General features: G+C 44.7%; 4 protein-coding genes and 2 long non-coding RNA genes across 15 annotated transcripts in view; 5 read left to right on the forward strand and 1 right to left on the reverse strand.

The window, feature by feature from the left end:
• Nucleotides 1-4,462: 4,462 nt before the first annotated feature.
• SGMS2 (sphingomyelin synthase 2) lies at nucleotides 4,463-43,550 on the forward strand. 6 transcript variants are annotated; one of them, XM_084516982.1, is made up of 6 exons: nucleotides 4,463-4,557; nucleotides 29,630-30,286; nucleotides 31,061-31,178; nucleotides 32,058-32,211; nucleotides 34,705-34,871; nucleotides 35,700-43,550. In XM_084516982.1, the coding sequence occupies exons 2-6, from the start codon at nucleotides 29,832-29,834 to the stop codon at nucleotides 35,901-35,903; spliced, it is 1,098 nt and encodes a 365-aa protein (XP_084373108.1). In that variant the 5' UTR covers nucleotides 4,463-4,557; nucleotides 29,630-29,831; the 3' UTR covers nucleotides 35,904-43,550. The 6 variants fall into 6 exon arrangements, with proteins under 6 accessions (XP_084373108.1, XP_084373111.1, XP_084373107.1 ...); XM_084516985.1 differs by lacking the exon at nucleotides 4,463-4,557 and adding an exon at nucleotides 6,760-6,879; XM_084516981.1 differs by lacking the exon at nucleotides 4,463-4,557 and adding an exon at nucleotides 7,005-7,220.
• Nucleotides 43,551-47,518: 3,968 nt separating this feature from the next.
• Nucleotides 47,519-57,172, forward strand: CYP2U1 (cytochrome P450 family 2 subfamily U member 1). The gene is made up of 5 exons (XM_084518963.1): nucleotides 47,519-48,008; nucleotides 49,982-50,614; nucleotides 52,697-52,858; nucleotides 53,545-53,712; nucleotides 54,139-57,172. Exons 1-5 carry the CDS (start codon nucleotides 47,576-47,578, stop codon nucleotides 54,315-54,317), a joined length of 1,575 nt encoding a protein of 524 aa, XP_084375089.1. The 5' UTR covers nucleotides 47,519-47,575; the 3' UTR covers nucleotides 54,318-57,172.
• Nucleotides 57,173-58,604: 1,432 nt separating this feature from the next.
• On the forward strand, nucleotides 58,605-77,297 carry HADH (hydroxyacyl-CoA dehydrogenase). Its single transcript, XM_084518970.1, has 8 exons — nucleotides 58,605-58,834; nucleotides 62,376-62,504; nucleotides 62,900-63,057; nucleotides 67,862-67,988; nucleotides 70,960-71,049; nucleotides 72,458-72,530; nucleotides 75,967-76,083; nucleotides 76,815-77,297. The coding sequence occupies exons 1-8, from the start codon at nucleotides 58,673-58,675 to the stop codon at nucleotides 76,931-76,933; spliced, it is 975 nt and encodes a 324-aa protein (XP_084375096.1). The 5' UTR covers nucleotides 58,605-58,672; the 3' UTR covers nucleotides 76,934-77,297.
• Nucleotides 77,298-83,365: 6,068 nt separating this feature from the next.
• Nucleotides 83,366-89,741, forward strand: LOC311436618. Its single transcript, XR_014692970.1, has 7 exons — nucleotides 83,366-83,508; nucleotides 84,480-84,715; nucleotides 85,466-85,607; nucleotides 85,892-86,378; nucleotides 88,041-88,167; nucleotides 88,812-88,979; nucleotides 89,496-89,741. It is a non-coding gene; the product is annotated as an uncharacterized lncRNA (long non-coding RNA).
• Nucleotides 89,025-141,488, reverse strand: part of LEF1 (lymphoid enhancer binding factor 1) — a 57,459-nt gene continuing 4,995 nt past the window's right edge. The window contains exons 1-10 of one of the 5 annotated variants that reach the window (XM_084518968.1): nucleotides 124,999-125,216; nucleotides 124,335-124,443; nucleotides 115,751-115,883; nucleotides 112,056-112,146; nucleotides 109,978-110,061; nucleotides 108,009-108,131; nucleotides 107,140-107,302; nucleotides 103,632-103,739; nucleotides 100,381-100,429; nucleotides 89,025-90,179 (exon numbers count right to left, since the gene is read on the reverse strand). In XM_084518968.1, coding sequence (XP_084375094.1) covers nucleotides 90,100-90,179; nucleotides 100,381-100,429; nucleotides 103,632-103,739; nucleotides 107,140-107,302; nucleotides 108,009-108,131; nucleotides 109,978-110,061; nucleotides 112,056-112,146; nucleotides 115,751-115,883; nucleotides 124,335-124,443; nucleotides 124,999-125,123 — 1,065 coding nt within the window. In that variant the 5' untranslated portion in view covers nucleotides 125,124-125,216 and the 3' untranslated portion in view covers nucleotides 89,025-90,099. Of the gene's footprint in view, nucleotides 90,180-99,678; nucleotides 99,720-100,380; nucleotides 100,430-103,631; nucleotides 103,740-107,139; nucleotides 107,303-108,008; nucleotides 108,132-109,977; nucleotides 110,062-112,055; nucleotides 112,147-115,750; nucleotides 115,884-124,334; nucleotides 124,444-124,998; nucleotides 125,217-141,488 lie in introns of those variants that run through there. The other 4 variants (XM_084518965.1, XM_084518967.1, XM_084518964.1 and 1 more) reach the window with 4 other exon arrangements.
• LOC311436619 lies at nucleotides 100,441-103,159 on the forward strand. The gene is made up of 2 exons (XR_014692971.1): nucleotides 100,441-100,981; nucleotides 101,356-103,159. It is a non-coding gene; the product is annotated as an uncharacterized lncRNA (long non-coding RNA).

A 141,488-nucleotide genomic window follows, 5' to 3' on the forward strand; every position in this document is an offset into this window, starting at 1 on the left:
GGAAACACGTGCAACACCTGTACAACATGAGTTTTCAAATGGAAACCTATGAAATATTTAAATAGCTAAAGAAACTATGGGTTAGTCCACATTTTTCCTCTTATTACTGCTATTGTTACTTAGTATGAGGGATGTCAAGATTATTTATTTTTTTAGAAACTGTAGGGGATCTATTGTTGAAATGTGAAGAGGTCTCTGCGGTTTTTCATACACAGTTAATTTCTGTAGATTAAGAAAAATATTTATAACAGATAAAAGAGAACATTTTTTTTAATTTGTTTGACCTTTTTCGAGGGTTTCAAAATACGATCCCAAATCCCCCAAATATTTGACAGAGGAGGCTGATCTCAGGTCCCTTGTAACTGCATTGTCAAAAACCAGTGAAAACCCATAAAATACAGTTAGAAGCAACTTGCCCAATGTCACAATGAAGACCTAGAAATAGAGTTCATCTTCTATTTAAAAATCCCAAGATAAACACTAAACATACAGCATTCCTAATGGTCTATACTCTTGTTTGGTTGGCTGTTTTTTGTTGTTTGGTTTGCGTGTTTTTGGCAGGCTAATGAAATTTAGCATAACACTGTGGGTTTCTGTCATCTTCTTTCCTTTTGTAGCATTCTTGGAACAATGTTATAGTATGGTCATGTTAAAAAGATTTTTCCAGCACTTTCTGATTCTGAGGTTCCTTCTCTTGTTTTGTGTACCAGAGGTCTGATCTTGCATCTTTGCAAGTGCTCACACAGTCACTCCCTGTTCTACTACTATGTTTGCATTCAGGGCTTATTTTGAATTTTCAAGATTTATTTATTCTAAACACTCCAGACTTCCCACTGATAGCCAGTGGTGTGACCTTGGCTTGCGGTATACAGATCAGTGATCTGAAGTCAGGAATCCTCATCCCGTTACTGACGTGCAGCCGAATCTTGGAGAAGTCACCAACTCCACATTCTTGTTTTAATCTTATAACTCAGCTGATTGTACATACCTTCCTTTCTAAAAACAAGCCCGGATGTATACAGATAAAAAATACTGAACATTATATTATTAATAACCGAATGCTTAGAACAATCAACTGAACATCCATTACACATTAATCTTTCAAGTTGGATTGAAAACACTAAAAATATATAAAATTGTCATTAACACTTTAAAAAAAACCAAAAACTTATGATATGTGAAACATAAGTATTTCTTTTATTCTTACTGAAAAGAGGCTTATTTTGGTTCAAGGAAATATGTTAAAAAGCTTCTTTTCATTGATTACAGTTGATCAATAACTCACTGGGCATATTGTTGTCAGGCCCGTGGATGCCAGCACTTTCTCACGGTGGTTACCTATCAGCAGTGTTGCCATAAATTATTGCTGAGTCAGAAAGGAGCAGTATCTCCAATCGAAGCATAATGTGCTTTAACTTTCTTCACGCTATGAAAGGCAGCTAAGAATCCTCATATTCCTGGTTCCAGTGAGGTCCCTTCTGCAAAGCCTATCACCCTGTAGATCTTTCATACTTTCCTACTTTTTATGCCAATCTCTGAACTGGCACAATGCGAATTCAGCTCCGCGCATAATTTATCAGTATTGATTATATTAATACTAGATGCAATAGGCCCATCAGCATCAGCTTGCACAACGGTCTTCCACTGCCATTGTACTTTCTACTATCTTTCCTGGTGTGTGCAGCCCTGGAGACATCTCCATTTATGCCTCCTTGTGATTTATTTATAGGAGAAGAACAAGAATCTCCCCTCTTCACAATGAAGACATCCCAAAAGTCTGCCTACATATCGACTCACAGTTCCTGAAGTCAAGATTTTGCTGTGGTGTTTTCCATTGAGAGTCTTCATGGAGCACTGTCAGCCCCCTCATCTCTTCTAAGATCTGTTTCTCTTCTCAAGCTAATTTTCTCTCGGTCTTTTTTCTCATCAGATTATAGGAAGAACCCTTCTCCTTGTATTATGACCCACCCTTTCTGCATCCTCCTTCAAAATGATTTAAAAATATGAATCAAAGGAAAAGACACTTTAGAACACATTTTTATGACAGTAAAGTACATTTGTCAGGACATAACACTACCCAGATCCCTTCACTTTGGCTTCATGCCCATCATAAGCCATCTAGTTACATCACATCTGTGTGATGATACATACCAATTGGCATAGAGACTCTTCTGCAAGTGTTTTTTTTTCAGTCTAGCAGCCCATCTATCAATCAACTTTTTCTTGGCTGGGACCTTTACGCCAAATCTCTTGGCCATGACTTTTTGTAAGTAGAATGAGGGCATTTTGCTCCTACGTAAGAATAGGCTCAAAATTACTTCTGGTATGTTTCAGATATGGTGGAACAAAGGCTTTCGTGCATCTTTTCACTAACCTCACATATCTTTTGAATCCTCAGCAGAAGAAGACATGCTAAAGGCCTGCTAATCCATAGAATAACATCAAAAGAAGCATGTCATATTTGAAATTCAGAACTGATAAATGAGTCAGCTCTGTCTTTTGCTTCTTCGTATTTCTGTGGTTCGTGACTCACTCACTTGAAGGATATCTGTCACAATGTCTTTAGCCATTACTTCACTTTCAGATTTGATTCTACAGGTCTGCCCAAACTAATAGTAAGATTTCATTGCAGAGTGTTTGTATATCTTCCAGTATTTCCCCCCATATCATTTTAAATTATTGGAGAAATGGGCATAGGACTGGGTTAACGTCTTACATTTTGAGGAGCATCACACTCTACACACACACACACAACAATGATAAAGAGCAGCAATCTTCTGCTGTTCAGTGCATAACTTCATTAAGGTGGTTGTTGGTCCTTTTATTTAAAAGGAAAAAAAATCGGGTTTGCAACCAGAAAGAAAACAAAACTTGAGTACCTGACAAAGTAAGCAGATAAGCTGCTGGAATAGATAAGCAGCTAGAATATTACTGTACAGCTTTTGAAGCTCCTTGTATTGCCTGCTGTCAGAGCCAGGGCAGCACATTAGATAGGGTGCCCTAGTATGATAGTTCTCACTGTGTGTTTCATACTGGATTTACATTCAGGTGATAAGAGCAGTCACGTCTTTTTAAGTAGGCCAATTGTCCCTCATGCAATTGTGTCAGCTGCTGGGGTTTAAAAATAATTTTGACTAAAAAAAAAAATAATCTTCATACTAATAGAATCCTTAGACGTAAGATAATGAGATAAAAATTACACAGCTTATATACTTCAATGGGGTGTGGTAAAGCCTAGCACATTTGGATTGCTCATTCAACTTTCAGTCTTATTTCCATTTCCCTCTTCTTTTTCTCCTTTCCTGGTTGAATAAGAACAATTTGTCCTTCATAGAAAAACCACACACACGCAGACAAAAAGAGACCATACAGCAACTTCTGTGTTCAGCTACCGCTAGTTTGTATTAAAATGTAGAGGTTTTTTGTTTTGCATTACTGTGGGGAAAAAACAAACAAACAAACCCAGTATTTCGTATTTTTTGTCAAAGAGGATGATTGCTAGCAGTGAAAGCTTTAGCAACACTGTTCTGCTTCAGATGGGCCTGCTGAAAAAAAGTAAAACCTTAAGGCTGAGAAATGAAAAGAAACTTATATGGAAAAGATGAGATCAGAGAAGTTAGAGAGGAGAACCACTCTGGAGCATGATGAGAAGATAAAGTAGATAGGACTGAGTATCAAAGAAAATGGGCTGATGGAGCTGCCTGTTGACTAAGCAGTAGTTGTTACAGCCACACAGTCTTCTTCTAGTTTTCATGCATTTACTGTCATATCCAGAAATTCTTATGATGCTAGAGAAGAGCGTTAATAAGCCTTTTCAGCTGCCTGGCATTATTCCTCTGATATACTGTTTGTTTCCAAAAATGTTATCTCCTTTCCTAAAGAGGCTGAGAATATTTCCTACGCTTCTGCTTGACACAGTTTCCTAGAAACATCTTGATCTTCTGACTTGCAAATACAGAAGATAAACTAGAATTATTTTTCCTCAGTCTCCCTTTTCTCCTCTACACCCTTTATCAAGTCAGTACCTGCACTCGTACTATTTCTTCCAAGGTCCTCTTTCATGCACGAAAAGCGTGTCTTCAAGTGGTATTTTGTACAGAAAGTGCTCTGAAGCCAGAGCCGGTGATTTTGGATGCGCGTATTTTTAGATAGACAATCAATTTTTGGCTTCAGCCATAGGGGAAACTTGTTTATAGAAAGTGAGACAATCGCTTTATTTTCTCACAAGATCCCTGCCCTCTAAACCAGTGCATTCCTCACTGTCCCATGAGCTTCGGCAGGGCAGCAAAGCTGCAGCACTTGAGCTTTCCCAGGGGGGATGCCCAGGGGCCGCTCCCCGCCGTCTGAGGGCAGCGGGCGGACCCCACCGGCCTCGAACCGGATTCGCTCCGGATTCGCTCCGGATTCGCCCCGGATTCGCCCCGGGGCCGTCCCACACCTGCGGGCGGGGCGGTCCCGGTGCTGGCCGCTGTCCCGCCCCCGGCGGACACTGGCCGCCTCCTTTGAAAGCCGGGGACGGCCGGGAGGGCAGTGCCAGGAGGGAGCTGGGGCTTGTCTGTAAGTTTTGGGGTTTCTCTGCTCCCTGTTGGGATGTTGGGAGTCCCTGGAGCTTGTGTGGTTAGTGAGGAGTAGTTGGTTGTCCTCGTAACCTGCTCCTTGTGGGGCTTGGGGTCAGCATCTTCTGGGTTGTTGGGGTGGGCTTGTTGTCTGAGCTTCTGGTTGTATCAGCTATGGTAATGGGTAAATCACTATGGTAGTGGATAAATAACTACTTCTTACCATGCTTGTAGGGCAGTATGGTGTGCTTCTGAGCTCTGGTGTGAGTAGTAATGGAAAAAACTCTTCTTACGATCTTGCTGGTGGGTTATCTCTTGGTCTACTTGCTTGGTTGACAGAAATAGTGATATTATTAATGGTGAACCTACAAGCGAAAGGATTTTTTTGTTGTTGTTTGTTTTTGCTTGCTCTAAACCCCTTGATGATAAATGGGAACTAGTGAACTGATTTTTTAGAAGTGGTGGAGATGGGATTTGTGTCATCCCTGAAAGGTGTTCAGTTCCAGAGCCATGCAACTTAGCGCTATTAAGTACTCTGTAAGTGTGTGCTGTTGAAGAATCTCTTTGAGCACTGATATTTTACATGTTCTTGGCTTTTCTGTATTTATTCCTAATTGGTTAGGAACAACAAATCATTCAGGAATTGCTTCACCTGTTTCAAGGTAGGAGTCTTAGCTTGTACCTTCTGAGGCATGGGGTTGCTGTGAGAACAAGGGCGTACAGTGCAACAGCAGAGGCAGTGTGCGGGGTTATCCTGACATAGAGTACGTATGTGTTCATGCATTTCACTAGTTCCAAAACTCCTTCGATAGGGAAGAGCTGGGTGTCTGCTTGGTATATCTAACTCCTGTGTAGATGTCTGCCATGGCTTGGGTGCACAAGTAGGCTTTATCTTCTTGTGCTGGTGCTTACTCTTTCTATAAACTCCATAAAGTTAGCTTGAACTAGAAATTCCAAAGTGGTTCTTACTCCTGCCTGGCTCTGTGAACTCCCTTCTGCAGATTTAGCTCTGCACCATGGCTCTGAGCAGGGTTCTGGTGGCAGCTGCCTTTGAGAACTGCCTGGGTGTCTCTTTAGAAAGAGAATTTTAATGCACGGGCTGGCTGTGTTCGTTTATAGAATTACTGCTTCCAATAATATCCCTGCTGATCTCATGAAAGAGGAGGGAAAAAAAATAAACAGTAATGAAAAAGATGCTGGGTTTGTTCCAGCTGAGGCAAACAGTAACTTTTTCCTCAAAACTCCTCTCTTCCCTCCCTCCCGTCACCCTGCTGGGGGACAGGAGGGACGTGATCTGAACACTGTTCTCCTCGTGGACTTCTAGCATGAAAGAGGTTTCTTTTCCCTCATGAAACTGTTCCATATGAAGTTCTCTTCCTCCTTATTCCTGTCCAAAGAGAGCTCTGTGAAGGTTGCCCTGTTATGGCCAAGCAATGTAGCCGAGAGGTGTGCTGCTGAGTTTTGTGATTTCCTGAACGTGCCACTCACATTGTGACAATCTTTTTGGGAGCAAGACTCCTGCACACACGGGTGATGTTGGGCAGACCCTCTCCTGCAAGCCACTCTGCGTGAGCGAGCCTCTGGAGGCCACCAGGCGCCCTGTGCCTGAGCCATGGATGTGGAGCAGGTGGGCCCTCAGACGTGATGCCACAGTGTTTAGAGAAATAAGAGAGGAAGGAGGGTGTTTCATGTGGCTGTTGTGTCTGGAGTAATTAGCAGAATGGCCATAATTCCCTTTTTACCTTTTTTTTTTGAACTTAAAGGGGTGTGGGGGGCACTCTGTCTACAGCTTGCAGTGTGCCTGTAGAAGCAACTTTCCCTCACGGCTGCATCTCCTCCTCATTAACCCTTCCTCCATCGGCCCCTCATTATTACCCTTTGCATAACACCCGCAACCCAAACCCGCTTCCACAGAGCCCTCTGTGTGGCGTGAAGCGTGTGTGCGCGCATCCCCGTGACCGGTTACGGGCTCTCTATTTATTTCTTGACGGAAATAAATCTTTATGTTAGTAACTTTTAATATTTATTTTGGAGAAAAGACGCGTTCCTGCGCGTGTGTGGGGGGGGGACCGAGCGGGCACCGCCAGCCGCCTCACGGCGCTGAGGGGAGCTGAGGACACCATGGCGGGGGGGGGTGACGGGGACGGGGACGGACCCCGCTGGCCGTTGCCGCCGCGCGCGCGCAGAGGCGGCCCCGGGGGGCTGCCGTTACCGGCTGCGGGCGGCCGTTAAACGGCTGCGGGCGGCCGTTAAGCGGCTGCGGGCGGCCCCGCCGGTTCTCCCGGCCCGGCCCGGCCCCGCCTCGCCTCGGCTCGCCACAGGGGTGAGTGAGTCACGGCGCGGCGATGGCGGGGGCGGCCGGGGAGCGTGAGGCCGGCGGCGGCGGCGGCCCGCAGCCAGCGCCGCCCCCGCCGCGGAGCCGCCCTGCGGCCGGGGAGGGCCGGCGCTGAGGCGGCGCCGCTGCCGAGTGCGGGGCCGCTCCGGGAGGCTGCGGGGAAAGCTCCGGAGGAGAAGGAGGAGGAGGAGGAGGAAGGGAGCGGGGAGGGTGCAGGTGGCGACGCCGCCCGCCCGCTGGGGGGCTGTGGGCGGGCAGCCCGCGACGTTTTCCTGCTGAGGAGGCCGCGTCGTGAAGGAGAGCAGCGGCTGCCTGGGGCTGGCTGGCAGGTAGGGGGGTGTGTGGGGGTGTGGGCGGGGGGCACCTGCCTAAATGCTGCTCCCCGGATGGGGCAGGAGGCTGCCAGAGCGCTCCTGAGGCTCCCGGGGGTTAGGAGATGTGCTGAGGGTCGTCGTGGGGTGAAGGTGTGCTGCCGTGGGTCCGCTCCTCGAAGCCAGCCTTCAACTCTGAAGTGCAGCTCAACTTCTTGCTGAGGGACCAGGTAGTTTTCCACTACCCCGCACAGCTTCTGCCTTCAACCTAGCTCAAGATCCCTGTGAAAATGGGTCTTCTGGCAAGGCTTAAATCCTAAAATGCAATATAGGTGAGCAGTTGTTCTGCTTAATCTTTCCAATCCTTTTATTTCTTTGTATTTACAAGACCTCAGCAAGTTAAATAAATATCTGTCCTGAAGCTACCTAACCACTTAGAAGCAGGTAGCTGCTCGTTACCCAGGAGAATGGCTCCAGGGTGGCACTGTCAAACGTACACCTGTTTGGGTTACGCTCCTTCCTGAGTCCAGGGGCTCCCAGCAGTTCTGGCAAGCTTTACTCTGCTGCAAGTTATTCATCGGTTTGTCTAAAACCCAAGTTGTTTGGTGTTTGTTTTTAATGAAGTTGCTTTTGTTTATTATTTGTTGGTGCGTGTTTTTTGATGCCATATAGCCTTAGTTACTCTTGAATGAAGCCAGTAACTTTTTTTATTTTGATTTAAATGATCCAGGATTCGATTTACTAGAGGTCAGTGCAATCGCTTCCTTTTTTTTTTTTTTTTTCCCTTCAGGATAGGATTTACTTTGATTTTTCAATTAAAAAGATGTTATCAAAATGTGATCATAGAGAGAAACACAACTGTTTCTGTCCTTCTGGAAAGCATTGTTCAAGGGTACAATGTATAATGTGTGCAAAAATCAAAGGGGTGGAGCTTTGAGTAAAATTGTAAGGTGATGACAATGGGATGTGGACAATGGTCCCTAATGAGATTGATTTCTGTACTGTCCTTGTGGTGAACATACCCACAACGGAGAAATGAGAACTTGAAGTGGGAAAAGAGAGTTTCTTCAACTCTGAGGCTGGCAATCTGAATCCAGAGTAACTTTGTGTACCCCTATATTTTAAATCATGAGCCATGGCTTGCACTTTGAGCATCTGTTTTCTGGATCGTGAAAGCATTTTGTGACTGTAGAACTGTGAAATACAAAAGTCATTGTCAGGGTCTAACAATCCTGTTTTCATGAACTAACTAGCTTCCCTCTGAATTAAATCTGTCTGTTCTAGGTAGACACCAGAAATACTGTGTCATGTATGCAGTATTATGAAAGACTTCATATTTCTGTATAAATAATAATTAAAAAAAACAAATTCACCTCCATATCTCTAGAAGAGCAGAATAAGATTTCCTGTAAAGTATTTTAAATTCTAAAAAGCAGCTAATTCTTTGAATCCTGTGTGCTCGTATACCTAATTGAAGTACAAAGACTGAAAAATATTGTATTGATTTTTGTTTTTAAGGATTAGTAAAGAAAAAAGTTATTAAAACAAGTAATGGGCTTTAAAAAAGGAGTAGTTCCTCCCTTGCTAAGGACCAGGGAATGCAAGAAGGCTTTAAAAAAAAAAAAAAAGGTCTTCATGACTTTTTCTTTGTGACTTTTTCCTACTATAGAAACTCAGTTTGAAGATGCAGATATTTGTAATAATGTTGCGTACTTCTTTAATTTGGATTTGCTTTCTCATTTTGATAGGCTGTCAGCCTACGGTATTATTTGATACTGTTTGCAGGGAGTGGACAATACGGATGCTGTGACACTTTTATTTAGTATGGGTATGGTACTGCAGTGGTCTGGGCAGATGCTGGGAAGACCAGTGCAACACTAGGTCCACTGTCCTCAGAGCTCTCTGTCTGCTGGGAGAATTGTTTGTACCATGGGCACCACTGTCCCAGAGGATGCTGCGGGACGCTCAGCGTGTCGGGCACGCAGGCACCGCGGTCCCAGCAGATGCTGAGGACCTTATGAGCTGCTGAAGGGAAGGGTTTGTGTAACACAGATCCCTCTGTCCATCTCAGCTGCACCTGTTCCGATGCCATCTCCTAACTGCAGGCTGGACCCTGCTGTTTTAGTGAGGCTCTGCAAGCCTCTCCTGCACCAGGACACTTGCTGATGTTATCACTACTTCCCCGAGATAGCTGCTGTGTGGGGATGCGTAATACAGGGAGACAAGTACTTCCAGCTGATACAGTTGAGCTTGGAAGTCTGTCATATATTTATTGAATTCCAGCAGGACTAAACCTTTTTATAAAACCAAATCAGCCTCAGGAAAACCTGCTGCCCTCTAGGAAATGTATTTACATGCCTGAAACAAGGAGATTGCTGTGCCTTGAGGCTGTGCTTGTAGCTGGGTTAATCTTCCTGCCTTACCTTGTGCTAAGCCCCTTTCAAAATATGCGGTGTCAGTTGTGGGTCCTCTTGTTTGCAGCCTGATGGTGTGAAAAAATTGAAGTTTAGTCTGCTGTATGGATGAGGGAGTTAAGTAGTTCGTTGGAGGTTTTGAAGCTGTTGAGTTAATCGTTGCAAATAGAAAGGTTCTTAATAAAACACTGTTTGGATGTAAATCCTCCAAGGAGACAATTCTTCAGGATGACTACTTGGAGGAGAACCTGCTTGCAATAATGAAGCTTAGGCACGACAGCATTATAGTTTAAAAAACCAAAAAATTAATAATACTGAGCAGCATAACTGTCCCTTCCCCAGATGTGTGACTCCCAGGAACATCCTGTTCATTTGAAGGCATCTGAACAAAATTGCAGATCTCTTGCTTTCCCTCAGTTTATGTAGGTTAACTTGCCACAGCAGTGTCTGCTTCAAGGACATCCCACTAATTCTTTATAGACTTTGTAAACAGAAACTCACTTGCTGCTATCAGTGGAACTGTGAAACTTCCAGAGGCTGAGTTTCACTGGCACACAAAACAATGCCTTAATATTGCTGACTTCTAATTTCTGGCTGCTCTCTCCTGTAGTATTGTTTTCTTTCTATATTGAGACTTTCCTAGGCTCAATCTTACCGTAATTCTGGGCGATGCAGTAAGCTTCAAGCAAGGCTTTGCAGTGTTTTTGTGTCTATGGTTACTGATACAAAGTGGCCTGGTGTGGCCTTGAGAAAAGGTGCCAAGCCTCTTGGGTACAGCACTGAATGTTTTGGAAAGTTGCATCAGCTTAAATGATTTAAACTGAACTGGCGCAGAGCATTTATGGATGCTTGCTTAAGAATGGGTCAACTTAAAATAAATTCATTCAGAATTATTTCTAATTTAGCAATAGTAAATCTGCAATACTGAAATAAAATGTGTAGGGTTGAATTCAGTTTCCTAGATACAACCCAAGCATGTTATGGCTGAATGGAGAGTTGGGAGTACAAGTAGTGGTTCAACGTACGCCTTCAATTACGGTAACGTTAATGGCAAAAGAGGCGGAGATCGTGAAAGAAATCAAAAGTGAGCAAAACAAAAGCAGGAAACTAACAAATCTCTTAAATCATTCATTCTAATCCGCCATCTGAGAATTTACAAGCTGCCTACAGCAGTTTGTAATCACTACTTTCCAGAAACTCCCCTGGCGATTAGTAATGTTCTTGGTGAAAATGAAATTGCAGAAGCTGGCTTACCTGTTCCTTCTGTGTAAAGCATTTTGTCCCAGATAAAGCAATGCAACTTTCAGTGTTTTGGGAGAGGAGATCTTTTTGCTTAGTGTCTCTGCTGATACCTTAGGCCCAGGTCAGTCTTGCTACAGTCACGAACAAATGTTCCAAAATTGAAGCTTTAAATACTAGAATGCATTAGGTGTGCTTTGGGCACACTTACTCGGTCTTCTCTCTGCAACACTGCCATCAGGACTTGCAAACCTCGCAAAACTTGGCGCGGTTTGCATTTGTGACTCAAACTCCTGAGTTCAGTCACAAATCTGTGGCACTCTTACCTCTAAGTGGAATTTGAATTTGGTTGCTTTTTTTTCAAGTCTTGACTACCTATGAAATTAAACGGCTTTTGTGACTATCAGTATGGGATTCCCTCCAGCCTCCAAGAACAAGCCTCTGGCAGAGATTGCCTGCAACACAGGTCCTGTAAGCTCTACCTTAAAGCCACAGCAAAAGGTAATATCTTCTTACTGAAGTGCTGTTGGAAGTCTCTTGCCACATTACCTCCCCAGTATATCTTTGGTAAAACACCTGTCTGTAGAAGTCATCTGCTTTTTTACTGTTTCTAAGTTCAAACATTAGTTTGAGTTACTTTTACAACTACCTGCAGCACAGTGTGACTACACTAAGGCTCTTAAGACCTTAAGCTGCTGTGTGGTGAGTGACTCACTTCTCACAGAAAGCGACGTGAACCGTACCTAACGGTGACAAAATGTTTGCTTATGCACACACCCCAGTTCCTGCTTATGCTTACTCGAGTGCTGAGCAGTTGCCTAGTGCAGCAGTTGTACTGATTCTCCTTGTTTAAGGTAACAAACTTTGGTGAAGAGAAACAGCAGTAGTGAAGGTCATACCTCATAGCTGTTAATTGTTTAATTACAGAGGGCATGATACGTTGTATATCTGGTCGATAGTTCTAATACATTTCTACAGCAATTACGGCTCATCTGATTCTCGTCCTTCCCCCACATCAACCTTGTAAATGGGAAACAGCACTTGCTGTTTGTAGATGCTTTATAAAAGTGCCAAATACCACTGCCCATGTTTCAGTTTGAGACTGAACACAGACTGTATTGAGGCAAACTGTTCCCATCACTGCTGCTGCCTCTAAAGGACGCTTTAAAAGCTGGAATGCTGTGTTACTGTCTTAGCAGTGTTGAAAACATACTTGATGTAGTATTGTAGGATTCTGTCATCTGATCCTCTGCCAGTTATTCTGGTTTGAATTTATATTGAAATTATAATGCACAAAAATAAGCCCTTAAACTGAAAATATGAAGACAGCTTTTGTTGCTCAACGTTGAGAGAAATTCACTGCTATAGTTCTATTTTGGATTAGTTTGTACTTAGTATTTTTGGTAACTTATCTGCTTCAGGTGTATATAAAAGCTCTCAGTATCTTACGCTGGTACTTGCACTTAGCTTAAAAAGTTAATGTGTTCTTTTAGTTGCTGTGTATTAGGAGCCTGACAAAATCCCTATGCAAGTTTATTTCCTATTTTCATAATACTGCACTAATCTGAGGATACTGTGTAAGAGTGTTGTAACTTACCCTTCTTTTGCAGTGCCTTTCTTGGACACACAACCTTGTCTTCATTTGATTTCAGTCTGATTCTGTACATTGTTTTGAGTGCATCACTTGACAAGAATTAATTTATGTCTTCTGGAGTACCACCTTGGCCTTGTAGAGGCTCACAAAATTTGGCCTTACTTGATAAGTAACAAGGCTGGCTTAAGATGCTTCTTCAGTGGCAGTTACTGCAGAAGTGCAGATGCTCAGTCTGCTCTGTCTTCACAGAATGGTGGTGTTACAGTCCTGATGTGTACTGTGCACACAGCTATAAGTGATTTGGAAAGTGTTTGAAAAAACAACTCTGCGTGATGTAGGAAACATGCCAGCATGCTAAAGCTGGTCCTCTGAAGTAGAGCTGTGTGTCTTCCTGTCCTGTGAGAAAGAACAGTGACTGAAGCAGTCAGAATCCTATATTTACTAGTAAAAGCAATCAGGTACTAAAATGGAGGGGGAACTTCTCAGTGTCTTGTTTTTCCCAGAAATATGTGAACATCCATGAAGAACTTCTTCCTTGAGAGGAAGGGCCGTGCCATCCCCTTTGGGTATGAAGCAAGGGGTATTAAAGACGCTGCTCCTCCTAAGGTGCCATAGCAGACTTAGATGTCAGTATGAAGACAATTTGCTGAAGAGCTGAGTGTTACAGATGTATGCTGCTGTACCCTGCAGTGACCAGATCCTGAATTTGCAGACCCTTCTAAAATTCATTGTTTTCAGTGGTGTTTACCAAACAACTGAAACTGAATACTACACAACCTGCATAGCTGCGCAGAAAGCCCTTCTAACTGCGGGTAGCTTTTTTGTGGTAACCATGCTGGTTAGTTTCACCTATGCAGTTCCTAAAAATTGAATAAGCTGTTCTTATATGCACGAGAAGACATAACTATGACCAAGTTGCTTCCTTAGTGTAGTACTGGTCAGTGTAAAGTAAGATGGAGTAATGTATTCATGTATGGTAAAAGTTAAAGTAACTTATAGTGACTTCTGAAAGTTGAAGATGAATAAAATTACACCTCAGCTGATAGTCACAGGGCAAGGCATGATGCTTGTCAAATGCCAAAGCTAAAGTAGCTAGACTAAAGAAGCTCTATTGATAAAGATAAATAATTACAGTTCTTGCTCTAAAAATATTATTCACTTATATATAGGGCTTCTTTTTAAAAAAAAAGAGTAATTATTCTACTGACCACAGGCAGCTTATGCTTTCCAGTGTACATCACACTAGTCATTGGATGGTCTCAACAAGATAAGTAGCTGTCTGGCTTAGTTTTACTCTGCAGTATGAATGCTTCCACAAGTGGTTTCTGATTTTTTATTTCTTTAACTTGGACTTAGAGAAAGCTTAAAGTAAAGTCTTTGACATCTTTGGTTTCAGACTGACCACTTTAACTCTCTTCCATCTGAGTGGCGTTAGTTAAACTGAGACATCAGCAGGAGATTCTGGAGGGGGAGTGGAGGAATGTAGTGGGGAGAAGTGCTGTAGGAAAGCATGAGCGCCCTGTTCCATCTTGGTGCATTAAGGACAAACTCCTGAGCCTTGTGTTTTTTCCTTATTTATGACTTGAAGTATGTGTATTTATTCCTGTTCTCCCCCTACACCAGTGAAATCAAGCACAAATCCTTTAGCACTGCAAGCCTTTTTAGAACATGTGTTCAAGGCAACAGTTTGTTCAAAACATGATTGATGTGTGTAATGCACAGGAAAGAGCTGTTAATTATGGAAGTAATTGTACATTGAGTCGTAGATAACTATTGCAACTACTAGGGCAGATGCAGGAGGAATGTTGTAATTGGGGCTGAAGTAAGTGCTACCTCAATCTTCCATAACACTTATAAAAAATAGTTAATCCAGTTTTAATAGGTTGCATTACTCAGCAGGTGTTGCGCTGATATTATGTAGCTTATGCTTTCGTTACTTGTTGCTAAAAGTGAAACATGAAAAAAATCTGCTTACATGTGCATTTATAGTGATAATCTACAGTGTTTTCAGTTAAAATCACGTTATAATCATTTCTCCTTTCATCAAAAGGCCTGTAAACTAGAAGACAGCATTTTTATTGGATATTTGCAGTAGTGTGATGCAGCAGATGAAAGCCAGTCGTAGTGCGTAAAAAATGTGTTGTTAAACGGCTTGTGTTTGTCCTGTTGCTGTTATGACTAGGGCTTTAACACGCACTGTTTTCACATTAGTATATGTGAAACAACTAGCCTCTTACCAAGCAGTTCAGGATGGATTCATGCCTTAGGGAAAGTATGTAAGTGTGTGAATGCCTTGTCTTGTGCTGTGCTGCCTCCTGAATGTGTGCTGATGCCCTGTAGTTAAACAGACTAGTAACCTGGTTCCTAGACCAAGTTGTCACTGGAGTCCACGTTTCAGCTCAAATGTTGAGGCTTAGTAGAAACTGGAGTTCTTGCTGGGGAATATCTGTGTGTGTGTGTGTAGGGCATTCAATGCTCTCATGTCTGAATGTGCGCAAGAAACCTTACTGTGAGTTGTGACCCAGGCCCTTGGGATGACTGCCTTGACTTCTTGCAGAGTAAGAGAGCAGCCTGTGTGATCTTGGTGTTTATGCTTTTACCCCATAGAAGCAAAGGGGAACAGGCCTCTATTCTGCCCAGCTCGGTTTCATAAGTCTTACTGACAGACATGAGAGCTTTCAGCTTCCTAAAGCTTTCTCTGAACAGTCCCTTTTTAGACAGCTAATTACTCTGTCGGAATGGGACTGTTTCAGTGTTGAAGATGCTACTACTCTTTTGAGTTATGTTTTAGCATAACTGTACTAGGAATGTAGGAAGGACTCCTGGCTTTGGAAGATGTCTTTAATCAAAAAATGGGATGCTTCTTTTCTGTGTATGACCAGCACAGCTGAGTCTACTCTAATAATTAAGGCAGCTCACAATGTGCATTATTCCAAATAAAAGGAAATCAGTCTCGCTCAGGGGACGGAGATGATTTTCAGGCCTGACTTGCTTGCCAGTATTTGCTGGAATACTGACATTGCTGTTTCTTGTGTATTTTTCCCTCTTGAATGGGACACTGAAAGATGGGAAGTCATCTGGGAAGCTGTAAGAATGGATTATCTAGCTGCTGTAGAGCATAGAGCCTGCTTTCTAGAGGACCTAAGCTACTGAACTCTAACTCAATTTGTATCTTGTGCCTGTGCAGCGTTTTGCATTCCTTGTGGTATGAAGACTTTTTTTTTTTTTAGATGGCTTCTTTAAACTTTTTTTCATATGTGCATGCTATTAAAAGATCTTCTGGTTATTTTTATGTATATAAAAACAGATTCTTTGACTTATTAAAAGTCAAAGTATTAGGAAGGGGAAAAATAGATTGGGTCTGTGCCTTTTAGATGATCTAATTCTATTTAAAAAAAAAATCACCCAATCACCCTACACATGAGTAGTTTGTGTTCAACTATTTTTGTACAGACTTAGGGCAGAGATAACTGTACATCATGCAGTTGAATGAAATTAACACTGACCTGCAATGAGTTCAATTTACATAACCTAGACTTCTTGCAGGAGCTAACTCTATTACTACTGCTTTGGAAGGAGTGGAGCAGCATAACGCAGGGTGGAACTTGCTATTATCCCAGCCTGACTTCTGCTTCCAGCTAAATAAAAGATTCTCTTGTGGGTGGCAGCTTGTATGACAAGTCCTGAACCAGTCCATGTTTGTATCTTGTCTTGATGAAACAGTTTTAAGAGAGCATGAGCAGGGATTAGTGCAGAATGCTTTAGGCTGTCATTTTAGGTTGCCCAGCAGTTGTTAACATCTTGGTACAACTCTGAAATGCTAGCATTGCAGTCCAATGTGCATGGGTCTTGTTTTCTTCCCGATTTGTTTCTGCTAGTCTAGAGAGCTTCTGCCTCTAGACATTGTGGTACTGTAACTGCTACTGTGGAGATGCTTCTTATTTTTAATGCCTGTCCTGGAAAGGCAGTTGGTGTTAACACATTTGTTGTTATCCTTGCCAGGTTGTGTTATAGCTACGCAACTGGAACACAAAATTTGACAACCTATCAACTTCTTGAAATGGTGACTGTCAGGTGAAGTCATCCCAATTCACCTTTTAGATCAAGCCTGTGTGACACTTCCTTCATACCATTTGCTACCTCTCCAGAACAGGTGTGTGTGCCTAACGTAGCTTCGGCTTCACTGCTATTTGGATGCACTGGCCTACCTGTAGCAAGATATCCTGCCTGAGGAGATTAAGTAAGAGCAGAGGTATGTGCAGTGGCTGTCTGTAGCTACAAAACAGCTGTGGAACAGCTGATCTTTTAGCAGGCCAGCACAAGGGTGTGTAGCATCAAGCCTCCGTGTTAGGTGTAGGTAGGTACCTTAGCAAGTGGGCTGGGTTGCTGTAGTGCTATGTTGACAACAGATCCTGAAATGGAAACCATTACAAGGTCTAGCTTTCGGGTTCTTCTCCAGACAGTAACTTATAACTTTAGAGCAAGTCAAAATAATAAGGCCAGTTGCAAGGCAGCATGTGGACTGCCCTTGCTGATGCATGGAAATATTTTGCCATAATTGAGATTTTTGAGGAAGATGTGCAGGAGCACAACAGAAATGCTAGTATGTGGTCAGATGTCCTTCCTCATGAGAAGACACCAGCTGGGAGACCAGAATAATTGTTTGTTTTTTTTTACTGTGTCCTAATCTTGCTGAAGTACTTTCTCTTCTTTTAGAAGAAGTGATTCAATAATTTCCAGTTGAACACTGAGCAGATTGTTGCACAGCTGAGATTCACCACTTATTTACTATCCGCTGTGGTTACTTGGCTCACATGCACAACATCACTTGTCTTGGTGAGTCTGGAGATGACATACAGTTTTTGTCAGCTGGAGCTCTGGCTGCTGCAGTGCCTCTTCTGAGGGATAACTTTTTCCAGAACCATGTTTGTCACCTTGTTTATAGTTACTGTCTTTCCATGTTTTAGCTAGTCTACATAAATCCTTCAAGTCATCTCTTCTTCCCAACTCAATGCACGTTTAGATGGCTGGTGGGTCATGGGATAGGATGCTTTTTGAATCACTTTTATAAAATGCTTTCTATTCAGAATGAAGTTTGAGAGCTCCAGGACCACACATGAGAATGTGGCTGAACTGTGAGATGTAGCTGTAAATATACTTCTCCAAGTCTGTTTTCTCAAATTTTTGTTTGCTCAGTCACAGACTTCTTTATCTTGACCTTGCTATTTTTCTTTGGCCAGAGCTGGGAGTATTCTTCATAGTTAGTAAGATGAATGTCAGAACTAGATTTGGGTTCCAGCTTGGTTTTGTTTCCTACTGTGGAAATACTATCTTGATTCAAGTTAGTGACAGTCATGTTACTGGCCAGGTCTTTAAACAAAGAAACAGAAAATGAACAATATACATGTTTAGTAAATAGGGATTCAGAGTGAGCATCACGAATGTGGTTCTTTCAATCCTTTCTAAGAGCTTTAGGCAGTAAACTTCTCAACCTATTAGGTGAGAAGGGGAAGGAAAATAAATGAAAGGATGAAATGAAAGTCTCACGAGGGGCTTGACATAGAAAGATTTCATTACTGCAGTGATATTCAATGTGAGGTTGTTAAATGCTAGAAGACAGAAAATACTTCTTATAAAAGGCTGCAGTATAGCAAGGAATAATGGAGAGAGGTTTGTATTATTTTGGAGATGTTTAATTCCTTAGGCAAACAGCTCTGAGAGGCAGTAAAAACACATTAATAGTACTCTCAGCCTTCTCACTCAACACCTGCCCACCTCTAGGGTGGTGCCTCAAAAGGAGATGGCGAAATGTCTGGGAAAGGTATTGCAGAAAGATTTCAGTGGTACTTGTGATTGCTGCCCCACTCCTACCATCCATTAGAAACCCTATTTCTCACTGCCACCCCGTGCTGTGGGGAGATGTGTGACAGCCAGAAGAACAGATAGCCCAAAGGAAGCATGTTGTGCTCATCAATCTGTAGAGGAAACAAAAATGAAGAAGGAAGTGTTGAAGTACATAGCGCTTCTAAGTGTATAAAGCTAAACAGTGTCATTTTCCATGACTAAATATTAAAAGGAATTATTTTTTTCTTGTCAGCATAATGTGGAAAGTATGTTCTTCTATTAATAGAAAACCTTGAGCTAGTGGAACAGTTGAACAAGTTTAAGGAAGACCATGGGATTGGGTTAAAAATTTAAATCATGATGACTTTAAGCTTTAACTCTATAGTACTTAAACATGATGGGTAGCATTGTGGTAGGGGGAAAAAAAGAATTATGGCAGTTACAGCTTCAGTTATGACAAGCTGGCAGCTAGAAAAACAAATCAGCACAAGAGCACAGATTCCTGTGAATTTCCCACATAACCATTTGTGTATATTAATCATTGTATTTGTTGTTCAGTAGTCTTAATGTCTGTGTTAGAAATAAAACCAGATAACTGCTGAAATACCAGGGCAAGGGAAGCTGCGAACATGAGGAGAAAATGGTGGTGGGGAAGCCAAGAGAAGCGCGGCCATGTCGCGTAATGGCGGCCGCGTGAGGGAGGAGGCGTCGTGTAATGGCGGCTGCGCCCCTGAGGCGGGCTGGGAAGCAAGACCTGTGTGCAAGGGAGGCGAGGGCTGCTGTGAGGGCAAAGCCCTCTCGTCCAAAGTTAATTGGGTGATGTTGGTGGTAGGGCGATGGTTGGACCAGATGATCTTGAAGGTCTCTGATCTTAATGGGTCTGATTCTCTCTGGTGTTTGTGACCCGGCTTGACAAAGAGGGCTGAGAATTCCCGGCTCTCACTGGAGCTTTGGTTGTGCTGCCGAGCCTCAAGCTGCTGATGGCAGATGGGGTTGGGAGCCCCTGGTGGTAAGGGCAAGGTGAGGAGACAGGGGGACTGCAGCAGGGAGCAGGTCGTGGCTCATCATCTGTGCCATCTGATCTCCATGTTTACTGTTAGTGCCAGAGGATGTGCTGCGGGTGTCATCCCTCCCAGATACTACTCATGAGGCTTTCTAGGCAGCTGGACCAGAGATGATCACATTGAAAGCTATTTAGGATATGGGTGTGGGAGAGGGGAAAGAGAAGGTGTTCAGGGTATTCCATGACACACACACACCCTTCCAGATTTGTTTCACACTGGTGTGATATATCACATAGGGTACAATGTGTCAGGATGCATGTGTGGGATACCCTCAAATAGGGAAGGAAAAAGAGGTGGGATGTTACTGTTTCTGAAAAAGGATGTTTTCATTGCTTGGGACTTTACAAGTGTTGCTCCTGTGGAGGCGTCTCTAATTTGTAATGTGGGGTGTGACAAGAACTGAGGAATATGTGAAACTAACTTAAGGTATGAAGCTAACCACTTTTAAATGTGTCCTGTGCTCAGATGTGGAATCTTTCTGCTGTCTCTGGATGAGGACTGTAGTTACTGGATATCTTTTAAGTCATATGCCTTGCAAGGACTAATGTCTGTACTGCATCTTTGTTAAACATGACCTGTGAGGGATGAGGCTCTGTGTATACTGAGGTGCTAAAATAGCTTTTGTCTGGGCTGTACAAGTTGTGCATGTACTTCTGGCTTATTACCTGCTAACATTGTAAAGTGCTCTGTGGATTTAAGCAACTGCTATCCTCTTTATACTCTTAGGAAGAGGGTTTTTTATTGCCTCAGGGAATATTTGGGAATGTTCTCATAAATGTGACCTCTTACTTTGCAGCTGGTGCTATACTTCTATTTGGGAGTAGCACAAGGGAAAAACTTGCCAGGCTTTATCTCTTTAGTAGTTGCCGAAATATTTTTAGGATGTATCACTGATAAGTTTCCCCTAAGTGTGTGGCTTTCTAACTGCCTCTCGCCTGATAAGCCGTAGCAGAGCCTCTTTAAAGCACACATTAGTCAGTGCGATTGCTCACCACCCTGTGATGAAAGTGGTGACTAACCTCTCTCTCTGACTTTCCATGGTGAAGCACAACCTTTACCCTCGGTAACTGGGTGGAGGATTTTATAAAACATTATGAAACATTGCTGCCTCCTGTGCCGCTCCCGGTGGCTGGTAACTGCAAATTTCCTGTGATCTAGAGAAGATGTGGGACGGCAGACGCTCTGCTAGGCTGCCAACAAGTCTTTATTGTGTCCTTTGGGGAAGGATCTTTCTTTGGGTAGTGGTTCCTTGACAGCATCAGGAGGCTAGAGCAAAATAAAAGTGATCAGCGCAGAGAAGGCTGAAACACTCAGACAGTGAACTACATGGACATAACAGCATGATGATCCTGAGCCTTATTTTGTTATTTTTTCCTATGTTATCTTTTGCCTGGTAAGACAGAGGTAGTACAGTGACTTCTACTCTTTATGGAGTGTTTATAATTTTTCCTTTAACGAGTGGAAAAAAAGATGCAAGCCCAGTGCCGCTTTGCAATGTTACAAAATAGGCAGTCATTCAGTACCTTTTTGTATTTATTCAAAAGCAGCTGATTAGGATCTTAAATATCAACTCAGCTTAGCATGCTGTTCTGTCCAGAAGCATCCATTAAAGGGCAACAAGCTCTTGGTCAGCAAATAGGATCCTTTGGAGTCTGGGGACCAAACAGCTGAAGATCTTGAAGATGCCTTCAAATGATTAAGGCAAACTTACTCAGTGATGTTCAGAACGATAGAGCTCAGATGTTTTTCCTTTGTTCGCGTTGCCACTGGGGTCCTGGTAAGTGCTTCTAAGGAAAAACCGATATAGACTTGCAAGTGACAATATGATAATCTGTTCTGAGAGTGTTTGAATGAGCAGTACTTCTGTAGTACAGCTTTATCTCCTGCTTCTTCAGAATCACGAGTGACAAGTGTGTTGGCAGCCTATCAGAGAATGTAGATAAGCTTCCGACTTCCAGACAGTCAAACTGCAATCCACTTCTTGCATGTGTTTACGTAGTGCAAGCATAAACATTGCACATCTGAAAGACGAGCTTGGGTCTGGAAATATTTTTACTGTAGCAAAACAGGTATAATAAGCTAATCTATTAAGCTCAGTCCTATTTTTCATACCTAAGTGTACTTTGCTCAGATCTGTTTTAGCAGTGTTTTCTGTGACCTATGTGCAGTTTGAGGCATACATAAAGGATGGAGAAAGTGCTACTGTAAAACTGGAGACCTGGAATGCTTAAAACTAACTAAATCTTAAGTTCCTGCTATCAAGGTAGCAGAGAATACCCAGCTTCTCATCTTGTTCTGATCCCCAAAGGTAATACTAAAACTTTAGTTGACCAAAGACAATATCAACTGCTGACACTTGTTTCCTGCGAACTGTGATATAGGTAATAATATGACATAATAACTTCCCCGTGTGTTATCTCCAGATGCTTAATTTGCTTCCGGAGTAATTTACTTCTCGATCCTCTTATAGTGACTACCAAAGACAAGAACATATTACAGCTGGATCAAATGTTTGAGCCAAACCTAAAAGAAGTGAATGAAGCTTAAAACTACTGCTACCTAGAAACTGGCATCTTGTACGTGAGTGTATGTATCTTTAATGATAGAGTATATCAATCTTATTATTTTGAACACTCTTGTTCAGTATGAGCATTCAGTTTTGGAACAGCATGTTAAGAACTACTTATTTGGAGAGCCTGCTGAAATTGTGACAAATCAGTCCTTGATAAATCCCAGAAGCTAAAATATTTTGATGGATGTTATAAAAATTTCAAATATTGGGTGAGAGACAGTAATTGTGAGCTAACTTTATGTGAAAATGATATTTATGTGAAAACCATGTGACTAACAACCTAAATAAAACTACCTGGTAGAGCTCTGCCAGGAAGAGCCAAATGTAGACAAGCCTTCTTACACTTGTCTTAAAGCTGTACACTCAGTCAAATAATTTCTTTAAATAATAATCGAACATTGGGGGAGGGGAGGAGTGGTGCAGAAAATTAAAGGAGATGTTGGTATGGGAGCAATTAGAAGCCCAGGAAGAAAACTCATTAAGATTCCCTGATCTGTGTTTTTCCCATTTACATTTTTCCTCAGCGTATTATAGAATCATCCAGGTCGGAAGAGACCTCCGAGATCAGAGTCCAACCTTTGACCTAACACTAACCAGTCCTTCACCAAAGCATATCCCTAAGCTCTACATCTAAATGTTTTTTAAAACCCTCCAGGGATGGTGACTCCACCACTTCCCTGGGCAGCCTGTTCCAGTGCCTCACAACCCTTTCAGTGAAGAAGTTCTTCCTAACACCCAACCTAAAACTCCCCTGGCACAACTTAAGCCCATTCCCCCTCGTCCTGTCACCAGGCACGTGGGAGAACAGACCAACCCCCACCTCGCTACAGCCTCCCTTGAGGTACCCATAGAGAGCAATAAGGTCGCCCCTGAGCCTCCTCTTCTCCAGGCTGAACAAGCCCAGCTCCCTCAGCCGCTCCTCGTAGGACTTGTTCTCCAGGCCCCTCACCAGCTTCGTCGCCCTTCTCTGCACCCGCTCAAGCACCTCGATGTCCTTCTTGTAGCGAGGGGCCCAAAACTGAACACAGTACTCGAGGTGCGGCCTCACCAGAGCTGAGTACAGGGGGACGATCACCTCCCTAGCCCTGCTGGTCACGCTGTTCCTGATACAAGCCAGGATGCCGTTGGCCTTCTTGGCCACCTGAGCACACTGCTGGCTCATATTCAGCCGACTATCCACCATCACTCCAGGTCCTTCTCTGCCTGGCAGCTCTCCAACCATTCCTCTCCCAGCCTGTAGCTTTGCTTGGGGTTATTGCGCCCCAGGTGCAGGACCCGGCACTTGGCCTTGTTGAACTTCATGCAGTTGACCTCAGCCCATCGGTGCAGCCTATCCAGATCCTCCTGCAGAGCTTTCCTACCCTCAAGCAGATCGACACACACCTAGCTTGGTGTCATCTGCGCACTTACTGAGGGTGCACTCAATATTTTATTCACTCTAGCAATTGCTACTTCTGTTCTAACATGCTGGTTGAAAAGCTGTGCTTCTTGATGATGGTACGTGTCTATCTTTAGAAGATATTAAACTGGTTCCAAAAAGAAACCTTGTTCTTAGGACCTGGGTGTGTGCCTCACAGGAATTCCAGTTATCCGTTCGGGTTACTCGGCTGTCTTCGAGTCTGAGTCATGTCCCCTCCGCTCCCAGTGAATGTTCAGTAGCTTTGAGTAACTGTTTAAGTTTTTTAATTGATTTCTCCAAACCCTGAATATTTTCAGGATGACCCTGTAGCTAAGCAGGTGTTTGCTGCTTAGCTACTGAAGTTGTCCTAAGTCTACCCCTAGGTGGTTTATGGGCACCTCCTATTTCTTGATATGGCAGAGTCCCAGGTTCCACAATAGAAGGAATAGGGTATTAAATTAGTATAAGGACAATGCAGAAGCCAAAAGGAATATACCCCCTTTTGGGGGAGTTGTGGATATGAGTTGTGAGATGTGGGAACGGGGCTAATGGTGTTTTTTTTTTTCTTTGGGCTGGAAAAAGTATGTAGCTCTGGGGAGTTCCTTTCACTGACAGTATCAGAGGATGATTACGCTTAGTCCTCGCTGTCAGCTTGGCAGTAAGGGAGCAAAAGCATCCAGCAAGGGTGGGTTTTGGTTTTGTTTCTTGTTTCCCTCATCGATAAGGCTTATACATTCTTTCAGAATATGAGAAAAATAGCTTGAGAAGGCACTAGGAGGGAAAGAAAGCCTTTGAATTCCTACAGACCAGATGACATAGCACCCTGAGCTTTCAGTGCAAAGTTTTGACCACAGCATGCACTCAGCTGGAAATAATCCTGATGAGACATCAGAAATGGTGGATCAATAAGCCTTGCAGTCCTGTCAGAGTACCAGGAAGGAACACCGCTCTTTCCTGCAAGCTGTAGGTATAATTGCTTTTGCTTAATAAGTTAATACAAAAACCTGGAGGCTGCTCTGCTGCTAGGTTGTTACGTTATTGTTCTCTTGTTGTTCAGATGCTGTTTGATATTTAAGGCTTATGTGGATGTCATTAAATGTTTTAAAACAGTCTTCCTTTATTTAAATTACTAGTGGTAGTAACTAGTTTCCTCCTCTTGCCCACAAGTAAGTCAACTGCATCTTGTGAAGCACTTGATATTTTTCATTAAATGCATCGTTCTTCAGATGTTTCAACAGTTAAGGGTACAAAATGCATCTGGATTTGATTGCTGATCTCCCCATCAGTGACTGCTGTGACGTGTTGAGAAGGGCTGCACTAACTTAAGTGATTATGAACCAGATCTGTGAAAGTCTATAGCTACAAAAATTAAGCTGGGGCTCTTGTCCATCCAGTGGAAATCAATCCCTCTATCTGGGAGAAAATTGATCTTTTCATTTCAATGCATTCTCATTGAAGTCATTTTTTTTAGGAATTGAAAAAATAATTTGGAAGTATAAAAATTGAAAGAAAAAGCTGAGGGTAGGTATGTGGTAAGAGAATGGAATTAGGTACTCTCCAAGACTGGGTATTTTACATACGATTTTTAAAAGAAACCCTTGAGCACTGCGTCTCTCTAAATCTCTTCACCCCTGGTTGGAGGGGTGAAGCTAAAATCTGAGTCGGAGGAGAAATGGAAAACAAACCCTCCTTTGTAAACTGTTCTGCAACATCAGGCACAAAGCGAAGCAAGCTTGAAACTGGCAGAAGAGATGAAAATAAACCACAAGCGTGACAGAAATAGGAACGCTTTTCTCAGTGTTTTCTGTTCTAGCATAATATTTACATCGTGTCAGCTGACAACAAGGATAAGCATTTTCAAAACCTGGAGGCCTACAAAGAATGGGGTGGTTTGTGTGGACTTGAATCTGGGAGTCATAATGTTGCCTATGTACAGATACTTCTGATGTTGAAAGATGCTTCAAGAAGTTGTGTTTGAAAGAAGATACAAATCAGAACCTTTGCTGGCATGGCAGCGGAATATTTTGCCTTTATCTCTTCTTTCAGTGACGTGGAACTGATGGCTCCTTCTTTAAAAAGAATTCTCTTCCTTGTAGAGTCCCCGGCTGCGTGTAATTCACTGGCGAAAATGACTTGTGCAACAGTTTCGTTTGGTCTCTGCAGGAAGTGAGGGTCATGGAGTGAAACTGCAGGTGTCTGTTGGTCCGGCTGGAGCTGGACTTTGCCTGACTCAGGGACTATTTCAGCAATACTAGGTTTTTAATCCATAAAGTAAACAAACAAGGAGGACTTGGGATAGCAACTGTGCAGTCACTGCTTTGAACTTTGAGAAAGTGTGCTGCAGCTCAGGCTGTAGTTACAGGAAGCCAAGGTTTTGCAGAACTTTTTTCCCCCCTGCTTTTAAGTGAGGAGCTTCTTGAGGATCCCTGTACCCTTCCCACTGGGGGATCGATCGTATTGCGCCACGGTGCTAGTTAAGAGAAATCCCAAGACAGGTTTAACAGGAATGTCCAAACATCTGAGCGCTTCCTGCTTGTCCTAACCCCTTCTGGGGAAACAGCAAGCGTTTGGAGGTGGGCTTCAAGGCTGGCTGACCTCTGTGTGCCGGGGAGGAACGAGGAGTCCAGCCACATCATGCTGCTTGTCGCCCTTGCTGCAAGCACTGAAGAGGTACCATGAAACAGGTTGCTTGTGTTTCCTTCGTTGAGTCAGAGAGTGCTTTTTTCAGTTCTAAGAATTTTGTGGTATGACAGATCTACCTGTTAAACTGACTGCTTCCATCGTAGGATAGCTTCTGAAGTGAACCTGCCAAGTCAAAAGTCAAATGTTCAGTTCTGTGACCTATGACTCTTCATTTTTCTCTTCAATGTGTTGAGTTCGAGACGTTCTGTTCTTTCTAATCTTCAGTGATCAAAAGGAGCGTGACTTCTCGCAGCTCGCAGAGTAGGTTGTGTGCAGTGATTTAGTGATCCTTGAAACAGGTATATGAGATGAAGATTAAATGTTAGGAAACAAAAGGGTGACTTCACTTATGAATACTGCATTAGTGTAATGCTCCGCTAATGCCTGGTGTTACCTTAAAGCTCTGAAGGGAAAAGCTGGTGCTGAATGACTGACTACACTTCTTAAAAAGCTTTATCTAATCTTGTATTTTGAGGATTAAAATTGGTGTTTTGTGGGTAACGCAGTCTTCCCACGCATGTTGTATGGTCTTAAATGAATACTGATGTGTGCTTTGTATCTTCAGGTTGGGGATGTGCGTACTTTTCAGAGATGTACAGGCATCTGTTGGGAATCAGGAAGGAACCGCTTGTAAGATTTCATAAATGAGGCTTAGGCTCTAACTCTTCCGTCAATAGAATAATAAGTCTATCATGCCTTATACTTCTGCTATTGGTAAAAATTGTGTGAGCCTGGGAGATCTATGATCTCTGCTCATTAAAAGAGAAGATGTTTTTTATTGCTCTTGGTATGGAGGGCAACAGTTGGCATATGATTTCTCGTTTTCCCCCATCCATTTCCTGGGAACATGACAGAAATCAGTGCTTGGGCTGTGATGCTTGCAATTAAATCAAGAATCACACAGGAGCAAAACATCACCATGTCTATCCCCAAGTAATTTTCCTTAATGAAACTCAAACTGCTTTTTCTATGAAATAATGCCTTTTGGAGCAGAGCATATAAAAGCTTGTTTTTCTTGCTGGTCTTCTGATGTTAGCCATTGGAAATGGACTGCTCTCTGTAACCTGTTTAGTTAGAGGGCAGATATGTAGGAGGAACCTGCTGGATGATGACCAGCCTAATTGGAGCTAGGCTTCTTTGCTCCTGGAATCAGATCTCATTAAAACCAGGAAAGAACAATGATAAACTTGAAACAGGCATCAAGTAGGCTGGTTTTTGTCCTCTCAAGCTTGATTCTAATTTTTTATTTTTTTTTACTGTAGCTGGTTCCTGTAAACTTAATGATTCATAACAGGCGATATGTGTTTTGATCAGAATACACATACAGTGTGAACTTAAACAGGGGGAAGTTGTAACATGCTCTCACAGATTCCTCCCTAGTGAGCTTGCTCTTACAATTTGAGATTTGGACTGTGTGTGAAGACCAGGTTTTGTTCCTTCCTTCCTTTCAAATGCTTACCCATGGTTCCAAAAACCTGGAAAACCTTTTTCTGCTTGGAATTTGGATTTGAATACAGAAGAGTACAAGCCTTACACAGAAATTAAATGTTAACAGTGAAATGTCTCTTTGCCTTGTTCTTGGAAACAGCTGAACTGAGGAAAGAGTTTCTTTGTGTGCTTGTGTGGCTGCGATAAGACATCAGCACGTTTCTGTACCGTTACATGCATATGCATGCAGATTTGACCAGTCTATAGAAATAGTTATGCAAGGGTACTACTTTCTAGGTATCGTTTAATTACCAATGGCATAAGACTTCTGAACACTGAAGTAGCAAAGGTTTAAGTCTATCTGTATCTCCATTTATCTGTGTGTAGATGTGACACTACAGCAGAAGTGTTTTTTCTGTATCATCATTGAAGTCTTGGGTCTTATGCTTGTCTTTAGCAGACAGGGAAAGGAATGTGTCAAGATGAGTACACATGGAAGTTGAAATGCTCTCCTACTCTAGTACGACTGATTTAACATCTGCTCTGATAGAATAGTCTTAGTTTTGACAAGCACCACAATGAAGTTGTTGCCCAGCTGTTGGCTTAAGCATCCCCTACTCTTAGGAAAGTGGAACTTCTCAGAATAAGAGGGAGGAAAAAAGTATCAGAAACCATCACTTGTCTTCTCCAGGTTGTCACTTTTGCAGGTGGGGGAGTTTGCTTTGTGTGTAGCTTCTCGTGCACTTGATAGGGATTTAGAAAAATCCAACCACTGAGAAGTTAATTTAGAAATACCTCTTGAATACTCTTTTGAATATTTTGGGATTAATTGTATGAATCTTATTTGGCATCAATTAATTAGCCATTTTGTCATTTGGCTGTAAGAAGTGTAGATAGAATATCAGTAGGATTTATGTGCTGACCATGTTAAATACCCTTCTTTAAAAAAGACACAATCATCAAACCAAAAGTTTCCAGACTGTCTTGAGTTTAGGTTCTTTGCTATAAAGAGATGAATTATTAAACAAGCTTTTCCTAAACAGCCTGTTTTCTCCTAAACAAGGTCTATGACGGAACAGGGAGATGGGCAGCTCCAGTTACCATCCTAATCACAGCACAGCGTTACAGCAGCAGCCTGTTTTGGCATGCAGGTGTGAGGTGGCGGTGGTAGTGTTGGGCTCTCCTCTTAGAGAAGCAATAAAAAAAATTAGCAGGTAGACAGCGAACACTTTGTATATTATTTCTTTTGTAATGGGAATTGAACAGAATAAAAACTGTACGCTACAACTAAAGGCAATATCACAGAACTTTAAAGACAAAACTTGGCTATTGATTCAACTAGAACTACTTTGGCTCTGTAGAGGTGAACTGTGCTTTCTCTGTAAAGTGTAGTATAGAAAATGGCTTTCACTTACCTAGTGAAAACTTCAATGGGTGCCTTTAACTGACGGATTTTCCTGAATTGATAAATACAGCCTGAAATAAATCCTGCACAATGAGTCTTGCTACTCATTTCTGTTTGAAACATCTATTTAGACCCCTTTCTATGTAAACCAATGGAAAAATACAGATCACTCATACTTGATTCTACATATAGGTTACCGTAACTAAGAATCTAATCCAGAAGTATTTCTCAGTTCTCTGAAAATCCAGATGTTTAGTGGGTACTACAACAGCTGTGGTTGACATACTTCTAGTTCCAAGGATATTTAATTGAGCTATCCGTGAGTGAATTCCCTAGATAATCTGATTTTATGCCTTACAAGACGAAATCCTGTAGTGGTTTCTCTTTTGTCTCATCACCTCAACTAACAAGATTGGCTGACTGATCTATATGGATAAACAATGTTAATATACAGTAACTGTATTGTCAAGCAGGAGTGATTATTTTGTACAAAATGCCCTGGAGTGATAAGCCTCAGAATTGCTGCACACGTGGATTAGTCTTAGTTCTGACAACTAAAGTGAGAGCTGTGATGATTAAAGGCTGTACATCTTCTCCTTTTAAAAAAAGAAAAAGCCTAACCTGTAGCTTGATAAGTCTAATCTTGAATGATTTTACAGTATCACCTTTAGTTTCTTTTTGACTGTATATGTAAAATGGATATAAACATATATAATAAGCATTTCTAAGATTTTTTCATTGTCACGTTAATAGTTCTGAAGGTCCTGATTATTTTTTTTTTTGCAGATGATGCAGCTCTAGAGAAAAAGTTGTCTCCACAACTCGCTTTACAGTATTTTTCAGCACAATGGACTCATCTTAAGAATTTTACCCGTAATCAAAAATCATCTAGGAACGAGAACACTGGACTTTGAGGAGCAAGAGACTTTAAAGAGAGCCTGGAAAACAGTCACCCGAACTCCCAAGTTGTACAGCCCAAACCAGGTGAATGAATACCATTGAGACAGCGAAGCTTGAAGAACATATGGAGGGTCAAAACAATGATGCTTCTAATGGCTACACACGACCTACTCTCTCAGTCAGTGAGGAGAACAAAAATGGCAATAGCAAACCCAAGGGCTTGTCCAATGGCTTGCGAAAAACAGCAAAGAAATATCCCGATTACATCCAGATTGCTATGCCTGCTGAGACAAGGAACAAATTTCCTCTGGAGTGGTGGAAAACAGGCATTGCCTTTGTCTATGCTCTCTTCAACTTGATTCTAACAACTGTCATGATCACTGTGGTCCATGAGAGAGTACCTCCGAAGGAGCTTAGCCCTCCCTTGCCTGATAAATTTTTTGATTATGTTGATCGTGTGAAATGGGCTTTTTCCGTATCCGAAATAAACGGAATGATACTAGTTGGATTATGGATATTCCAGTGGTTATTTCTTAGATATAAGTAAGTAACTGTTTCTTTCTCTGTTTCCAGAGTGTTGGTTTCTGTCACTTAACTTGGGTAGTAGAAGAAAGCTTACAGTACAATCTGTAGCTTTATGGTCGAATAGGTCTGGCAGAAAACGATGAAGGGACAGCTATTAGAAAATGCTCCGGTGTCCATGCTGGATACAGAGATATGGCTTTCTCCTGTTTATCATGTAGTGTTTTTGAATTGGAATTTGATATGTACTTTCACTCCTCAAATTTACTACAGGGTTGGGCATTCCAGAGTTGTGATTACTGAAATGGCTACATTTAAGCAGGAAATCAGCAATACTTTAAAAAAAAAAAAAAAAAAACAAAAAACTTTTATGCATCTGAGGAAGAAGCCACTGTCTTCTACAGCTGGACTAGAAGCTTGTTCTCTTGTCTTGATTTGTTTAAGATAAACATGTACTTCACTTCCAAATATGAGAAAAGTCACTGAGTCAAGGGAAACTGTACCTGACAGCATGCCCGAATTTCATGCCTAGATCAGACTGAGGCCATGTTAAGATAGCTTTGCTGGGACCTTTGTGGTAGTTGCTATATCCTACTATGATCAAGGAGGACTTTTTAGTATTTGACTTAAAGTAGTGCTGTAGAGAAGTGTTGAGGCAAGGAGCAGTGGGGTGGAGCTGCTCTTTAATTCTGTGTATTTAGTTATCTAACGAAGCTGGAGCTCTAACTCTTACACGTGTATCCTGCATGTGACCTTTGTAGTTAATCCTTTTTTCCCTTCTTCCCTTCCTTTCAGATCAATAGTGGGACGCAGGTTTTTTTTTATAATAGGAACTTTGTACCTGTACCGCTGTATTACTATGTATGTTACCACTTTACCTGTGCCTGGAATGCATTTTCAGTGTGCGCCAAAGGTAAGAGCTCTTACTTCCTAATTCTTGTCTTAATCTCTGCCTGAGTCATTATGGCTCATTAAAGCAAATACTAAAATGAATTTGTCACCTTTTTGGGTAGGATCTCATCAACCTTAAACGTGTCTGTTCAGTTTTATGCTTTCCAGTTGGGAGAACTTGACTTAAATAGTTCATCCACTATGTTCTTTTGTTACGGAAGAAAGCTTCATTTACATCACTGTTGTAGAGTCCCTCAACTACTTTGCTTTAATAGCTTGCAGGATTACTTTGCCTGCAGGCTTTATCAAAGGGTGGGAAGAGGCAAACAAAGGGAATTTTAAACGTCCTTTCAGCAAAGACACTTTGCTGCCATTGAAACAAGAGGGTTTACTCAAACTCTGAGAAACTTGATGGCTCTTCAGGATCTTTTTGTCCATGTGAATATTCCTCTGATTCTGAAAAACGAAAAAATCCCTTTATCTTTATGATACTATTGGTTGGAACTAGATAATCTTTCAGGTATTTTTCAGCCTGAGACACTTTATCATTTTTTTTCCCCTAGAATTAACCTTCACTTTAGGTGAAACTGAGTAAAAGCGTGTATTTGCCAAACATTTGTCTGAAATAAAGACCTGATCTGAATGCATTTTAAAAAAAAAAAAAGCCTCTAAATCTGAGTAAGTTGTGACTGAGATTGTAACTCAAACAACTTTATATTTACTAAGTTTAGAGATTTTTTTTGGGGGGGGGTAGAACACAAAGAAAATAAAGATAAGTGTCCTTTTTGTTCCTGTCTCCCCCAACTCAACTAAGTTTGCATAAGAATTTTATCAAAAAGTGTTTTCAGGTAATTTACGCTCTAACCTTAACTTTTGTTTTACTTTTTTTTTGGTGGTCTAGTTGAACGGAGATTCTCAGGCAAAGTTGCAGAGGATCCTGCGACTGATATCTGGTGGTGGTCTGTCCATAACTGGATCTCACGTCCTCTGTGGAGACTTCCTGTTTAGTGGTCACACTGTAGTGCTAACACTGATCTACCTGTTCATCAAAGAGTGTAAGTTATGGTGTATTTAATACGTTCCCGTTTGTATCTGTTGCACTGGGAAAGCATGTGATAGGAGTACATGTAACACTGCCCTCCAGAAGTTACTGAACAACTCCACACAGATGGTGTGCTTAGATGCTTGAAAATACGAGTCATGACTTTGCAGAATGAAAATGGAACATAGGTATAGTAAAAGTGGTGTGGATTTTTAGGGTTTGATGTGACTAGACGGTTCACTTCTAGCTTTATATGAAGTGATTGGTTGAAGCAAGCCAGCATTTAATTATTCATTGATAGGTTATTCAAATTTTGGCTAAAACACACTGCAGACTAGCTCTGTGCAGGCTGACTGCTTTAGGTTTGAAGCGATTTTTGTGGCTTGAATGTACAGTCATTGCACACTGCTTCTACGTACAGAAGCTATGTTCTTCTAAGCATGTAGTATGTTAGTTACATCAAACAGTGGAAAGTGATGTGGGTTTCGTTTTTTTTTTTTTACTCCTCGGATGTCTTCTTCTAGAGTCTCTTCCTTGGGACTTCAAATTTAATAAGAGTTTGGTAAGCACACAGGAGATAATGGGGTTACAGCTTCCCCTTCTGCTTTATAGTGTTATTGGGTGTGGGGAGGGTGAGGAATCTCTGTGCTGCTCACACAGCATCAGCTGAAGTTCTGCAGAACTGAGTACCAACTTTGGAGTCTGATATATGGTAAGCAGTGCTTCTGTCCTTGTAACTCCTCTGCTTATAAATGAGGAGTGAGGAGTTTCCTTTTCAGTTGGCATGTTTGGAACTGGAACCTTCTTAGTGTTACATCCCAAACTACGCAAATGCTAGCGTAGCTCATGGAAATGTATGACTCTTCACTGAAACAAATAGGACTAGCTAGCATCAGTTGAATGCCTCCCTCTGTTAAAATGCTGAGGGGAGAGGTGTGTCGCAATGCTGCGTTCTGCCTTCAAAAACATCTGAAAATGCCTCTTTAATATTGTAAACCTAAAACCATCTTGCACCTGCAGATTTTGCAAGCTTTTATAATAGAGGTTTAGGATAACTAATTTGTCTCCTGACTCTTAGGCCTTGGTCATCTGTGTAAAGTGAATAGTACTGAGGGAATGGCATATGTAACTCATCAAAATTACCAGTACAGTATTAGGAAAATGGCCTAAAACCAAAATTATGTCTTAGTTTGTGGCTGTAACTGCAGCTTAATGCTGTTCTCATACTCTTCAGTGTATTTAGTACAAGGACAGGTGCAGGTAACACATTATTTAGTGATAGTGTAATTCTTGCCCTTTTATCACAAAGGGTTGGAAGACTTGTATCATACAGATTCTTGTAATGAGTCTTTTGCTGCCTAATTATTAAGCACACGTTTCTGTGGTGGTGTGCTCTATAACTGATTCTCTCTCGATGAGATGCTCTCTCATTCTTCTGATATGACAAACTTCAGTATCAGATGAAAATGAGGTTTTTATTATTTCCAGTTTAGTGGATTTGTTTGCATTTTTAATCCTTTGCTGTTGCCTCCTTTATTTCCCTCATACTCCAACTTCTTTGCCTAGAATAGTAATTTGCATTTCTAGCCGTGTGCATATTGCTTGGGGTTGGTTTCAACTTAATGAAATGACTTGGCTTCTGATTCTTTTCTTAACCAGTAAGTATGAATTTGTAATGTTTAGGGGAACATGAAAGCTTGCTTTTCTGGCATATGCACCGAAATTGAAGTCTTACAGCTGCTGTTTTGCACAGGCCTATATCAAACTAGCTGGGTAGGTTTGAGATCAGTAACTTGTCTGCTGGTGTGTAAAATTAAAAGCTGACCATAGTTCCACAAGTGAAAGGGTGCCAAAACCTCCCACTGCAAGTGAAATGAAGCCTGTTAGCCCGTCAGAAGTTATGAATGGTCTTTGTGACACCCAAGACATTTTTCAATGGGGAGAGAAAGGGAAGGGAACTGTGCTGCTGAAGTGGCTTAAATACATTTTGAAGAATAGCTTTGCTCCCACTTAGACTTTTTTGTTAAGATGAGTAAATTTGCACTGTTCTTCCCCATACAGTGTAGTGTTTTGCAAAGTAGAGATCTCAGTGAAGTAGTTAAAACCTAGGAGTTTGAAGTACATGTGTCTTTTTCCTGTTTCATCTGATTTTGTGCTCAGTTTACATCAGTTCTAGACACTGGACTTGAATGAAAGCTACCTCAAGTATAGACTAAAGAACGGGAGATTCAGAGCAGCCAAGTAAAATAACTTTTTATAGGATACGTGGAAAATAGAATTGGTGTTAACTGGAAAATTTAAATTGACTACAAAACAGGTGATGGTCCGTCTGCCTCTAGTGACAGCTTATATATATGATGTAAGACTACTAAATTTTAAAGCATAAAACATTTATGATGAACCCAAACAAACCAAATATATTTTTTTAATTTCCTACTTAACCCACTGTGGATTGCTATAGTAATATGTTTGCTTTTGTATTCCCTTTACCTCCCTGTTCTTACAGATTCACCACGTCATTTCTGGTGGTACCACTTAATCTGCTGGCTGATGAGTGCTGCTGGCATAATTTGTATACTTGTTGCTCATGAACACTACACTGTAGATGTCATCATTGCTTACTACATCACCACACGGCTCTTCTGGTGGTACCACTCGATGGCTAATGAAAAGGTGAGTCGCAAATAAGTTCAGAATCAATGTATTGCCTGCATTTGTTGATTCTGCTCACTAGCCAAAATTAGTTCTTAGTTTTGAAATAAAAATTAGAAGGTCAGTATTGAAATTTTAATTGAGTTTGTCAAGGAGCTTGACTCTACTATGGTTTAAGTAAATGTTTAATGCTTTAATAATCTCTTCTTAATCTGGGGTTTAAGTTCTAAAAAGCATTTCTGATATCTTGGCATAAAAACACTTTTTTTGAACTTCAATGTTTTGTTGCTGTTGTGGATGTGCAGAATAGCCCTTGATTATGTAAGTTTATGAATCAACAGTAGATAATTTAGGTTGCTCGAGGTAAATGGTATTTCTCACCATCTTGAAATTCCATTGGCAGTTCTGCTGTAGTAAATGTCATTTAAAAGTATATTATTCAGAAGATATTTTCATTTACTTCAGTGTTTTCAAGTAGGAACATAGAAGGGCTTGAGAACTGACATTTTATTCTCGTTTTCAACTACTAGTCATTAATGGAAACATGACATGCCTGAAAAGACTCTCCTTCAAAAAAACTTGAGTGCTTTATCTCCCTGGAGTACTTAGAGTATCCCTTTCTGTAGGGTGCTCAGTTTGTAGTATATGTTTGTATTGTAGCCTACTTGAGTACTCATCAGTCTTTTTTCCATGCTAAATGCAATGTATTTACCTGCATTTTTGCAAGACAACATGCCTTTGCAGACATGCACGTGAATATTGCCTCTTTTGGTCTTAAATGGTTATTAGTGCTTTAAACTGATTGTCTCTTTGTGTTCTTTTTCTCCTTACCTACTTTTGTCAATGCAGACTCTGAAGGTCTCTTCGCAGACAAACTTTCTTTCTCGAGCATGGTGGTACCCAATATTTTATTTCTTCGAGAAGAACGTGCAAGGCTCTGTCCCTTGCAGCTTCTCCTGGCCAATATCTTGGCCTCCTAGCTGCTTCAAATCTTCATGCAAAAAGTATTCACGGGTTCAGAAGATGGGAGAAGACAATGAAAAATCTACTTGAAGAAAAGCATCTGCTCTTTTTTTTTTTTTTTTTTTTACCAAAACGTTAATGCTGTAACCAAAGTTCTTAAGAGGACTATGCTAACTGAAGAAGTGGACCAAACTTCTGTGCAATTGATTGGAAGGACAATTGTAGATGAATATATTGCCGTTTTGTAATGTTTTCCTATCATCATACTGTACAGACCTATTCTACTCTTCAGTGCTAGTAGAATGCACCACTGATGGGACTTTTCCTGAAAGAAAATGGAGCAGGACTTTGCTTTACTAATGAGATAGAGGTGCCAAAGACCCCATTAACACTTTCGGTACTAACTATTGCTCATCCACAGAAGCACCCAAAAATGTCATCTTCAGAGATCTGGAGTGTAAGGGCAGACATGCTAAGCTGTAAAAGCACGATATCAGTGTATTGAAGTATACAAATAATAACACAGTTGTGAGAAGTGGTTTGTTGCACTATCCTTGCTAATGAAGGTAAGACCTTTACGTGACTAGTAGAGCTGGAGGCAAGTCTTGAATATTTTCTACATGCTGTGGGCATGAATATCTTATGACCCTAAAATACTACTACCCCTACTATCTTCCATATACTCTACTATATATCAATTTTTACATTTTTATTAATATTTTATATTTAAACTGTTGTGCTATCGGATAACTTTGCAAATTAGGAATAGCTGCTACCATCAGAGCTCAAGGAGCCTAAAACATTATTTTTTAAAAAGGACACAATTTCAAAGTCTAAGTCTCTAACTGCAGTTTGGCCTTGTGTATAGAGCTATACAGTGACTGTTGGTGTATGTATATGCATATACACAAAAGCACACACTGTGTAGTTAAACATGTTAACCAAAACTACTCATCTGGAGAGTGATCGTACTGTTGAGGCAAAGTCCTGTTGATCTCACCTGCTTGAGAGACCGGGTTTGAAATGGGGCTATATTTAAAGTGAACTTTTAATTTTAGTAGCTATTTTCTGCTGAAACTATGTAGCAAGTTTGCTTGGGAGCCATAGTTCTGCATCAAACTTACTTTTTTACCTGTTGGCACATATTTCTGTGACTTAATTGGAGAAAAAAAAAACACACAAAGTAAATAAAAAAACAACAGTAGCATTTCTTCAATTACTACCTAAAAACATTTCATAATAAACTTCACTGGGGTATAACTCATGCAAATTCCGTGGTTTTCCCCCTGGGGTTTTAGTCAAACTAAAATGGGTATATGAGCCTGTTGGCTGAGAATGTAGGAAACTACCATGGCGTGAACATGTAACAACAATGCAAATTGACAGCTACCTGGTTCTTGTTGCTTTTTGTTTTCTATTGTTGGGGGGAAAAAATAAGTAGGAAAGTGGCATGCCATGCTTAACAACCCATTGTCTGTATTCATTTCTGCAGTTAACTCCGTTTCATTTCCAAGTCTTCAGTTAATCCTGATAGCAAAGCAAAAACTGCGTTAAGAGTTGAGGTGGAAATGGTGTTTATTTTAAGAATGTCTTGAACTGAGTAACAAGTGTGAACATAGTTTAAATAATGACAACTTCTTTAAAAAGAGTCCAGTTAAAGTATTAAAATGCAATACAGAGTATTTAAATACGATTTTTTTAGTTAAGGGGATCAATAACTAAGTTGTATATGAGAATTAATGTGCATTTCAAATATTTTTGTGCGTTATTGAAGTAAAATACAATAAACAATGTTCCTTACAATATATTCTTGGCAAAACTTAGTTAAGAAAGAAATTCTGCTGTTTTGGTTTTATTTTAAAAAAGCTTCTCATAATTTTCTAACATGCCCCTGGAAGTTATGTGTGTATGGACATACCTACGCAGTCATTTGCTTGCTCCTTATAGATCTTGAGCTGCTAAAAGGCTGGAATCAAAACACTTGCATAAAAGTCCTTTTTTATTGTACCACTGACTTAGTTCAATGACAGTCTGTAAATCTCCCAAGATGCTTGTTGGATCACTATAACTTCATAGAGCATAATATCTTTCTGAAACTGAACTCTAGGCTTTGATATCTCAAATATGTTCATGATAAGCCACTACTAGTAATACTATCTTCTAGAAAATAGTGAATGAATTTCACTAGTGTTAACCATGCCTTGAAAATAACATGATGCAAAGCGTTCCAGTAAGGAGCTTAAACAGTGGCTTTCATCTGGTGGCTGAATAATAAAATGCTTTGATAACAGGTAACTAATCATCTGCATAGCCACTACTATGTCTCTGAGTTTTCTGTAAAATATCTGCCAAGTAGAATTTCTTCATGCAGAATTAGGTTTCTTTTTTTGCACAGGAAACTCCTATTGATGGAAGGAGAAAACATAATACAATGAAAACGTTTTGCTTTTATTGGTCAATGTGAGCTTTCATTCTGCTGCTCAATCTGATAAAAACTTCTATGGGAATGCAGAAGGAAAGTAAGTGGCAGCCCTAGCGCAAAATACCTGGTTCCTGTTCTGGCTCAATCCCACCTTAAGTGCTCAACTTTTCTCCACTGTATCAAACACCTCACAAGGGTGTGTGTTTACTTTACAAAAAAAAAAAAAATCCTTTATCTCTATGGCTTTAAATTGTTCTTGCAAACTTAACACAGATGTGCTTGAAGACTTTTGGGGCCTATATATATGGTGATGAAATGGGGTAAGTAATGCTACATGGTAGCTCTTACTGCTGTAGTAGTTTATCCAATCCAAAACACAGCTGGTACGTAACTTCAAGAACATAGTGATCATTGCGTATGAACTGTAAAGCTGAAAGCAGTTCCTTTCTAAGAGGGAAGGGGATTGCAGTGGGTGAGAAGAACAGGAGGATCTTGGGATCCATGTAACTTACTGGTCACTTGATTCTAGGCAGATCTGGGCTACGTATGCCCTGCTGATTAGCAGTATGTTATTTATTTTTCCTGGGGTTATGATAATCTTAGAGATGTCATGGGCTGCACCTGTACTATGGCTATAAATAAAACGCTCCTTCTCTCTACTGAAGAGCATCTACATGTTGAACTTCCTAGGCACTTTAAAAAAAAAAAAATCTACACTTGAACACCTGCTTATCAGCATGCTTTGAATGCTGCTGGGTGCTCTGCATTGCCTAACTAAAGTTAACCAAAGTTTATTGGGAATTCAAATGCCAGACTGCATTTAACAGCTTAACCTCAGCATTTCTAGTGTGCTGCTACGTTGTCATGCTGCAGACGCTTAGTTCCGATGTCAGAAATGAGTAACGCTTGAAAGCCCTGTAAATTGAGATGTCTGCTAGGTGCTTAGCACTCCCTTGTGGATGTGAACGGTACTAGATGCTAATCATTCTCCGCTGTTCTTGGAAAGATAGCTACAGTTGGGATAGTAGCAAAAAGCTGTGCCAAACATTTCCTATGAACTGTAGCGCTGGATTTTTTATTTATTTTTTTTTCAAAGGAGGGAGGAAAATCAAGACTCTTATGTTAAGAAAATACAGCCTTCATATAATGGAGAAACAAAGCTCAGTAATAAAATACTCATGAGTTCTGGAATACTTCTAAGACATGAGAGAGAATTCTGTTAATGAGATCACTGCAAATCCTCTTACCCACATCTTAAACCTCAATCTGTTCAAACTCTGACTTTCTCCCATCATTAGTATCGGGGTAGATAACTTACCCTGCCTATGTTTGGTACTGAACCAAATCGCTTGTCTCTTTTCAGTAAACGTGAAGTATGACTTATGGCTCTGAAGATCAGCTCCATTAATTTCAGGGCAAGATGAAGTCTGCCCATTTACTATTAAAGGAACTTTCCCCACATCTTTTTCTTAACTTACCAAAATTATCTTAAAGATTCATGGGGTAACTTTAGAAATAACTTTAGAAACCTGCTCAATCTAACGGGTGTACTGAACAAATCTTTGGAACTAGTTTTCATTTCTGGCTGACTTCAGAGCTGTGAAGCTCCATTGGCATCTTTATCTGTACAAAATGTTTTGGACTTGCTTAGGAGGCTTCTGTAGGTGCACAACACTAAAATGATTACTGTAAGACTGAACAATTCCAAGTCAAAGTGTTCCCCATACTGGGCACTAAAATTAATGGGACTTAAATTCTGTTACTGAAAAAAAGGATCTTAAAATAAATACTTCTGTTGGCCACTATTCAAATGTGTTGCTGGTTAAGTGCACATAAAAATGTCCCAGCATGCCACCGAAGTAATTCTGCTTGTAAGTTAAGCTTCTTATGTTACTTTATGATGCTTTCCAGTGCAAGGGAGAGTGCCAAGGCACTGAGACTGAACAGAAAGCCTTTGCATTTCAGTATTTAAAAAGAAAAAGTAAGGAAGATGAATAGATTGGAGTGACCGTATTATTGCTTTTTTACAAGAAATTGAGCTACCACTACAACTAACTTCCAAGTAAGGTAGAATTATATGCAATAGTGCTGTGAAGCATGTATGACTGGGAAGTAACAGGCACTATAAAGTGAAGTGCTTAACAGTAGAGATGCACGTCTGCTGTCAGCTGTGATGGTTCTCATCCGTAATATCCCCTATAAGAAAAACATGTGGATAAGAGATGCTTGGAGGTCTTAAAATAAAATAAATAAATAAAATAATATTAATTTTTGTGAGCAGTTCCTCCAAGCTGTCGCTAGTAGTTCTTGAAACGAGAACAAAGTGCTGTGATACTTACCATATACTGAACCTTGTCCTAGTTGGCTCAAGTTTCTCCGGATTTAACTATTTGTTTAAACCTTATTAACCTAGAAAGTATGTAAGCTATCTCTGCCTAGCCTGAAATAATCACAAAATGCTGCAGGAGAGCAGTTGTGCTTCTGAACTCATCTTTTATTTCACTAACCAATCTTTCAGTTATAAACCACTTAAAACATTAAGATGTAGTAAATTATGCCGCTTCTAGCATGGATCTGAAATAATTCTTGGTGTTGAGGATTCTTTCTCTCCTGATGAATATTATTGCTTAAAACCAGAAGACAACTCATTTTCAGTGGAAGTGTTTTAATTCCTAGGGACTTGGAACTTAGCAAATACTCGAAGCTCACTTTCTGTGGTTAGCTGCTGTGGGCTAGCACTTAAAGATGCAACCCATTAAAGGAGGACAGGGCAAAACAGCTGCTGCTGGAAGAACATTTTCAATTCAGGTGACTCTTTGGTTGCATGCTGCAGGTAGTCTTAACATAGTAGAAAAATGCTGTATTTATACAATTATGCTTAGCTGTGTTCAAATGTGGTGTTCTCAAATGATGCTCTACTGCTTGGCACTGCCTTTCCTCTAGATGAGCAGTGAGTATTTTGTCCTTCACTTGCTGTACGGTTGTTCCTAAGGGAGTTTAGTTCTGGTAAATGTCAACGGAAAAAATGTGGCTCTATTATATCTACAGTGCCTGAGGTGTTCTATAAAGTCTCTGTGTGAGTTTCCTCTAGCAGAAATGCTCATCCTTCAAGCCATGGCTATATAGTGTTAATTTCAGGTCTTGTATTTGCCTTCTCTATAATAAGGTCTTTTAGTGTTGGTGAAACTGGGAAGACTTTACAGGGGAATCTACTTTGTGCCAACTGAGATTAATTTTCAGAAAGTATCTTTGCCAAAATATATCTGAAGATGACTTTTCTGTCAAATGTGGTCAGAAAAAATTCTGAACTCAAGGCGGAAACGTCACGCAGGCACCAAGCACGCCTGTGCAGGGTGCTCTGTTCTGCATACACGATACTGGAGGTGGAACACAGCCTCATCTTTTCACTGGGGAAAAAGTCTGGGTTTTACTTGCATAACAGGCTGAGCCATCTTTGCTTGTCCTTTGGGGATTCTTTCAGACCAAGGGCCCAGCACCAGAAGTAGCAGCAGTTAGAAAGCCTAGCAAAGATCACTTCAGCCCTTTCCATGCTTTTCTCTTCTGTAAAAGGCAGCCCACTGTAAAGCCAGTTACCGGAGAGCTGTGTTTTAAGTCTGCAGCGTATGTAAGCTGGTATTAGGTCCAGCGTGTGAGCCGCACTTGAAGCGAGTGGGTCTGTTTGCATACTACTTAAATGATTAGGGGACAGCTGGAGCGCTAAGAATGTGGCGGGGAAATTTATCTCCCTGCTTGCTTGCATCTTCCACCCGGTGAATTATAACGGTATGGACCTTAAACAATACAGCTGAACTTCAGCCTCTCCTCTACTTTGGTTAACTTGTTATCAGGGCTTCTTTATTACTGTAAAAGCTGGTTTTACATTCCAATTTTTCATAGTTTGTGGCCATTCAAAATGCTGCCTACGTTTAGCATAAGCTGCCTTGAGCTTCTATCTTTATTCACTTGCTTCTATTAATTACCCTCTAAGTGGTGTGGTGCAGAAGAATGATTTACATTCAAGAAACCTTTTGGCTTGATTGGTAATTTTGAAGCTATCTTTGCTGGACACATCTTTGCACTACTTTCAACCTGAAATTATCTTCAAGTACGAAACCTACCATCCTGGGGCATGCTTCTTAGTCAGAAATCAATTGCTTTGAGAAATTCTTGCTCTGTGAATGTTTAGTACGTTCGTTTTGGTTTACTGACTGATCCAGGAGGGCATGTCTGAGTGTGGTAAAGATGAGTTCTGGCTGTAAGGCACCCAGGAACCTGAAAGAAAGAGAAAATAATGATCTGTGGACTGCAGATCTTACCATTTCCATCTGACTTTGAGGAGAACTGCGGAGAAGTCCAGAGGTTTCTGTTTAAAAACAACACAGGACATCACTTCTGACTGCAATATGGTTCTGTTGTCATCAGCCAACAGCTTTTCTTGTATTGCTTCTCCTAGGTTGAATTCCTAGCTTTGTTAATTGGCGCTACGTATCCAGCCTAGGAAAACCTATGCCAGAAGTGTCGTTGGCTGCTGAGGAACCAGAGGTGGTAATGCAGGAATGCTGTGGGGTGTGCATGCTTAGATACCAATATATGGCCACTTTCAATTGTCTTTTTTTATGGCTTTGGGATCCAGTTCTACAAACACATGCAGCATAATCCTATTTTTAAAATATGGTACTACTTTAGGCCTTCTGTGCTGCAGTTTCTATTGATGTCTGCAAACTGGGCATCCTTTTTATGCAAGTTATTTCGAACTAGCAAGAGTTAGCTCTCAAACTGTAAAATTTTCAGGATATTGTGACACTTTCTAGCATGTCAGCAATTCTGGTTAAGTGGGTGACAACTCAGTGTTATAGTTTGCTGTATGCCATGAGATACTAGAGTTGTGATTTGTAAGACGCTGCAATCTATGTTCACTGTATAAAAAACTGTTGCACTAGCTGTACTTTAAAAAAAAATAGCAATAATGTAAGCATCTTATAGCTTATCTGAAAAGGTGCTATCTGTCATGATCACTTGCACTGTTGACCATGAATTTGGTAAAAATGTTGAAGAAATTTGTCCATTGTGGTTTATTCACTTGGCACGTAAGAGTTGAAACTTTTTATGGTCAGCCTATGTACTAAACAAATGCAATACTTTGGACTACTTACATGAACACACATCTTTTAAAATCAAAAATCTATGTCCATTTATGGTGCTAATAATCTCTTATCAAGAAAATTATCAAGAGCTGGTATTCTCTTCTCACCCATGAACATTAAGCAAAGCTGTTTTGACACCTTTTTCAATAAAGCAATTTCTCTATATTTTAAGCTTGTTCCAAATGCTTTTTATATAAATATGACCCTTTTCTATTTATTTTATATAAATAAAAAATAATTGTAAATATTTTAAAGGCAGGAAGAAGTTAGGAGTGTACATGGGTATAGACTAGAAGTCTGAGACTGAATTTTCATATGTACTTAGGATGGTTAATCTTTTGAAGCTTGGTCTAAAATGTAAAAGCTACTGGGTCGGGTTAAGGCATAGGCTAATAATTTAAGAAAAATGTTCTCTGGTTTCATCACTATTGTTGAAGCCTTGAAGACAGAAAATGAATATGAAATGGACAAAAGTGTACGAGAAGAACACTGATTACTCTCTAGCATAGGTGCATCTCTTGCTGAAGGTTTTGAAAAATATTTGTGAAGGGAGATGACCACGTAGCCATATCTAAAGAGCAGAAATGTAGCTTGACAAAATTATCAGGGCAATTTATAGTCAGACTTTATGAATAAAGGTGAGAAAGTCTTAAACTAAGACTGAGACTATGGAAAAGTCAAGTCACTTTATAACTATTTTAAAACTTCACGAGCAACCTTTTAAGATTAAAATTTTTAAGAAAATTTTCTTGTGCCTTCTGTTGCAGAATATTTTTCTTTTGTTGTTATTGTTTTGTTGCATATAATGAAGGGTAATGTGCTTCCTAATCGCTTCCCATTGAATCTTCAGGCAGCAGTATCTATGTTTTTTCTCTGAGAGAAATCAAACCCTTTAGCTCTTGTCAAAAGCTCCTTACTTTTCAACTTGCAGTAGTGAAAGCACTGCCTGTAATATTTGGAAACTTTACTATAGCCAACTCTGAAATAAGTGAGATTTATGTATGAGAAAGTATGGAATAATCATTCCACTTCTGGGTGCTTGAACATACAGACTGGCTACAAATTTCATCCACAATGAGCGTGAGGGTTGTGCCATAAGGTCTTAATGAACTGCTCTCTCTTATATACTGGCATAAGTTCTCTTGAATAATTTCCTTTTGTTACTTCAGGAAACAAACAAGCTTCTCTAAGATTTATTTTAAGGAGCTCCTGTGTCTTTCTGAAGAATGTTCCAGTAATTTCACTTAAAGCAGAAACAAACAATTTAGGATAAAAGCAGGGTAAGATGGGTGACCTAGTGACAGGAATCTGCGCTGTCTCACCACTTCCCTCAGGGCTTGCTTTAGTAGTAGGAAATTTGGAAGAGCCAAAGAGAGAACAAAGTCATCTGCAACAGTTTTAAGCCGCAGTGGAATATAAATTTCTTATCTTAACTACAGGATGCCTCGGATAAAATTAGTTATCTTTTTCATTTACTAAAACAAGTGCAATATTTTAAAAATATTAACAAATAAATGGCTGCATATATAAACACCCTGCAAAATGAAGCCTTTGTGAGCTAGTGACAGGTACTTGACTAGTTAGTGCAGACTTTTAGTGTTAGCACCTGCTGTGAGTTACAGGAATATTTGCCAGTGCACCAGTCTTACTCAGAGAACTTTCCAGTATCTTCAATGTGCTTTTAACAAAGGTTTTTGCAAATAAAGTGCCTATAAAAATAAACATCCAAAGGTTGCCTACAAGCTGAAATGAAGCATATGAAAACACAGCCCAGACTTAAAGAAAATAGGTGTTAAGACAGCAGCTACATAGCTGTTGACAATGTAGGCTGTTGACTGTTATATAGTCATCTACTAAGTGTTGATAGGATTCAAAGGCTAAGATAAAGTTTGGGAAAGGAATATTATATTGGTTTTGAGGGCTTACTTTAAACTTCCAATTCTGCTTTGGCCTTAATTCTGTCATTTGGTTATCTTTAGTTCAAATCAATTCATATTTCTTTAAGTACTTAATGATTTATTTATTTTTTTTTTTTTTTTTACTCTGGTGGGGTTGTTTGCTTGTTTCAGAGAGATTTTGCCTGTTAAAAGCAGAATCAGCAAATGCTTTGATTACTCAATCGAGGGCAAAACAGTTTGAGGAATGGATTTTTTCTTTAAGCATATAAGCACATGGGAGTTTATTTTTTTTTATCCCACTCATAGTGGGACTGGGGAGGATTGATTTCCAAGGAAAGCATTATAGTGCTAAAGCTTGTACATGTAGTTTGTAGGGGTATAATAGGTTATTAAGAAAGTAATCAGTTATATTTTGCTGTTAATTTTGTTTTAAAATGAGGCTATTTGGTTCTAATCTTATTTGGAACAACGTTGACTTTATTGTTCCAACAATTGTTATTTTTAAGTATTCTACATCCATTTAATATTTCGGAGTAAAGTTTACATTTGATTAGTAAAGTCCCTTGAAAATACAAATATACTTTATCAAAACTCATATAAAATGTAACCTCTGAGCAAGCTAGAAGTGGCTGTGTGCTACTGAAACCAATCTTTCAATTGCATATGGGGTGAAGGAGAATTTCTTTAGTCACTTCTTGAATGAGAAGGCTGAGAAGGAAGTGAGACTAGATTACTTTTATGTGAAGAAAACTAATGTAAAGTAAACAAATGTTTTTTTCAACTATGCTGAATAGCTTAGTTTATTTTCAGACCGCAGAACATAAACCTTTCCTTGAGACCGATTCAAATTTCCTTAATTCAGCTAAATTTTCATGTTACCTCATGCTGTATCTTTCTAATAGATGACCTTTTCTTTTTGTGAATGTTGTAACTAACCACTGAATTTCTGCCAAGCACAGATGAAAAAAGTCTTCATTCTGTTCTGCTTTATGCTAATTTAAATGTGATCTTAGTTTCCACTTTGTTTCCTCAGTGGCTAGTAAAACATATGCTTGCTGTTGATATTAAAGAGATTACATCCACTTGCCTTAATTGCTGGGAGAAAACCTGACCCTTTGAAGCTTTACGTATGTCCAAAACTCCTGTAACTTCTGTATTATTGCAATAAAACCTTTTTAATATAGTCCAGCTGTTGGCCAAGAGCTGCTTGTCATCTTTTCTCAAATGTTCAACTATTATTAAAAAAAAAAAAAAAAAAAAAAGAATTTCAAGGGCAAGCACTGCGTTTTTCTTGGTGGTAACAGTCACTTTTAAAGGTGGTGTACTTGCATTTTGCCCTGTGTTTTCCTCTTTTTGTGAGGGAGAATGAAGAGTCCTGCAAATGGTTTTGAAGAGCATGCCTTAGCATCTTTCAACACCCACCTCCCTTTGTAGGTATTATATCTTAGTTTGGGGAAGAAACTGCATTGAGGTGTAATTTCAGAGGGACAAGGGCACTGCCCTTGTGGGCAGTGGGGAAGGCTGAGAACTAAAGGCACTTTTCCCTCCAAGAGGACCCTCTAAGAGGACTGTCTAGGACTAGGGAGCCTTCCTGTGTGGTTCTTCCTGCGTCCTTCAAGAGAAATTACTTGGAGCTGTGCTCCTTGTATATGAATACAGGAAAAAATTGGTGTATTACACAGGACCTCTCAGCTTTAGTATCTGCTGAGGGAAAGAAGGATGATGTATACTTCCATGTTTTCTCAATAAAAAATAGATTTTAACAAAATGCCACTTTGGATAAATGGTGTCTGAACTGGAGTCACAGTGCGTCCCTTCTCACAGCTGTGGGAAGTCAGTGCCTGCTTCTGAGACAGACCTGCTGCCATTTATTCAAACCTGACTTAATATAACAGCGATGGAGGAGGAAAACAAGAGGGGAGCTACTCCATTGCAATAGCTGCCCTGAACCTCCTGGGGGAGATTTTGGTTTTATTCTCCTAAACGCTTTTGCAACCGCCACCCTCAGCGCAGCGCGCCGCACCCCCCTTTGACTTGTGAAGCGGGCCAGCTGCTGGGCTCCCCATCCAACCTCGGGGGCGCCTTTAGACACCGTTTCCCCCCCAAAAAAACCATTCCAGCCACTAAATCGTAGTCCCTCGGCCCCATTCTCGTCCTTTGGGGGCTTTGCTGCCAGCGCACGGCGGCGCAGCCCGGCCCCGGGGCGGGCGCTGTGAGGGCGCCGGGGGCGGCCGCGCCGCCTCAGGCCTCGCCTCCGCCATCTTAGGGGGGAGCCGAGCGCGGGCGCCTCTCGAAGGGATGGCGGCGGGGCCGTGGCTGCTGCGGGTGCCCAGCGCCACCGAGCTGCTGCTGGCGGCCGTGTGCTGGCTGGGCTGCTGCTGGCTGCTGCGGAGGAGGAGGCGAAGGGGGGAGCCGCAGGGGCTGCCGCCGGGCCCCGCGCCCTGGCCGCTGGTGGGCAACTTCGCCTTCGCCCTGCTGCCGCCGCCCCTGCTGCGGAGGTGGGTGCTGGAGGTGTGGGGCCGCGGCCGGGGCTCCCCCGTCTTCTCCCCTCACGTCTTCCTCACCGGGCTCACCAAGATGTACGGCGGCATCTTCCGCCTCTTCGTGGGCAGCCGCCCCTTCATCGTCCTCAACACCTTCGGGGCGGTGCGGGAGGCGCTGGTGCAGCAGGCGGAGGTGTTCAGCGACCGCCCCTCCGTCCCCATCGTCCTGATGATCACCAGAAAGAAGGGTAAGGGGAGGGGATGGGGCCGGGGGAGGCCCTGTTTTGGGGAAATTAAGGCAGAAATAAGGCTCCCGAACGGCATCGGGGGCATCTAACGGATGGGGCTGCCTTTAATTGCAGCGCCCAGAGCTTAATGAGCGCGCTGACATTTAGCGTGGATCAATTAAGATCAGAGGGACCTAGGCTGTATTGATTAAAAAGCAACCAGCTAGCGTAGATGCGTTTTTTTAAATTAATTTTAAAAAGGGATGGGCTAAGGATGCTGCTTTAGCAATATTAGCTACATCTTACTGCTGTGCAATTCTTACAGGGCGTGAATATTGTCAGGTCCTGTAAATTTAGCGAGGACCAAGGTTGGAAAGGGGACGAGCAGCTAGAGACTGGAGCAGTTTGAGCTGTGCTGCTGCTGTAAGCAAACAAAACCACCCCAGCCCCGAGCCCTGGAAAGCCAGGTTGGTTATTGACCTGGCAAATTCAGCCCCAAATAAACCCCTTCCCGCACAGCCCTTCCACGTGTCTGATGACAGCAGCGCTGCCTGGAAACTGTACAGGAAAAAGGGGATTTGAAAAGTTTTTGGTTCTGTTTTTAAAGTGCCAGGTAATGGGCATTTGAGTAGGTTTCCTAAGGATTGTGTTTGTACAGAGAGGGGGAAATGCAGCGGATTCGCAGCCTGTACCGACTCATCCCAGCGTCCTGCTTTAGGACTTTAGGAACTGGGTCGTGTGTTTATATTTTTCAGTCCATTGTTAATACTAGGAATAATGTAATCAGACAGCGTGGCTTTAAAGATTTCCAGCTCTGTGTTATATTGAGCTATTACACCTCTGGGACTGCAGACCCTTCAGGGTACAGCTGTCTCGCGTTTCTGCAAATTTCTGTGTTTCTATCTACAGATTTCTTACTTGTTTATTCTGCTTTTTGTCTTAGGGGTTATGAACATGAAGCCTTAACAGAAACATAGGTGACATTAAGTGTTGAAAAATGGTGCGTCTTCCTGTTGCCAATTTCTTGTGGCCATTTCTCTTCCATTTAAGCTTAGCAGTAAGATTTGCAGTTGACAGTAGAATTGATGTTGCTTTTATAAAGTAACATTTTATTTCTGGAAACAAAAACAAAAACAAAAAAAAACTGATGATGTCACTACATTAGGAGAACAACAGCAAAACTCTCCCTTGTTTTGGTGACTTCAAACATTATCGGGTTGACCAAGGAGTCCATCAGAAGTAGCTGGCAGTGTATTTTGGTTTTGTGGCAGTGTCTCTGGTGTGGTCTGTTAGGTTAACAGGAGATGTTTCTGTTTGTAAGTGAGCAATATTTACACGAAGGGAAGGAGCTGAGTGGTGTTTCGTAAGGATATAATTACCCAGAACGTGTGCCTAGAGGCACCAGAATTGTGGAGATGCAAGTCAGGTTGGCTCTGAATCTGGCTTCACCCTCCCTGGGTATTTGCAGCACGCGTATCCCTTACTTATATAGATTATAGCTGAAGAAAAAGCATTGGTTATGATGAATATGCGGTGCTTCCAGCCAGCTGGGCAGCTGAGCTCTGCCACAACAGCTCTCTGCCCAGCAGTCCTTCCCAAACTGAGCCTGCAGGGGCTGCCCACGGGCTGCAGCTCTTCAGGAACTGCTCCCACACGGCTCCATCCCACGGGGTCCATCCCCCAGGAGCAAACTGCTCCAGCACGGGTCCCCCACGGGTGGGCAGCAGCTCCCCCCAGCCCTCCTGCTCCACCGGGGGCTCCTCCACGGGCTGCAGCGTGGAGATCTGCTCCGTGTGGGACCCGTGGGCCTCCCAGGGCTGCTGTGAAGAAGTTTTGGGAGAGCTGTGTGCCTCCTCTAGCTCCTAGCCCAACGCTTGGGACAGAGTTGCCGTGTAACTTTTCTTTCTCTTCTGGTTTAGGGGTTGCAGGCCTGGGTTACTGTTTCCCCTTGCAAGCAGAGCGGAGTGGTTTCAGACTGTTTCTTTCTCTTCCAGGTGTTATTTTTGCACCTTACGGCCCTGTCTGGAAGCAACAAAGGAAATTCTCTCTGTCCACGCTGCGGCATTTTGGAGTGGGAAGGCACAGTTTGGAGCCCAAGATCATAGAGGAGCTGAAGTTCATAAAGGAGGAGATGCTGAAGCACGGGAAGGATGCATTTAATCCTTTCCCGATCATTCGCAACGCGGTGTCCAACGTTATCTGCTCCATGGCCTTCGGCAGGCGTTTCAACTACGAGGACGTCGAGTTCAAGACGATGCTGAAGAACATGGCCCGCGCACTGGAGCTAAGTGTGAACAGCTACATGATCCTGGTCAACATCTGCCCGTGGCTGTACTACCTCCCCTTCGGGCCTTTCAGGGAACTTAGGAAGACAGAGTTAGACATGACTGCTTTTCTCAAAAAAATAATTGCACAGCACAGGGATACGCTGGATGCAGCAAATCCCAGGGACTTCATTGATATGTACTTCCTCCACGCGGAAGAGCAGAAGAACAACAAGGAGAGCAGTTTTAATGAAGACTACCTGTTTTTTATCATTGGTGACCTGTTCATCGCGGGCACAGACACAACTTCCAACACGATCTTGTGGTGCCTGCTCTACATGTCCCTCTATCCAGATGTGCAAGGTAAGACCAAGTTCATTCTAGGGGTTTTATTCCAGGCTAAAAAACTCCAGATGGATTTTCAGAAGCAGAAGCAAACAGCTGCACTATAGAAGTCATTAGGGGTGCTGCTACTACACGTGCATGTGCAACAAATATAAACACAGAATCACAGAATTTCTAGGTTGGAAGAGACCTCAAGATCATCGAGTCCAACCTCTGACCTAAAACCAGGAATACTTTCCTTAAGTACCTGAGATTTTGAGGTTTTCAGGTACTTCAGCTGCTTTACAAGTTAGCAAATAGATAGTGTTTACAGCCCCTATCTGTCTGGAATAATCTGTTTAAATAGGTCAAGATCGTAGTTTGTTGTACAAATAATCTGTGTCAACACAGGTTGCTGAGCAAAGGTTGCAAAGTAGGGTATCACTTCAGCAGACAAGGTTCACAAAGGACAGATTTGAAACAGTATCGCATGGGCTCATTCTTCTGTTTTTTTAATGATCCTGGGTTATCACTGCTTGACTTGATAGGCAGGTACAAGAATGAGATATGTTCTAAATTACACAAGTGATATCTGGAAGGGTTTTGTGGTGGTGTTTTTTGTTGTTTGTTTGTTTTTTTTTTTTAATCCCTGTCAATATATTTGTCTTGTTTCCTACAGGAGATACAAGAAATGCATAACTTCCAGCAGTAGCGAATGGTGCAGACAGATACTTTCAGGGCAGGCAAACGAAGGGCTGTTTGGGGTGGGGGAAATCAGGGAGTATGTATTTGTCTGCTGAAGGCAGTTTTCCTTGTTACATGGGAAAGAGAAGAGGGATATGTGTGAGTGCGTGCTCACTCCTGCATGTGCGTGGATGGAGGCAGCAGGGAGTACTTTATTTCAGTCTGTTCCCTCACTTATTTTTGGCCCTGGACTTCTGAAGCTCTGTGAGATTTTTAAATCCATGAAGCGTAGTGGAGCAGGTACCCGAGGGCCAGACCATTAACAGACCTCCTACCATTTAGGTATTTTTTTTGTTGTGTGTTCTTCATAGGAGGACTTGTTTTCCTAGCAAACCCAATAGGTGGCAGCAAATGTTCATTGAACGCAGCCCATATGACATTTTGGGGTGCTTCTCTGCCTCTGAAACCAGGAAACTTTTTTCACTGGGCTTTTATTTAATCTGGAGTCGGCACTAGGGAGAGAGAAGAGCAAAAACTTTGAACTCTCAGAAGCCTGGATTCCACATCTTGGAAAAGGGAAGCTGGACCACCACAAAATAGTCAGGATATCAAGGGTGGAACCTGAAAACTGACTTCTTATTTTGGATGGAAGGCTGATTGTGGTGTCTTCTCCTCTTTCAAGGTTGTCTTTGAAGAAAGGGACAAACGAATACTTTGACCCTTTTTGCTTTATAGGACTGAGCATGGAGATCAGCTCATTAATTTAATTTTTTCCCTTTGCAGAAGGGCTGTATGGGGGAAGGAACGTCCTTCCTGGGGAACTGGGAAGTAGCTGAGTTTGGGTTCTGGGTTCTGTGAGCAGAAAGCAGGAAACAGCAAGAGCAAGTTGGGTGTCTGTGGTGCATGCAGTAACAGCACCAGAATGCCTGCTCCGGAGCAGAGTACCCAAAGCAGCTGCCTTGACATCTTGCCCATCTCTTCAGCACCTTTTCCAGTTTAGAGAACTGACTTTTTTTTTTTTCAGGGACCAGAGACCAGCTGCAGCATGCAGTGCCTGCAGTCTGGCTTTGTTCTTTTTTAATTCTGGCCAGAAACTTGATGCTTTCAAGTTCAAGTTACCATATAGTTAAATGGCAAACTGAGGTTGGATCTGGAGCAGAGCTTTTCCTGTACTTAAGCCATGCAGCGGTGCTGTCAGTGTCTGTCCTGCCAGTGGCTTTCCTCTGGACAGTTGTCAAGATTGTGCTTGGTTGTTTTTTTCTTAAATGAGGCTGTTCTGTAGGCTTCTGCTGGCATAGCTATTCCTGCTAGGAAATCATGTCTCGCAGTCGGTTTTGCCAAATCTGTGTAAACAATGAAGCACAGACAAGTGAAATTGAGGTCATGCCTTCTCACATATTGTGCATCTCTTTCATTTTTCTCACTCCCTTCGAACAGAGAAGGTTCATGCAGAAATCGAAGCAGTTCTGGGACGTGACAAGGTTCCCTCTCTCACCCACAAGGCTCAAATGCCCTTCACAGAGGCAACCATTTTGGAAGTGCAGAGGATGACGGCCGTGGTTCCCCTTTCCATTCCTCGAATGGCTTCAGAAACCACTGGTAAGCATTTGCAGAGACTTGTTCATACAGCATTTCCTTGGTGGGTGAAAATCTGATGGGACATCTGGTGAGAATTTACAAAGGCCTCATTTATGCACTGGGACGTGTAACTTCGGTATGGGAAATGCCAGTCAGAGAGTGGGTGGGCTCAAGATACCCACCTAGGTAAGCAGCACGCCTGACCTGACATCCAGAAGTTTTCTAATGTAGAGTCTGTTTCCCAGAGGTCAGTTTGTGTTAACTCATGTGCTTTGTGGTAGTTAAAAGCTGAGAGGCCACCTTTGCATCGAACAGCAGAGCTGTTTTTTGGCTATCAGACACAAAACTCTGAAAATACTAATTTCAAGTAGCTGCTTTGCTTTGCTGAAAGGCATGTAACATACAGAACTAAACGTGAGTAAACACGTTTACAGAGTAAAACGTGGCTGAGGCTTCTCCGCTGCTTTTTCCCTGCAGGGAGCTGTTGCCCTGGCTCGGTGTCTCTCTAGCTGCTCTGGCCTGCGTGATGCTGCCCCGGCGAGGCTAGCAGCAGTCACCTTTGCCTCAAGCTCCTGCTACGTTTGCAGCCCGCAGCTGGGGTTCTGTCTGAGTGTCGTGGTGGTTTCCAGGCTTCTTTTTTTAATAAGTCGTCTGTGTTTGCTCCTGGCAGTGTGTCAGATCCTCTGTCTTTGTGCTTTTGTCCGAAGTGCTGCAGGGATACACTATTCCTAAGGGCAGCGTCATCGTGCCCAACTTGTGGGCAGTGCACAGAGATCCTAACATTTGGGAGAACCCGGATGACTTTCAGCCAGCAAGATTTCTGGATGAAAATGGCCAGCTAATTAAGAAAGAGGCTTTCATTCCTTTTGGAATGGGTAAGATATCCACACGCACTCATGAGCTGCTTGGGGGTGGTGGCGTTTTTCAAGCAGAGGGCCTCAGAGGCATGAGATTGACAAGGACTCACGGGACTTTCTGCAGAGCTTGTTTTATTATTTCACTTGGTGGCTTGCAAAATGGGTCGGGTTCCTCAGAGCTCCAGTTGCCGGGCAGAAATGGGAAGTGATGAATCTTACTTTGACACCACTTTTCCTACGGATGTAAATGCTGTTTATACCAGGCAGTAAACCTAAGCAAAATTCAGACTCAAATACTGGAGACCAAAGCTTTGGAAGTCTGTGATTTACTCATGGCTTGAGCAATTCTGTGTTTGGGATATGCTAGGCTAGGAGTTGCATGTGTGTTAACAGCTGGCTCAGCAGCATCAAACAGTAACACATCTCTTTCTAACTGTTCTTCAGGTAAACGTGTGTGCATGGGAGAGCAGCTGGCGAAAATGGAGCTGTTCTTAATTTTTGCAAGTCTAATGCAAAGTTTTACCTTTGTGTACCCTGAAAATGCTACAAAACCATCTATGGAGGGAAGGTTTGGTCTAACGTTAGCTCCGTGTCCGTTCAAAATAATAGCTTTGAAGAGATGATACAGCGTCACAAACGAGGAAACCAAGAAATACTGCACTTTTTAATTCCAGCTTTATTTTCTTTCCAGCTTATTTTGATAATTTCTTACCAGAAAAATGGTGACTGTGTAGGCTTTCATTTCATATCAGTGAGAAAGATCCATTTACAGTTCTGGATAGAAAACATTCTTTTGGTTAGCTGTTGCATTCCACAGAGGAACTGACTGTATAGTTTGCAATTTGATACTAAAACTTGCTGGGCTTGAGCCCTCTGTCTGTTAAGCTAATGCTGTCCATTTGTCGGATGTTAATTATGGGAGAATGGTCCAAAACATCTGTTGCTACTTTAATGAATAATGATTATTATTTTGGTAAAAGCAGAATGTGAACATTTAACCCACCCAACATGTGAAGGACATTGTCTAATATCAGAAGAATTAACGATTAACAGGGTATTAGCCTTTTCTGTGTGAAGAAACATTCTAGCAGAGCCTAAATAACAACAAATCTTTGTTTCAAAGGACTAAATGACACTTGCTTTAACCTTGGAGCACTCTTTCTTGTGAGGAAGTCATAGGTGTAGACTGGATCAAATCAGTCCCGATTCTCGGATCCAAACTTCCTTGACTATCAGGGCTCACTGTAAACACGATATGCATGTACCAACTCAAAAAAAAAAATAATAATAATGCACATGCCAGGCTCACTTGGAGGTCAGACAAATCCTTGGACATGCCACGTTCTTAACCTGGGGGTGTGAAAGGAGTGCGCAGCCTCTGGGCACAGATGTTTTATTCCTAAACATCAGAGCTGATTTCCCTAACACAAAGCAGAAGCCTGTTTTCTCTGGTGCCAAACAGATACTCAAGACTACATCTGTGCTTCGCATTCGCTGTTTTCTCCGAGTCAGAACTGATGGTTTTTTCTCTGGCTGCAGCCTGGGTGAGACCAACAGCCTGCTCACCAGGGAGACCTCTGTGTGGATAATCCTGAAGCTGGGGGCTTGCACTCAGGATTTTCCTGTACGGGCAGCGGGGATAGTACTGCCACAACCTTTTTGGCTTTGAGAACTGGAGTCTTGCGTCAAATGCGCATCAAAACGACACTATGGACATAGGTCTTAGGCATATAAAATGAGGAATCTGACAAACTTGAGGTCTGACTATAGAGGATGTTTCTTTGGTATCTCCCAAATGCCGTAAAAAGATCTGTTGTATGTATAAAAGTAATGTGACAGGACCTTACTCTTTTCTCATGCAGAATTTTGGTGCTGTTGACCTTTGTCAGAACGAGCGTCAGCGAAACCTGTCAGGTATTTCAGAACAGGGCACTCAGTAAAGCCATTTAAATAAAAAGATCTCTCAAATGTCTAAAGTAGTCTTTGAGAGATGTGTAACAATTAACCTTTACATAATGTTCTTAACAATCCTTAAATCTCTTTATATACCTTTTGAGCTATCAGAGTTTCGTATTAGATAAAATAAATATGTATGTATTCTTCTAAGGCATTTTTGTCCTTATTAGAAATATAGAAAATACTAGCAGTGCTCCTGATGTCAAGTTTACAAGACTGGAGTGTGAAATAGACTGTAAAGTGAAATTGGGAATTCTGTAGCAGAAATGAAACCTAAATTGCAAAAGAAAATTCAGTCCGTAAGCTTTAAATTAGCTCTGTTTCTGTCACTTTTTAACTCGAAGTTTTAAAGCCAACTTGTGCCTAGCAAAGACTGTCAGATACTTTGGGTTTCAATTAAGCTTTTCCTTAGCTGTTACAAGTAACACAATGGCTTAGTTTCTGAATAATGAATTTGGTTAGTCTGGTACCCCTCTGTTTTTTGTGAGAACGTCCAGTTCTTATAAAATCTAAGTTTTCACTGTATAGGATAGCCCCTGCTGGAGGATGTTTGTTTGTTTGTTTGTTTGTTTGTTTTTTGGTATGAAATTTTTGAAAACCAGATTGCACAATAAGAAGTTGAGTTTGCTACCGTTGCTAATTAACTTGCACTAAAAGCTGACTTCATTGGAGTGATAAACATTTATTTCTTTAGCTTTATATTTTCCAATGAATAATATACAGTTGGGATTTTTGACTGGAAATCCTTAAATGCTTAATTTGAAAGCTAAAGTGAAATGCTGATAATATTTATCTTTCTGTTGAAATGCCTCTATAAACACATAATGATGTTAGTGTGCAACTAATGACATATAAAATATCTGTCCTTTTAATCATGAGGACATATTTGAAAAGCACTTTAGTATTTTATTGTTATTTTTTTAAAGATTCCAAAGAAGAGATGATTCACATAATCTCCTAGTATGTGGAATTATATATATTTGTGCGTGTCTTGCCTGCTGGATTTAGTTTAAAATGTCAGCTTTGAAAATTACCCTCCTACAAAAAGCACTTTAAAGGTGTAATTTCTGGTGATACCTATAATCAAACACCGTGTGTTGTGACAAGCTCAAAATAGTGATGTGGCAGTGCAGCCGTGTCAGTGTCTGCCTGAATCCAAGATGCTGTTGGAAGTGACAGTACAGACCTGCCTCTCATCGCTTCCAGATGCACTGACGTTGGTGTAGGATGCCACAAAAGTAACTAAACAATAGCAATGCAATGTTTGTGTTTTCAAAACCGTGTTGCCATCTTTGGTAAACTGTAAATAAAGTGGCAGCAGATCTGGTTTGTATTGTAGATTTATCCTTCCCTTCCCTTTTTTTTTATTGGAGGAGGAAGCATCTCAAATGCCTTATTGAAAAATGTACATTTATATAAATGGATGGCTATTTCTGAATGATGAAAATGTCTTTATTTCTAAAAATTACTTCAGAATTTGCTTCAATGTAATTTTATTTTTAATAAAGTCATTCCTAAGTAAGTGCTTGACAGCTTTGCGCAGTTATTTTAATGAATTCCATTTGTTGGCTAAGCTTGCGATATTTGGCATTTTACATGTTATGTAAAACAAAAAGCTTTTGAGTGAGAAGATGTTACAGAATGTTTTGGATGGGGAGTCAAGGAAGTAGTGGGAGGGTGGTGGGGGGGTGAAACTGGGAAAATATAATAGCAGGATGTTATGAGCAAGTAATAGAGTATGTCTCTTCGTTCCCTCCATGCAGTTTTACAAACCCTGTTATTCCGAAAGAGTAAAAGGAGGAGAGAGGCGTGGAGATGGAGGAGGTAAAAGGGAGGAGGTGCAAAGAGGAGATGGACGGTCTGAGGAGCTGAGGTGTAGTTTTGTTGGACCCCTGGTGCAGAGGAGTCAGAGGGCAGAGGTGCTGGGGCCTGAGGGGGGCAAAGAGAGGCAGGAGGCCCCTGAATGCAGAAGGGGAAGGGATGAGTGGGCCGTACGTGAAGTGCTTGTTGGGGAGAAATGGGTTGGAGCCCTGCCTGCTGCACTTGGAGAGCTCAGCACAGAGGGTTGGCTGCTCTCTGGGGAAGTCCTGGGTTTTAAACCTGGAGTTATGCTGCAAGTAGCTTGGCACAGGGAACTTGGTTTTAGAGGACGGTGTTAATTACCCACTCGGTCATTTGTATACGCAGGGAACGGTGACTGAGCCTGCTTGCTTGGGTGAAGCTGTTCCCAGCAGCCTGCTACCGTTCCTGACTCAAGCCAGATGAGGCGCGGCACAGAAAATTTTCTCATTACACTTTGTACTCAAAAGTGCACGGATCCAAAAATACTTCAGCTCTTTTGAAGAAAACAAGTTGCTTAATGGTTACCTCCGTGCTGACTCAAGTGAAAAGTGCTACGGTTGTGGCATTGTCAGTTGTTGCTGGCTTGAAGTCCTTCAGGTTTTGGAGGAATTAGGTGGAAAAGGGTGGCAGAGGGTGTCTGATAAGTTAGTGTTAGTGTTTGTGAAGGAAGGGCTAGATTTGGGGGGATTCCTATAGTTTGCCTAGGCTTGAAAATGAAATGTCTGTCTAGTTGTGTGCTGATGGCACACTGCACAGCAGGCCTGATTTTGAGGGTTTAGTGGAGGACTGTTAGCGTTAGGTCAGAGGTTGGACTCGATGATCTTGAGGTCTTCCAACCTAGAAATTCTGTGATTCTGTGAAATAACCTGCTACCACGCCACCAGCCGGGGGAAGCGCGGCGTGAAGGACGGGCACCAAGGCAGCCCCCACACGGAGCCAGCCCCTCGCCATTATCGGGTTGACCTTGGGGACACCGGGGAGGGTGCCAGCAGCCCCCCAGCGGCCGAGGAGCAGCCCCAAACCCATTGAGGGACGGGCAGCCCCCGACGGGAGCCTCTCCCCCTCAGGCGGCCCCGGCTCCCCGGGGCGGAGCGCGGCTCTCGCCCCGCCTGGCCCGGCCCGGCCCGGCCCCGCCGCCGAGCGGCCGCAGGCTCCTTGCTGCCTCCTGCCCGCCTCCGCCATGGCTTTCGCCACCCGACGCTTCGTGCGAGCCGCCTCCTCCTCCTCCTCGTCCTCCGCCGCTGCTGCTGCTGCTGCTGCCGCCACGGCGGCCGCCAAGAAGCTGCTGGTCAAACATGTCACCGTCATCGGCGGCGGGCTCATGGGCGCCGGCATCGCCCAGGTGAGCGCGGCCGGGGCGGGAGCCGAGCGGCAGCGGGGGCGGCGCCGCCGCCATGACGGGGAGCGGGGCGGGAGGGGGGGGGGCGCCATGTTGGGGAGCTGATGGCCCCGCGGGGGTTCTCTCGGGGCTGGTCGAGAATCAAAGAATCATTAAGGGTGGGAAGGGTCTCCAGGATCAGCTGGTCCAAACGTCCCCTACCACCAGTGTCACCCGCTAGCCGTGTCCCCAAGCACCACGTCCAACCGTGCCTTGAGCACCCCCAGGGACGGGGACTCCGCCACCTCCCTGGGCGACCCGTCCCAGCACCTGACTGCTCTTTCTGAGAGGAAATGTCTCCTCATTTCCAACCTAAACCTCCCCTGGCCATTCCCTCTGGTCCTATCAGTGGTTATCTGTGAGCAGAGGCCGACCCCCAGCTCCCCACATCTCCCTTTCGGGCAGTTGCAGAGAGCAATGAGGTCTCCCCTGAGCCTCCCCTTCCCCAGCCCAAACCCCCCCAGCTCCCTCAGCCGCCCCTCACAGGCCTTGTGCTCCAGGCCCCTCACCAGCTTCGGAGCCCTGCTCTGGACACGCTCCAGGGCCTCAAATCACTTGTCTGAATATACTGCAGTTTGCACTCAAATGATTTAATGCGATGCCTGTTTCAGCATGTAGCATACAAGGCACACAGGCGACCTAGGGTGGGCAGCACACGGGCATCTCACCCTCAGGACGAGGATTTGGGGCTGCCTGTGACAGGGCACACCTGAGCTGCTGTGCTAGCAGACTTCTGCAATCTTCGGTTTTATTGTTTCAGAGTAGAAAACACTGCCGTGCCGCTGCTGTCCGGTTGCTCAACTTTAAAACTTTTCTCTTGTTAAGCCACAGATCTTCAGGTCAGACAGGTAGGCAAGAGGAACTGAGGTTAACGTCCTAAATTATTTAGGATGGTTCTTATGACAGCGTGTGGGCTATTTATAAAACCAGACAGTGTGTAATAAATATTTGGAAAATGTAGGGCTAAGAAAGAAGCTTCTTCTATCTTGCCAAGGGAGCGGATCAAGTGACATTATTACCAGTTATTTAAATACCGTATAGCAGCTAAAACGAACATTAGGCTGTCAGTCATCTATAGAGTTATGGAGCGGTTAATATTTAAATAGCACTTATTTTCCCAGTGTTTAATCTCTGGCCTTTGGCTTTCAAGTTCATCTTTAACCTGATTGCTTTGTGACTGAACAGTCTTGCCGGTGATTTAAGATTTAGTTATTTACCTCATTCACAGACAGAGCTTGTTGTCAAAGGTACTGGGTACTTCACAAGCAGTAACTGGAGCATCCAGCATCCTCCAGGTTGGCACTGCTTTTCCCAGGTGGAAGCCAGTAGGGAGTTGGAGTACACAAATAGCAATGTTCCTTCTTTTTTTTTATTTTTATTTTTTTTTAATTAATGGATGACCTTCTCAGAAGTGAAGATTTTTCACATTCTTGGCAAATTGCAAATTTCTAGTAGGAGGCATACAGGGGCTGTGTAGTTTTTGGCTTTTTTTTTTTTTTGGTAAGGAATAAACTAGTTGTTTATTAACTTGTCTGGTAACAAACACCTTTCTGCACCTTGATACTAGAATTTGAGATTTCCACTGAAGGAATCTTCAAATAACAACTTTGCAGCAAGCTGTTCGCATGCTCAAGGAGCATGCACACTATGCAAAGGTTGTAATTCTGTAGAGTAAGTGACTTAATATGCATATTCTGTTAGATTGCATGTTTTAGGGAGAAGTTTACCAAGAGAAACAGGTGTGGTATTTGGCAGTAACAGCAGTTGTAGTGTTCTAGCACTGTAAAGGACCTAGGAGTGTTTTGCTGACCATCTGCCTCCGATTTATCAATCCAGAATTATCCCAAAGCAGAGATGATTGTGACAGAGCAAGGTCTCCTCTGCACCCTGGTAGTAAAGACTTTCCTCCTGCTTTGAGCACTTCAGAAATCATCTTCCTTCTTTCTCATACAGTCAGGAGAAGCTAACCAGTGCATGGCTGAAAGCCAGGAGACTACAATTTCTCATTCGGCCACATGAACAGTGTGAGAGAAGCATTAACTGACTCCCCAGCACTGTTGTGTTTCATATGCAATAATCATAAAGATACTGGAGAGAGGAGTCTGTGGAAGTGTGTGTTTGAATTGCAAGGCGATGATGTGATTTCTTGACATTTTTCTTCTTTCCTATAAACACACATATGTTAAGAATGAACTGGAAAAAGGGAGCTCTTAACTTCTCTGTGATTCTTTGCCAGCTGCTCAGTGATGTTCTGGTACAATTGTAAATGGATAATCGCTGAAGCATGTCTTATGAATGTGCTTGGTAATGAGTTTTTTTCTGAAGAGTAGAGGCCCTTGCTTTGCCGTTGCAAATGATAGCAGCAGATGAAGTATAAGAAATGGAAGTCCAATCTTAATTTAAAAATTTCTTATGATACAACTGATTTTATGAAATGGCCATAATGAAAATAATAAAAAAAAAATGGATGAAGAAATGTCCAGCTGCAGGCTGACACCTTGTTAATTCTGCAGTGCTTCTGTCTGGAACCAGCCTGGCATTTCTTTATTTGCTGGATTTGTGAGGAACCTTGAATGAGAATAGTGCCACGCTTTTCTTCAGGTCTGTGTTCTTCATTTCAGCTAGCTTTGTTGGGGTAGGTCTTGTGGGCACAGGAGGTTCTTTAAACTCCAGGTGCGAGTTAGGCATAAAGGGAAAGTTTGGAGAACGTAAACTCCTAAGGTGTCACTCACAAAAAAAAAAAAAAAAAAAGTGGCAACATGTTTCAACATCTGTTATTTTCTGTAGTTATTATATTGCAACTTTGTTCAGGAGTTCTGAAAATGAAGATAGACTGTTGCTAGCTAACAAGAGAAATGTAAATTAATGAATAGCAAAGTAAGAGATAATGGCAAGCTGGTTTTTAATAGGCTGAGCCAGTGTTTGTACCCAGTACGAAGGAAGGAGAATTTGCTAGCAGTTTGGATCTGCACAGAGCCCTGCTGGAGCAAAAGCCTCATTTCTGCTCCCAGTTCCACTGTCACCTTCCCGTTGTTCCAGGGACTCACTCGTGGTCAAACAGCAGCGTTGTGTTACGTTACGCCCCGGGATCACAGGGCCAGCCATCCCTTACAGCACCTGTTCACCCTGCCAGCCTTCTACTTTGGGTCTCCACAGCCCTTTTTGCTTCACAGATCCGAGGCTCACGGCTAAGCCGCTTCCTCTGTTCAAGACAGATTTCTTTCACTTGTCAGAGCTGCAGAATCCAGCTGCCTCCAAGCGCAGTTCTGCAGACAGCTCGGGGGAAAAAGGGATTTCTCTTTCCTTTTCTCTCAAGTTGACTCCTTTCTCCCTTCTCCACCCCAAATATTTGAGCATTTTAATGATTTTTTTTCTATTAAAGTGCATGATTCTTGATTCTAGGTCCTTTAGCAGTCTTTTGCCTAATTCTGGTCAGTTGTCTGCCCCAACCCACATCAGTCTGGTTGTTTATGATGTTGATGTTGAATCTGATTTTAACTTTCAGATTGCAGCAGCCAGTGGTCACACGGTGGTGTTGGTAGACCAGTCAGATGAAATCCTCAAGAAGTCTACAAAGGGAATTGAAGAGAGTTTGAAGAGAGTGACAAAGAAGAAATTTGCGGATAAGCCTGAGGTTGGCATTTTTTATTTGCACCATTAGGAGAACCAAGGATAATAAAATTCCTGTACTGGAGTTCTGATGTTGTTTTGCAGTTATGCGTTACAGATCATAGTAATATTCTGGCTTAAAAAATAGATTTTTTTTTTTCAGTACGATGAAGAGCTTGGATTTTCTTTTTGCGATTCAGGGAGGCTGAAAGATGGATGCCTTCCCTGATTTTTGTTCCTTCAGCCTCTAGATAAAGCTTTAAATAGCTTGGTGACTTTTTGAAACAAATGTTAAATGCAAAATGGTGCCAAATAATTCATCCTGAGGTTTGGGGGGCTCAAAAATACATTACAGCGCTTATGTGGGTTTTCATGTAAAAAGAAATGAAATCGTTGTTGCAAATTCTTGTGATGTTTCAGGCTGGTGCAGAATTTATTGAGAAGACCTTAAAGAACCTCACAACAAGCACAGATGCGGTAGCAGTGGTCCACAGCACGGATCTGGTGATAGAAGCCATCGTGGAGAACCAGGAAATTAAAAATGAACTCTTCAAGAGGCTGGATAAATTTGCTCCAGAGTATGTGTATTTCTTCTCTTTCATTTTGAAACTTGCACCTTTATTTTTTTTTATCTTGCACCATTAATTCTGCATTTTCTTAGCTGTTTTTCTTAAAAACAGGAGGTTTTCTCCTTAGACTTACTCCAGACTGTCACATGTAACATGTACCTGCCAGGTACATGTGTTACAAACACATTCAGGTACCTTCATCTGCTTTATTTACTTGTTGCACTGCATTATTTGATGTGTTTCATGGTATGATTAGACAAGAGGAGGTTTGTCCATCTACTCAACAAGTTCAAAGCCTGCTTTTTCCAAGTCAGATCTAAATGCAAATGTGCAGCTGTAGCATAAGCTTATCCTGGTACAGATTGGGTATGGTTAACATGCATTCCCATAGTTAAATAGGGAATTGGAATGGTGAAATATTTGGTTTTGGTGTGCCTAGCACGAATAAATTTTCAGAAGTTTCAGCTTCTAAGCTGCAAGTCATAGCTTAAGCGAGATAAACTTGCATATTGCAAGGTTTTGGACATAGATCATTGTCAGTTATGATTTTTGAGGTAGCAGTGTCTGTCTTTTCTTACCACACACTCAGTTACAGTCTGTGGAGCTTGCCTTGACCTATATTTGATAACTGTTCCAAGTTACTGTTCAATTCCATCCAAAACTCAAAATGCTGCTAAGCTGAGCATGCAGTCTCGGGAGCCTGATCCTTGTAATGGATGACTCAGAATCACAAGACCTTGACTGCTCACAGAGTGAACTTCTAACTGGTGCAGCTGAATCTGGGGGTATTGGCTAAGAGGTCTTCCAGATTGTTTAACTAAGAGCTAAGCAGGCTGCAGCTTGAATATAATGTCAAGGGAGGAAAGATGTTATCATTAATTGACTTCAGCCTGGGGAGGTTTTCAGGCTGCCTCATATGGTTAGTGTTCAGAATTGCCTGGCGTTTCTGAGAACGATAAATGGTTGCAAGAAGCCTTGCGTTGAGGACAGTGTAACTTGCTCTTAGCCGCAGTCTCACAGGCAAAGAAAATCAAGTAGCTGCCTTTGGCAATTACCAGGATACCTCATCATGGTTAGGTTATCCTAATTTTGTGAAAACAGACCACTGGCTGCTTCTGTTAAAAGCAGAGAAAGACTCAGGCAACCGGTCTCTGTTTTTAACAGAGAAAGCTAACGAGCAAACTAGAGTGTACGAAATAGCAAATCATCTAGAACCAGCCAGCAAGGGAAACTAAACGCTTGGAAAAGGCACAAGGAAAAGTAGGGACTTGGAGCCTCGTGTAATACTACACGCATTTGGAACACTTGAGGCTGTTTTTGCTAAGACTGAGTGGTTTATACATAAAGCTGCCTCGAAACAACAAGTTTTACGTTACGGAGCGTTAAAGGTAGGGGCAGGTAAAGGTTCAGGTATGCTCCTTCGTGCTGCCTAAAGCGTGACTCTGCAGGGCTGGGAAAAATTAGACAAGAAGCCTTCCTTTTTAAGAGGAGAATTGGAGATGGGGATAAAGATGTAGAGGTTGAAGAAGAGGGTAGTGAATGGTGAAGAATACCAGTTGCAGTATGTTAGGTGTAGGTGGAAACAAAGAAAAGCTAGTGAAACAGTGAAGCTTAGTAGCTGAGTGCTTAAACTACCAGCTATTAGATGCAAATGGTAGTTTGTAACTATTTTTGGGGAATATCCATGATTTGCCTATCATGTGGGTGTTGTGGGGAAAGGCAGAACCGTCTAGTTGGTGGGTTTTTGTGCCTGAATGGAGCAGGAGGCTTTGCTTCCCCCGTGTGGCTCTGTGATGGGAGGGAAGGCTGTGCCTGTCAGCACAGGTGCCGTGCAGCCTTCGCTAGATCAGATGTTTCCAAATGCAGTAGAATTACTTCTTGAGCCACCTCACTGTTGCATCAGTTCAGCGTGGGTCTTGCAGCTGTAACAAAGGCAAGATTTGTTTCGAGAGAGCTCGAGGCCTGGGAGAAGTTTTAATTCCGTGGGGCCTGGGGCTTCGGTGGCACTTTGTGTTACAGGCAGTGAGTATGAAAGGCCAGCCTTCTGAGAAGGAAGGGCTTTTACTAATGCAAATCTTCGGTCTTACCCTGATAACTTACCCAGTGAGCTGATAGCTGACTGAAATGTATGGCTGTGTGTTACAGTTGATCAGACAAGATGATTAATCCTGGTTTTGAAACATGAACTGTACATACGCCTATTTCTTCGTTTATGTTGTATCCTGGGTTTCGTTTGTTTCCTCAGGTGCAACACTACATGCCCCCTCACGTATTTGTTCTGCGATTACCTCTGCAACGAATATAAACCTGGTGACAGAACAAAGCCAAAGCATCTCATGAAAAAATAGCACACAATGAGCTTCTTTCCTCTTCCTTTTTTTCTGTGTAGGAACCAGCATTCCTCTGAGAGGGGATCCGTAAATAGAGGGGGATGAGAAAGGTGTTCCTTACTGAGTCAGGTTTTATTTGGTGGTTGGGTGGAGAGCGAATTGCTCTTAAGTTTTCAGAGAAAATGCAATGAACGAGGAGAGGTTGGCAGCCCCAGAGGGCACTGAGAACTTGGGGTGTTCCTCACCTGGGTAACTGAGCAGGTAAAAAGGTAAAACAGTGAGGGCCGTTGCTTGGTCTTAGGACATCAGTCTGAATGCATCCTGGTTTTTGTTCTTAGCAGTGCTTTGCAAGAGTGCAAAGTGTAGTGTATATATATATATAAAACACACCTCCAGGTGTGTTATCTCTCTCATATAGTAACTTATCATCTTCAGAATGGGTGATAAAGCGTTGCTACCCACTTCCGAGTCTGTTTTCCTTTTCCTCTGTTGGATCAGTCCTCGTGCTCCTGTTCTGAAAAAGGTCAGGCTAGTTGTTTTTTTTTTGTTTGTATGTTTTTGTTTTTTTTATAATACCTCTGCATTTTTCATGATCTTTGGGGCATTTAAACAATGCAGCACTTTCAAAGAAGGATGATGATGATGTCAAAAGAATTTTGGAGTGTCTACTTGCCTAAGAGCTCTTGCCTTCTATTAGTCTCAGCATCTCTTGGTTTAGGATTGGTCTTTAGAAATGGAAACTCAGCCGGGAACAGGTCAGTGTTTTGGGACAGGTCAGGGTGTTCAGAAGCAGTGCGTTATAAAAGCGCTGTGAAAGAGGTTTTCTTCAGTGTTCCCTGCTTAAAGAGCTGGACTGTAAAAGTAAGTCTTACCAAAACGGTGTGTTTCTGTTGTGTTTGACTTTGTTTTTAATTTCTTCCTGTGGCCCACTAGATGGCACCAAGTGAAAGCACACTGATGGCTGGAAAATCATCCTTGGGGCTTCACTCCTATCGCTGCTTTTAAAAGCCTTCAGACCGTGCTGTCACCTGAAACACAGATAATGTACTCTGTGTCACAGAGGCATGTCAGTTCTATTTTAACCCCAGTTTAAGTCAGTTTGTTGGTCAGAGCAGAAAGTGTAAATAAAATACCCTTGTACACAGCACAAATGTAATGTTTTTTTTTTGTTGTTTGTTTGTTTTTTTTCACCAAAGCTTTACATTGTGAGAGTTTATAGGATTTACCTGCAGAGGTGATGCTGAATTCAAACCTCTTGCTCTAAGACCACTATTCTGTGAGATGTAATTGTTGCTGTTTTACACGTGGGTTCACGAAGCTTTTTTTAATGAATATTTGAATTATTTGTATACAGTGACAGATTTTAGGGGAAGATAAGTGTCTGTTGGATTCATTGACCTTACAAGATCAAAATGATGAAGTGTGAAATACTATTTTTAGTACCCTGTCTATGAACACTGGAATGCCCACTTTATGGTGGGGGGAAAACAAAAGAATATTTATAAGAAATATAAGCAGGAATTCTCAGGATATTTGGTTTCCTTTTCCCTTAACAAGTTTTCAAAACTCAGAAAACATAAAAACAGAAAAAAAAAAATCTTTTTTTTTTTTAATGTTTTCTTCTAATGCATCTATAAGATGTCCCCATGACTTAGATGTAACTTCTGAAAGCTCTGTTTGGAAGCTCAATTATATCTCAGTGAAATATAAGCAAACTACCAATCTAGATGAACATTTGACGAGTCCAGGAGGATAACTTCTTGAAAGGTAGATTGAGGCAGTCCGGAATGGAAGGTAGGGTTTCAGTTCTAATTTTGGTTTTTGATTTTGTGGTTTGAAGAAAAAGCCATTTAAGTTTTCTGTGTGATGTCAATATGGCAGGGCTGCTGAGGCTCTGAGATGTCTCTGAAAAAAATCATTACAAATTGGAATTAGTAAATGTGTCTTATGTCTCTGACAAGATCTTTGAAATATGCCTTGAAAATTGTGTAATTTTGTGTAACCTTTGCAGTGTCCCTTCTTCTTTTTCTCATCACCTCTTTGCTCTGGTACAAAGTTTACTTACCATGTCTGCCATTGATCATTATAAAAAAGTAATAAAATTAATACATACTTGACATGTCACGTGATTCGGTTTCCATAGATGAGTAAAAAAAAAAAAATCCATTTGATTTTCAGGATTGCTGAAGGAATTACTTGGAATAGATCTGGGGCTGTAACAAAAATGTTCTGCTTAGAGAATCTTTCTTCTTTGACCTGACACAGTATTCAACATGCAATCTCGGGAGTCAGAAGCTCACACAGCTCTTCCTCTGGTTATTCCTTTGTTGCTCTATTTATACCTCAGCAAAAGGAAGGTGGTAATCTGCAGGGATATTTTTAGGAGTTGTGTGGATGGCTAGCCAGTGGATGTCTGTTTCTGCGTGGTGCACCAATCTCCTGCTGTCAGGAAGACAGCACAGCCCATGTGTTTCTCTTTCCAGGCATACAATATTTGCAAGCAACACCTCGTCCCTGCAGATCACGCAGTTGGCCAACTCCACCACCAGGCAGGACCGATTCGGTGGCCTCCATTTCTTCAATCCCGTGCCGATGATGAAGCTCGTGGAGGTAAGGCTCTTACACCATCTTAATTACAACCACGTAGTCATCACAGCAGCGTGGTTGTTATCACTGGGATAACAGTGATATAACATCTGGTGAAAGGGTCGGTGTGGGTTTTGCAGCTCCTCTGATGCAGAACGAGCCACCTCTGGTGACGGTCTGTCGAGGGGCAGGTTGACCACGGAGGTAACTCCTGCCTCCAGGCTCCAAAGTTCCCTGGTGAGCTGCCAGCCGACGTGCCCTTTCCAGTGACTGTTTCAGTCCCGCAGACTAGCTGATTAATACGAACTATTGGCAGCCGAAACAAAACCATCCAATGACTGACAGAGGGATTTGATTATTAACAGTCTGGGCTTGACAGGAGGCGCTGTGCAGAGGTGCTCGTACTGCCTTGTGACTTTTGAGACGCAAAGTAAGTCGTGTTTATTCAGTCTTCCAGATGATTTGTCTGGAAGGGTTGAAGCTACGTGTCTTAACGTTACCATTGGAGGTCCTTAAGGGTTGGGAAATATGTAAAGAGTAGCCTTTACTAAGTCTTCAGAAGTTTTTCTAAGTACACTCTCCTTGGCTACATCTTGCACCTTCTAATAATGCTGAAATGCAGAGCAGAATAAGAAATAATCTGATATAAGGGTCTGAGTCTCCAAAGTAAAGACATCGTTGCAGTACAACTGCCAGGGCTTTCCTCCTCTGCCTGTTCTCCTCCCGCTTCCCCCCAAAAATAAGAAAAAAAAAAAAAGAAAAAGGGTGCCTTAAGGTGGCTGTGCAATAGCACAGGAGATGAGCTAAACTACAAAAGAATGTGCGTGTCTGGAGAGCGTGTGATTGTTACAGCTCATCTTGGTCAGCTACAACTTACAAGACCTTAAGTGAAAATGAACGTTGTGTCTTGGCCAGCTTGCCACAAAATTTCACTTAAATGCTGTAAATCTTTTTCCTCTGTCCCGTAAGTGATTAATTCTAGTAGTGCTTTGGTGACAAACACTCTGAATAAGCTGTGCCTTGCTTTGGAACTCTTGAATTTCGCTTGTTTCACGTTAAAATACATGCCATGCACTTCCTTGCTCTGTGTCTTTGACTGTATCCCCCCCCAAAAAATATGTTTGACCCTTTTAGCTGAAACGGACAAATGTGATTCAGAGTACAGTCATCTGGCAAGGACTCAACCACTTGCAAATTCCCTTTCCCTAACTTCTGTACCCACGTGAAATGTTTTAGTTTAATCTCTGTATTGTGATGAAATGGTCTGGGGAAATGTAAGGAGGAAAGGGAGAAATTTTATAGGTGGTGTCAGAGATGACAGAAATCTTAGCATAGTTCCTTAGGCTGGCACAGTAAAGCTTTATTGGTTTCTGTACTAAGAACTACTTGTCTCCAGTAATTTATTTGTGAGGGTGAAATGTCCTGTGCCTTGTCTCAAGCCTAAAACGAATGATAGACTTTAGATATCTGAACTAAACTTCTGTGAGGATAGAAAACTACTGAAGATATCTATCGGTATTTGTAAAAAAGACAAAACAGAGCAACCCCTTTATGACTGCTGTGGGCAACATTGTAATTGGTGTTTTTTTCACCTGACTTACGAATGCCCTTGCCCAAAGTCACTCCGCTTGATGAGCAGTATTTGAAGGTCTTTAGAACACAAAAGCTGTGCTTATTATTAAATAATAAACAAATACGCTTTTTAAGGGTTTGCTTTTGTTTCAGATCCGCTGCTCTAAATCAGGACTGGCACTGAAGAACACTGTATGATCTCTTCTATGTAAAATAGTTGTTTCCGTTTGAAATAAAGGGGTAAAAAATCAAGGGAATTGCCCTAACTGTAAAAGATATTACTGAAATTGCCAGGCATCTGTCATGGAAGCTGTCCTCCATACCTGTCACAACTCTGCAGTAGCTTTGCATCATATCTGTGAATTCCATAGATTGTTGATCTTGTGCTCAGAAGAGCATAGCTATGAGGGACTTCTTTCTCTAATAATTCAAAAGACTGGTGATAGTGTTTAAAAACTCTCAAGTGTGTACTAAAAACTTGTTCTTGAAACTGTCACAGTCTTACATAAATATTTTGGAGATTTTTATCTAATAATGAAGTTAAAAAAACACTCTTTTTTTCTGCCGAAAAATAAGCCTTCTCCTCAGTCCTAACAATGTTGTTTTTTTGTGTGTTGGCCTTATCATCAGTTATTAGGGTGTCTGGGGCATGGAAATCTGAGTGACTTAAAATTGTATGAATAAAAAGGTCAGCCTTAACCACTTGCACGTAGCAGCTTTCAGTTACCACCCATGAAGGCCAGTTTCAACACAAATATTGCAACCAGTTCGGCTTCTGCAAGTCATTCTGTGTGTGGTGGGGGGTAGGTCGCTAATAAAGAACAAATACAGTGTAATAAATAACACGCTGCATCCCAACTCCAGGGGAGTCTAGCAAATACTACATGTGACAAAAGAAAAAGACTCATTTGTGAAGAAAATCAACATGGGAATATACTAAAAAGCTAGGAGGCTGTTGCATATCTGAAAGATTTTAAATTTTCTTTAGAATTACATGTCTGTCTCACGTGTACCCTGGGCACAGAATAGATGTTTCATCGTTTATATCAGGTTTAATATGGTATATTAATTTTATAATATGGTTTTCTAGAGTAGTGCCAGTGTGTTTCCCAAGACAGCAGAGACTATGTGGCTTTTAAAGCGAGTCTGTTATACTATTACCTCTACACAGGATTCTAAAAAGAGAGACCTTTTTACCTATCTCAAGGAAACATAACTTGAGAACATGTAAAACATGATATACTTGTCTTTAAAATAGACTTCTGTGTTTGTTATATATATATATCTACTTTTTTTTTTCTTTTTTTCAAAACAAATGTCATATGAATTTCTGTAAGTGTTCTGAAATTTGGTTTAATCATCTCTGTGTTGGGAAATTCTGCTCAGAAATGTGCTTATCTCTCCCTTCCTTCCTGTTTTCCAGGTCATCAAGACTCCAATGACTAGCCAAAAGACTTTTGAGTCACTTATGGACTTCAGCAAAGCGGTAGGAAAAAGTCCTGTCAGTTGTAAGGTGAGTACAGTTTGGATTGTACAACATCCAGAAAACTTGTTTTCCTTGAAAACTTAATATTAAGAAAGTGGTTTTCAGGAGATTATAAGAGCATTTCTGGAATTTCCAGGCAATTTTTTTTCCAGATTCACTTCCATATTAAAAATATTTTGACAAAGAAAATGCCCACATTTACCACAAATTCCTCAAAGTATAGGGACTCTAGATATCTTCTGAAAAGCAGCAAAACTTACAAGGTCGGAGCATACCCCTCTGTTTTGCCTTTTCCAGTCCTGGGCTGAAAAGCTTAAACAGGAGCTTATCTTTTAGCTATGTTAAAGGCAAGGCTGCTACCTCGTGTACCGTGAAGCTGTTGGATGCGTCCTCCATGGTGTGTGCTCATCACAAGATTTTCTTAAGACTGCAGTAACTACGCCCATATTAATCTTCATGGCTTCGCAGTTTTGTTTTTTTTCCAGAGGAACGCCCCGCGTCCTAAGCACACTTTTTCCAAATCCATTAAGCTGTGGTCTGGGAAGCTTTGTGCAAGCTATTGCCTAAAGTTTCACAACCCCCAGGAGACTTTTGGTCATAAAAAGAAGGGCCTGCGATCTGGTGGTTACCAGTAATTCAGAATCTGAATGCTGCACTCAGATTTTGGCTGTGCTGCTACATTGCTGTGTGGCCTTAGGTGACTTCTTTTTTCCTGTTTCTGTCACAGTTTTCCAGGGTGGAATGTGGCAAATATACGATTTGATATTGTTTATAAATCAGCTTGGGTGGAGGGTAATGCAGAAATAATGGTCAGTCTCCATGTTTGATTTTTTTTTTCCTGTTTGCAGAAGAAATTGCAGTTGTTTGCTTGAAATTCTCTGGTTTAAATACTGAGATGAAATGGAACGAATCAATAAAGACCTGAAACAGTTGTAGTAATATTTGAAATAATACTGTATTTGCAAAGCTCTTTCTCTTTTCTTTGTATTTTTGACTTTGATTAAAGCTTGGTTTAGCGGTGAGCAGTGGGGGAGAGGTAGAACGGTGAGCCAGGAACTCCAGTAGTGAACAACGCACACACAGAAAAACTCTTCATATCCTTCAGGAAATTGTGTCAGCAGAATTTTGCTAAAGAAAAGGCATTTTCCAATGGGTCACATTACATCGTTTTCAGATTGATGAGTTGGACTTGTAGTAGTCTTAATTGCTCTTAATCATGATGAATGTTTGTGTGCCATGCCTGGTTTGTGAAACTCATCTTTTGCGTTTGAATAGCGAGCAGATAAATCAGATGAAAATACAGTTCGGAGCACACCAGAAGCTGATGATTCAATAAGTGTCTTCATCCACTTGTTTAATTTATGTGTTGTCTGAGTGTAGTAGTTGTGAATGTTTATTTAGAATCCCTTTTTGTTTCTTTTGTTGATTTTCATAGGACACTCCTGGCTTCATTGTAAACCGTCTCTTGGTGCCGTATATGATGGAAGCCGTTCGACTTTTTGAGAGAGGTACTTGCTGGGTTATTGACTTCAGGGGATGCTGGCATCATACTGTGCTGCAAAGTGTTATATCCATTCAGAAAGGTGTTGTGGTTCCCTTAAAACCTTCACGCCTTAAAGGCTGGGGGTGGGTCGTGCACATCAGGCATGAACCAGTCTGTGTAGCTGGAAACCGCTTGTCTTCCCTTTGAAACGCCAGGGCGTGCAGAGTGGGAAGTTACTGATAACCTGTGTGGGAAACTCCTGCTGGTGGAAAATGTTTCTGGTTTGGAAAGGTGAGTGTGGTACCACTGTAAAAATAGCCTCTGCCAACTGAGCAGGAACCCTCTTCTCTGCAGCCCAAGAGGCCGTTATGAAAATTCCTAAAAATTAGGAATTTTTTTCCATTAGGAAAGTTCTCCTGAGGTGTTCCATACTCTGGGCTTCTACCTGAAAACACCAATATTCAGGTAGAATAAGCTACAGTACTCAGTATCATACTACAGTACTGGCATACAAGTGTTTTGGGCTCAACCTTTGCTCTGTAAAACCTCCTGCTCCTCTTCCAGGTCCTTTTTAAAGCATACCTTCCTTAGGACCCCCCATCTTAGGTTTGGTCTTTTTTGACGTTGATGCTGAGGGCAGGTGGAAGTAATCTGGAGTTCCTAAAGAACCATCCAACTTTGAAAGCATTGATAATTGTTTTGAAAAGGAAACAAGCCAATAACGTGAGTGGTTAAAGAGGAAATTTGGAGTATAATTGCTTTTATTTCAAGTGTTCTGCTTGTAGCTGCGTGCTACTGAAGAATGTCATTTGAAACATGTTGTTTTTGAAAGCACCCCTTTTTACAGATGAAAGCATCGCATTACCAGGATTCCACCAAATATGCTTTAAATATTAAAAATCTGTTTTATAGCACACGGAAGGGATGGTTTGATCTCCAGAAACAAATATAAACCAGCACTGCTCCTTTATCTATCAACAGATGTACCTAATTACATCTCAAACAGAGAGAAGAGCAGATTTTAGTGACTGGAAAAACAAAGGCTTGAATGCAAAGGGACATTATTCTTTTAGAAAAAGTCACAGTTTTAAATAGTGCATGGGTGTTGTAATGTGTGTAAAAGGGGCGCCTTTGGTGAGTGGCATCTGTCATAATGTATATTTCAGAAGATGAGGGAACTTTTAATTAAATGTAGAAGAAAACAGTCACTGAGATTGTGCGTTAAAATTGAGGGCTCTCTGCCTAGGCAAAACAGTATTTTGATTTCATCTTTATTCTGTTTGTGTTTTGTTCAACAGCATGATATTTCCAAACTTCTTAAAGTCCCGTTATGAATTTTTAACTCTGAAGACATTGATGTAAAAACCTGATTAATGTTTTGAAAAGCCTGATGCTTGTCTTCTGATTCATGCTTCTTACTGAATCGTGTTAAATTTTTATCACACCTTTTGCATTAATTCTTAGAGCAGACGCTTGAAGCAGATTGTCAGCCACAGTCGTAAGGAATTTGGGTCTCTTCCCCGGCAACCACAGGCACTGAAATACCCTTTTATTGGTCAGTCCTTCATTCTTTACTTATGCAAAGTCTCTGTAGGTTAAGTGGGGAAGGACTTCCATACTTTTACACAGCCCAAATCCCTGTAGTATATCTACAGTAATTTAAACAGAGGCGCGTTGGAAATATTAGCAAGTGATGGTCTGTATTGGCCGGTCTGTGCTGTCAGGTAGCAAAGTGCCAATTCTGACAAAGTGGATTGAATCTGTGGATAGGAGAAGTAAGTACACCTGCATCAGCTTCAGATGAGCTGAAGGCTTCTGTGTATTTGAATCCGGGGAACTCATCTTGGAATTAAGTAAGGCTAATTTCCCAGCTGCTCAAAAATAAAAGAAGTTTTTTAAAAAAATAAAAAAAGAAAGAAAAATAAAAGAGTTGTTAGCTTTAAAGAACAAAAAGAGAGACATGACATGAGCCAGCAGTGTGCACTTGCAGCCCAGAAGGCCAGCTGTAAATGCCCCATACACAGAGGGGTCCAAGAGGTCCCTTCTGACTCAAACCATTCCATAATATAAAAAAATTATTACCTGATGATGTGCCAGTAAGGGACATCATTTAGTGATGGGAGTTTGCAGGTGAGTTTGATGGTTGGACTTGATCTCTTCAGGGTCTTTTCCAACCTAAATGATTCTATGATTTCATACAAGACTATTTTATTCAAGTTGTTGCCTTTATGGGAAATTGCTGAAAAATCATTTCTAAGATTGTCTTATTCTGGGTGCATAAATTGCATTGGCTATGATCCTCTAAGATTCTGGATAGCCTGAACTGAGCATGGAGCATGCTTAAAAAAAACAACAACAGGTACCTGTTATCTTCATCTTTTTTTTTTTTTTTTTCCTTATAAGATCTGCAAAGAAGTACACTGACTTTATCAAAAGATGTGGTAAAAATAAACAGTAAAGGTGCATCTGCTTTCATGACAGTATAAACAGATACTCACAGCGAAAGAACAAGGTGAAGATTAACTGTGACAATTGAAAATCTGGATTCCTGTTTTTGTAGGCACAGACTGAAGTAGATGTTACAAATCATTTTGATTTTCTTTAATAATCTTGGAAATCAATAATTTTACTACAGCTGCGCAGTCTCTTCAGGTCATCGCTCCTCTCTGCCATCTCTGCTAGCTACCCTCTGCTGAAAGTTGTTGAAATTGAGCACGTGAATCAGCTGCAGCCACTCCCCCCGGTCCTGCCTTGTCCACCTGCTGGCTATCGCTGACTCCTGTCGCAGGAGAAGCAGGTGGGAATGGGCACCTCCAGGTGCACAAGGCTGGTGTCTCAACAGAAAGCTGCATTTGCTAAAGCATGAACTGATGCAGCACGATGGAGCGTGCTGCCTGCCAGCTCACCTGGCTGCATCCCTGACCTCAGGAGCTGCTGTCAAAAGTAGTCGTTGTGTCCAGTATTAGACCTTGCCTTCTGACTGCATTAGAGGAAGGGCAGCTCTGTCCTGTGCTGGATCCCAAAGGTGTTGCTGACACCACAAAATTGAAATTGAGCCCTCTCCTTACAACATTCAGCTGCCTCTAAAAGAAGCTCTCGATTCTTCATGACTGATTCTTCCTCTACTCTTTCTGTTAGGTTGAGCACAGTAGCTGCGGTTCCACCAAAAACATGGTAATCTGTACTGAAATGCAAGAGGAAGATGAGAAAATAGAAAGCAGGCCTGCAGGTTTTTTTTTTTTTTTTTTTTTTTTTTGTGTGTGTGTGTGTGAGGGATTCAACTTTGTATTCCAGCATGTATTTTTGTGTATGCTGACTCCAGGTTTTGTGGCTCTGAAACGTGCAGAGATTTTTGTGAAGAGCTGCACCAGTGTGAAATAACACCCTGTTAATTATTTATAGGTGGTGCCAAGCAGATGCAGAATCCTCTCTGTTCATCAAACTGTCAATCTTTTCTCTAGGAGACGCATCAAAGGAAGATATTGATGTTGCTATGAAGCTCGGGGCTGGCTATCCCATGGGGCCATTTGAACTCCTGGACTACGTTGGGTTGGATACCAGTAAATACATTATAGATGGTACTGCATGCTTATTTTCTTTTTCTTTTTTGCCCTTTTTAGATAAATTGTAGATGAATGTTGTAAGGAAAATCTAATTCCTAATTAGCTTAAACATATAGTTTAAACTAATTAGGAGTCAGTTATGGCACAGGCCTTTTAACTGTGGAGGAGAAAGGGATGAGAATGCAGCTCAGCGTGCTACCTGAGCGCAGCATTTGTACCGCACCCCACCTTATTGATGGGGACCTGACAGTGGTGGTTGTGCTTACTGCATCAAGCTCCTGTGGAAAATATTAATAATGTCAATCGGACTTTGTATAATTAAAAAAAGAGTCAGTGGGAAGAGTAACGGAGGTAAGATATTTTTATAAAAAGCAACAAAAGTTGAGGCTCCCTACTGTTTTTTTTGCCTGCCATGTTTTCATTCTCAGTTAATAGGGAACCAGTAAATAGTTTAAAGGGTGCAGGTGTCCCGTCTCCCCTTCACTTCAGTCAGTAAGCGGGTAAATGTCGGTATGACAGCAAAAGGAGGTGCAGTTGGTGACAGCTTGTTGATGGTTGTTGTCTTGTTTTGAATGAGCAGCGTAAATTCTCTAGGCAGAATATCACTTTCAAAACCAGATCTTCAGTGAAGTCCCTTCTGCTTTTAGGCAGCGCTCTTAATATTTGTCTAAAGAGATACGGATCTCAGTTATCTTGACATGTAAACAGGAATATTTTTCATTCATTCTCTTCTTTTCTCCCCCCAGGATGGCATGTGCTAGAGCCCAACAATCCTCTTTTTGCACCCAGCCCCCTTCTGGATAAACTGGTGGCAGAGAAGAAGCTGGGTAAGAAGACTGGAGAAGGATTCTACAAATACAAATGAACTCCAAACCTCGAGAGGTGTTAAACTCTCTTTGTATTCAGCATTGCCAAACTACAGGTGAATTCTGTTTATACCTTCCCGAGGACGGCACGAGCTGCGTTTAGAACATAACCCACCTCCGAGGAGTGATTGCACTAGTTACCTATTTCTCTGCTGAAAGCTTGATTTGGTAGATTATTTTTTCTTGTAATTCCGAAAAGCTTTATATGTACAGTGCCTTCATGCAGACGTTGATTTTTCAGGTGCAAGACAGAATGACAAGTGAATTTATGTATTCAAAGACGTTATATTAATGGGAAAAAAAAAAATCCAAAAAATAACCACACTTTCTTAAAAATAAAATTTTCAACAATTCCTTATTGAACGCTGTGGCTTGCAGTTGATGTACGTGGTTGTAGCCCACTGGGGGGCAGTCTCTTTTCACTCTGGCAACGTAGTGGTGGAAAGGCAGCAAGCTGTTTCGTTAGGGTTTTCCTTAATGCAGCACTAATCTGTAGGTATAAACAGTGCCTTGAACAGGCTTTTTGAATGTCGTATCGTTTAAAATAAAAATAAAATCCCGCGGTGGCAGGCTGTCACTTGCACCAAATGGTCCCAATGCCAGCGTTTAAAAGCAGAACTCATGATTTGTGTTGGGATTTTTTGGCATTTACAATTCCTGGTCAAGGGCCTCCTTTTGCTAGATGCTGTAGAAACATACCGAAGAGGTGGCTCCTATTCTGAAGAGCTTAGTAAATAGAGTTGTTTTGTTTTGTTTAGGCTAGGAAGCTTGTGAAAGCTTCCGGATGCTTTCTAGAGTCCTATAAATTGGCTTTACTTACTGGCACTTTATTTTAAGTGTCATTTTTCACGCACTACACTACTACTGTAGTTGAGTACTTCGGGGGATTGAAATTAGAGGCTGTGCTGTGTAAACAGATCGGTGTGGCAGCCACCTTCTGCTTTACAGCTTTTTCCTTGGGACTTAGCAAAGCCTGGATTTGTCCTTGCTAGGAGTGCTGGGAAGCCTTTTCTGCAGAGCCAGGTGGGCACGAAGGTTGGAGTTCCCATTCAGCTGGGTCGTAGCCTTCTTTTACTCTGCCTTTTGGACCTGTAAACTGAGTGCATGTATGTATGATGATCTCCTGGCTGGGCAGTACATAGACTAGAACATGGGAATTTATTTCTGCTCTCACCACTCGGCTCTTCCTGATTTTTTTATTAATAGGGGAAAACCAGATTGTGGAAAAAAAAAAAAATAGAGGATAAAAAAGAAGGAAACAGGGGTGTTTGGTTTCCCTCACGGCCCGCTTTTAAAACCTTTAGTCTTCCTTATCCTTTTTGTCAGCAGGCCTCACAGATTTAGAGCATTTGCCCCACTTCCATCAAAGCTTTGAGATGGATGCCTGGCACAGCTTGGGAGCAGCTTGACAGGCAACAGCTGAGGAGTCGGATGTGAGCCCAGCTACTGCAGCTGGGAAGATGGCTCCAGATTCAGCATCTGGGTCACGTCAGCTGCCAAACGTGCTCCATCTATGGTCATCCTCGCTGCTGGCACAGTTGGGGAGAAAATGGGAGCACAGCAAACTTTACAGAAAGGGCTGAAAGCGGAATCCTAGTTGGACTGGAGGAAAATGCTCTGCTTGAGGGACTTACGGAGTATAAAGTGCAAGAGGCAGCAGTAAAGTTGGATCCAAAGAGGAATTAAGCGTGGTTTAGAAGTTCAAATTTGGCTGTGGTCTAAAAAATGAAATGCTCTCCATTGATGGCACTGAGCACAGTACTACTTGTGCGTGGGACAGCGGTGACAGATGCCTGTTTGCTGAGTGCAGACATCCTGAAGTCTTAAATCCGAGTCTGTTTGCAAAAATCATTGAGCCCCTTCTCTTGCTGTAGAAGACACAAATATCAACTTTCTGTCTGGATGTGAATGTGGAATAGACACGTGGATGCCTGCTAAACTGGGTGGATCGCAGTAGAAATGATCACAGGTTGTTGCTTCCTCCATCCCCTGCTGGGGGGACTTGCAGAGAACATCACCTGGGTAAGAATTTAGTTGGGCAAACAGCACTGCCCAAGCATTTCTGGTATGGTAACTGTCTCCTGATACAGTTTAGCCCCCAGAAATGAGTAGCTGCCTTGAAGTGAGTCGCCCAGCTCTGTCCACGTGGGAGCTTTGTGAGCCTATGCCTCATTTTACACAGTAGGAAGAATTGCTGACAGCAACTAGAGGAAACGACGTGGAAAGGTATCCTTTTTCCTTCCTAGACAAGTGGGATTTTTTCCCGGACCATCTGACCCAAGGGTTTTGGAGTGTCAATGCAAATGTCCTTCAGAAACCAGCTGTTACAAATGGCAGGCTGTTGACAGGCCTGGAGTTAACTCCAGCACCTAGCAGCAGATCTTCACCTCTGCCAGAGTCCGGAGCTCCAACAGTGAATCAGGCCTCTGCGAAACATGGGTGGTGGCTTGAAATCGAGATTCAGAGTTCTTGTTTTGTTTTCACTTATTTCTCAATGCCCTGTTTGGTTCTTCTCACAATGTTTGTTCTGCGGTTAAGGCTCTTTTCCCACTTTCAGGTACCTCTGAAAGCTTGAGATTTGTCGATCAACCTCTTCAGGAGCTATAAATTACTAGACGTTTATCAGGCTGGAGAAGAACAGGCAAAAATCTTTGTATGCAGCTAAGTGTAGAGATATGATTGTCAGGTTAAATCTGTACTTGCTGTTAGAATTAGAAGGGAACTTGAAAACTGGACGTTTTAAGTGCTCCTGCCCAGGAATTTTCAAAAGAGGCAGAGGAGCAGTAGTCTTCTTGCCCCTGTGGCTATGGTACAGGTGGCTTTACTTTTCTAACAAGTACCACAGCAGCGACTCACAACTCAGTACTTTTATTCACTACAGTTTGTGACCACGTGAGCAATTATGAAGCTGATCTGAATGATTCCTGTTTCTCTGTGCTTTTTTGGAAGAGCTGAGAACAGCAACAAAAGCAGATGCTGTGAGTGCTTTTGAGAGCGAGATCTCTTCTGTTGTGTGTTCTTCTGTAGCTTTTCCTGTTGCTCATAGCCAGAGGGAAGTGGCATTTAGCCTTCTGCTGAATTTTGTTAGAGAAGGGTTAAGCGGAGGCACAATCTGGTAATTTAAAAAAATCATCAAAGATGATTTGTAGAAAGATCTCTGTTGATTTGAAAGATCTCTGTTGATTTTTATGATATTCTCAAAAGTTCATGATAAAACTGAAATTCCCTTTTATGTACCATTTTCTTACCCACCATATTTCCCCATTTATGAATGCAGTGCTATGCAGAGTATGAAATTAAACGTACGTGTTCACAGAATCTCAGGACGGTATGTAATGAGGTCTGGGGTTGTTCCTGGTATTATATTAATCAGATTTAGGTTTTTATGCCCACAGAGCAGCTTTGCACTTGTTCAGTTTCTGCTTCTGTTTTACTCTGTTAGAGGTTTTCTGTTTTATTTTCCGTAGATTGCAAGTAACTCCCAGCAATGCATTCTTTGCACAGAAGCCAGCACCATAAAGCTGTGGAAGCAGGCTGGATTTTTTTTTTTTTTTTTGGTTGCTTCTGGGGTAGGAACAATACAAAAAAAAACCTAGTTATTAAAGGAGCCATTTCTTTGGCTGTGTGGGTGCCTTTTTGCACAAGGCATCGAAATGAGGCATGATGCCAGGTTTTGTTTCCAGCCTTGGTCAGATGCTGTAGGTTGGCCAGGGCACAGGAGGATATTTTAGCATGAGGCTTTTGCTTGGCGGGCACTAAGGAACTTGTCGCTTACTTTGGCTGTTTCAGGCTGCCAGATAACAGGATTTTTTCCGAGCCTGTTGTTCACTGCTGCTTTGTTTGGTGCATCTCTGTCCTGCCTGGTAACAGCTTCTGCTATTCTGGTCCCGTTTTCCTGCCAGCAACCACTTCTAGGGTGGTTTTCTGTAAATGCACAAACCCTTACAGTATTTGCTAGTTAAAGAATGCAAAATTTTTTGTCATTAGTAACCTAAACCCCCCATTTGGAGTCTTGGCTTTGGCAACAAAAATCTTGTGGATTAACCACTTTCACCAGCAAGAGGCTTTCCGATGAGCTGTGGGAAGATGTGTATGCTTGGCGGTAGGTCCCCAGTAAACAGCTGGAATTTGCATGTGGTGAATTAGCACCAAGTAAACCCCCCCTCTTTTTTTTTTTTTTGCTTAATTATTCTTGCATCCTCAAATAAATCTATTAAATGTTTGTGCAAAAGAAATTGGTGAAACCACACATTTACAATAAGTGGGTTCCTGATTGAGCTCAGACTGAGATTTGTCTGCTGTGCTGCTGGCAGGGTCTGTGCAAGTAACGTAAGGATCTGCGACCTGAGGAAGGGAGTGCTCTGCTCCCCGACTCCTCCTCCCCATGCAGCGATGCCCTGGGCTGGATTGAAGCACTCCAGCCGCTGGAAACACTTGCTTCTACTCTGAATCTTCAACTACTTTACATTAACTTTGCGGCCTGCTGTTTTGAATCCTACAAAGCCGCAAACATAAGCAGGTGTAAGATATACTGCACTTGTATTTCACAGGCCTTTCTAATTGTTGGCTTTCTCTAAAGAGCTTGTAAAAGGTAGAGTGTTTCTGACATGTATTTCTCTGAAGATAACAGGAGGACTAATGGGTTCCTTTCAGCTGATGTTGCAGGTGTTTTTTGTTTTTTTTTTTTTTTTTTTTATTTGCAATTTAGGGTGAGATTTCTGAAAGCCTTTTGTGTCAGTTGGAAGCCCAGCGATGTTTTCAAGAATGTCTAAGCAGGTGAGGCATCCAGTTTCCAGTGATTTTTCTTTTGAGCACTGAAATGTCTCTCAGAACTTCAAGAAGTATTTATTTAAGAGTCTGATTTTGGGGGTCTTGGTTTTATTTAAATCTTGATCTTAATCCTCAAAAGAATGTGGAATACTAGAACTGGCGTGGATTTCTATGATGTTTGCCCACCCCACCCCTGCCCTAGCTGTTGAGAGAAAAAGAAACCAGCAATTTTCAGCCTTTTCCTCCTCTGTTTGCTGCTTATCTACTTTCTTGAACAGAGTCAGTTACAGGAACAGAACTCCTCTCAGGCTGCTAATTAATAATTTCAGACAGTAGCAATCAGAACTTGCATCTAACAGTCAGAAAAAATACTTCCTCCTGATTTCTTCACTTTCTTTTGAGCCAAAGGGTTGTCACTACTCCTAATGAATTAAGTTCAGGATGCTATTATGAAGCATCAGAGGGAAAGCAGCGAAAGTTAAGCACACAAATAATGTTTTAAGTGCCTAAAAAAGTTTGTGTAGGTATTATTTGAAGAAAGAGTGTGGTAAAGTAAGCTACAAAGGGGTAGATGCCTCATTGAGAGCTGATTTGCATGAGGCTGTTGGTTCTGAATCACAGTCTGGGTGCTTTTGGGGAAATGGCAGTGTCTGTGAAGAGAGATCTGTGATAAGCATTTAAACAGCTTACTTTAGGAGACAAGATACCGAAGTTAATTCCTTCAGCACTAGAGGTGAGGTTTTTTAAAGTGGTAAAATTTCCTTTTAAAAATGAGAGATAATACGAGAGTGGGGAAAAAGATGCTGTTAATTTCACAGAAGTGGTTTTCCTGATACCATCTCCTTTTTTTTTTTTTAATTATTTTTTTAAACAAAAACATTAATTGGGACTGAGGAGGAAGTGTTTGTCTTTCTTAGAGACATTGCGTTTTATTTTTGGCTAAGGCTAAAAGCTATTGTTGCCTAAGTTGACACTGAACTGGCAAATCTATGAACTGAAGCCAGTATTGTTACTTGGATCTAAATTTGTAAGGAGGTTCAGTTGTCTTAGAATAAAAATTTGAATGTGTAGTTTACCTCAAGACCGGTGTTACGCTCCATGAAATTATTTGACAGATTTGTAGCTGAAAAAAAAATTGTTTAGCTTATTGGCATGTGGCCTTTGAAGTAGCATGGTGGTGGAAGGGAAGAGTAATGGTAAATAGTGAGAAATAGAGAATCACAGAATATACTGAGTTGGAGGGGACCCAGAAGGATCATCAGGCCCAACCCCTGGCCCCACACAGGACCACCCCAAAATCAGACCGTGTGTCTGAGAGCTTTGGCCAAACACTCCTTGAACTCCATCAGGCTCAGTGCTGTGACCACTGCTCTGGGCAGCCTGTCCCAGTGCCCGACCACCTCTGGGTGCAGACCCTTTCCCTAACACCAGCCTGACCCTCCCCTGTCCCAGCTCCATGCCATCCCCTCGGGTCCTGTCACTGTCCCCAGAGAGCAGAGCTCAGCACCTGCCCCTCCGCCCCCCTCATGAGGGAGCTGCAGGCCGCCATGAGGCCTCCCCTCAGCCTGCTCTGCTCGGGGCTGAACAAGCCAAGGGACCTCAGCTGCTCCTCACACATCTTGTCCTCTGGACTCTTTACCATCTTATTAGCCTTCCTTTGGACATGGATAGACATGATCTTCACCTGCAGGTTCAGTGCCTTTTGGCAAAGGACAGAGCTTTTCTTCAGTGGCAGCTAACTTTTGTGCAGGGGAGGAAGCTATTCTGGAGATGCTGCTGGATCTGCTGACGGGTAGAGAAAGAGGTAACAAAATTTGAACTTTGACAGGGCAGCTGGAAATCTGGCATTTGGTAAAGGATTTTAGATACCTTCAGCTAGAACTGATTTCAAGGTGTGAATTAACAAGGATGTCAGTCAGCCCCAACTGTGTACGGCCCAAAGATCTTTGTGGGTTTTCCTGTCCTGTTTAAGATTTGTCACATCTATAAATTAGACAAATTAGCCAAGTACTGGCAGTAGTGCCTACCAAAAATTGTATTAATACAGTAAAGGTGCAGGTGAAAATGTGCTGCCTGGTCGTTCATGTTTAGAAGTCATAGTAGTAACAGGTAGCAGTCTGATGGTACATTTATCCCATTCTTCTTTTCTGCTGGATGTTATTTCTGCTTAGTTACAACCCACAACCAAAGTACATCTCTTCACACTTCCCTGGGTTCGTGGAAGAGTAATGCTACAACAGAAAATACATTATGGCTGTGGATTTCAGTATTTCCCCTAGTCTTACTCTGTTCTCTTACCGTTCCCTGAGTTGCCACCATTGCCTCTAAAAGTGAGGTAACTCCCAAACAAAAACAATATCAGGTTAATCTAGCAAGACAGCTGTTGAAGTTGGGTGATCTGAAGAATTCTTTGAATGTAGGGTGATTAATATAATATACTCCATGTTTATTTAAGTGTGTGGTAGCAGTTATAACTACCTCTTTAATGCGTCTCATTTATGATATTCTGTAATTCTTCCATCTGCAGTTTATGTAGTTATATATAATCATATCTGATCCTCACAACGTATCTGTGAGCTGAGGGAGTGCCATTCCTAGAATGAATTTGAGGAACAGATATGCAAGGAGTTTTTTCTTAAACTGACTTGAAAAGAAAACAGCATTTTTATCTATTCTGTCATCAAATGGTATTTATTTCCAAACTGGACTGGATGAAGATACAGAATAGGTGTTAGACCTGTGCTAGATTTGAAGTCCATCTCTTTATGCTCATAGGAAACAGAGCGTCAGGTCACTGGAAAGGAAAGACTGCTTCCCAGTGGAAGAAGCACTCAGCGGTGCTGTTGTGTCAGCAGAGAAGTCCCCGTGAAGGTAGGGCAGGAGCAGAGCAAAAGGTGAGAGAAAAGTGGGAGGATAGAGAAACCCTAGAGCAGGAGGGAAATGGAGTGGACCAGAAGAAAGAGAGAATCAAGTGCTTGGATATTGAGAAATCTATTTGCCATTCTATTTCAGTAAGTAATTTCAGCAAATTTACACTTAAAAAAAAATAAATCACAGAGTAACTGCCTGAGAGTACCAGCACAGGCAGAATGAGAAACCTTAGTGGTTAACTGAGTGGTGTGAGTGGTGTTAGCTCTGAGTCATGCAGTTACACCAGGCTCACACAAATGGAAACTTTTAAGCCATATGTCAAAATGTGCCTTACAAAATCTGAACTTTCATATGGTGACTGCAAACACTGATTGTTAACTCTGCTGAGGGACCTTGGGTTAAGATGTTTTCACCACGAATTCTTTCAGGACTTTGTGCTAAAAAGTTGGGTAGAGTTTGAGCTAGCAGGTTTCCTACAGGCCTGAAAAAAGCAGTGGGCAGTCTGTGATTCCTCAGGCGGGGTTTGTTTGCAAATACAATTACTACCTGTGTCATTTAGGATTGTGGGGGAGAGGAAGAAGTTACCCCTGGTGATTTTACTCATGGCAAAACAAAACAGGTGTCACAGGAGGAGAAAATAAGGAAACATATTTCACGGTAGCAAAAGAAGCAACTAGATTTTAAGAATTTTGTCTATCTCGGGCTTTGAAACTTTGCATGAATCAAGCATGCCACTGTCACGCTCTGGCGCATGCTGTCTCCTCTTTTGTTACCCAGCACCTCACCTTGGTTTTCCAAAGCTGAGAGGGACGAACAAACCTGTCACCCGTTTGGGTATGGTGGGTTTCCTTGAAGCAGGACCAGTGAGTTTATCATACTATGTTTTACAGCTCGTAAAGTAAGAAAACCTTAGCATCCCGGGTCAGGTAAGCAGTGGCTGTTATCTCCTCCTCATTTCTGTGGCTCAGTGAAGTTACGGTTGCTGCAGGAGGAGCCAGAGAGAAGATGGCATCTAAAGCCCGTGGAGTCAAGGTAGGAGTATTTACCTGGGAGGATGGAGAGCAGAATTTTAGTTCTTTGACCTGGCTGAAAGCTGCTGCTTAAGAGGTTCACTTCCCATATTTGTGGCAGATACATCTCCATTACTGGGGCTGCAGGCTCTTTCTTTCTTTCTAAAAATGATTTTTGTATCTGCGAGGAGACTCACGGCGTAAATGCGTACTTGGATGCAGAGACTCTCTTCCTGGCCTGTCACGTAGAGAAATGAGCGTGCACTTTCTAGCTTGCTGGCTTCCTCTCAGGATGTCTGCTTACAGTTTCCCTCTTAGAGCTGCTCTTCTTCTGGCCACCTCCCTCGTTAGCCCAGCAGTTGTGCCACCGACCTGACCGAGGAGGGATGTGCTCAGAGCTGGCGGCCTGCAGCCGATCTGTTTGTGGAGCTGCTGCTTCCCCTCGTAATCTTCTTCTCGGCGCTGTGCAGTTGGCTGGAGGGGAGGCTGCCTGACCCCTCGCCCCCCCGTGAGTGCCAGGGAGCAAACTGCAATTACGTGATTAGAGGGGCTGCTGGGCACTTCCCCGTCCCCGCAGTGTCCCTCATTTTCTGCCTCTCTTGCTTTAGCGCAATTAGCTGCTGCGTGGATCAGAGGGGGAGGCATCAAAAACCAGGGGCTGCTTGCTTCAAAGCCTCGTGTGCTGCAGAGCTCTCAGAGGCGTGCAGATGGCTGATGCTCTGGGTTCTGCTCTCGTACAGCCTCGAACAATCCTCCAGCTCCCACACTCACTGAGATTCCCCTAACCAGCCAGGTTAGCTAACTAACCTACTGCCTCTGCTATTTATTAGTGCCAAGCAGGAGCTGTAGCAGCAGATAATCCTCTATTATCTGTCATCACTTGCTGTGTAAGAAGCCGAAGTTAGCCCGGGGCATTGTTCTTTTATATAACAAAGGGGAAATGGCTCTGGTCCAGGTGATCCAGGAGCCCGGGGAGCCACCTCATCCGGTGGGGTTGGCCATAAATAATTCGGGCCCTGCTGCCCTCTTCTGGGTCTTTCCCCTTTGCTGTTTTCTTCAGTGAGGAGAGGAGGGGACGCGTGTTCCCCAGCTAGCAGGGCATCTTCTGTGTTTATGAGCACAGAACCTGTACTGGGACCTGTGCAGAGCTTTTTGGGGTGTGCCAGGCATGCAGTGCATGGCACAGAGACTGGGCGTATAGCCACCTCTACAGAAGCATTTGTAGAGTTAGGTTGGCCATTCGACAGGAACGTTTAAATCCTTAAAGGTGTTTTCTGTGCAAAACGAGTGGGTTTTGTCTCCGTAGGCACCCAAGAGAGAAATGGTGAAATGCTAAATTGCTCCTCAGGGATTCAGCTGTCGGGTTTGGGTCTCGCCTGGAGTAACTTACTCAGTCCGTCAAGGGTTTAGGCCTGGTTTTACTGCCAGTCTGACACCATCAGCACTGGGCTGTCTTTACCAGCTCCTGTGCCTTGTGCTGCAGCACAGGGAGGGCTCGGGGCTGTTGGATTTTGGTACAGCAGGGCAGGAGCAGACCCTGACCCGACCCACAGAGGCTGTTCCAGGACAGCGGCATCGGCCTCTCGCAGGTGCTCTCAGGGCAGCATCCGAAGCCTTGTCTATCAGTTAACCTTTTCCACAGCTGCTCTTACGTGAAAGGTCTTTGATCTGTGAACGAGTCCAACACATGGCGCTTGCTCATTGCACGGGAACAGCAGAGGTGTTATTTTTAGCTCCCGAATTCTTTTTCCCCTTCGCTATTACTGCTGAAGGACCTCTCAACCCTGGGACAGGCAAGTCTACAGAGTGTGCTGGGATACCTTGCTACCTAAGGCTAATGCTTCTATTGGGATTCTATTGGGAACTCTTTTTTTTTTTTTCTTTTTTTTCCCTAAAATGGGTAAGTGGCTTTTTAAACAGCCTTAAAAAAAAAAAATAAAAAAAAAATAAGTTCCAAACAGCGAAAGTAGCTGTGTTTTCAAAGAGGACTGCTATCTTTGGAGCATGTCATCTACAGACCTCACTGCAGTAATCCCTGATTTAAAACAATTCCTGCACTGAAGCGTTTGCTTTTCCCCCTTTATTTATTTATTTGTTTATTTATTTATTTTCTAAAAGGTCACAAAAACAGCCCTCGAAACAAAACCCAAGCAGGTTTCCAGCAAAAGCTGGGCTAACTGACAAGAACGGAAATAAAGCCAGGTCTTGCAAAACTCCAGCATGTGGCTGCTGCTCTTTGAGAGGGCTTTCCTCCTGCTGGCTGAAAGCATTCCTTTGCTGGGTCACTTTTTAGATTTATTTTTTTTTAAGTAATCACCAGTTGCTAGAAATAAACATGGCAGGGACTGACAGGCCGGCCGCATTCTTACAATTGCGTTTGTGTGCGGTGCGCGCTGGTTTGGAAGGAAGCTGTGATACAACATCTTTAATTATGAAATTTCTTCTTATGCAACAGAGTTGCAGGGTCAGCTGCGAGCAGCCTAAGCACGGAGCTTCCTTCGGGACTAAGGCACCTGTGCCACTTCTGGTGGCTTGAGCTTGACTCAGGCCAGTCCCACGCCACACACGGCTCAAGACACAAGGTATGCTCATTCAGTTCACAGTCCGTGACGTTTCTTTTGCAGTGGTGCTCACAAGCCATTGCAATAATTCACCCATGGCTACAGTGGCTTTTTTTCCTTTTCCCCCACCTGAAGTCCTTTAGTGGAAGTCAGCTGTATCTGTTTGTCAGAGCTGTGAAACACCAGTCCCTGAACAAAAGGGGAAAGGTAGCAGTGCAGTCGCTGGTAGGTTTGGGGCTGGACAGACTCAAACACTTGTGCTTTCGGGTTTGGAGAGTGCAGAGGAGCTGCTTGCCTCGCGGGCACCACCAGCAGCAGGCAGGGTGTGCTGCTGCTGCTCTGGGTCTGGCAGCGTGAAACCGGGCCCTCAGCAGCTGATCGTGCAGCTGGCTCCAGTCCCTGATTGCTGGAGAATTTATAGGGCCATAAGAAACGCAAGTGGAGGCTCCTGCTCCTTATGTGGGCATGGATGGCATCCAGAAGGACGGGAATCGATCACGGGCTTAAAACCCATGAGATTTTAGTAGGAAACTGAAAGTAGAGGGAGCAGCCACAGCGCCTGCTGCTGCCTGATGGGCCAGTTCTATCTGAGAAGCGTAAGGGAGCACTGGGCCTGCTGATTCCTCTCTCCTGGGATGAAAACAAAAGATTTCTGCTCCCTTTAGGAAGAAAAAAGTTCCACGTCTTCCAAATTGACTCGGCTTCAGGTGAGCAAGCAGCCAAACGCACTGCGTTTCCTCCAAGGGGCCCCTCAGCCAAAAGCCTGCAGCCTTCAAGGTGCCTGCACCTTTGGGGGCTCGCAGCTACTTTCTAGGGATTCAGCTCCCTCAAGTGTGAGTAGTTTTTGTTTTTTTTTTTTCTGAAGCCAGACAATTGACTTTAGTTTTATTACAAAGCTTTTATTAAAAAACAAATGCTCAGCACATTAACTCAAACTGGAATGACAAAAAAAAAAAATAAAATTGGTTGACAGTATTTTTGGCAAAGGCTGTGCCTTACTATTTTAAAAAATGGGTACATCAATGCTCATTTCAACAACTGGCATAAAATCCCACTAACAGGCTAACAAAAACAGATACAAATACAGAACAATTGAAGTAATAATTCAAGTGCTGGGCTTTTTACAAGGAGAAGGGGAATGGGTGAGAAGGAGAACTCACTGCAGTCAGATTTGCTGGATGTATTGCTTATGTTTACAGAGTAGGTGATGCAAGACTGACGTGTCTACTGACCAGCTGACTGTTGTTACATTTATTTAGTTCTATATGACACCGTACTATATAGACTGAGAGGCCACTATTTGTTACAAATAGTTTAACAAAAAAGCCACCTTTTTTTTTTCCATACAGGCTTTTCCTCTGGCAGGAAAAAAAAAAAAAAAAAAAAAGAAAAAACAAAAAAGAAAAAACCCTTTTATTTAAAAAGTAGTTCAGATTTTTGACACTTGTTTAAAAGCTCATACCTAGTAAAATATACACCAAGGAAATTACAAACTAAAAGTTAAAATACAAAAGCATTCAAGTTTCTTAAAAAAGCTAAAACCGAAATTGATCCTGTCGCACCATTAAATAAAAAGAAGTTTTGAGCGTGTCGTCCTGGTCCAGGCAGACTCCGTTCCTCGACGTGCTGTATGGGGCAGCTGTGGTCTAGGTGACCCTGTTGGCTGAAGCAGGCAGAGACAGCCATGCGACTTTGTTTGCTGACTCGACATGGACACGGATGAGACGAGGGCTTAAGAGTGCAAGGCAGAGGTGGAGTGGAGACAAAAGCTGCTCTGCTTGACCCAGGAGCTCGCTTGCTCTATTTCTATCGGGGCTGGACCTTGTGATAGTGAAGGATTTTGGCAGTGATTGTCTTTATGATTCAGTGTCTCTAGCAGTGACATCAGGGTGAATGACATCCTAGACAGACTCCTTGGGGGTGGTCTGTGTGGATGAAGGACACACCTAGGGTTTAACAAGCTTCCATCTCCAGCAGGGGTCCTGGTGTCGCCGCCTTTGCTTTGCAAGTTGAGAAAGCGTTTCTTTTCCCACCTACAGGGACGGGAGAAAGACAGAGACAGAGATAAAGATGATTTGAAACCTGTGTGGTTTTTTTCTTTTTCTTTTTAAATTAAGCCATTCAAAGAAGCTGTCCTCTGGGAAACACGTGGTGATGGGTCCCCGTAACTCTGACAGCAGGGAGTGGAACACGGGCTTGCAATGGCTGATAAGTGTGGTGCATCGTTATTTGCTCTCACCTGAGGTTTGCAAGAATATTCATGGCTTTGTTTCACACTGGAGTGCTTTGGATTGTAAACAGATGTCCACAACAACTAAAAAGTGCTTTTAAAGCTACTTAGACCTTCAGCATATTACAGAAGTAATTCCTTTTCGTAGTGGATTTAAGTTGTCTATCTACAGCATTTCACCCATATACCTGCTACAAAATGAGACATCCTCGGGCTTTTTCACTGCAGCTGTTAAGGTCAATCAAACCTCCAGCTCAGCACTGTGGAAACACAGAAATGCTGTCTCCTGCGAGCAGCTGGGCAGAGGAATCTGGTGGTCTCCAGTGCTGGGCTCAGGATTAGTGGAAGCCCCAAAACCCTACGCTGACCTCCAGGTAGTGCTCAACTGCCCAACGAGCAGAGAGAGGCTTCGAGGAGCAGAGCTTGGAGGAATGAGCGCGATCAGCAGGTGAATGCAATTTGGTGGTGAAGGTGAGAGAACTGTTCACCAGAAGAAACACAAACTATTGGACACAGCGACACTGTTGACACTTTGAATCCTGCAAAGCAAGACAGGACAAGTTTCTGAAGAAGCCGCCTTGTTTAGACCATAACTCAAACTCCTGTTACCAGAATTTCCCAACTGCGTGCATCCTGTTAGGATGGTTGTAGTAGGTTGACTGCTTGAGCCTGTACGAGCCACGAGCAGAAATAACCAGTGAGTATTACAGCTGCAGTGCTTAAACAAGGGCCGCTTGTAACCCAGTCCCATCCCCTGCCCCCATCCCCTGCAGCTTCAGTGTAAGCCCTGCACCCCGTCCTGCACAGGGGTTGCAGGGGCTGGTGTACACAAGGCAGAAAGCCCCCGAGACTGATTTGGGACCGCTTGCTTTTGGTGAGCACGAGATCTGAGCACCCACACTGCTCCCAACCACGCTGACTCCTCGGCAGGGGCCGCCTCTGTGACCGTGTTAGGGAAAGCTGAGGGTGCTGAGGCTTGCAGGAGCGTGCTGCAGGGCTTCAGCTCCGAGGACACGCTCCCTGCCCCAGCCACCGCCGTCCCCTGGCACATCACAAATGATTTTCACCTGCTGCCCGTAGCCACAAAAGGACATTTAAAGCCACTGCGGCCTCGCAGCTGAAAGTCCGCTGGAAACCCAGCGGTTTCAACAGAGGTGGTCTGTATTGACTAATTCAGTTCCTATTTCCTCATAAAACCAGCCCAAGTCCCGACTAAAAAAAGCCTTCTTCGCTTCCTGCTTCTTTTTTTTTTTGGGAAAAAAAAAAAAAGCCCAGTGCTCCGTAACACATGCGGATCAAAGCACCACGAAGGGCTCTACCTTTCCAAGGAGCACGGAAAGGGAGGCCAAGCAAACAGCAGAGGAACACTGGGGAGAGCACCCTGCAGCTTTATATTTATTTTGTGCCTTTTCATCCTGGCTTTTCAAAGCTTTGGTCCAGGTTGCTCTTCCTGGGAAGGTTTTCCTCTCAGTCTTACATGAAAACATTCAGCTTCCTGTTGAGGAATGGCCTTGAGGCGCCAGGCCAGTAGTTCACAGCCGCCCGATACAAGCGCCGTGATTCAGAGCTACTCCCCATTAGCAGCCAGGAATGTCTCCTGCACCCAAGGAAATGAAATGCTCTTCTGTTGAGATGGTTCCCTGCCTCCTCCCCCCTTCCCCTACCAGCGAGCTGCCTTTGAAGTCAGGAGGTTAAAATAACCACCGCGGCCTTGCTCTGGCCCTCAGCTTTTTCGGACAGGGGCCAGAGCAGCGCTCGCAGCAGCTGCCTGCTCTCCACAAGCTCTGCCCGATAGCGAGGCTGCAGATTCTGCTCTAATTCTGCGAGGGGTCAGGCACAGCAAAGCCCCCCCCATATATATTATATATTTTTTTTTCTGAGAGGACAGTGCAGCACAGAAAATGACACGGTGGCCGTCCCGAAACCAGCACCTAGAACCCAGCCTTTCCCCAGCCGCACGACTTGCTCCCGCTGCTGATAAACCAAATAATACCTAAAAAAATAAGGCTGACGGTCGTGTTGCCTTACAGATATAAAACAGGTCAACTCAGGATTCTTTTCAAGAAACCACAGGCATGAGCGAAGGAGACTGAAGACTTCCCACATCTAAGGCTTCACTGGGGGGCTGTAGCTGAAGTCTGGCCAAGCAAGGCATGCCCTAGCAAAGCCCAATCCACAAGTGAAGTCGGCGCAATCAAAGACTGCAATTACAGCTCCCTGGCTGTGGTTAGGCTTCAAAGAAAGTGCTGCAAGTCACATTTTACATATGTGAAGTCTTGAGCCTGAGCCACAATAGGAGGCACTGTCTGTGCCATTTGCAGCGTGCATCTGACTGCAGGAGGAAAGGGGAAAAAAAAAAAAAAGGGAAAAAAAACTACCTCGAGTAAGGAACAGAAATAAAATTCAACAATAAGTCAGAGTAACAAGGCAAGCGTTACTCATGAAATGGTAAAACTGCACTTTAGGAATCTCCACCATAAATATGAAGCCTTCTAAAAAACCTGGGCTGAGGACAAGGGCACTGGAGGGAGATCAAAATCCCTCCCCGCTCTTGGGAAGGCGACGGACCGGAGGGTGGGTCTGCGAGCGCCTCGTGCTCCCCGTGCTTCTCCTGGAGCCCTCGGCTCATCTCCGTCCTGCTCCAACAAGGGAGAGGGGATTAGGCAGCCTCGTCCACGTCACGCTGATCAGGAGAGGTCACGGAGGAAGGCTGAGGGTCTGGGTCACTCCAGGAGTAAGGACAGGGGAAAGGGAATCTCTGACTCTTCACAGAAGGCAAGAGAAAGTTAAAAATGTAAGCCAGGTGCTTTTTGTCTACACCTTCCCTCACCGCAGGTTGTTTATATTTACGCAGTTGTATAAAGATGCAAGATGACAGCAGTTACGTGTATTTAAAATAAAATAATAAATTAAAAAAAAAAGGCACCGGTCTCCAGCCCTGGGTTTGAATCCAGCGCTTTAAACAACGGGGCCAACTCAGCGACCCGACGGCAGAAGCTGTCCTTTCTCTTTTGAAGTCCCAAATGAACACGTTCGACCTTTTGCCAGCATTCAGCCAACGCTCTGGAAAGGTGAGGACGCAAAACCAGGCGATGATTTACCAGCGAGGCTCCCTCTGGGCGCTCAGAGGCTCTTTAGCAGCGGGGCTGAAGGCCGAGCGGGGCGATGCCGGCGCTGCCGTCTGCTCCTCTTCCTGCCCAGCTGGGCCACGGCGTGTGGGGTGAGCCCAAACCAGATCCCGGGATCGGGATCGTGCTGGGCAAACACAAACACAGGGGTTGGGTGCAGGGAGGTGAGGAGCTGCTAACACCATCGCCACCCTCCTGCAGGGAGCCAGGGCAGGCCGGGAGCCGCGCTGGGAACGCCCCGGTGTTTTCGGGCTCCCACTTTGCTGAGCGCCAGCCGGCGGTGCCAAAGCAGGTGTGGCTCTTATCAAAAGCCCCCGGGGTGGGCAGCGTGAGCCTCGTGCCCTGCGCTGAGATCTGGAAGGCTGGAAGGCCCACGACATGTTTTTCCTGTTGGGGGGTGGGGGAGGCTCCGTGTTTGTAATAAAAACCAGATTACCTCTAGACAGCGATCTCCAGCGGCTTCTTAAAGGAGAAAAATGTGCTAAGAGTGATCTGCAGGGGAAGAAAAAATCGGCTTGTGCCCCTTTAGTGCCTACAGTAAATACTGGGAAGACCAAGACAAAGTCTCTCTGCTTTCTGAAATAATTAAATGAACCCCTCACACCCCATTCCTCTTAAAAATAATGACAAAATCATAAGTGTTAAAGCACTAAGGAAGGGGACAGATGTTTAGCCAGGACTCCATGCCTGTGACTTACTTTATTTTTTTTTTTTAATTTAAAAACAACAACAAAACTCCACGCCCTGCTTGTTTGATAGACTGAGAGATTGGCAGAGGGATCTGGCTGTTCCTGGGGGCACCGGAATTGCTGCTGCAGTTTTAACCTCCGGTAACACAAAAGATGTGAGGGACTGGCAAAGGACTAAGTGGAAATTTTCGAAAAGAAGTAACATACGTGAAGTTTTCTTTGTAGATCACCTTTTCTGCCGCAGTTAAACAAAAGCTAGAGTTTTTCCTGCACTTGGAAAGACGGGCTGAATGTTTCCATCTGCTAATATATGGATAGAGTCATGGAAATGAGTGATTTTCTGCACCCGAAGGTGAGAGGTGTAAGCAGAGCGTGTCCGAGAGCTCTTCCACCTTTCCTACCGTCGCACACCCATCGAGCAGCACTGGCAGTGTGGGAGCTGTGCGCAGAAAGCACCGCCGAGCTCACACACACCGCCTTTGTTTGATGCAATTTGGGCTTAAAGCTGGTGTTGTAGAAGATTGGCTCTACCTGCAGTGACTTTTGCAATATCAGAACCAGCGAGTCGTTGGTTTAGGCTTGGTTTTGGTTTTTGGTTTTGTCGTCAGGATGGCTGGCTTTGCACTCATGTGCCAGAAGACCTCTGAAATTCAGTCACAACCTCTGAAACTAAACAGTGCTAGTTTGCTGGGCGAGCTGTGGCAGAACTGCCCTTACATGCAACGCTGTTGGCCTTAGAGGACAGACTTCACCCAAGCTTGGGCTCCACAAACAAGTGGGAGGACTTGTGACAATGCCACAACCACACGTCGGTCTCCCCCTTTGAACTTTTTGCCAGTACAAAAAGAAAACACGACGCAGACATGAGATGGGTGCTGAAACGCTCCGGTTTTGTTCCAGTTTGGAGTGAAACCGCACTCCGAAGTCTCACGGTTTTCCTTCTGAAACCATTTGCTTCCACGGTTTCCTCATGACCTTCGAGTCCCCAGTCTGGTGCTAAGTTTACTAAAGCCACCGACACACACAGCCCTCAGCCAGAAGAGAATGGTGCCCTGGCAGCCTCCTCCCTGTCCCCACCCTGTCCCACAGGAAGGGTGGTAGAACAATGCTGCTCCTTCTCTCTGGCCCAAGCCTCCTGCTGCTAACACCTTAGAAATGATCCGACGCCGCTTTTAATTTCTGCAGCAGCATCTGCAGCTCAAGCACCACAGGTTTTAGGTGTCCTCCTGCCGAGTTACCAACTTTTGTCCTTTGCCACTGAAGTCTGGAAGTGCTGCCTTCGTTGCTGATCTTCTCAAAGACTTTGGTTGCAAAACCCAACATTTTGTAAACCCTGGCAGAGTCTCCTTGTTTTGTCCCTCCCGTGCCCATGCTGACTGCCTGGCTCAGAGCTTTCTGCTTCTTATTTAGCAAACCTGTGCTCTGCCCCTACCTTGCCTTGCCCTTACGCCTCCCATAGTCGCTGACTGCACCCAAAATTGCTTCCGTGCCTCCTTCCCACCCTCAGTTCGCGGGCTGGAACAGGGAAATGGGGCTCTCCACATGCTCTGCTGCATCTCTCCCAGCAGGTGTCAGTGCCCTTCTGTACCTGCCGCCTAAACAGGAGCCGGCTTCCCTTCACGTTTGCTCCTTTGATGTTTTCCTTGCTGTCGGAGAGCCTGACAGGATGCAGCTTTCCCATCTTCTGCCCCGAAGGCTCCGCGTTGGGTTAGGGCTGGCTGCAGGAGGGGGTCTGCGTGAGGGCTACACCCCTCCTCCTTGCGAGTTCCTGTGCCTGCCTGAAAAAGGTTGAGGCTAACCGAAGTCAGTGACTATTTGGATCACAGAAATACTTCAATCCATCAAATGCTCCTCATCTTTTACTTCATTTTTTACTCAGGCAGGAGAGGGAACGGGGAAACACGGGGCACAGAGGAAGCATTTCTCTTCAGTCAGGACACGTCCCTACACCACCGTCATCCCCTTTGCATCTCCTTTCTAGGACACTGGCCAGAAAGCCAGGGTCAGCTATGAGCGTGGTCATCAGCTGGTTCTTTGCCACCCACTTCATATTCTGCTTTCACAGCCTAACTCCATTTTCTGTCTAAGTAATGAGCAGAAGATAATCCAGGCAGAGATTTCTTGTTGCAGCGCTATCCAAAGTTTCTTCTTCGCCGAATTTCCATCTAGGGGTTTTGAAACATTACAGATCATTCCTTGCTTAAAGTCAAGCAGTCTTAATGTGATCCCTTTAAGTGCTTCTGATTGTAAATCAGTATTAGTCAAGTTTCCTTATTTTTGAAAACTTTGCTAATCTGGATGCTAATTGTCACGGAGTTTTTGCAAGCCACAAATTCACTTCTCACAGGTTTTCAAATGTCTATAACACTTCTCTATCACTCTTTTCAGCCCTTGAAGACATGCCAAAACACAATGTTAAATTATGTAGCTTGTGAGGACTTCCCAATTGCTTCCTGCCATATGTCAAACGATGTGCCTTTTGCAATTGCCACACATAGCAAGGCACAAAAAGTTAACTATTTCCGTGTTGCGGGATGATCGGGGCACTTTTGGTAGCACCCTTCTACTACCTCAATGATTTAAAAATACCCGTGAGATGCTAAAATATTGGTTTTTCCTCACAAAAGTCAAATTGGGTAGGAAATTAGTAATCACCACTTCGGTCACAGAACTGCTCGCATTTAGAAATCTTCTGGAAGAAGTCTTTCTGAAAAAATAAAAGAAGTCCTTCTGAAAGGTATTCAACAGGCAGTCTTTGCGTTGTCCTTGATCTTAGCTCTCCTCATTTCCCCTTCCTCCTGGCTTTCTCCAAACCCATTTTTTAGCACTATCAGGTCTTGCACCGCTCTCAGCTGATTTCAAAGGAGAGGATAACAAACAGGAGTTACTTCTTCAGCAAATGGGAGCTAATCGAAGCACGGTGTTGGGCCATAGGAACCGAAGACAAAATCCCACCTGGAGGCCGTTCTGCAGCTCTTCAAGAGTATCCCTGGGTAATTTATCAAGGACTGGAGTACCGGGTCACAGCATTCCTAAAACTCTCTAATATTAAAGTGTTTTTACAAATTGGCAGCTCAGCAGGCTGGGGGGCTTAGAGGAACTCAGCTACATCCTAAGCAGGGAAGCCATAAGGAGCGTCCTGGTGTGTACAGCGCTGGGAAGAGGAGCAGCTTCATGCTACCATCTTGAGTTCACCGCTCAAATGAAGAGCAAGCCAAGAACCTGGCCAGAAGTCTGTCTTAAAGATCAGTAATGTTCTGAAGTGTTCATGGAGAAAGAAAAAAAAAAAAAAAACACTTTCACAGTCTCTTAAATCATTTCTGTTTGCATGTCTCCATATCTCTTCCGTTACTTTCCTCTGAACATCCCACCACGCAACCCTCCCACCATTTCATCCTTCTCACTTACATCACCCTAATTACAGCCCTGGCTGATCGCCTTTGTGCTGATCTCGAGATTCTTTCTTTGGTCTTGCCACCTACTCGTTTCTGATTCCTCTCAGATAACAGAATGCCTGTCTCCTTCCCAGACCTCCCACCCTCCTTCCCCCTCTGCCTCGCACCAGCCATGCGAGCAGGGAAGCCAGTGTTTTCCTGTCTTCACGAGCTCACCGAAAGGCATTCCCAAACTTGTCATCTCCATCCAGTAAAGACTGCAACAGCTCTGCTGCGGGCCTGCTAAAATATTCCGCTCGTGGGCAAAACATTCCTTGGAGTAGGCTTGCAAAGGGCAGGAGTCTTAACCTTCAGAAGTTTACTTTGAAGTCTGGCTGATTCGGGTTCCCTAAATCATCCCGTGCCTTTACTTCCAGCTTGGGCACATCTGTACGGCTCAGAGGAGAGCACTCACTCGGCACGCAGCGCCCGGTGAAGCTGCCGACGCGTGCCCACGTGGAGCCAGCAGCACACTTCCCCTTCAGAGGAAGGCGATGCCTCCCTTTCTCACCCTTCGTGGTATAAATTATACGAGGACAGAGAAGAGGATATTACAACAGTTTCCACACCATTATGGACCTTAAGGGAAGGGCAGAAAGGATGTAGAGGTAGAAGAGAAAACCCACAGCTTCATCATCTCCTATTTCTACTGATTCTCTGCTATGGGAAATGCAAACAGAAACTCCAACAAAAGCACCGGGGTGTAGGCAAGGCAGCCATCCTCGGGGTGTAACGCATCCAAGAGACCAAACATTCCCCAGCTTTTAACTGTCACATGAACCCTAATCGTACCCCATTCCTAATTAAGTTCTGTGCACTAACTTAGATATGCCAAAAGATATGCCAGAGCACAATGTTAAAGCGTGTAGCTCCTGTATCAGCCGTGCGTTGTTTGCTGGTGCTCTGTTAACATCAAAGGGAAAAGTACTCACAGCAATCGTGGGCCTGGGCAGCGAAGTATCAATTAGAAAAGTCAAGGTTAAAGCACTTGCCCTTTTCTGTTGCTTTATAGGTATAACACCTGGGACAGTCGCTGGAGCCACGCTTCACAGCTACATTTGTTGTGTGGCCTACAGAACCCAAATGCTGCAATCCACACCCCAAACCAGCACGAGCCTGGCATATCGCAACGAGCAAGGCTGTCCGTGTGCATTTTGCCTTTTCCCTTCTTTTCAGCTTTACAAAAGTGAACCGAAACAGCAAACTCTTAAACCTAGGCAAGTTGAGCCTCACTGGCCTGCTGGTTTAGGTAGAGGAGAGGTCTGGGCCGTGCTGGCCGGCTGACGACACGGAACAAACTCCACCTGGCTCCCTCCAGCTGCAAGTCTGAGCAGAGGGGACAGCCCGGAGGAGGTCGCTTCGCTGCCTACCGAGTGCCCAGGGGCTCGTGTGGCCACACGAGTCAGGGAGAGAGGGGAGAAAGCAGTGAGAAGGGAGGATCTGACAGCCCAGCGGGGTGGTGCTGCTGGGTGTGTGCAATAGCCGGTGCGGGTCCACCTCCTGGAGGTGGTGTGGAGAGAGAAAACACAGGCTGGAACTGCAACAAAGAAAACCCCACACAACACACCACCGTTCAGCCGAGGGGAACAACTCTGATACAGCTGAAATACAGTCCCGTTCTCTCAGCAGATGGTTTGTTAGTATACAGGTGAATAAACAATTTTTTTTAAATAAAGTGTACCCCGCCAGCCAGTGTTGTCACATAAAATGTGCTCCAAAGCCAGCTTCCAGCCTGCTCTTTCTGAGCTGTGGCATTTTGCTGGCTGGGAGGGCTTGCACTGCTTAACATAAACCCGTCCTTGTGCTTCACAGGCAGACTTGCAGCGAGTCAGTGAGGTATGGTCAGTTTGGAAGTATTAAGGTTAAGAAGTGAAATGGTGGACGCCTAGTAGATAGCCGGTATAAAAACCATCAGTAGTCAAAGCAACATTCACTTTGGGGTATGAAACTTCTGCAATTTTTGCTAAAATTCATATTATGGCATAAAAATTTATAAGAAAGCTTAGCTTACAATTCAGTTTTTATCAGGAAAGCTTTAGAGATGTTCTTACCATGCTTCAGATGTAGGCAGCTGTCATTCTGGGGCCTGTACCTGTAGAAAATTGTTTTCCTTTAACAAATTTCTGTTACAGAGTTTTTGCACATTCCAAATAAGTCTGTTTGCTACAGCATTACATGGATTTATTTTTTTTTATTTATTTTTTTTGTGGTTTTGGTTTTGGGTTTTAATCCTTATGGTTCTTATACCAGCCATTCGTGTTGGGGAAAACAGTGTTTCTTTTTATGTGTTTTAAAGGCAAAGAGGAGACCTCACTGATGCTTTTAGCCAGCCTACTGGCAGCTGTTAGTGTAGATGGAAATGTAAAATACGGTGCTAAAAACTAAAGTGGCTACAAAAAAAGGTCAGTGTAAACTTTCCAGTGTCCAATGGTCCCACACAGCACTTGAGATGAAGTCTAAGGATGATACAACTGGCGGGGAAGAAAAGCAAAGGTACAGCAGGAGAGTGACTGCAGCAAGGCGTCAGTTCAGCCAAAGATGTTGATGCGGTCAGGAGAGTTACAGGGAGAGGGGTGAGGGAGAGGAAACAAGCATTGTGTGCGTTTTTACAAGCTTGCATTCAAAGTGAAGTATCTTAAAACATCAGTCAGCAGCAAATGGTTAGAGCACAGCATGTGAAAATTAATAGCACAAGCCCTGGTTTCTGAAACACACCTGAAGTGAGTGCTAAGGAAGAGTCGGTCATGGCCTACCTGATGCTGATTCCTGCAACTTTTCTCTCTTCCTCTTCTTTTTCTTCCCCTGCAAAACAGGCAACTTTACCATCCCATTACACACGCACTACGTCTTTTATCCCTCCCTGTCCCACAACATTGAAATGAAAGCCAGCTGGACACCGAGAAAGTGGTTAGGAAAAAAAAAAACAACAAAACACATCTTTTTCAGAGCAGTTAAAGCCCTTTCTAACCCACTTCCAACTCTTTCAGTGCTAACAAGGTTTGCCCTCAGCATCTACGGAGAACCATGCACATGAGCAATACAGATTTTTGTATCCAAATCGAAATACAATTTCTGGCAGTTCCTCAGCGAACGCTTGCAGCCACGAGCACCCGGAAGACTTCTTGAGCTTCATAACCCGATGACACAAACGTTGATATCCGAATTTATGGCTCTTACAAGAGCCCTTCACACATTCGGATACTTACGGCAGCAGCAGACAGGGTGTTGAAAGTACCTAGGACAACCACGGCTTGGCCCCAGGGTGCCAGCCAGCCAAGCTAAAACTGTGCTGATAACACCCGTGGCTGAGCAAAGGCCGCGTGGCCGTGCCTGGAGAGCTAGCAGTGCGGTGTGGTAACCTTGGCGAGACCGAGGGGCTGGCCAGAAAGGGGCCTGGGGCAGCTGTCTGTGCTGGACACCACGCTGGCACCAGCGTGTCAGCACGGGCTCGCCGTGCCAACCCACAGTCAGCCTCCTCCCGTGCCCCCTGCTGTGGGGAAGGCCCGAGCTCGGAAGGCAAAGGCTCGCTTTAGACCCGCAATTTTCAGCCTCGCTCATCTCGCAGCGCCCTAATTGCCACCCTGACGGCCTGCCGCAGGCCTTCCCCTCGTTGCCCTGCGTTGTCCGTCGAAAACTTCTCCAGAAAGAGATAAAGAGAAGTGAAAGGAAACGTGGATCCGCTCGTATTTTAAGAAAACCTCCGAGCTGCGGGAGAGGCTTGCAGAGAGGAGCTGTGGCCAAGTGGTGTGTGGCTCCGCTGGCTCTGCCCTGCGCCTCCCAGCACATCTGGCAGCCACCAACGCGTGCCCCACGTCCCAGCACCCTGCCGTGGCGCGGCCGCAGACGGGAAGGGCAGAGCTGCAGGGCTGGGGTGTCCCTTCGGCTGGGACGGACAGCGGGTTTGGGAAAGCAGAAAGCGGATTTCAAGGGGGCTGGGAAAATCAGGGCGGTGTGCTCTGGTGTGGAGGCAGCCAGGCAAGGCTGCTCTGCGGCGGCGTGGCCTTACTGCAGATGGTTACATGGAAAAATCACGCAAGGAGAGCTTTCTGTTGTTCTCTGAGTCTGGCTGGCTTCAGCTGAAACACACTGATCTGAGACCCACCTGTGGGTACCAGAAGTGGAAGAAAAGAAGGAAAAAGCTGGGCTGAAACTAGCTTCTGGCAACACCGCCACGGTATGGAAACACTGCTCTCATGCCTGTCGCACACCTCTGAAGGACTTCTCTGGGTGTCAGTAATAAAAAAACACAATGAAAAGTGCCCAGATATTGTCAGCAGCTTAACAACAACACATCACATTTTCTTGGAACTCCTGAACTCCTGAGTAACGGGGCAAACCAAAGCAGAAGAATTAAAACCAAGCGGTACATTTTCTTAAAAGTCACTGTTTTGTCAGATCAGCTGCAGGAAACAGGGCCTCTCTAATTCACTTCCAACCCCAAAATATTGCAGCAATCTCTTTGCTAAATGCATAGTTTCATTTTTGACGGCAAGTTAGCGAAAATGAAGGAAAAAAAGGACGACTTGGACCTGAAAAGGCTTCAGTGATAACCTGTGGTCTCCTATGACCGCCTTCTCAGCAGTGCTGCGCTCAGGAGGATCCTCTGGTGCAACACAGGGCTGGAGCACGTCAGAGCTGCACAGGATGTTAGTAGGAAGCAGGTCTGAGAGAGGTCTCACGTGCCACCTGATGCAGGCAACGTCTTATCGAGGCATTTAGGAAACCACAGGTCTGCTGCTTGTGCTGTGTGGCAGCAGGCTGTGGCAAAACACATCAGGTTCACGAAGTCAACACATCTGATTGTCACCGGGCAGTGCCCTCCAAGTGAAGTAAGCTGCTGAAGGACACCTTTCCTGCTACTTTAAAAGCCAGCCACCTGCATAAGGTCATGACAGCCCATCTGCTAGGGAAGACGGCCGTGTAAAACAGGCAGCAACAGGCTGAAACAGGCTGCCAGGGCTTCCAGTAGTATTTGTGCTTACACAACCGGGCACGGATGTCAGCAAGACCAAGGCATTTGCTTCGGAGATGATCACATGGTTTCTGTGTCAACACCTCCCGTGCCAAAAATCTCCCTCGGAGACTCTGGCTTACAACAAAAAAATGTGTTTGAACTGAACGGGAGCTGTGCTGGGCTGGAAATGCTGAGTGCTTCTGCAGGCTCTGTTAACGCCGCGTTCAGGCACCCCCCAATCCTCAGTGTCCACGAGACACAACTCGAGAAATGCCACGGTCAGCCTAATGCAGATGGGAAAGCGAGCCAGACGTGGCATGCACACTGCGAAACGCAGTAAATAATGTTACACCTGATGGGGGACAGAAAGGTTTTGGGCTTCGTTACCTAACAAACAGCTACACCGACTGCTCGGAGCGAGCACGCTAGCACAACTGTGCAGTGCAAGCTGTGCAACACGGGAATGGTGTTTGATATTTAATTATAAAATATGAGCCATCGTAAAAAAAAAAATCTTAGCTAAATTTCTCAGCCTCGCCAAACTATAAAAGCAGAATCTATCGTAAGGTTTATCTGTACACGTTTTGCAGGCTTTATTTCAGGGGTGGAGCATCCAGAATTACCTTCAACTGAAGTTCAGCTTCCACCACTACCCCAGGCTTTAGGTTCTCCTGCAAGGGAGGCACCCCTTTTATTTTTTGCTCAGGTCTATACAAGATTTCTGGAGAGCAGGTGATCAAATAGAAATAATGGAAAATTCACAGCTGTGCAGTAGGACATAAGCTTTCAGACAGTGCTGATGACTGACTATGAAAAAGTTTCTGTGCTATTTATTTTCCCTCAAAATCTGTGACCTTCGTAAGATGCATCTCAACATCCAGAAAATTTAACATTTCGTTGTTGTTTGAAGTACAAACAAATATAAGGCTTATGTTGTGTATTTGTTCACCGTCCCTCCTACCAGGTATTTCCACAAGCTAGAAGCGAAAAAAAAAAATAAAGAAAAAAAAAAACCTGTTAGGTGAAGGAACCTTCAACTGAGCGACTTACATAGTTGTCTCTTGCAGACCAGCCTGGATAAAGCTGCATGTGTAGCTGCCTTTCTTTACGAGCTAGTTCATAATATTTCGCTTGTTCTTCACGGGAGAGAGCGTGCCACTGCAAACAAAATAAACATCGCATTAGACCTGGAAATAACTCATACCTAGGCAACAGATGACATGAGCAAGTGTTTTTGTGACTTTGATTCAGTCCTCCATTGCAAAAATGAAATTCATTAGCAGTTACAAGCACCCGTGTTTATTAAACAACTTTCAGGCATTTGTCAGCTCTGTAACTGCCAAGTGCCTTGAGCAAGACAAAAATCATTTATGGAAACAGGGCTCACCATATAATCCGCTCACAGAACCGTGCTTTCCCAACATGACATAAAAAAAAAAAAAAGCTTAAAAAGAAGCACTCCAGCTCCTGACAAAACGGAATGGTTTGTGCTGCCTTTGAAGGGCGGAGAGCTGCCCACCACAGAAGGGATTGCTGTCTTGCTTTTGAGCAGCAGCTACACACGGGGTTGCAGTGCCAACACGGAGGGCTCTCAGGCTCCTGTTCCAAGATCAACCTCTACGTATCGAGCTCCAAGGCACCCGCCTTCTGAGTTCTTGTTGTAACAAAGGGAGAGAAAATGGCAACTGCAGAAAGTTTCTAAGGTACAAAACCCACAGCGCTGCAGTCTTCCAAATTACGGGAGTTGACCTGGGTGGCCAAGAAAGGATAAATTTCCTGCTTTCTTTATCTCATTTAAACACCAAACGAAACCAAAGATGTGCAGAGATGAAAAGGCACCATCTACATCGGTATCTAATAATTCTGTAGTTGGGGGAACAGCTACTAGACCTGAACCAGAAAGAGAAAAGGAATTTTATTCAGAATTGGGTCCACTGCTGCGGCTTTAGATGTGCCTTCTTTTAGGTCAGAGGTTGGACTCGATGACCTTGAGGTCTCTTCCAACCTAGAAAAATTCTGTGATTCTGTGATTCTTGTTTGACCACGTGCACTGGGGGAGAGAGGGATGACGGCGACAGGGGGGCCACGACAAAAGGAAGGAAGATGTTAGAAACACAGAACCATGAAATCAGTGAGAAACTCATGCACGAATAATTCACAGAACTAGGCTTTCGGGTCAAATCACATTTGATTTAATTCGTTGTTTTGTTACATGGTGGAAGATGTGAACTTGTCTGCCTCGACAAGCTCGATGTGTTAGCGAGCGCACAGCGGCTCTCAGCCTGTTTGCAGCTCTCGGGTTCCGCGCACGCGTTCCAGGACTGGAAGGTCCCGAGCATCCAAGGAACGAGCATTTTTCATTTGCAACAGCAAGTAAGCTGATAAAGGCAAAGTTACAACTGTGGAAAAAAAAAAAATTCCACATGAGCAACTGAGGCAGCCAAATTTCAGTACAGCAAGAGGCAGGACGAGAAGGGTCAGGCCGCCTCAGTGACAGGTGGAACATTTCTGGTTCAGTGCAAATGGAGTGAGAAACCTTAAGAAAATACGATAAGGGGACGGCCCATTTCTCTGCAGACATTATTTGCTGCTAACAGGAGGACAGACGGAGAACAGCTGCCTTACCAGAAATATGAAGGTAAAAAATCTAAGAATTTAAAGTTATTTTTCCACTCAGAACATTATTAGATTTTTATTTTATTTTATTTTTTTTACAAATTATATAGAGCTTTCCTGTAGCTGACACTTTCTGCCTCATTTTCTAGTGTCACCTGGACTCAGAGTTACGAAACTGGTCCTTGTGTGGCAGTGACATGGGACTTGCGTTTCTCGCTGGCTTCAGTGCCCACATTTAAAACTCTCTGAGCTCGAAAAGAGCAAAACTGGGACTCCAAACCATGCAGAGAAAGCCCTGGATTAGATTTTTTTTTTTTCTTAGAAGTTGGCATCCTTCCCTGCTGCAGACCTGAAAGGTCCCTAAGGCTGCCGTTTTCCTGAGAGGTGTTTTTGTGCCTTGACCCTTGCTTGCTGGGTGTGAAGAAGCGACAATTTAAACCTAGAGCCCACGGAGGCACAAGGGTGGGTGGGAAGGAGAGGAAAAAGCTCTCCTTAGTTAAAGCAGAGGATTTCCAGCCTTGGGCTTCCGGATTAAGCGGCAGCATCAGAGAGCCCAGCAGCATGCAGAGCGTCAGCTCTCGGGAACAGAGGCTCCTGTTCCAAAGTGGCAGAGAGCATAGCAAATAGTGGCCAGGATGGCTGAACACAAAACGTTTGATAATAATTAATCTCCCTGCAATTATATGGGATAACTCATGCGTTGTTTGTACCACAGGAAAGAGGAACCTGAGGTACTTTTACTTGGAAATAGAAGTCAGAGCAGTGGAAAAAAGCATGGAGCAGAGCACTGATTCATTAGCAAAATGGAGTTAAACGAGCCACTGCCATCATTCAAGTCAAGAAAACAAGACTGATGTACTCAGCAACTAAGACGAATTACTGAGGGGGTGAGAATGTAAAACATGATCACAGAGACCTGCATGCAAGGACAGAAAAGCTGCAAGGTGTCCTTTAAGAGCAAGCAGCAAGAACATCAGAGAGAAAGAAGAGGGCTAAAGGAACCGGGACAAGCAACAAGAGATTCCTGCGCTGTTTAAGGGGGTAAAATAGGTCTTCAGACGAGAAGCAGCTAAAGTTGTGCACTGACTTCCCACTTAAAAGCACATTTTTTTCAGAGAGCTGTAGTGCCTCCTCATACTGACTTAGCCAGGAGTCAAAAATGGGGTTCACTGGGCAAGGGGATTGCAAGAATCCATACTCCACGTGCTACAAATGTCATCCCTTTTTTAATTTGTGGGACAATCAAATTCAAAATGGGTACATCTCTCTGCTGCATTCCCTGGAGGAACAATGCTGACAGTGAGCACGAGGTTTGTAACTGTGGGTTGGCCTGCAATTTTTGAGAGCATGGAAAGAAAAGAACATGCCTGCGATGCCACAGAACCAAACGACTCTCAGCAATTGAGAGGCTCTGGGATGTGTCTGGGATCACCAAATACTCAGCTGGTTCCTTGAGAGGTATTCAAAACTTGACAGGTCCCTGAGCAAGCTGAGGTCACTGGACCCGCTTTGAGCAGGTGTTGGGCTGAACCACCTCCACAGATCCCTGCCAGTCTACGTGATTTTACAATCAGACCCTGGTTGTATTCACTTCTCAGTTCCATCTCCATTGACGTCCAGAGTTCATCTTTGACTGGATCCCAGCCTACGGGAGGACACAGAGGGCGATTCGAATGCTCCTTCCACGTGTGGATGAGAATATTTCCTGCCTGAGGCGCTGACACGAACGGAACAGACGCCAGTTTGATGAGGAGGAAAAAAAAAAATCAAGACCTCGCTTTTATTTTTAGTCGCATGTTTTATCTTCTATAGCTAATTTGATAGTTGCACATTAGTTAGCACCTCGAGCAGAAAGTGAGCCATCACACCCACTAAAGGGAAACACACAAATTAGCAGCACACGTGAGCACACACACACACACACACACCCTTCTGTACATACCCTTCTGCCAAGAATCTGGTTGATAGCTGCGCTTTCTTTCAGAGTACACTCTGCTACAACGTTCGCTCTCATTTCTTTCATGTACAACATGAAAGCATTCAGAGGTTTCTTAATATGAGGTCTTTTTGGCTCTTGTTCTTTTCTCTGTTCGTGCTGAGGCTTCCTAAAACGTGGTGGGGGAAGGGGGAAGGAGGAAAGAAAAGCATCTATTTACCTTCAGCCTAAAAAAACCCCACCCAAATGAGAATTTCCAATCAGTGGTTACAGTGAAATAGCTCCCGAGGACGTGAATTTCAGTGGTTATGCCCCATCCCCTTTCACAGCTTTTCAGAGAACTGACTTAAGGTGTCTGGCTGATGGGCACATAACATTTGATCTGTGGATCTGCTCCAGATTCATCCCTATCTCACCTATTCTCTTTCTGAATGGTTATCTGCAGTACCCTGCTACAGGCAGGAGGATAGCCCCTCATCTGCTTCTTTCTTGGGCCTCTTGCCTCCAAGCACTAAGCAGCAACGTTGCTTTCTACTGGTATGTTTTGCAGCTAAGACTTTTTCCAGCAGAAGCTCATGAGTTCACCCTCAAGCAGCATCCTCGGGTAGACCGGTCCATGGTTATGTCGGAGTCGAGATGATTGCTGCTGATAGCTAAAAAGTGCTGGACTGGAATGAGCAAGGGCTTCATGTTTCATTACTCTTCTAAAAAGTCGCCCTTATCTCCTTTTTTTAGTTACATAAGGGGTCAAAATTCAGAGAGGTCACGAGAGGTATTTCTTTTTTTCATTCATTTTAGACCTTGACATGTCTTCAGACAGCATTAGATCTCAAACATTTATTGACAGGGGGCTCGGTGCGGAAAGGCAGACTCACACATGCATTAGCTCACTGTCGTTGTGCGGATGTTCTTGTTTTACTTGAGGTGTTACAATAGCTGGGTGAGGGATTCCAGTTGTGTGAGGGCCTGGAGGACCAGGAATCATGTGATGTGAAAACCTAAAAGAAAAAAAAAAACAAAGGAAGGTCTGTAACCCTACTGAAGGCAGGCATCAAGCAAATATGACAGCAGCAGGACGCCCCAAGAATGCAAATACCATGGAGCTTGCGAGGGAAAGGCAATTCTTTAAGAGTGCATGAAAAATATTTGGCTAAGATTCGTGCATTGTAGCCGGTTTTATTCAAGAAAAACAAAACTCGGTCAATGTTTTGGTTTTGAAGAAGTTATTTTATTACCTTTCGGGCAAATAGTTTTATCAATGCACAGGAGAAACATTTAGTGGTCGTACTGTTGCACTGACTAGCAATAGAAATACACATTTCTTAACCAAAAACTGTATTTCCACACCAAGATATAAACATTCTTAAATTATCCACCACCAGCCAATGCGAAGGAGGGAACTGCCATGCAGAAACAAATAAAATAAAAGAAGAAGTCTCTTCAAGAAGTCCCTGAGAGCTCTGTATGGAATCTCTTACTTTTCGAGGTACTTAAATGAAAAGATTTTAACATCACCTAAGCTCACTATCCTCCCCTCAAATGCTTACACTAATTACGATGAAAAATTCCTGCGTCTTGGAAGAAGGAATTAAAAAAAAGAAAGACTTGCCCTAAGTAAAACTTCCTTCCATCTGTACGAGAAGGAAAATAGAAAACAAAACAGCACCACTAACACCACCATCCCACCCTGCTAACCCAGCTCATCCTCGAGGGTGAGGGGCCTTCGGGGTGCTGAGCCCCAGGTGCTCAGGAGAACCTGCACGCTTTGCTTTGAGCTGGTGGAATCCCCCAGCAACACCACCAGCAAGCTAAAGGTTTGCTGAATGAGCGCTGGTTAAGGAACTGCATTCAGCCTCTCCTTCTCCATTCCCTAGTCCCTTTGGCCTGATCCTCCACTCCATGAAAATAAAGCAAACACGAAGCCCTGTAACCAGCTGGGTGATTTTAATTGTACAGAAAGAACGGCTTCTCTCCCCAGTCACCCTGCCAGGCACATGCTTGTCATTCCCCTGCAAAGAAGCGAAGGGATAGCGATAACCCAAAGGCACCCACGCAAACAGAGGCAAGAGGACCTACCACTTAGCAAGTGGCCTGTCTTAATTCCCCGTGCAAGTGGATGTGTCTTCTACAGATCACACACACACACACAAAAAAAAAACAACAAAAAAAACAAGAACGGTACATTGCAACCTTGTGTACACCAAGCACAGGATGCAGAAGCTGTCTTTAGAGTGCAGAAGCAGAGGAGAGGAGTCTGGAGTGTGTCACGGCCAAGTCTCAGTTAGCATCGCTCGCTTGCACTTAGACATAAAGACAGTGCCTGAGTCACACACCAGTGCGAATACGACGTGCTGGCATCCCTCGCCATTAGTGGCCTGGGGCTGTGAAATATCTACCTGCGAGCAAGTTTCTACACGGAGTGATACCTAAATGATTCGAGCCTCATTACCAGCAACTTGGAAATTAAAACTACGGAGCGCAGACGAGAGTGACAATCCACCTGGTTTCATACTCGTGTAAAGTAAAAACAAAGTATGCATGTGAGCCGTTGCACCGAGGAAGGAACTAGTGACTCATTTCAGATGAAACAGATCAATTAGCTGCTGACAATTTGCCGCTGCTCCTAATTGCGATGCTTCGGAGACTGCCAAGAAAATGCTGAGTGAAACCAGTGTGGGATCCAGGCAAACTGTGTATGCACATATACGTTAAATAAAAATGTACGCATAAAGTTTTAGCTGACTGAAAAGCAAGCAAAGGCAGACCAAGATGCAAGCAGAAGAGCAACTTGCCCTCTAGTGCCAGCAGTTACTCCCCAGTCAGTCATTCACCTCCTACACCTACCTGGACATGGAAGGGTCGACTGAGAGTGAGGATGGGTAGGGCTGCCTGAATCCACTCGAGATGGGATATACAGGCTGACCTTGCCTGAGGTCACAGAAGAAAGGAACCCATCAATCACATGATACGGTATTCAATAGTTACTCTAGAGCTGTAAGCACTTGATGGGAGCTCAGGGTGAGACAAAAATAGTAATAGGTAAAATTTTCGAGAGTTTGGCTGTATTCGAAGCTAACAAATGCTTGAGCACTTAGGAACTTGCTCCCTCGCTCTTGAGAGATTCCCAAATCTAGGTTTCCACTGGGGAGGAAAGAAAAACAACCAGCCTTCCTCCCGTACAGCACACGTGCGTGTACACACACTCCCTCACCTAGCTATAAATGCACTGCAATCGGATTTGGTTAACCAGCTCTTACAAAAGAGGCATTTTATTCCACTGTAGCTCAGTGCAAGAACACCACAGCGTGAATTACCAAGCTAGAAAACCTCTTGAACAGTTTTACTCAGTCTGTGAAGACTTAGGGCTCTCTTCATTTGTACCTTCTCCAGTGTGGAACGAGTGGCCAGCTTTTCTAAGAAACTCGAATTTTGTTTGATAAAAAAAAAAAAACACAACCAAACAACAACCTAAAAGCCCACAACAACACAAGTACATCTTAGTGCATCTTTACTTAAAAGTTCAACCTTTGCAAATTCAGCCCAAATACCTGAACCAGTCCAGCAAGGCCACCACACACATCAATTTGGTTCCAAGAATTACTTATTGAAGGGCAGAGCAGCTTTTCAGAGCTGGGGGAAAAAGGGAGAGTGGCTTTTGTAGGGTTCAGGATACGGGTTTCACACTTGGGGTAAATGATTGGCAACGAGTAATGCTCAAAGGGAAGAGGAACAAAAAAAAATGGGGGAGGAGGAAGTCTCAGCAGCACTACCACACAGGAGGCTGGCTACAGCCAGTTGTCAATGAGCAGCACCGAACACACTCCTAAACCTTGTAAAATCTCAGCTCATCTCTCCTCTTTCTCATGCCGGTTAAGCCTCCTTCCCAGTCCCCTCCCCGCCAGCCTCTGCGTTGAGAAACCATTCAAAAGAAACGATTGACCACATCTGGAAAATGAATGCCAGGAACTGCCTGGTGGTGGTGGAGGTGGTGAGTCAGCCTAGCAGCAATGAGGGGGGATGGGGGGGAAGTCAGATGCTTCCATATTTTAGCTTTGTATCTGATAATAATTTGCTACAAGAAGGCATGTGGCCCTTCCTGAAAGATTTGCCAGCAGTGAAGCATTTCACCGTCTTCTGGGCTCTACTTTCTCTGCCTGTTGTCATCTGGAATATGTTTTCCTCCCATACACAGATACATGAAAAAAATCTACATCTCTCGTTGTGTGGGCACAGATTAGTCAAGACACAGCTTCTAAAGCACTGAAACTGTTGCTGAGTTTCCTTGCTCCCTGCTCTGGCAGAACTGGGGGCTAGCACCTATCCACCCCTAGCAGACGTGAGGCACCTTGTCACATTGATTGCGTTCTGAAAGTACCACGTTTCCTCCAAAAGGAAGACGACACCTTCAATGGCAGAGAAAGATCCTTCGAGTGCTAATGTTAGCAAGAAGAGCAAAATCTCCCAGTAACTGAGGCATCTCTCCATACAGAAACTGTAAAAAGCTGCAAAAGTTTGTTCTCCATTCTGGTGCAGTTTCAAGCCTTCCCCCCCACACACACACACTTCAAAGTTCTTTCTTACCTCCCCTCCCCTCCGTAATTGCAATTTTGTTTATTAAAAATTTACATTTAATTCCTTGAGAACTGTTTAGTGCTATCTTTCCAAATGCCAAGAGCCACAAATCTGAGCCATAAGAAATATATAGACTTCAAAGTGAAATCTACACACTTCAATTTCTGTACGTGTTCAAAAACCAGATTCAATTCATTTCAAAGATCAACATTTTTTGATCTTTTAAACTTAAATAACATAGTCATTTCTTACTGCAGCGACATTCTTATTTTGTCAATGCTGCGACTGATTCAACAACAGCGGAGGGTACAAACATGCACCTTGTCTGAAAAGAAGCTAAAAGATCTTACCAGCCGAGAGGTGGTGTTATCTGTCCAACCCCCCCTGGAGACAAGGGATAGAAGGTAGGGATATCAGGAGCTGGAGGATGTCTGGACATGCCTGTTAAAGAGTACAGAAGAATGAATGACTTTCCCCTCAAAATATTGCAAATGCGAGCTACAGTTCAGAGCTAATGCAGCCAGCACTATGATGGATTTAGTGCCCTGGAATTAACCACCTTTATGGCCAGTGCTGAAGCAAAAGGCCACCCATGCCCCCTTCCAAATAGTAAATACCTTGCATACAGTGTTGTGATTCAAATGGAAACACAGGGGGGGAAAGGTGCAATAAACATCTCAGGTAAGGACCTGCACAAGTTCAGATTTCCTGTCAGGTGCTTTAGGCAATACCATCCTCTAAGTGTTGTCACCAAACCCAGCCAAATCCCGAGGAACTGCTCTAACACACAGCGCGAAGCAAGAGGAAAATAAAGCATTGCCAAAGAGGCAGCACAGCCGAGCTCTTAGATTAGGTAAATTGCTACTTGTATGTTCTCACTGGCTCCCTTATGGATTCACAGATTTTGGAAACTTGCTACCACAGAGGATCAGTGGTTAATTAAGAATCATTTTCAGGCCTGTAATGGTCACACTTGATATGATTCATTTGGCTTCCAATTGTCACTCCAGCTCCAACTAAGCTCTTCTTCAAGTTGACTCCTGTGGGCTCCAAGGTCAATCTGTTTTGCATTGGTAGTGTTTCATGGAAAAATAAAGAGTCCCATCAGAAACGATCCATCAGCCCTCGTTCCCCAGAACACAGAGTCCTACAATTGTAAGAATCACCTCAAGATTAAAGCTAATCCCAGCCCCCAAAGGGACCCTGGTCTCCATTCTTCACCTCAAACTCGCTCCCCCAAGGGACGTGGAATTACAGTTGCAGAGGCCACAAAGACATCGGTTTATTTAAATGTGTTTGGGGAAGAGGAGGCTGAAGCAGAAGGAATTGTTAAGTCTACTTCACATGTTAAATCAGCTGCTTTGAAAGGGTATTAAATATTTATGTAGTGACACTCCAAAGGTCCAAGACTGAGTGCGCTACCTTGAGACTTGGTTTTATAGATTGACGCTACTGATTCCTCCCCACCCCACCCCACAGTTTGCATTTAAATCTTCTGAATTTAATTATAAGATTTGAGGAATATCTTTCGGGATTGTGCAGAGGAAAGGATGGAAAACAACAGGGGTGGTGGTACTGCTAACTCTGTCTCTTTTGGTGCCTCAGAAAAGCTCAGTCCTCAGACCTCGCACCACAGCCCGAGGATCGGATCTCTGGCCAGTTGTCTCTTCAGAGGCGCAAAAACAGCTGGCAGCTGACAGGAGAGAGAACATTTTGTGTATCCCAGGGTTTTTAACAGTGAGGGAAGGCTCTTTCAGTGCGGTTATAAAAGGGTGAAAAACAAGCCCGGCCTCTCCTCTCTGGTGACAGCTGATCCTCCCGGGGAGCCATGACACCACCTCCCTCCTGCCAGGCCGAGCTGCGTGTGAGGAGCCGGCCTGTTCTGACCCACGGGGAGGCCAGCTTGTGCTCACAGGAGGGTTAAAAACAACACGAATTAAAGGGAAGGATGAGCTGACTGCCTGGAGGAAGGCGCTGGCCATGTGGCCAACCTGAGGTGCCCGGGGTGCGGGAGGGGATGCTGGGGGCAAGCCGCCCTGGGACCCCCCGGCGCCTTCCTGCTGAGGGGTTTCGGAGGAGGAGGGCACCCCGGCGCTCCAGCCCCACGCTGGGAGGCGAGGACAGAAACAATGGTCGGAGGCATTTGGCAGAGGACCTGAGGGAAAATTTTCCCTTAGCAGCAACAACTGCACGGGCCACTTCACTGGGGCTGCTCTGACACGCTCGCGGCGCTGGAATGGGGAGCATGGGAAGACCACACACATCAAGGAGACCGTCGCAGCAAAAAAAAAAAGAAAAAAAAAAAGAAAAAAAAAAAAAAGAAGCCTCCAGCCCACATTGTCCGTCGGCATCTTCTCCAGACGCTGAGCGCAGGAGTCAGGAGCCCGCTCAGAAATATCAGAGCTCTGCGTGAGGGACGGGCTGTGCAGGGAAGAGACAGAAACGAGGCGGGTAGGGAGGACGGGCAGCAAACACAAACAAGGTGTCCAGGCTGGGTCTGCAGGAGATGAGGAGAAAAATAACTTGCCATCACGGAAAGCCAAAGCCTTCTGAGCTCAGGGCTGTGGCATTGGGATGTGCCCCACCAGCCGCAGCTGGCTTTGGCAAGGGGTACAAATCCCCACTCCAACACGCACGGCACCCCTGGGGCTTCAAGGAATGAGCAGAAATATCCTCCTCCTGGGCACTCGTGCAACGAAGGAAGACAAATGAGGACAAGGGGGCTGTGTTTGCTTCCGCTGCTCTGAAAAAAAAATATATTCTACATGCACTTACAGGCCAGAGTAAATTAAAAAACAAGCAAACACCACATGGCCACAAGGCCATGGCATTCTCTGGATGTAGCCCATGTTATTATCGGCATAGCAAGGCCAAAGTAAAAATAAAGCATTCAGGGAAAGTCAGGACTCAAAAAGTCTCTCTCCTTGGGTGATGGTGGCCAAACACTGCTCCAAATAAACAGGACAATTCTGTGTGAGGACGCGTGTCCAGGTAAGGCAGAGCTTCACCAACTTTTCGGCCAGCTGTTGTGGGGCATGTGCCTGCAGAAGAAACCCCTCCAGGACCAGCCAAAACCCCTCATACCAGCAGCTACATCCTGACTACAGCAAACAGCTTCATCTGCCCTCCGTTCCCCTCCTTCCCTCCTCACCACCAGCTCTCCCACAGAGGCTTCTCCTTACACTGCTCACCCAAACCCATGTTGGATGGGGTCAGTCCTCCCCCTGCAGCCCCCGAACCACCACATCTCCTCTCACCCCAGCCTTTCCAGCTCCTTTATCTCAACCCAGCGCAAACAAAGGCCACACCAAACCCCTGGGATCACCCACATGTCCAGAGGGAGCGCTGGGTGCAAGTCCCAGGCTTGGTGCTTCCTCAGGAAGCCCAGCCTGCCCCCAGCAGCAGGGCAGCCCTAATGTCACCAGACGGGGATCTGGGCTTGTTTGTTTGTTTGTTGTTGGTTTTGAGAAGTCCCAGGGGCATGCAGAAAATGGACACCCGTGACTTGGACATGTAAAATGATGCTTTCTGCAGAAGGCAGCAGGTGCAAGAAGGTTAAAAAAAATAAGTCACGTTTGCAAAGCCTTAACTTGTGCAGGTGCTAGACTGTCCCCTGTATTTTAGGGACTACGCTCCAGTTATGCCAGCTACTGTGTGGAGGAATTCAGACAGAATTCAGAATTTGAGAATTCAGCTTTGATTAAAAGGGAAACACAGCAGTACTTTGATAACCGCAGCTCTTCCCTGGTTTTGGGGAAAGTGAGGGATGATTGCTGTTTCTGTGTCTGTGCGTTGCAAGCCTCAGGCACAACAGGGGGCGGTGAGGGCTGGCTGCTGCTTACTGAGATTTTAAAAGGCTCTGATGAGTAAAACAAGCCAGAATTATCACATTAGGAAGAGCACGAAGATTTAAAAAGCCAAGTTAAATACCAGCATCACGGCAGAACAGCTGTCTCTGGAAGCAGGCATGCACGGCCAGAGCTCTCCCCCCAAAATATGACAAGCAAAGCCATCAGCAGCATGGGGGGCACTGGGACGGGCTCACCTTGCTTGGAGCTGACGTCGGAGGGGATGTGAGACGGGTGTGACCCCGGGGAAAAGTGCTCATCGCTGTAGGTGATAAGAGGGGTGAGGGGGTGAACCGCATGAGAAGGCTGTACCACTGGCACCTTGTTGGACTGCAAGAGATGGGAAAAAAAAATAGCATTAGTGAAATGTAGCTGCTGCATTTAAAAATTTAATAATAATAAAAACGCAATAACAAAATATGGTTTTAATATATTCATGTTACTGAAGGCAAAAGGTTTAAAGCGAAGATTTGCCACATCTCCAGCTCACACAGCAACATCAGCTTTATCAACTTCGCTCCTCCTCTCCATCACGTTCCTGCTTTTCTGCAGGACCACAGCGCAGCAAAGACGAGTGCCCGACAAAGCTGGCTTGCACATCGGGCTTTTCCCCTTGCAATTTCATAAACTCAGGTTGAAATCTCTCAGTCTGTGCAGCAGCTATCTACAAAGTCACCCTTAAGAGCCTGATTTCACATGTTGGCAGTGGCATTTTTGGAGGGGCCAGCTGGGAAGGAGACGCGGAGATGGCTGGGAGCTTTGCCATGTCACCCCAGGGAGGAATCAAGGTGCTGAAAACACCCAACAGGGTCCCGAAAGGGGTGCTGTCAAGCGATGTTCCCACAAACCACGCTCTTGAATGAAGGCTGCAAGGCAATGGGACTCGTCCATGCCAATGCAACACTTCCATGCTCACACTGCTCGAAACAAATGTCACTTTTCCCATGGTGGGAAGAACCGCAGCGACCATCCCAGCATGTAAGAGGCGCTCCGAGCTTCTACCCCACCACCCTGCACCCTGCCCTGAGGCAAAAATAATTATGCAACTAGCAGATTTTTAATAAAATAAAAAAGAAAAGGAGAAAAAAAAAAAAAAAGCAATAGGCCTTCAGACAAAAATGCTGATAAATCGCAGCAAGAACAGCCTGTCAAATGCCAGGAATTAAGAGAAGTAAAAAATCATTTAGGAACCCAATGAAATTAATTTTGAGTCTCACTATTCAAGCCTTGGCACAAATAGACATTACGACAATACTCCAAGTACAAATCAAGGATTTCTCTGGACTTCTAGAACCAGGAGGGCTATTAAATGGACAACTCAATTTATTGTTAAGGCTGGTGGGAGCAGAGGAAAAAGGAGCAAATGGGAACCAGAGCAGCGTTTTCTGCTTTCCTTGTTTTCAGAGCACCACCTTAAGGAACTTGCATTAGCAGGCAGTATCTTCTTAATGTCTGACCTATCCCTCCAGTCATATAGCTCAGAATCTGGTGCCATGAATTTTTGCTAAATTATGCTATCCTTGCTCTCCTCTTAATTTTACGGTTTTCAACACAGATTTGCTTTCCTGTGGGAAAGAGATAAGAACCTGAGGATTTTAATTTAAGCTTTGGCCTTGTCTTATATTTTGCAAGATGGAGAGAGAAAGCAGCACTAGTAGGTGTTTTAAAGCCAACAAGCATTAGGTCCATTTTTGTGACCAAATAATAAAAGCAATATGAATTCTCAAGAATATGTATGAGTTGAGTTGTAAAGGCGATACCACAGGCTGCTATTCATCTTCCCAATCTGTATATATTCAACAAAAACAGATGCCAACAAATTTCAGATGATTTACAAATCAGGCCTCAGTCTTTAGCTACAAGACACACGGGCCAGCCCACCATTCAGCAATTACTTTATCAACAATAAACTGTACATTATGAATAAAGATCAAGGAATAGATGTATTTAGGTCACACACGCAGCTGCTAATCAGCATTAATTTCTCAAAATTTAGTAATTAACATTTTGTATTATACTGGATGTAATTGTCATGCACGCCTGTGGTATCAGGGCTGCTTGCTTTCAGAAATCATCCATTCCTACTTTCAGTCAGCCAATCCATGTACCCCCTCGCTCCTCAGCATCCTGCAGATTCGATTTTATTTTCTAATTCTCAGCACCTTATCCCCTAAGCCCATGGCAGTGGTTTTCAACGGGTGAAGGAACTGTGAGAAGTGAGGAGAAAAGCAAACCGCTTGTCAGCGGGCTTAAAATTAACATATAAACAGGGTGGATCTCCATTAACAGCATTTGGAGGTCCTTCTGCAGAACCTGAACTGGCAAAATAAATTAATAACTACAATAATAATAATGAAAATAATGATGAAGAAGATGATGATGATCATGATCATGATGATGATGATGATGACGATAGAGGTGCTCTGGCCTGTCTCACAGTGCTTTGGGCACCCACATCCACCACCAGACAGGGGCTTGGTGGTCAGGCTGAGCATCGTGTTCCCTGCTGGTCTCACCATGACAGTCACCATGTGTGATGGGCAGAAAACACATGATTTCTCTTTCTTTAAGTCATATTTTCATTAAGTCATATTTTCTTTATCAGTGGACTTCCTCCTCCTCCCACAAGCATGCTGCCCATGCAGCATGGGCTGTGTGCATTTGTTTCCCCAGATTCTCCCCAAATTTGTCTCTGAACACGGTACTTTAGGAAAGCTCAGGCTGTTTGTCAGGCCCAAAGCAGGGGCTGCTGACCTTGACCACACTGAGCTCCACACAAGGGGAACGTGGTCCCTCAGTCCCTGTCACATTGACAAGATATATATCTTATATAGGCGTGATGCACTGAGCACCTTTTTCCCTTAATACAATGTTAAAATCTCCTGCAAATCCCTATCAGACCCTACGCCTTCAATGAGAAAGGCGTATTACAGGATTACTTGTTGTCCTACGTGAGGATCTTAAACTAACAGCTAGCGAAAAGCTTCGGCCTGCACCTATATGGTGTCCTATATGCAACAAGTGTGCACAAACTATAAAAATCCCAAGCCAGACACAGCAAAAATGCCTGTGGGTCAGCACCGGGCAGGCAGGCTGGAGCTGGAGGGGGGCATTTGTCCCAGAGAAAGACATTAAAGGGGCACGGAGCAGGGAGGTGGCCTTGTGAGCAGCAGGCTGCAGGGCCTGGCCTGAGGCCTGCCATGGCTCCCCACCACCAGGTCACAAAAATGAGGAAATACTTCGTCCTCCAGCCAGTTCCTGGAGCCAAAACCAACACCCAAAACAGTGCTCTGATTTTCCCCCCCCTCCTTTAAACATTTGTCTGCTTCTAGAAGAAATGCTGCATTCTCCTTACTTCTCTCCTGTCAATAAGTGGTACCTTGGGTACAAGCACTAGCGGACAGTCTTCTCAATCAAAACGAAAATAAACAGATTTACAAAACAAACCAGCAAACACCTTAAGGAAAGAGAAAACCAGACCTGTGTGGCCAAATGCAAGCGTTCCCTCTGTTCCTGAGGGGAAGGGTCGTTTTGAGAAGCATGGCTGCAAGTTTTTGACAGCAAATGTTAAATTGAGAGGGGAAAACACAACAGCAGACAGCTCCTCCAAACGTACACCACTAAAAAAACCCAACCCCATCCACTACTGCTGTGGGTCTACCTCAAAAAAAAGAAAAAAAAAAGGACAAAGACCAATGACTTGTTGAAGGACTTCAGGATACCTTGGCCTGCAAAGACAAGGGAAATCTGTCCCTTTTTTAGCCTGTTTAACTCATAGTTTCGAGGGCCCTGAAATCGTTCTTAGGCAGAAGGACTTGGCAAACGGAGGAGACCGACATTTCAGTTGCCATCTCAAAATAGCGATAGCATTTTAATGGCTAACCCAACTCTGGATTTATGCCTTTGATGACCAGCTGTTGCAATAGGAATGCAAGGGCCAGGAGAGCATAGTTCTGGAGCAATGTGAAAACCAGGCCTGTGTATGAAGGCCCGCTGTCATGGGCAAGCTTTAGCACAGGGGGCTGGAGGTGGAAGGAGCAGTAAGTAAAGTAAGGTGTCTCGTTACCAGTAGATGAAACAGGTAATCGACTCAAACAATAATTGCAATTACAATTTTCTATCTTCCAGGGAGCTGTCATACCATCCCTTTCCATAGGCAGATCTGCAGAGGTGCAAATTATAGCAAATGGTTTTTATGTATAAAGCCAATCTCCTTACAAGCTCTTGACAGCAGAGATCACTTTATGTTTAACTTTCAAAACCTTCTCCAATTGCTAGGCAGTGCAGCTGAGAAAATGACATAGCAGGTACAGAGGTGGTGGGTTTGAAGCCTTACTTTTGACCTCACCTTGAAAGCACGCCCACAGGGACCACCCCACTCACCCCCTCAGAAACAGGGGTGCAGCAATATTTTGAATTATAAAAGACAAAAAGAGTCACGTTCTTTATATGCTGCTTCCCAGTATGGCAGCACAGTGCCGTTTATGTTGCTGACCCTTCCTGTTTGGAAACACCAGGGCTGACACCCATGGGACTTGCCACAGTAAGATGGCAAAGCCAAGCCCTGCGTCCCTTCTGACATCACATTTTGCAGCTTTGCAACTGGTAACACTTATTCAGAACAAAACTATCCTCAAAACTGCATGCTTCAGGGAGTAAACCGGTCACTAGCAAAGAAGAAAACTGCACCCAGTCCCCCTTTCCCTCAAGCCCTTTGTTTCAGTGCATGGCCAGATAATTAAGTTGGATTCAGTGCTGGGAGCCAGGGAAGGGGAGAACAAGAAAATTACTGTAAGTCATTGTACGCTTCCCCCTTCCCTGGGACACCTCGTGCCAGTGGATGTGGAGATGCAGCAGCCCAGGAGACCCCCAGGAGTTGTGGAGAAGCCACCAGAGTGCAAAGGATGCACCCTTGAGATCCTTGCCAGAGCCTCACGTGGTTATTTGGGAGCAGCAGAAGTTTGTGCCCATTTTTGAGCCGCCAAGACCCCCTTCCTTTTCAGACAGCCTGGCAGCAGTGCTGCAATGCATGGGAGAGATGGGAGAGGCAGTTTCTCAGGTGCTCAGCCTCCTCTCTGAGAGCACAAGCCATGCAGCAACAATGCTGGGCTCTTTTTTGGACCAGATCTTGCACCACTTCTTCCACAGGGTGTCAAGCCTGGCAACACAGACAGCGTACAGGGATGCCAGCAGAGGAAGGGCAAACTGCTCTGCTTGAAGCCTGAAGCGTCAGTGCACAATAAAAACCCGAGTGCAGCAGCCAGGGGAGCACTGCAAAGAAAAGAGTGAATGGGATTTGATAAAGCCCAGGATAAGCATCTATCTAGATGGATTACAAGAAGTAACTGGATTCAGGTTAATTGCGATGTTAGTGAGAAAACACTGTCCTAGTGGCGGGTCTACCTTGTTCTTTTTGCAACTTTTTTTTTTTTTTTTCTTTCCTTCCTTCAATCTTGGAAATTAATATAGCACAACTGTGACTGCTTTTTTTTTGCTGAAAAGTTGTAATAAACATTTGAGTTCCCTCAAGACAGCTTTAAAAACATGGCTGTTGAAACTCTGACAGAAACAGGCTTTATTTCGAGTGTTCATTAAGCACCGCCATTAAGCGAGTGATTAAAGCACACCCCGTATTAAAATAGCTTGATTAGAAATCCCCTGCTATCTGAGTTTTCTACTCTCTCGTGACTCCTTAATTTGTTTGTTCTCGCCTTCTCGGGAAGGCTGTCGGGAGACCCGAGATGCTGCGGCACCGCGCGGGGAGCCGGGCAGCTCTTTCAAGGCTGCTATCGGGGAGAGGACAAGCCCGCTGCTATTTACGTGCTGCCAGAGCATGTGTGTGCAGATTACATTTAATGTCACACAGCCCATTAGTTTCAGAAATACGCACTGACGACTGATAGGGCATGAAATCACCAGCAAAGCAGCACACTCGCACGGAAAGCCTTTTCTCTTCAAGTATTTTGCAATGTTTTATGTTGCTCTCCCAAGACAGCACCGGGTCCTCCTGACGGCCATTAGTTCCTAGGAAATGCTCCACATTTTAACAGCTGGCGCTCATTCGAAGCTCCGTTTAAGTTGAAGGTCCTTTAACTTTGTCCATCCTGAACAGTTCATCCGGCACTGGGAATACGCAGCTCTGTGGGGTTAAGCAAAGGCTCTTCTGCCCACGCAGCCTGCCGTTCCCTCACCATACACCAGCCACAAAGGTGTTTTCCCCCTGTTTTTTCCCACCTGCCCGCAGCCCTTCCTGTTCCTGGGGGAACACAAGAGCCACGATTTTCACAAGCCCGAGCTGGTGCCACACTCCTGCAGAAGGGGATGCGCTTTGGTCCAACACTCAGCCCGGGGAGTTTCCAAACCAAGCCTGGAAACTGTTCAGGCAAACGTGAGGCCGTCGGGTGGATAAATACCAAAATGTGGTAGAGGAGCAAGCGGCCTGAGGGCACCCCCTGAATGTCGGTGCTCCTGCGTGTTCCTGTTTGGGCCGCCGCCGTGCGTCACAGGATGAGGCGACTCTTCCTCGTCGGCCTCCTCGCGTCCCACAGGATGCAGGCCGAGGATCCTGGGGCGAACCCAGCAAGCCCCATCCCGTGCAGCGGCGGTGCCTGGCAGCATGATGAAAGCGCTTAAAATAGGGCCGCTCCCAAGTATATATCTACGTGGTGTCCGTGCCACACGGCCTGCTCGCTGTCACGTGCCATGACAGAGGCCAGCTGAGAGCAAGAAGGCCGAAAACTGTCAGCTTCTCGCTGAGCAGGGATTTTTTGAGGAGATGTTCTTGGTTCAGGGAACACACACGGTTTTGGTTCAGATGTTCAAGTTCAGCACACATGCACGGGGAGCACACCTTAGCTCTGTCCCATCAAGGCAAGGACTCCATCCCCAAATGCTGCCACGGGGAAACCTTTGCCTGGCACCAAAGTCATGGGAAGGGCCATCCGTGCACTGTCCAGGAGTTTTGAGCCATGGAGTGAAGAGCCTGGGGGCTGGCAGCACACGGTGGGATTAACACAGAGGTCACCCAGCACACGTAGGGCACCCAGCAGGGCGTAGAGCAAGCACTTGAGGGGTCGCTTCCTCGAAATCCAAGGCTCCCAGGCACTGCTGACCCCGCATACCCACTGGAAAAAGTTTTCGAGTAACTTCTCTGAGTCCAGCTAAACCGTATTAGCAGATTTATCCAATAACATGCAAATTCGGGTTTTAATGAAAAGTCTTAAGTCACAGCTCTAAGTGATTTGGACTTTTCTGCTAATGGCATCTGCTAATGACCAAAGATTTAATGCACCAAGTCTTAGCATACATCAGTGCAAACAATATAACCATTTAGCGGAGGTAAAAAGTCATCTCATTAGACATCCATCACTGGATGTGGGCAAGATGGTCCGAAGGCTTAAAATAAAATATTCATTTTTAAACTCAGAAAAAAAAAATCCCTAAAAACGTACAAATGATTAGGCCAAAAGCAGCAGTCTGCTAAAGCTTCGCCGGGATTGAAAATGCAAACTGCAACATATATCTGGAGGTAAAACGCATTTGCAAGTACTTAATTTCTGCAGCACTGTTCCACAGAAGGCAAAACCAATTTTAATAGGAATTAAAGCAATAGGGCCCTCCAGAAACAGGATGTCTCTTAGACAGGTTATTTGAACCATCCGTAGAAGGTCATAACAGGAATTATTTCTCCGCCACATTGTGCAGGATGACTTCAGTACAAACAAAAGTGATGAAAAGCTGCTAGCTTAATGTCATGGATCAGCCCCACGAGGGGTTGTAACAGTCGTGAGACACAAAATCACGCCCCGAAATGACACTTACATGTAGCTAAAGGTACAGCTATCACAGCACACAGCTCAGCACGAGCAGAGAGTGAATTGGGCTCAAAGAACCTGGGCTTTAAATGCTTTTTCTGGCCCACACCGCGGTTGCCAGCATCCCCAGCTGCCCAATCTCACTGTCTCAGAAGATGTAAAAGAGGAGGTGGCTCAGGTCAGGGAGCTGTCAAAATTAAACCTCACACTCGTGCCCCTCCTATGGACCAGGCACGGATGCTCAGCACCAGATACCAGACCCAGAGCATCACGAGGAGCCAACAAGGGAGTCTTTTGGGGATGCTCCTGCATCGGCTTTGGTGCTTGGTCAGTTTCTGAGAGCTGCCCTGCGCCTGCCAAAACGCAGCCTCATCATGCAGGGGGTACCCAAAATGTGACTTTCCCACCAGTGGTGGCACCAGATCTGCTCTGGCTTTGTTCCAGCCTCTGTGCTAGCCCCAGGAAGGTGCCAGAGGGCTTAAATAAAACGCTGTTGGTATGCACGGCGCACGTGATGCCCTTTAAATCCTGCGTGGGATATTCCTGCCTGCTGCTAGACTTGATTTTTTTTTTTTTTTTTTTTTTTTAATTCAAGAGCTGCCCTTTAAAATCACTCTTAAAAGAAAAAACAACACCCAGCCCACAGCCTGAGTTTTGTGCAGCAGGCACCTCCGTCCTCGTAAAAAGCCTGGACTGCGCTTTATAACGTGGGTAAAAGCCTAAACATCATAAAAAGAGAGCCTGAAGTGCCGGAGCCCCTGGTAAATCACCCCTCCAGATGGCCCTGGGGCTGCACGCAGCGCCCTGCCCGTGGCACGGGGTCGCCCTGCAGTCACACCTCAACCCGACCAAACCCCAAGCCAGCTACGCCTTCCTTGGGTCAAGAGGCACTTCCGAACTTCTCCAGCGCCCCGTCATTAGGGCCGGCTTGATTTTCCAGGCAATTAAGGCTCCCCTGCACAATTACCTCCTCCCACAGCACGGCAGAGGTGTGGGCAATTTCTGACCACAGCCACGCTCCTCCTCGGCGCTTCTCTGCGCAGAAACAGGCCCCAGAAGAGCAACTCATTGCCAGCCTAGCAAAGCAAAGAGACAGCAGCGCTGGAAGGCACCGCGGATGGCTTCTCGGGTGCGGGAAATTTGGCAACTCACCGTGTGCATCACTTGGCCTCGAGCTGGGAGCCGCCGCTGCGAGAGGGGCAGCTCCTTCAGAGGTGCGCCCTGCTCTCAGCATCGAGCTGCCTGGCGCTCGGCGAGAGGAAGGAAACGCTGCCTCCCCCACGAGACAAGAACAAAACAGAACATAAAGACAAAAAAAAAAAAAAAAAAAAAAAAAGCACCCTCTCCTCTTCAGAAAACCAAGGCCAGGTGTTGGGTGCTCTCGACATCAAGCTGGCTAATCTGGAGGCCGGCTCCTTTAGGGAGATAAAGGATTTGGGGAGGTGCCGTGGGCTGGGGGAGCGCTGGCTGAGCGTGGCTCCTGCAGGAATGCCTGACCTTTCCCGGGGCTTTGATCATGCTGGCTCGCGGCGTGAGATAACGAGCCCTCTGCAGAATCCGGAGGTAATAAAAAAAAAAAAAAAAAAAAAAAGCAGCTTTGAGGCCTCGTGTTTTGGCAGCGAAACGCTTACCTGTGCTGCAAGCTCCCCCCTGCCCTGCCGGGGAACCGCTGGGGGAATTTGGGCCAGAGGCTTGGGCTCCGTTTCCCCTTGTTGAAGGGGGCTCCTTGTGCATGGCTCGAAGGGGAGGCACACATGGAGAGGCTCCGAAATACGCAGAGCCACAGAGGCACGGCCTCCAATTAATCCACAATTAAGCTGCAGGTAGGATAATGGGAGGAGAAAGCGCGTACCTGACACAAACCAAACCGTAAAACCAAGAGCAGAAGGGGATGAAGCTTTTTTTTCCCCCTCCAGTTCCCCCCAAGTGCCTAACCTGTACCTAAAGGACTGGTTCTGCTGATTTTTTTTTCGGTTTTAATTATTTTGAAGGAGAGGGGGTGTCTTTCTCCGAGCAGCCCAGGACGGGCGACTGGAACGAGGCAGCGAGGTGCAGGGGCAGTAAAGCATGAAACACCTGGGCTGAGTCGGCGGGCGCTAATTAACCGAGTCTCCAGCACTTCCCCTAATGAACCGCATCCACCCGGCTGCTTTGGGCCCGGGGAGGTTCCCCTGGCCCTCGGGGTGGCCGTGGCGGGGTCCCTGCAGCCACCCCACGCAGGTTCCCCCAGCTGCAGCCAAACCCAGCCCCAGCTGGCCACGTTTCTCCCCGCTGGGGGGGGAAAAGGCGGCGTGCTCGGCGGTGCCGCCTTCCTCGCGGGGCTTGGCTATGTAGATTTCAGATGCAAATTTGACTTTAGGGCAGGCTTTATGGTATTAGGAGTCTCTTTTTTAGCCTCCTGAAATTTCAGATGTATACACGCTGGAGCTCTCTCATCTCTCTTAATTGGGTTTTGTGGAATTTCGAGGCCCGGGGGCCAAGGGGGGGGGGGGGGGGGGGAGGGCTGCTGATTAAAGCAGCCGTGGATGCAGCGGCGTGGCACGATGGCAGGAGCCAGGCTCCGTTCCCCCGAGCTGCCTTCCCGCAGCCACCCGGCAATTTGGAGGAGCCCCTTCTTCCGCCCTGGCACCCCACGATGAGGGGCAGGGTGCCCCAAAAAGCAGGGCGCAGCGAGCTCCCCTCCCTCCCCACGTTTGGCCCAGCTGCACACGCGAGGATCCAGCCCAGGAGCTGGCTGGCTGGAGCTAAATCCAGAGCTCCACACACCCATGATAAATGCAGTCTAGTTGCATTTTTAACCCACAGGAGGGTGTGGAGGGAGAAGACATCAAAGCATGGACACAGGCTACCCTGGCATTCGGGGCGTGCAATTTTATCTTCCCCTCATTTCCCTCCTCTCCGAGCCAGCTGCTGCAACTATCACGATGCTTGCCCTCCGGCCGGCACGCTGGAAAACTGGCTTCCAAGGCAGTCATTAATCTCTCCCCGTTTACCCAGCTGGCACGGGAGAGCCGGCTCCGTGCCCTCCCCACCAGCAGCTCCCGTTTTGCAAGCTAGCTGAGGAGACAAGGTACCGAGAGAGAGGCTGTTTCGTGCCACTTCCACCCAAAACGCAGCCGCCTCCCTGCCTCCCACCCCGCACGGCGCAGGGATGGCTGAGCACCTCCGCTGGAACGAAAATAACTTCTTCAGAGAATGCTTTTTTGGTGCCCGTGTGGTGATTCACGCCGAAGCTGTCACATCCTCCTGGCAGCCGTGCTCGGCTGCTACCTCGCTTCAGCGGCGCCCCGAAGGTGCCCACCTCGCCCCGCGTTTGATCTGGCGGTCGGGCCACCGGTTTCTCCCGGGGAGAAGAACCACGCAGGCGAGTTTTTGATCTCCCTTAAAAGCAGGGCTTATCTCCCTTTCTGTTTGTTTTCTGTTCGGCGGGAGGGGGGCAGCTGTCTGATGTGAGTGCCACCCACCGCATCTTATCTCGGCACCCACTGCAAGCCACCGGGGGAACCGAAATAGCAGCACCTTCCTCTCGAGCAGCCGCGGGGGTGTTCGGCTCTCGCAGCCCCCGCTGGGAAACGAGGGGTCCTTCGTTAGGGCCGTGGAGATGACAAGCAGGATGGCCCAGGAAGCCTCCACGATACAACCAGGTTGAGCATCCACATGAAATACGGGGCACAGCACGGACCACGGGCTGCCCGCGTGGAGATCCCAGACGTGGACAGGCAGCCCGTGCCCCAGCCGGCTCCCTGTCGACCCAAACTGACCCAAACTGACCCAAATCGCTCCCCTTGAGCCCCCGTCCCCTGCTGTGGGTGAGACGTGCGCAGGGAAGGGCCAGACCCCAGCGGGGTCGTGAGAAAGCGCGACTTCCACCGCCTCCAAGTGCCGCTAGTGCCTCCAGCTGCTCGCCCCCTTCCTGGCTCTCTGCAGCCGCTTTCCGGCCCACGGGACGAGGCGCCGGGTCACCAGAACAGCCCTACCAAATCCTAAAGCCCTTGGGGGGGACGTGGCCTGAATGGGATAAGCACCGAGCCAGCCTTCGCCCACACGGATGACCCCGTCCCCCCGGCCACCCTCAGCCCCACCTTGCCGGGGGCAGAGGCCTCCGAGGGCCGCGTTCCCACGAGCTTTCAGAAAAAATATAATAAAGAAAAAATTAAAAAGCTACGAGCGGGCAGAGGAAGGAGCTCTTAGCGAGCCAGGGAGGAGGCAGCAGTCAGCTGTCGCACCGCCTGTTTCGCGGCAGCCCCACACGAGCTTTCCGTCCCCGGCACATCCTTCCTGGCCAGGGAAGGGCACGAGCCCTCAGGAAGCTGAGCGGCGGCTGCGGCTCCTCTCCTCTCCTCTCCTCTCTTCTCTTCTCCTCTCCTTTTGGCTCCTTCTGGCTCCTTCTGGCTCTTCCTGCAGGGTTTTGCCCCTGGAGTCCTGCAGGGCTCCCAGCGAGGCGCCTGCTTTAAATGGGGTGCCCGAAATAGAGCCCGGGTGGGCGCTATATTTAGCGGGAGGCAGCGCGCTGTGGGAAGGGCCTCGGGATGTCCCGCCTGCAGGGGTGAAGGTGGTTTTGTTGGGAGCAGGGGAAGGCAGGCTGCAGGGGGTGGCATCCAGCAGGAGCCCCCCCCCGGGGGTGGCCAGGCAGGGCCGGGGTGTCCCACCTCCGGGAGGAGCCGAGCTTCTAATTAAGAGCAACCGGCTCCGCTTAATTGAGCCCAATTCACCTGTGACATGAAGAGCCACAATCCCATCAACAATAATGGGACTGCATCGGCTTACACCAGTAATGACTTCGGCTCAGCGGCATAATAAAGCTAATTCGAGACTTCTCCAGGTCCAGCTGCTCGGGCTGCCGGGAGGAGAGCAGAAGACACCCAAAAAGCATCGCCACGTGGTTGGGGGGGGACAGCAGGGTGCCACCAGAGCTGCTCCGGGCTGGCAGACATGCAAATCAGCAGCTGCACAACCCCATCCTTGCTGCTCCGTCCCCTGGGGCTGGGGACAGCGGGGCCTTTGGGGTAGCACGTCTACAGAGGGCTGGGCCCTCCCGGCTCATCCTGCTTCAAACCGAAGTATTTTGGAGCTTGTGCCTGGCACCCTTCAGGAAGGAAGCAGCGGAGATCAGAAGGCACCACGTGCCCTCTTACAGAAGGTATTTTACAGTGACCTCCTGCTGGCTGCCTTGGCAGCCCCAAGCAGGACCCATCCTCCTCCCCTTAACCAGAGGGATGCACGTCCCACACCCCAGCTCTCCATCACCTAGCCCCAGGCCCGTCTGCGCCTCTGCAAAACCCAAAATATTTCTTCAGAGAGGCCGGGGGCTGCTGCTGAGGAGATGTCACCTTCAGGTGGGACGAGAGGAACCCAGCGCCTTGCTGCATGCAGCAGGGCAGCTCCAGCCCCAGCTCGACCCTGCGGCCAGCAGCCCTGGGGAGAGCAATCAAAAACTGCACCTTTAAGGTGCCGTCCGCCCAGGGATGAATGGCAATAGTTATCACGCTGCAGTTTTTTTGTTTTGTGGTGGCGGTTTTTCTTTTTCCTTTGAAGGCTGAGCGTTTCTCCTGAGCAGGGTTACCTGCGGTGACTTCCAGCTCCCCGAAACGCGAGACCGACGGTGCCGTTTTGTTCGCACCGTGGGGCACGTCCCCCACACCCTATCTGGTAGTCACATCTCCGCTCATTAACCCTTTTCCTGTTCAGCTTGCAATCCCATAAACATCTTTGTAGCGGCTGATGTCTTTGTTGACAAGAGAAAAGGGTGATTTATGTTTTTCTCAGCGCAGGGAAGGCAGCGGTTAGGCAGCCCGAAGTGAGAAGAACCAGCACCAGCCTGCCTGAAATCCCCTCCTCAGACCTCAGCGACGAGCAACACCCAGTCCAGCACCCTCACCCTGCTTCATGTTCACCTGCACATCCCCAACCTTTTGCTTAGGGCCACCACACGTCCCTTTCTGCTCTGTAGGCCCAGCCGTGGAGGTGGCGGGCACCAGCTAAACTTCTCCACCTCCTCTCCAAACCAGGAGGAGTTCAGGGGCGCACCGTGGCCTCGGGGCGCAGTGCTCGCTTCCTTGCAGGCTCTGGCTTAAGCAAAGTGCTTGATTGAGTCAAGACAGCTAGCCGGCATCAAAAATGTCACGGATCGGCTGCCAAAAAGCATAAATCACATTGTTCCCATATATTTTTTTTTCCTACATTAAAAACATTCCTTTGCCATCTACATTTATAGGGAGGCAGAGGAAGGGGAGGGGGACGCATCACCAGAGGGAAATGGCTTTGCTGTGTTTCTTTCTTTTTCTTTTTTTTTTTTTTTTTTTTTTTTTTTGAGATTGTGCATCTTCCACCAAACATTTGAAGAGAAGTCTCAGTTTGCATTTGTAACGACGAGGGATTACCCGAGCCATTAATTCCCTGCTGCCATCTCACACGTGTGCAAGACGCTGCCTAGCCCCGGTGCCATCGAACTGAAGGGCACCAAGGAGGGTGGGGAGAGCAGCCCTTACAGCAGGCAAGGCTCCAGGCGGTCCTGGAGCACAGTGGATCCAGTCTGAAAAGAATTGGCACCCCTAAAAGTTTTTGATGAGACAAAAATTCATTGATGTTGGCTCGCGCCGGGCCCGCTTCAGCTCTGCACTTGTCCTCTGTGTTTCCTTGGCGTATCCGTTCCTTTCCTCTACCTGCTTTCGCATAACTTTATTTTTCTCTTTTATCTTGAGCTAACTGCACCCAGGGACTGGAGGGATTGATTTTTTGTTTTGACTTATTGTTTGAAGATCTGTAACTCAAAGCAGCTTCTTGCGCCTCTGATGTCTAAGCCTGAGCTGTATAAAAGGTGAAGCTCGTCCTGTGTACCACACTGAGCAGGGATCCCATTTTATAATCAGTCATCTGTGTTTTATTTTGCCTTTTTGGGAGGAAAACTATTTTAAGACTTTATAGGCAATAACACTTCAAATAAATATCCTCGTGGCTGACACTACGCACGCAGGTTTCTCCTTCTCTTTTTCAAGCCCGCGCGCTCTCGCTCCCTGCTCGGGGAGGGGAGGCGGGGGTTGGGGGGGGGGGGAAAGAAAGCAAGTTCCTAATTAAAGGAGGCCATTATACATCAGAAGATGTTTTGAGCATCACGTCACACCCCCGGCAGCCTACTACAGCCAAAACGTTACCATGCAAATCGAAAGGCGCTCCCGCTCGGGGACACACATCCACGGGGCCAAGCCGATCCCCACTGAGAGGGGACGGGCGCATCCGCAGCGAGCCGCCCGCGCTCCTGTTTGCTCCCTTTGCCCCCCCCCTTGGGGCCAAAACCAGGGGTTTTTCTCCTCTTCCTGGGAAATTCTCAGCCCCGAGCGCCGGCAGGCTGCGTCCCACGAGCTGCTCATTAGGACGCGGCGCCCGGGTTTCTCACGCCGAGGTCGCGCTGTCTGGCGGGGAGCTGCCGGCCGCGGCACGCAGCGCCGTTGTTTACGATAGCCCGTCTCCTCTGCTCCCTCGAGTTGCCCAGCTTGCTGAAATATGGTTACATATGCAAACATTATCTCCCAATTGTAACCTCATTTTCTGCTCTGCTGGACAGCGTGACCAGCATTTGTCATCCCGCCGCCCCCGCCCGCCGCCCCGCTCACACGTCCCTAATTGTCACCGAGATGCGGCGTGTCAGCGGGACGCCGGCGTCCGCTGCTCCCCATCTCCACGCAGTCACTCAGGTAACAAACCCATAATCTCGTCCTGTTTTCATGATGGTTGAATTACACATAATTGTTCCTGCACACTGATTGATTTCTGCCTGAATAGAGACCTCTGCCTTTTTTCAATGCGAGCGAGTGGCAGCCAAGTCTCTCCATCGAGGAGGAGGCAGCAGCCTTTGAAGAGATCAAAGCCAAGGCCGCGAGCAGTTGTGCGCCCTGGGAATATGGAAAGCCTTTATGCTCTCAACCCCATTTCCAACATCATGTTGGATTGCAGCTGCATTACATTCTGCCAGCATTCTTAATGCTTTTAGTATTGACTCTGACATCACCGATAGCTGTTTTAAAGTAACAAAAGCTGAGGGATGACTTATTTTCACAACTCCGTAATTGGAACATGCAAAGTTAGGGGAAGGCAGCATTTGTTTTCAATCTGAAATACAAAAGAAAGCACAGAAAATTATATAAGTTTCCCAAAATTAAAAACACGTTTTTCATATGGAAAGAACAGAGGGGGCATTTTTATAGCCTAGACCACACAAAATGAACTGATTATGCACATGCTTTTTCAGGCCTGAAGGCTGGAGTAAAAATATGATTGGGTAAGCGAGTCAAATTGGGGAAAAATATTGTGACTCACGGTGCGTTTAGTGACTTTTAGCACCTGATGCAAGGCAAAATAATACAGATGCCTTGGGTGTTGCCTCCCCTCTGCAGCTCCTCGCAGCAAACTGACAGTGGTTCGCTTATCCTGAACCAGACACAGCACGTGGCGAGGGAACATTAAATCCCCATTAGTTATCTGAAAGATAACCGGTGATCTAAAAGCATAAAGCACCGCAAAGCTGCCGCTCAGATTCCCTCTCCCCCAGCCACACGGCCGGCCGCGGTGCTGCCCTAAAACCTGGCCTTGCCACAGCACCACTCCGGGGGGTGTCAGATGCTCCCACCCTCCTCCCCTCTCCTCCTCTGGCTTCAGGAGCGAGCACAAAGGCAAACCTCCACCAAGAGAGGCGGCCCTGGGCTTTGACTAAACGCTGTCCCAAGAAAATCTTTCCAGGGAAGTCTTAAAAGTAAGCGCTGGGAAGGAGACGGCGCGGAGAGGGCAGAGCCAGGGCCATGCCACAGCCCTGGTCCGGGCGCTGACCGCTCCAAGCACCGCTGCTGCTTCAACAAACATTTTTATTCATTCAAAACCACTGAGCAGAGGCTTTTGAGAGCAGTAATTCTGCAATATGCTCGCTGCCACTACAGCGTGCAGAGCGGTGAGGAGCGAAGAATGTGCAAATAAAGCAAAAGCTGTAAAGAATTAAACATTATAAGCTGTAAAGAATTAGACATTATGAGCACCCATGTATTAGCAATAAAAATAATTTCCTCCTAGCTGTAGCATTTTCCTTCTGCCGTTCTGGTGCTCCTTCTCTCCCTGTAGTCATTAAAACCCCGCTCAGAGACAACTGCACAGGATCTGCCCTCCCTCCCCACGGACACAGCGCCAATGTCCTTGTCATTTCAGGGCTGGGAAACTGCCTCGGTTTTACTTTGGCTCTTCCTTAGCGTGCACACAGCCGTGCTGAGGCTCAAACTGGTGCCAACTGCAGCACGCAATCTCCCTACCAAGATGCCTGATTTCTTAACAGCATCAAGAAGTCTTTTCAACATTAAGCCAAGGTGTCCTTTTTTATTTTTTTTTTCTTTTCTTTTGTCCCCAACTCTTCCCCCACCCCCTGAAAATTTACTGCTTCCTCTGCGCTCCTGTTTTCTTAAATTGAGCCTCCTTCTTTGCGTCTCCAGCACCAGCTCCGCGGCCCGGAGGGATCCTCATCAAGCGGTGCTGAGGAAGGAGTGCCGGAGCAGCCAGCTGCTGGGCTGGTGGCACAGCCATCCCCACGTCCCACGGGGAGCCCCAGGTCTTGGCACGTGAACGCCAGCCCCCAGCAACCCAGCGGGCAACACGCACAGCATCACAAAGGTCTCAGAAACAGCGCCGGGGAGTCACGGCTGTATGATGCTGCAACCCTACCTTTCAGCATCAAGCCATTATTGTGACGAGAAAGTATTTTTCTCTGTAATTACTGCTTATTTTCCCTTCCAGGGACATTTTTTCTTCATTTACAGAGGATCCACTTGATCCTTGTGCTTGAAAGCTTGCTCCTTTCTTGCAGCTGGAACTGAAGAGACCGTCCCCAGCCCAGGAGAGGCTTCCAGCCAGCCTTCTGTACGGCACGGCTGGCCCCCTGACCCCAGGAGCTGGAGGAGCCCAGGATGGATGGCAGTTTTTGGGGGCAGGGAGCATGCTGTGCTCATTCCCTGGCCCCATTTATGCTGGATTTTGGAGAGAGGGGCAAGCGGTCTGCCCCCTGCCATTGGAGTAGTGATGAAAAACATAAAAGAGGGGGAAGACGCTGGTGCTGCTGAGGTGTTGGGCAGGGAGAAGGGGAAAAAAAGTAAAGTGTGCTTTTTGCCAAAAAGTTTCCAAGGTAATTTTGTAAGTCCCTCCTTTCTTTTTTTTTTTTTTTTTTTTTTTTTTCTGAAAAACTTTATCAGGATTCTCTGGTCCTTAGCGGAAAGGCTGGCTATGAAACAGCCACGCCAGTGCTGCCAGGAACTTTCTTATCTGTATTGCCTGTAATCAGATGGAGATGTTGGGAAATCCTCTTAGCACCCCCTCCACACACATGCCAGTTTTTACGTTCTCAGAACTCTGTTTTGTTGTCATAGGGAAAAAAAAAAAAAAAAAAAGGAAAAATAAAATAAAATCACAAACCCCAAAAAACATATCTTTATAAAGGAGTTGTCTTCCAGGTGGGATCCTGAAGGATGTTCAGGGAACATGGATTTTGTTCCTGCCTTTGCCCTCACCTTCCAAACAAACGCTGCTTGTCAGGCTCCCTGCTTGCAGCCCCATCCTCTTGGCTCATAGCCCTGCTTTTGGGTGGGGGGAGGCGAGACAGTGCCCCCCGGGCAGAGTGCCAGACACCTTCCCGGCATCTGCCCACAGCCACTGCCCTGCAGCCCTTTCCATGGGTCACGTCCTCGTGCTCAACTTGGTGCTCGGTAATTATACCCAGAATTTACCTATTTCATGCTTAATTGCACAAGCAAAAACTTTTGCTCCACCCCCAGAACAGCCATAGCCTAACAACTTGCATTGCTACAGGCAGCTGCCGCAGCCCTGGCTTTGCCCCCTAGGCTCAAATCCCAGCCAGCACCTCAGCCAGACGAGCCCTCCGGTGAGAAATCAGCCGGCACTGAAATTGAGACCGAGCGCAGGTGACACAGGACAGATCAAAGTCAGCCCACAGCAAGCGTATGCGTTAAGGGCTTTGTGGCTGGGGAGTGCTGCCTCCAGAGCAGGACTGAACCTGGAAAAATGCTTTGTCCGGAAGATATCAGCCAGAAACGTTCATTTAGCAGAGCAGGGCATTTTTTTGGACAGCGACCAAAAAAACTCTTTACCAAACAGGACATATTTACCTGCAGCGGCGCAGCTGGAGCTGGAAGACAAGTTCCACAAAACCCCTCTGCAATCGCTCTCCCTTAAAAAGTCTGCCCGCTTCCCAAACACAAGAGTCATCAAACCAGCTTTGACTAAGCCAGATTTGCTGATGCAATATTTCTGATTCCGCCCCATTAGCCTGTAATATTCTCATTTATATAAACCTCTAAAAAAAAAATTAAAAAAAAAAAGGAAAAATTTAAAGTTTCAAAGAAAGAGGGAAAGCTTTCTGCACAGGCTGCTTTGGAAAGGCCCTTTCATTCAAGAAATCTTTGAACAAAACAGCATTTTGACCACCTTTCCTAGACTGTCTGAATATTTCCTTATTACAAAGTATGAAGTCATCTGTTACAGGTCACTCTGATAAGAAGCCTAGTAGCTGCCAGTTTAAAAAAAAAGTGTTAGTAACAGTGCTGTCAAACTGTTGGGGGAGCTGCCTAATAACTGGCTTTTTTTTTTTTTTTTTCTTTCTTTTTTTTTTTTTTTTCCCCAGTTCTCCTATTCTGAGTTTTCTTTCTGGAAAAATCACTTACATCTCAAACAGGATCTCTGAGCTATTAGCTTAGAAATATTCCTAAAATAACAGAGAGAAGGAAAAAGCCACAACGAAAAGTCACAACAAAAATCAGAAAATTCCACACACTCAAAAGCTATTTTTTTCTTCACATTTCTTTCTTTCCCCCCCCCCCCCCTAGAGATCCATCACAGCTTGCTCTTCTCCCTGTACCATGGGTATTTAAGACATGGAGTAATTTGTGAGAGAGAGTGGACTTAGAAACATTTATTTTTTAAACCCAACATGCTCAGTTCAAATTTACTTTGTAGGAGAGAGCCTGGCAGTGAGGAGCACACAAATGTAACTCAGTGCTACAGTGTCAGAGGGCAGCAAAACCAAAAGGAGCACTTCACAGACTAAGTTTTTCAATTGCTAATGTTTTTCACAATGTATTTTAGTGTGTGCAACGTATGGTTTATTTCCTTTTTGCACTGTTGGCAAAGTAATGCAGGGCTGAACATGGTTAAGTGTTCAAAACCTTTTCAAAACCTACATGAAGTTGAAAGTTTGCAAGACATTATTCCACAAAGCCCAGTGCAATGAAAGCTCTGCAAGCACCAGCTTGGTTCAGCCACTCTTCCTTTCCTTGTCAATCCTAAGCATCCCAAATGTGCCCTGGACGTGCTGCAGTCCTGCTTCACCTCATCTTTTGTGTTTCAGGACACAGAAATGGCACCGACGGCCTGGGGAGAGGGCAGGGAGGCGGGAGGCAGGCAGGCTGCAGTGAGGCCTGCCACCACATTGCCATGCTGTCACCGCCCACTTTGAAAAGTGTTGATGCTTCTAATTTTATGCCCTATATTGCATTTTTATGGTAGATGAGTGTAAGATTTGGAGGGAAGGCAGAAAGATCAAGGCATGAAGATAGGCTGAGACTGTGGAGAGAAAACAATCACAAAGAAAAATCTCGGAGGCGGTTTTGAAACTTGGGACTGGCATTGTTAAACATTCTTGTTGGAGACATGGGCAGTGGGATCAAGTGCACCCTCAGCAAGTTGGCCGATGACACCAAGCTGTGTGATGTGGTCGACACACTGGAGGGAAGGGATGGCAGCCAGAGGGACCTGGGCAGGCTCGAGAGGTTGGCCTGTGTGAATGAACCTCATGAGGTTCGACAAGGGAAAGGGCAAGGCCCTGCAGCTGGGCTGGAGCAATCCCAAGCACGAGTACAGGCTGGGTAGTGAATGGATTGAGAGCGGCCATGAGACGGACCTGGAGGTGTTGGCTGATGAGAAGCTTGACACCAGCTGGCAATGTGTGCTTGCAGCCCAGAAAGCCAACCATGTCCTGGGCTGCATCAAAAGCAGCATGGCCAGCAGACCGAGGGAGGGGATTCTCCTCCTCTGCTCTCGTGAGTTTGACCCCAGCTGGAGTACCGGGTTCAGATCTGGGACCCTCAGCACAAGAAGGACATGGACCTGTTGGAATAAGTCCAGAGGGCTACGAGGATGATCAGAGGGCTGGAGCACCTCTCCTATGAATAAAGGCTGAGGGAGTTGGGGTTGCTCAGCCTGGAGAAGAGAAGGCTCCAGGGCCTGCAGTACCTCAATGTACTGGTGGTACTAAATGTCAATGGTGGCATTTCAGTACCTAAAAGGGGCCTACAGGAAAGCTGGGGAGGGACTCTTTGTCAAGTAGTATAGTGATAGGACAAGGGGTAATAGTTTTAAACTAAAATTAGATTTAGATGAGATATTAGGAAGAAATTCTTGACTATGAGGGTGGTGAGGCACTGGCACAGGTTGCCCAGAGAAGTTGTGGATGCCCCATCCCTGGAGGTGTTCAAGGCCAGGTTGGATGGGGCTTTGGGCAACCAGCTCTAGTAGAAGGTGTCTCTGCCCATGGCAGGGGGGTTGAAATTAGATAATCTTTAAGGTCCCTTCCAACCCAAGCCATTCTATGATTCCACGATTCTATGAAATACAGAAAGAGGCAGAAAATAGTAGAAACAGAGCTTCGTAGCATAGCTAGGTGACTGTAAAAAGAGTTACTTCTGAGCAGGCAGTGTCACTGGGAGTACAAACTCTAGACTGAAAACACACAGACTACAGGGACAGCTTGTTAGATTTCATTGCTCTCCACCTCTGAGCCAACAAAATTGCCCCAAAAAAAACCCATGCCCCTTTCCCTGTTTGTGTCTCCTTCTGGATGCACCTGACCAGTCAGACCATTTCCAGCCTCATTTCTCCAGACAACCACTGTGCCCTCCTATTCAGAGTTCTGCTCCGGTCAGCTAAGAGGGAAGCTGAGCTGCCATCAGTATCAATGGGATTTTGGCACAAGGACTTTGAATTCTGCTATACCTCATGCACAGTGCTGTCTCTGCAGGGTTTGTCATGGTTCCCAAGGGTCACAATTGCAAGCTTCAAGTACATACAGTGCCCAGCACCAGGCTGGATGTGCAGCTGTCTGCTTCAATTCACTTTAAAGCTTTCCTCCTCAGAAAGCAAGCAGAAAAACAAATCGTCTAACAAATAGACTTCTTTTGTTCTTTGCCAAGGCAGCATGACTGGAGTTCCCTTGCAAACAGGAGCACACACGCACCCCCGTGCTCGCTCCAAGTGCCAGTGCTTTCAGAAGGTGCTGCATGACAAAAGCATGCACGAAATCTGGCTCCTAAGGGCCATGGTACATAACATTATTGGGACATTACAGTACATTGGTGCTGCCTGCCAGCTTGCGTGGCATGGTGGAAAGGAAGGAGCCAGACTGCAGAGAGTGCTTGGGCAGGCAGGTGCATTTGGGATTTTGCCCAGCAGCACCTGGCCAAAGTGATGCTCTGTCCCTAAGTGTTACCACTGGTGTCAATAGTGCACCTACTTCTCCTGTTAAACTGCCCATATTATGAATATTCGATCAAAGCCTTGTAACTTTACACTTGTAATGCTTGCTGACTAAGGTCCTCCTATTGATTTTATGCCCCAATCTCACCAACACTCACAGCCACTCAAAGAAAACAGACGAACATCGAGTCAACCTTTCAGCTCCACAAAAATGCTCTTTTGCATGAGGGATTTGGTAACTTTGAAGATCACAGACAAAGATACTCGAGGTCCTTCCTCATCCCCTCAAGTGCCAGCTGGCAACACCACCAGCACAGGCCAGGGGACAGATTCCTCCTGGCATGGTTCAGACTGTGTCTTTTCCCCCTTACGAGGACAGTCCCTGGCCGATCAGCACAGTTGGCGCGCAAGTTAACTCCCTACCATACTTTTCGTTCAGCCCCAAAGATTCAATGAATACGTTTTTATTTAAGTGCTCAATCACTTTCTTGCTGACAGGACAGATTCCTTTGAAGTGGGAAACCCAAACTAAATAAACACATCCACAAGATCCAAGTCTTAAAATAGAAGCCGTTGGCTTGCTAGATTAAGTTATTCTGAATGCAATTTTCTTAAGTGAATCCAATGCTTAGGAAGGGCCGGAGTGACAGAGATGCTAATCCCCGGCTGCCAGGACAGGGACAGCATGCAAAGCAGCTGTGCTGCCTTCCCCAGAGGCCTACGAAATGGGACTAAACCCAACAGGGAGGTGGGAAGGGTCTTCACACCCCACGTGCCACCCCCAGCTCGGCGATAGCTGCCCCCCAGCCACGACGGGGCCGCCTGGAAGGTCCCAGCACATCGTGCTGTGCATGGGGCAGCAGCTGGGGATTCGACACACCTCGGGCTGCAAATTGTTCAGTATTCCTTTTGCAGCATATTCTTGCACATATGTCTCTTTCTGAGAGATACGGGCACTGTTTTATGGCTCAAAAAAAAAAAAAAAAAAAAAAGGAAGGCGCATGCCTCTAATAGGACTTCAGAAATATTACAGCAGCAGTAAAATGCTTTTGTGTGGGTTATTTCCTTCCCGTATCGGGAGAGCTTTCCCTAACCATAAACAGAAGTTCAGCACTCTGGAGGAGCCAGGCCAGCAGCACCCAGCTCTTCAGTGCCTGCAGCCACGCAGCACTGCAAGGATCTGGAGAAAGTCTTTTCCTCTTCTAATTCCTGAACCTGTAGAGCTTCAGGCCTTCTTGAGCCCTATCCTCTCTGGCACTTGAAGCCCATAACAAGCTGTTCTTATTAACACCTTTTTCTGGACAGGGATTAAGTTGGAGAAGAGGTGGCACAGCACCAAAACAAGAAGAATGACATTTTGCTTGTACACCACCTGAAAATGAAAGCAGCAGCCCCACCTTTTATGGGTTACCTTGAATGCGCTCCTAGATATACAGAGAAATGAGATTTAGGGCACGTACATACACATGTTGATACACCAAAGCTCCAGCTTTGATTATTTGCAGTGGGTGGGGTTTTTGGTCATGCCTCAGCTGAAGTCACACACACGCGAAACCCACCTCTGGACCAAGCCACAAGGGGAATATTTTCTTTCCCCTTTCCCCGTTCACAATTAGCTAGATTTACCAACTGCACCACCCTGAAGGGGAGAAGGCAGCGAAAGCAGAAAGGTCGTTTTCTTCACCAGTATGGGCTGAAAGGCCACGAACATAGATACAAAAGCACACAGACAGATGGACACAAGCATGTGTATGCACGAGGACTCTGCCTGGGTCATCAACGAGACCAGGCTCTGAACAAAAGCCCACCCAGAGGCACCACAGAAACTTCTGCCCCCTCTTCCCAAAAGGAGAATTTGCAATCCCTGCAATGCCTGCCATTGCAGCGAGGTACCAAGGGGGACAGGAAAACCACGTTCATAGCCTTCTGCAGCTCCACCAGCCACTGTTTTCCAGGCTGGATACGCTAGCACTAACACCCCAGTACATTCTTCTCAAGGTCCCCAAAACCTTCCACAAGCCAGCGTTTCCTGAGGGACAGCATGATGCAGCTAGGGAATCTCCCACTGAGACCCCATGGCAACGCACTCTGCCTATTTCTACCTTCTTGCTTCCTCCTGTCCTTGCTACCTGCACATTTTTCCTGGGATGTCCTCTTCAGGACAGGGGCCACCTCCGTGGTCATCACCATGCAGATGCACACCAGGAACACCCAAAATTTGGGCAGGGAGGGGGGCCCTGTGCATAAGTGTTGCTCTTTGTGTTCGAACTCTTCTAGCAGAATTCCTCTTCACTGTCAAACGGATGTGCTGTGTTTTGCAAGTCACTGTAAGGTGTTTATAGATTGTATCCTCCAACCTATTTAACACCTCCAGCTGCTAACATACACACAGCTTAGCCACAAAGTAATAAACCCGGAGCCCAAGAACAGAGAAGAAGGGACAAAAGGGAGGTTGCAGGAATCCTGCACCTTCCAGCACAAAGTTTAATTCACTGGGAAAGAGGGGGGTGGGGGGGACAACAAAGACAAAACAATTTTCTGTGTGATTTTAAGAAACAGCCAAGGCTCTTTTGCAGCCTCCTCCTTTGCCTCCACATTCCCATCACACAGATGAGAAAGGTTTGCTGCCCCAAAACTAACGAAAACGTACGAGAAACCCGCAGATGCTAGAAAACAAACAGCTGTCTCCGTCTCCCATCTTCAGCACGCCGGTGATGTTGAGAAACCACCGAAAGATATCTCGAGCAGACAGGATGCACATTCACCAGGTGTTACTGCGGTTTTGGCGTCATCACGTGCCCCCTCTCCTGCAGCTACCCAAACGCACTGCTTCGCCTCTCCACTCACCCAGCTAGAAGTGATTTTAGCTGATAAGGGTACGCACTGCTGCAGCCAGCTTGTGCGTGAACTTGCAGCTAACTCTCCTGCAAATCCCACTTGAAAAGGGCAAAGCAGTTGCCAGTAAAATGAAAACAAAAATACATACCAATACAGAAAGGAGGTGGAGAAGGGAAAGTGAGACCGCTCTGACCACGGTGGATTGATCAAAATTTGAAATCCTCCTCATATACCCTCTTCCTCCAAAAGCTGCCCTGAAATTACACCTCAGTTTTCTTCTTTTAAGGTTTATTAGGATAGCACGAGTGTACTAAGTACAATTAAAATTGTACTTTTAGTTTTACAGAGCAAGAGTGTAAAGCCTTTCCCTGTTCTTTATGAAAAAGGACGTTTTTTTTCTCTGCACACATTGGTCAAAGTAACTTTTTCCCATCCCAGCAAAGCTGGCCCACCACCTCGGTTACAGGTCTGGCTCAAGCAGGGCAGCACGAAGCCTGATGAGCAAACGACCACCTACTCCTTCCTCCTCCTGGCTCACGCTCCCAGCGAACCAGCACAGATCCACCCGCACAGACACCATTTCCTGGGGGATGCATTTTTTTTTTCCCACCCCTTTGCCAACCCTGGGAAGGACACGGGGTGTCCCAGAGGGGTGGGAAAAAAAAAAATAAAGAAAATTCAGGGCCCCGGGGCTGCTTTTTCATCCTGCCCCACACCTCCAGGCCACAGATGCAGCGAGCAAGCGGCGGCTTTGTCATGCAAATGGCAGGGT

Source organism: Aythya ferina (assembly GCF_964211825.1).
Source record: "Aythya ferina genome assembly, chromosome: 4".
Taxonomy (NCBI): domain Eukaryota; kingdom Metazoa; phylum Chordata; class Aves; order Anseriformes; family Anatidae; genus Aythya; species Aythya ferina.

Bases quoted from the DNA above. Each gene is read 5' to 3' on its own strand.
- SGMS2 (XM_084516982.1), top strand. From the start codon at position 29,832: ATGAATACCATTGAGACAGCGAAGCTTGAAGAACATATGGAGGGTCAA. The intron at 30,287-31,060 runs GTAAGTAACTGT...CCTTCCTTTCAG, and splicing joins TGGTTATTTCTTAGATATAA to ATCAATAGTGGGACGCAGGT. The intron at 31,179-32,057 runs GTAAGAGCTCTT...TTGGTGGTCTAG, and splicing joins ATTTTCAGTGTGCGCCAAAG to TTGAACGGAGATTCTCAGGC.
- CYP2U1 (XM_084518963.1), top strand. From the start codon at position 47,576: ATGGCGGCGGGGCCGTGGCTGCTGCGGGTGCCCAGCGCCACCGAGCTG. The intron at 48,009-49,981 runs GTAAGGGGAGGG...TTTCTCTTCCAG, and splicing joins GATGATCACCAGAAAGAAGG to GTGTTATTTTTGCACCTTAC. The intron at 53,713-54,138 runs GTAAGATATCCA...ACTGTTCTTCAG, and splicing joins TTTCATTCCTTTTGGAATGG to GTAAACGTGTGTGCATGGGA.
- HADH (XM_084518970.1), top strand. From the start codon at position 58,673: ATGGCTTTCGCCACCCGACGCTTCGTGCGAGCCGCCTCCTCCTCCTCC. The intron at 62,505-62,899 runs GTTGGCATTTTT...GTGATGTTTCAG, and splicing joins AATTTGCGGATAAGCCTGAG to GCTGGTGCAGAATTTATTGA. The intron at 63,058-67,861 runs GTATGTGTATTT...TTCTCTTTCCAG, and splicing joins CTGGATAAATTTGCTCCAGA to GCATACAATATTTGCAAGCA.